Source organism: Triturus cristatus, chromosome 12 (genome assembly GCF_964204655.1).
Source record: "Triturus cristatus chromosome 12, aTriCri1.1, whole genome shotgun sequence".
Classification (NCBI taxonomy): Eukaryota; Metazoa; Chordata; class Amphibia; order Caudata; family Salamandridae; genus Triturus; species Triturus cristatus.
The window spans coordinates 211,797,782-211,924,733 of record NC_140595.1 but is presented as its reverse complement, the minus strand read 5'-3'; the positions used below and the strand labels follow the sequence as shown (position 1 = coordinate 211,924,733).

The 126,952-nt window shown below is 44.6% G+C and overlaps 1 protein-coding gene across 1 annotated transcript; it reads left to right on the top strand.

Moving 5' to 3' along the window:
- Positions 1-34,887: 34,887 nt before the first annotated feature.
- LOC146773092 (chymotrypsin B-like) lies at positions 34,888-110,060 on the top strand. The gene is made up of 7 exons (XM_085637586.1): positions 34,888-35,013; positions 62,852-62,955; positions 66,425-66,501; positions 69,414-69,495; positions 89,204-89,384; positions 100,560-100,693; positions 109,871-110,060. The coding sequence occupies exons 1-7, from the start codon at positions 34,956-34,958 to the stop codon at positions 110,030-110,032; spliced, it is 798 nt and encodes a 265-aa protein (XP_085493712.1). The 5' UTR covers positions 34,888-34,955; the 3' UTR covers positions 110,033-110,060.
- The last annotated feature ends 16,892 nt before the right edge of the window (positions 110,061-126,952 follow it).

Sequence of the window (126,952 nt, the reverse complement as noted above, 5' to 3'; positions counted from 1 at the left end):
TGACAATCTGTAACATTTATTGTTGAGAGGGTCGTTGTCCCCTGTGTCCTCATCATGGGTACACAGGTGGGTAGTCCCAGGGATAAGGGAGAACAGAGAAGAGTATCGACCCAACACTTGATGGTAGTCTCTTTGTTGTTCATGAGTTAGAGTGGGGGAAAGGATTACTCCATCCACAGACCCAACCTTCTTCTTGGAGTCCAAGAGGTCAGGAAGAGGTTCACTCTCCTCAGTCACCAACAGCATGGTGAGCTCAGACGTCTCAAACTGTGGCATGAGGTGATTTATATGCATTACTCTGTGGGGTTGCCTAGGGGTTTTGTAGTCCACCAGGTAGGTGGACTCACCCTTTCTTTCAATCACCTAGTATGGCCCATTCCAGCGCTCCTGGAGGGCCCTGAACTCTACCGGCTCCATCACCCACACTTTTTGACTAGGTTGAAATTACACAGTGGTAGGATTTTTGTCATACTACTCCTTCATAGTTTCTTGACTGGCTTCAAGGTTACTGGAAGCTTGCTTCCCTAACTTAGCTACCTGGCTTCTGAAGACCTGCATGTATCTCACTACATCCTGGGGTAGCTTCCTGGGAGCTTGCTCACACCATTCTTTTACCAGACTCAGAGATCCTCTGATGGGGTGCCCATACAACAGTTCAAAGTGGCTGAAACCCGCTTCTCTCTGTGGCACCTCTCTGTAAGTGAACAACAGGCATGGTAAAAGGATATCCCACTTTTTCCTCAAGACCTCAGGCAGGCCTCTGATCATCCCTTTCAGGGTCTTATTGAACCTCTCAACAAGTTGATTGGTTTGGTAAGGGGTGGAGAACCTCTACGTTACCCCACTCTCCTTCCAAATTGACTGAATATAATCAGAAATGGAGTGTGTGCCCCTGTCAGACACCACCTCCTTAGAGGAAACCCACTTGCAAAAAAATCTCCATTAGGGCCTTTGCAACTCTGGGTGAAGTATTAGTCTTCAGAGGGATTGCCTCTGGGTACCTAGTGGCATGATCCACCAGACTAAGATGCACATATTGCCTGATGCAGTCTGGGGATCCAAAGTCCCTACCATGCTGATACCCACCCTCTTAAAGGGGGTGCTAATTACAAGCAAGGAATTAAGGGGGGATTTTAAGCCTCTGCCCTGTCTTCCTGCTTGCCTGGCAGGTCATACAAGTCATACAGAACATACCTGAGGAATTCTTCATCCTAGGCCAATAGAAGTGGGGGACAAGCCTTACACAGCCTAAGTGTCCTGTCAGGGGAATTTCATGAGCCAGCTCCAGTAGGAAGGCCTTATAGCATTAAGGGACCATGGGGGCCCTTGATGTCCCATGCCCAGGAGCCTTAGGCTCACTGAACAGGAGGTGTCCTCACAGCACATGTGGTGGCTACCAGAGGCATGACCTGCTGCTTGGGCTTCAGCCTGTTGCCTCATGCCCACAAGGGTTGGGCACTTTGTTTTTGCCCTCAAGAACTCCTCCTTGATTGGTCCTTCAGCAAGCTCGGGTAGGCCACCAAAGGAAGCAATGTCCTCCTCAGTGGACTCTGGAGTGGCCAACGCAGGTGCCCCATACATCTCATTGGACGTACATTCAGGGGCTGGTTTACCACACCCTCTGCCTTTCGCCTTCATAGCAGCTGGCTGGGCCATTGTTCCAGGTTCCAACCGTTCTTGACTAACTTCCCAGGTGGCCATGAACCTAGTTGTGGCACAGATCTACTCAGGCGACCCTAACACGTCCAGGTAGTTTGCTCCAGGTCATTACCAAACAGCCCACAGGCATGGCAGAGCTCACTGAAACTTTCATAAAACCTGAAACCCCCACTCCCCTATCAAATGGAACAAGGGCCACAGGATAGTACCCCTCTCTGTTGTTGGCTACCACAACCTGGTGGAATGCATTATGAACTGGGTAAAACAGCTGACTCCTTACCATAGTCACACTGGCTCCTGTATCCTTCAGAGCCTCCACACCTTGCTCTTTGATGGTGGCCAGTGCCTGTACTTAGTAGTATCCGAGGGCACAATGATCTTAGGAACCATCTCACCGTCACCCAGGGAAACTAGGGTAACCCCTGTAAACTCTTCCCATTAACTGGGACAAACACCTCCCCAGCACTACGCTACCCACCCCTAGAATATTTCCTCCAGTGGGAGGCAGTGCTCTTTATGTACACTTGGGAACGCCCTTGTAGTGTCCATACTCGTTGCATTCATAGCACCTTTGTCAGGGTAAGTTTTCTTTTGGTGACTATGATTGGGAATGTGAACCAGGCCCTTTCCCCTGTGAGTTGTTTTGGGGGCCTTTAGAGAAATCAGTCTTTTTTATCTACCCTTCCTTCTTCTGGTGGGTACCCTAACCACCCTTTTGGGAATCCCCCCAGATACCATTTTGCCAATCTGGTGCTGACCCAGAGGTCCGCCTCCTCAGCAAGCTTCCTGGAGTCAGTAAGCTTGCTGTCAACCAGGTGCTTGCGCAGCCCTGGAAAACAAGTATCAAGAATGTGCTCTTTGGAAAACAAGTTCTACAACCTTTCATAATCATTAACTTTGCTGCCCCTCACACAACCCTTCAGTGCCTTACCAGCATGGTCTAAGATATTCACCCATGTTTGTTTAGAGAGTTTGTGACTGGCCCTGACCCATTGCCTGTACTTCTCAGGTGTCAGCCCAAACTTGCTGACTAAAATGGTCTTCATGGCAGTGTAGTTTGACTGGTCCTCCACCCCTAGTGAAAGGAACCTGTCCCTCCACACTATGGGCATGTCCTGCTGGAGACCCCCCCCCCCTCAGAAATCCTCTGGGACTCTGTACACTTTCGAAGACACATGATAGGCGGCCAACCATTTATCAATGCCATCCCCCACCACATAGCTTTGCACCATATCCTTTGGGATATGAAATCTGGATTCATTTGAAGACACTGCAGGTATGCTGCCACCAATATTGTTGTTGCTGGACCACACTTGAAAGACTTGAATATCCAGCTCTCTGAGGCTAAGCTCATGTGCCATCTTCCTATCCTCCATTGCTAGCTTCTCTTCTAGAACTTGCTCCTTTTCAAGCTTAGCAAGGGTCTGCTCCTTGTCCTTTTCCATCTTAGCATGCTCTTGTTTTCTCTCTGTCCTCCTATCCACCAGCTCCTCTGGGGACATGCTCTTTGAGGACACACTGCTGCCTGGTCTAGAGTGGACTGCCAGTCCTGGGAGAGAATTGCTCTCCCCTCTATAGGCTGCATGTCAAGACCCTCTGTCAGGTCTTGTTCTGATCTTTCCTCAGATACAGATCTCTCCTCCTCTTCCATTTCCCTTTCTGGGTGAGCTACTGCCCATACTCTTAAGGCTTTTTGAAGCTCTGCCTTCTTGACATTTTCCTCATGGAACACCTCTCTCTCCTGGTAGAACCCCTTAAGCTGGGCCAATGTGTATGTCTCCAGGTTGGCCAGCTCGAATTCCATATTGCCAAGCTGGACCACAGACATTGCAGAGAAAATGGGCCTTGGTAAAATCAAAAGCTGTTAGAACAGGGAGAATTGAAAAAAGGCATAAATTGTTGTAAGTATATGGAGTTGTAGTGAACAATGAGTTACTATATGGCATTGCACAAAGACAAGTCCTATACTCATAGCTGATCACCAGTATGAGAAAGGGGATTCCTGGTTGGCTGAGGTATGCACCCAGGCCAGACAGGAACCACCACTTTAGTCAGGGTAAGCTAGATTCACACTAAAAGATAACCTGTGCTCACCTTCTGGTAGCTTTGCACCGAGCAGTCAGGCTTATCTAAATGGGAAATGTGTAAGGTATTTGTGACTGAGACAGACAGACAGACACACACACACACACACACACACACACACACACACACACACACACACACACACACACAGGTTTAGCAAAATAGAGATTATTTTTCTGAGCACAATAAGTAAAAAAAAAAAATCCAATCAGTAGAAGTCGAGATAAGAACTTTTAAAGATTAAAGTAAAAAACAGTGCTTACAAGTCACTAGCGGTAAACTGGTTACTTGAGGTCGCAAGGGACTAGTGCAAATCCAAAGTTCAGGCTGAGAGGATGGAGGGCAGACCGGCTACCCCGCTGAGGGCACCATGCATTGCTCTTTTCCATATAGTTGGGTTGCTGAGTCATTGATGAGCTTCGCTGAGGTGAAGTCAATGCATCATCATTGAGCAGTGCAGAGTGGCATCGTAGGGCCATGCAGACTGTAGAACCACTGTCACTGAACAGCCTCTGAGTCAGCGTTGAAGAGCAATGCGTGGTTCCCATCGGTGTAAAGGTGATTATGAGTCAGATTTCTAGCAAAACAGCTGCAGAACCCACCTGTGAGGCCCACGACTTGGAGAGGGCACCTCAGGCAAGGGTATGAGTCACAGAAGGCAAAGTCCAGCAGCACCAGCAGAATTGCAAGAAGACTTTTGTGGCCCTGAGACTTCAGAAAACAGCAGGAAAGCCCTAGGAGATCACTTGGAGGGAGGACAGATTCCAGCTCTCCTTCAGCAGAGTCAGGGAGCAGCAGGGCAGTATGCAGAAAAGCAGTCCTTCCTGAAAAGCAGTCCAGTTGAGTCCTTTAAGCAGCTCAGCAGTCCTACTGATAGAAGTTCAGTTCAAGATCCAGAAGCATCTGAATTTAGGGGTAAGAGACCCAGTACTTATATCCAAAAGTGCCTTTGATGTAGGGGGTGACTTCAAAGTAGCTCTCTGAAGTGCACAAGGTTTACCTTTTAACCCAGTCCTGTCTGCCAGGCTATCTGTTGGGGGAGGGGTAAATTAGTGTTGTGAATGTTTATAGGATACTACCTATTGAAGTGTAAGTGCCAGCCTCACCCATTCCTCCCTACCCAGGAAGAACCATCAGAATGCAGATGAATGCAGATAAGCGCTCAGAATGCAAATGAGCCTCACTTTCCTGTGTTTGTGGCTGTCTAGAGGGAATGCACAAAGTGCAGCTGTCACCAACCCCAGACGTGTATTGGAGACAGGCTGTCAGGCACATAGAGAAGTTAGTGCAGAGAAATGTCCTCTTTCTAAAAGTCGCATTTCTAAAACTTTAATGTTAAATCCAATGTCACCAGTAAGGAGGGTTTATCATTACCATTCCAAAGATATGAAACATGAAATACGACTCCTCTCTGATCAGGAATTACAGCTTAAAAGTGTAATTAGGAATTCCCAATGCTAGCCCATGAGAGGGGTAGGCCTCACAGTAGAGAAAAACAAAATAAGCTGTTTGTCACTACCGGGACATGCAAAACATAAAAGTAAATGTCCTACCTTTTACTCACACAGCACCCTGCCCTTAGGGTTAATTCGGGCCTACCATAGGTGTGACTTTTATGTAATAAAAGGGAAGTTTAATCCTTGGCAAGTAGTTTTAAATGAATAGACGAAGTAGCAGTGAACTGCAGGCACTGCTTTGACAGGCTTGAGACAGGTTTGAAAGGCTACTTATGTGGGTGGCACAATCAGTGCTGCAGGCCCACTAATAGTATTTGACTTAGAGACCCTGGGTATCTGTTATACCATTTTACAGGGGACTTACTAGTAAATCAAATATGGCAATCAGGTATACACCAATGTCACCATGTTTTGGGGAGAATCACATACCCTTTAGCACTGGTTAGCAGTGTTGAAGTGCTCAGAATCCTAGGACCAACAAAAAGAATCAACAAAACGTGGAGGCAAAAAGCAGAAAAGCCTGGGGGGAAAACCGCCCTATGGATGCCAGGTCTAAAATCAGTCCTAGATGATCGAATATCACTTTCCTTTAAAATTTCTTGACTTTTTTTCCCGTTGTGAGCCATTCTTTAACACCATTTAACAATGGCCGCCGTCTCTGCACAAACAACCAACATAGTATAAACGCTCAAACTACCACGTGATGAGGATCCATCACGATTGGTTATGTGCACACCACGCCGGGTTAAAACCCAGCACGATTGTTCACTGAATTACCTCCCGGACCCGGTGGATTGGGCAGGTCGAGAGATTACGCGCAGTGCCACAATCGTGAGTATCGACTAACACTAGAGTCTTACTGCTATTATTTACGAGGTTATCTAGCCCTAGCGGCACACGCCTTGTTGTTTTTCAACTTTCAAGCGTTCTGCACCGGTAATAGCCATTAGACACTAAGTACCTCCCGCCCCACCAATGACTCATACATAGCGAATAGATACCCCCACACAGTATGTAGACTTCCTAATACCGCTCTCACACACCCGCTTAAGGTACAAACTCCAAGCTCAGCGTGAACATCATTTAACGGAACATTGGCACAAAACCGGCATTTATCTAATTACTTCAGCATACACACCACTCCGGGCTTTTAACCCAAGTTGTCTACAATTTATATGCAGACTCTGACGAAGGGCTATAACATCACACAACGATGAGCAAATAGCACCGCCATTATTTTACACACTACGAGGTCCCGAGCCTTTCGCTACAGTGTGAAAATCGTGTCCCTCAACCACTAAGACCAAACGGCGGTTCTCTTTCAATCGTTATGAGACCATACGCTAATACTGACTTTCTGTGTTAACAACCTGTGTGATACACCAATATACATGTCACATCACTGGAGTGCTACAAACGGGCATTTGTCAAATTGCATTAGCTTCCTTAACAGATATTACTGTTAATCATAACGACTACTCAGGGGCATCATCTGTGATCAACGAACTCGTTCTATCTGACAACACCAACCGAAACACCATTATATTGACAATGAGTGCCGACCTCAATTGAATTGTCTAGTGATGTGTACCCTCCCTATAAACCAGTGCATAACAGTTGGGAGAATAAGGATGTCGCCGTATAGCTGACAGATCCACTATAGATCAGATTCCTGATGCCTTTTAATGAATGTGATATAAATGACACAGTAAAAAACTTGTCTGCAGTATAGATATTGTTGTTTTTTCCACTTTACCAGTCATTTACACACAGGAGCTATGCCTTGTGCGTGAATCCATCGGGTACTGTTGATGCCTAGGGACCTTACTTATTGGGTGTGTCCTGGCTTATGTGTTTCTGCCTTAACAATGTTTGTCCACAGGGGCTTATAGTCACATTAGCTCACTGTGGAAACTCACCACTTGTTTTAAATGTATTGTTTTTAGTTGTCCTCTAAACGCTGTTGCGTTCACCACATAGTTTTTTAGCTTAGTTTCGATTATTCACGATGTCACCTTGTTATAAACTTGTGATGCATAGCATTTCTATAAATGATACCTCTACAATGTTTTTGTCTCCCAAACAGGTAGTTCCAGGTTACATACAGGTACATTTAGTAATAAACACTAATGTCATGAGCAAAACTTGATGCCACAAACAATAGATGTAGATAGTTCATTTAATTTTGGTGCTGAAGAATCGCAAGTTGATTGAGACACACAGCGAGAAACATGTTGACCCCTCAAGCTTTGAAAAACGAGGACACCATCAGATTTAATACGCACTCGAGTGCCTCGTTCACTGTTTTTACTTAGGGTAGGAGACCCACAGAATAAAATTGCCCTTCTAGGTACTCCCAATCCTATTTTAAACACCACACTACGTCTATACAGCCTTGTCCCCACACCCGCACTTCACCATACGGCTGTTGGATAAAAGATCTCCGACAAAGAGCCCCTACTATAGGGAGCCCGTGGGGTATTGCACCGCCGACCCCACGAGGAGCAGCCCATATGATGAAGCATGACACCTGCAAAAGTGTGTGAGGGCATTCGAATCCAACATATGGATTCCCACCTATTGATCCATTCAGGGCAATAGTGGGACTGAGAGTATTGTGACTCTGTTAACTAATCTATCACTGAGGAACAGCATAAATCCATTTTCAAATTCAGGTCTAAAATCAGGCCTCTGCATTTTTCTGTTCCTGATGGTTGCTTCGGGTAAGTTCATGGCTGCCAGGTTCAGAAATTTCAAACCTTATTCTGCCCCTTTTGTGGGTGCTGCAGGATGAAGACAGCCACGGTGCCACCTGCTGTGAGAAGCATCACTTTATACAAAGGCTGTGTTTGGAGTGCAGCCTGGGAGTGAACTTCAAAAAGAATCAACTCACAGTATTCCTTTACGAATTAAGGATACAACCAAATTGCTTTAAAAAGGTAAAATGCAGTTTAAAAATGTCCTAAAATCAGATCAGCCAATACCTGCACTACAGCAATAGTTAGCAGCCATGAAATGCAGAGTTTCAATTGCAGTTTGAATATAACACTTATGGAGTTATTTGACTTTTGCTGAAAATATGTGAGTGATACAAAACATTTCTTTGGCTTAAATGTAAATCAAATAATGGTCAAAAATAAACTTGCAGGTGTTGGAAATAAACCTGCAGTATACACACTAATCTGTGGCACACATGTTGAAATTAAATACTGCACTGTGACCAATAATCAAACATTTTGATCAATTTGTCATTATTAGCAGGAAAACCCCTGCCTCCAAATGTCACCCACATAAAGGCCACTTTGATGCTGTAGCAACTCACATGCCTACAAACTGAAGTGGACATAATTTACTATGCTATAAAGTCACATATTTGTAGAAGAAGGGCTATCTAAACAAGTTTAGTTGAGTTACCTTTGAAAATGAACTAGTGTCCCATGAATCGAGATAATATTGCAGTTTAATTTTGCTGAGCAGCTGACTGTACAGTGCACTTTCTTACATGGTAGTATGTAAAATCCTACTGAAGGGAATCAATCAATAATTATTGCAAACTTTTGTTTTCAAAGACCCCAAATTAAGTCTCCGAGACTATTAGGAATCAAAAAAATGGAGAATAGACAGGAACAGAAAAACATTTTCAACTGCACCCTTTGAAATAAGGTACTTCTCTAAGACATTATTTAATGGAAAGCAGTTAGGCCAGTCTCGAACAATATAATAACATGGAAGTCACCCAAGTACTGAGACCCATATTAATTATTTTTTTTTGCAGCAAAACGCAGCAAGCTACCTTGCTGCACTGCTCGAAAGGGAAGGATTGTGCTGTATCTAACATTATAAGGCACATTCCCTTCCTTTCCTAGCGCTGGTGCACTTTTGGCTGCCTCGTGCCAACACAGGCAAACTTATGTCATGGTGCAAGAGTGCCTGCGTTGTAGGCAGGATTGTTTTTTTTTTGCAGGAAGGGACACCTTCCTACAAACAAACAATCCTCATTCTTTTTCATGCTGCAGAACGCAGTACACGTGGAAAGAGGAGAAATTAAGATATTTCTTCTTGTTATGCCTTAACTAGGGAGGCGTAGCATTTTAATGCATTCCCAGGGCTACCACTAACAGAAATCTGGGAAAGCATCAAAATACATGAGTGGGACAGAGTAAATCAAGACAGCGATTTGCGCTGCCTTGCGTTACTCTAGATTTATCAAGCCGTGCAGGACCACTCAAGGTCCTGCGTGGCTTGATAAAGCTCACTTAGGTTTTGAGTCGCCCTTGTGTCTCAAGGCTGATGCAAAACCTTTATAAATCTGGCCCTGAATAACCAGTTCCAAGTCCGTGTTCTACAGGACTGTCCAAATCAGGAATGTGCTAATACTTCAAAATAAGCTCTAGAAAGCATGCGCGCCACCAGCATACTGAATCTTCAACTAAAACACTTTCAAAACCAATGGCAGGCAATCAATAGCCATTATGGGGCGTCACAAAAAAGTTGAACACAGAGGGCCATATTTATCAAGGTTTTGTGTCACCCTTGCGCCACACAAGGTAACGCAAGGGCGACGCAAAACCTAGATGAGATTTACTAAGCCAAGAAAGACCAGCTTCCCTCGATATTCCTATGAATCAGTGGGGTTCCCCCCCCCTAGGGGAGCACATGCTGTTGTTTCCGACTGTGGGTTGCCTTGTGGACTTGCTTTTTTGTTGTTATTTATATAAAAATGAAACCGTTGTGTGGGGTTCGGATGGTGTGGCTGCCAACGCCTCTTTCAACTCCTGTGAATTCCCTTTTGCCGCAACGTGCGTTCTATTGTCTGTATTACATGCTCCTTCTGTTTGCTAGCGGCCGGCCTGAAGGTTGTAGGCCCATCTTTGTATATTTTTTGGATTCTGTAATAAACGGTTTCAAAAAAAAAAAAAAAAGACCAGCTTGCGTGGCTCTGCTTGGCTTGGTAAATCTGGAGTAACACAAGGCAGCACAACTCGCTGCCTTGCATTATTGTACATGGTGGGGGTGTTACATGGGTGGAACGAGGGTGTGCCCATGCATCCACCCATATATTCTGAGGCATTCCCAGATTTACCAACACGGGTAGACCTGGGAATGCACCAGAATTGAACGCCTTCCCACCAGTGGACCAACGAGAAGACATATCTTTATTTCTCCTTGTGTGTTTCCTCTATCTTAGTGTGCTGCCTTGTGTGGGCACACTTAGAAAAAGGAATATGCCTCTATGGAATGTTTTTTGTGTAGGAAGCTGTCCCTTCCTGCACAAAAACCATCCTACCTGTAAAGCAGGCACCCTGGCACAATTGCCTGCGTTAGCGCTAGGCAGCAGTTTTTGCGCCAAAGCAGACAGAGAGCAGGAATGCGCCATATCTTGATAATTACGGCGTGTTCCTGCCCTTTCATGCAGCAAGCTGGCCTGATGCATTGAGTTGTGTGAAATGTTGATAAATATGACCCACACTACATACATTTCTTGGCCAAATTCACCACTTGTTCTAATGAAGAACATAATTTCTGCTTTATCTAGAAAACCTTTGGACAACTATCTCTCTGGAGGAGCCTATTTTAACTAGAAAGGCATGCCAGCAAATTCAGAGGGCATTGATTTCAAGTGGGAGCGTCAGGAAAAAACATTCCACTCTGTCGATGTTCACACCTTGCTTCTGCTCTGGATCAGAACCTGGACAACACCAGAGCTAATTGTGTATAGAGAATCATTGATCGGACTCCTGGCACTCGACACTCAAACCTTGTTCCCCTGGTCGATCCACATTAGAAAATGGCTTTTGGATCTAGGACTTAGCAGATATTGGTTGAACCCCAGTCTGCTGACTCCTGAGTCAAATCTAAAATTAAATTGTTATTTTGGGAATTTGTGAAAGACAAGGTAACTCAAAACAGTTCACATGGAAGCTTAACTACACAATTCCTTGAGTTTAAAACGACTCCTCATCTTGAGCCATATTTAGACGAGATAGAACCGCTACTGGCAAAGTGCTTATATTTGAAATTTGTATATGGAATTTTACAACTAAACAGCTTTGTTGCAAAATGGCCAAGGTTACAAAACGAGGAGGGGGACCCTCATTGTGCTTTATGTCAAATGGGGGTTGATGAAGATATTGCACACATTTTGTTTTTCTGCCCAGCATACAAACTAGCTAGAAGAAAATGGATAAAACCTTTAGCCAGGTGCCTCAGTGTCAAGAGAATGAATGTTATGCTGAGGATACTTAAAACTGACAACTCCCGCTTAATAGTCTTTAGTCTCAGTCGATTTCTACTGGCCATTAATTTTATAAGGAAAAAGGGAGGGCAAAACGTATAACTTTATAAATCTGGCTACTAATCCAAAGTATTTACTCAGATATAATGTTGTACAATTTGGCAGAAACGATTACGACAAAACTCACAGTGAACTGTATATTATGGTCAAGATTGAACGAAAAACTTAAAAGGAAATAGCAGAAGTGACGGTGTAAAAGTTGAAGCCTTTTAAATCTATATGCACTGTACTAGTTTCCAAGTTTTTAGTAATAATCCAATGATTTTAAAATGTGATAGTTTTTATTACAGGTATCTCATGGGATCTTAAAGAATATTTAAATTTTAGTAATTTTTTAATAGTTTGAATATAAACCATTGCATGCCGATGGTCTTGTGGTATAGTGAAATAACATGAACCACTCTGCACCTAATGCATGTGCATTTTCTAAGAATTTATCATTATCATAGAATAAATTGTGATTTTTAGCTATAACATTGCACAGGCACTTTATAAGTGAACAAGTTATTAGGGTAATTTTTATACTTCCAAAGAAAGGTGGCACTTACTTAGATCCAATACGAACTGTAAATAGACCACATGTACATAAATTTGACAATGTGAGCAATGGAGAATGTATTTTAATTCTATTGATGCATGTATTGTACATTACTGTATATTAATGTTTTCTTACTTTTATGGCCTTATAGGCCGAAATAAAGTATTTGAATTGAAAATTGAAATACAATGCACTCTGCCCTGTGAGCCATTCAGGGACTATTTGGGGTGACATGTGTATTAAAAAGGAAGGTTTAGACCTGTCAAATGTTTTTTTTACCAAAAATCGAATTGGCAGTTTCAAACCATGGCAGCCTGAGACATGTTTTAAAGTGCTACTTTAGTGGGTGGAACAATGAGTTCAACACACCCACTAGTAACATTTAATTTACTGGCCCTGGATACATGTAGTACCAAGTACTAGGGACATACAAGTAGATTAGATGCCTCTATTAGGTATAAGCTAATTGTACCATGTTTAAAAGCGAGAGCACAAGCACTTTAGCACCAGTTAGCAGTGGTAAAGTCCACAGAGTCTTAATGGCAACAAAAACAAAATTCAGAAAACTGGAGCGGTGAAGGCAAAACGATTTGGGAGAAGACCACACCAAGAATGTCAAGTCTAACACCAGTAAGTTACTCAATCATTACCTTCTCCTCCACTTTCTTGTCCCATTCCCTGCTAAAAGGTCCTATATCCAAGTAACCTGCCTTCTTCATGATGACCAAACCTGTCAAAAAGACACACTGGCAACCAGAAGTAAAACAACACCACACACTTTAATACGTTACACTAACCAGCAAGCACAGAACACATTATGTTGCAGTACCACCAGACAGGATACCACTGGAACATTAATAGTAAGAGGAACCTCAAAGGTGCGGACCACATTAAGCTCACAGAGGGAAATGAAGGTGGATGGGGCAGCCCAGTAGTGATCCTGCAGATGTTCACAATGGGAAAGCTCCACCCAGGAGGCTGCCATCCCTATAGGTCAGGACTTCTGACTCTTACAGACAGGTGCTAAACAGGTGCTAGGCAGAGAATTCACTGAATTGACCCATCAGCCAAGGGCTTCAGGACGTATGGCAAGTTCTGGAGTCAGAAGAGAAGCACCATCCCCACATCACCACCAGCACATTTTCTCACATGATCTAGGGCGGAGGGAGGGAGGGGAGCCTGTCCAAGGAAGGGCACCAAAAACATTAGCTTTACTGCTCTGCTTGGATCCCTTTATGGCTTATGCATTAAACCGAGCTTAGAAAAAGGGAAAGGCAAAAATTACAGATAGTAAACATTTGGCAGGTAAGAACTCGCAATATGCTGCCTATCTAGAGTAAGGAATGAGACATGAAAAGGGATGAGGAGGTAATACAAGGCAGTGAGGGAGTGTCTTAATGGCTAGGATTAGGCCTTAGAATGAGTATGTAACTACAGAATTGTAGCTGTTGATCCTAAAAACATGTCATATTGTCAGCAGTAGAGGAGTGAACCCAGGTAATCTAAAAGCTTTAAGGCAGAACTGAATAGTTTAAACTAAGCAGCACATTTAGGTGAGGCTGTGTTGTGGTACCATTTAGTTGTGCTTTTGGTAAGAGGCATCTATCATGGGTTGCATACCCATGTGTTTTGCTGTAACATGAGCAGGTGCAGATATATCATAAGCACCTCAACATTCAGGAGTAGATTCACTAATATTTGGCGCTACACAACACAGAAAGATAACTTGCTGCGCCAAATGGAGAGGGCAGGAATGTCACATATCTACTAGGATATTGTGCATTCCTGCTGTCTCTCTGCGCTGGTGCACTTGTTGTATCCAAGCGCCAGTGCAGACACTCTTGCACCATGGTGCAAGGGTGTCTGCGTTATAGCCAGGATTGTTCTTGTGCAGGAAGGGAAACAATCCTCTGAAACCTTTTCCTCTTTCTACGTGTGCTGCAGAATGTAACACATGTAGAAAGATGGAAAAATGAGGTGAAATATACATACTTCTCCTCGTTACACCTCCTCTGGGAAGGTGTACTATTTGGGTGCATTCCCAGGTTTACTAATGTTAGCAAATCTGGGAATGTGCCAAAAACTATCGGTGGGTGCATGGGAATACCCACGCTCCACCCATGGAATGCCTTCCTGGGGTAGAGGAACATTGGCTCCAGCAATGGTACATTCCAAGTAGCTAGGAAGTCAATCTTGGCTGGCTTGCAAAGCAAAACACAAAGGGCATCCTTACTCTTCCCGGCCTTGGCTACAGCAGTTACTAACCGTAATTGTTTACCGCTGCCCAGGGGAAAAGAAAAGCTGAAGGGGAGTGTTTGAGGTGTCCCTCTGAACAATAAAGCTGCATAGATCTGCATACCCCCTCCTTTTACCTAAAATCAAATTTTGCTCCGCCCCCCCATCCTGTGTACACCTTGCCCTGTTCAGACAATTAATTTATGTAGATCTTTTCTTTGGTCTTAACCTCCCTTGTCCACCGATTTCTAACTTCATAGGGACATGCCATTTCTAGGGCCTGCATTGACAAGTAAGCTTCTCGGCCATCCTTTGTTTATCTACCCCTAGGTTATTTCTTCTCCTGTGTCTACCATGAGGCCCCCGTCCTATGGTAGATGCCTCATAAATTCTTGAAGAGTTAAAAGTGATCATCAAGGCAAGCTTGCATTCATCACTCCAACTTCAACGCCATCTTTCTAACCATTCTCTCCTTTAACACATCACTCTGGCACCCAATTCTTGTATAGCACGGAAAAATCCATAATCCAGATAGGGTATGATGCCCCTCAAGTGCTGGATGATGGAGGTGCCCAGTCTTCGGGAGCCTATGATATCATTCACCTTGAGGTTCTCCTGTCCATTATGGCTACCCATATGGGCATGGGAAGGCTCAGTCATGGCTTGTTTTCAACTTTCCTCTATGGCCATTTCCTGTTTACTGCTGAGTAAGCCCTTTCCACTAAGGATAAACGATTTATGATAGCAGTAGATCCTTTTTTTACAAGTTGGCATATATGTTCCAGAATTTGGGCATAAGGAGGCAATGATATACTTGCAAATATTCCACAAGTTGCCCAACTTTTACTTTCATCTGATTCTATTGCCTGCCACCGGATATTCCGTCTATCATGGTCAGGATATCTGGTATATGAAGCTACATGTTTCGTTCACTTCACCCCAGGGGTACAGGCAGCAAAAAGCGGCCAAAATCTCTAGGTGGAAATCCAGTCAAAAATGGGGACTAACCAGTAGCATCTGAGGAATAAGAGCATCTGATTCCCTACTCGTAAGTGGACCCTACAGGGCCAGATTTTCTAGCTCTCCGTGATACTGTTACCGCGGATGACAGGATCTCCATGGGCCATAATCCCCAGACTCATTAACAGGCCACTTGAAAGGCGGGCGATAGTGGTTTGTTTGTTTAACGTCTTGGTGAATAGGGCTAACTTTTAGATCCTTTCTCTCTATGATCTGTGAGATGCTCTGCTCCCTTTATATTTAAGCTCTGCGATTGATCTAAAGCTGCCTCTGGCAACACCTCATCGGGTATAAATCCTCCAAGCTATCTCTCTCTTCTAGGTCACATCCACCTTAAAACATTTTGAATTATCTACAAAGAAGCAACTCAAAGAGAACAGACTTGCTCAGCCACAAACCATCCATCTCTGCCTGTCTCTGACCACTTACAGCCTAGGAGATCCAACTTCAAGTAAATAAAGAGCTATACACCGTTTCTAATCCTTGCTCCAAGGCAGTGAAACGATCTCCCACTGACCTTGAGATTCTTCCCTTATTTGGCACTAGGTCATAAGGAATTTAAGTCACGCATGTCCCTGCAACACCCGCTACAACCTAACAACCTAGGCCTAAAGCTCTTAACTCTGCATCCCATCCACATTAGAATGACCCTACTGTGTTCTTGTATCTACGAGTCAAGTTATCAGTCTTTCTATGTACACTGTAATCCCCTGCTTTCTAAGCTGACCCCATTGTGTCTGGTTTACTCTGTAATGCAATCTATTTTCCCATTTTACTATGGGACTTGGTCACGCTATAAAAATACCCTTAACTGATAATGATGGCAATTTTTACGAGAAGAAACCACAAGCCACCAAAAACCCTGAAAGGAACAACGTCAGTGAAAAAGATTGTATAGAAAAACTGACACCAGATGGACTTGAAAATGCACTAATTTAAGTAACTAAGGGCCAAATTTAGGGGAAGATTTACTAGTTTTTCACGTAGTGCAGTGCAGCAGTGCAAATTCTTTTCCGAGCTACGTGAAAAGGAGAGCGTTCTATTTACTTAAATAAGGCACTCTCCTCCCCTCTCACCAGCTCCGGTGCTGAAATCTGCTGCTTTATTCCACTGAGACACCTTTGCGTCATGGTGCAAGGGTGTCACCATGAGTCTAGCATAGGTTTTGTACTGGAAGGAAGCCTTCCAGTACAAAATACCATGCACAGACTCACTTTAACCATTTTCCCACTTTGTATGTGTGCTGTAAAGTGCAGCACACTTACCAAGTTGGAAAAGGAAAGAGAAACTAAAGCATTTTTCCTTACTTGTGTCTACTTGAAAAGGGCGCAGTTTTCTCACGCTAAACCCAATCTACTTTATTTAGTAAATTGGGTTTTGTGTGAGAAACCTTGGGTGGTTGTATGGGAACGCCCATGCACCACACTTGGTACGCCCCATGGCACTATGCACTGCTTCACTTGACTTTTCCATTACTTCCAGCACTAAACGAGTTTAGCGCTGGAAAGTAAATTGAAAAAAATGATTTTGCGCTGATTTTGTGTCACTTTTGTGATGCAAACAAGTAGGACAATCTTAGTAAATTTCCCCCACGAGTTTGGAGGACAGGGTACTTCACCATAAACGTTGCCAAGTATCCTTCTGTAAAAACTGATGGTGCAGTCGCTTTATTTTGAGTTTGGCGGGCCATCATGTTCAATGCAGCTGGGCTGGAGAAAACCTAGGTGCGCATGTGCGTTTTGATCGTCCTTAGACGGCTGGCCAAAACACATATGGACACTTAGGGTGTGGAGTGTGCGTGGCACTCCTCCTTCTCCCTACCATGCCTATGCCCCGCCTCTCCCAACACCGCTTGCTAAGAGCCGACACATGCAAATTAAACCATGCAAGAACATCATTTTATTTTACATTTGCTGGCTCTGAGTCAGGCAGTGGGGCGACGCTCCTCTGCCATTGCTGAGGAGCCGTCACTGGCTGTTGGGCCCTGTGTGCCGTTCCTACAAAAGGCAGGTATAGTGCCAAAATATCTTTGTCTGAATTTCATCTGATATGAATATTATATTTAAAACATCTACAAAATTATCTCTCCATTCGAGTTAACAAAAGAACATCTATCTACCCAAAGGGACGATATTTTTGTAAAAAATATTTATGAAACAATATTTATGTTAGTTGATGTTTCTGCATCCAATACTCTGACACACAACCCAAGTGCAGTGTAACTACCTTTTCAGAGCTGCAGGGCAGATATGGGGTCTAGTGAGGTGATAGGATGAAACAATAGTCACAGTTTCTCGAAACGTAAGGCACATCTCTTGAACAGGAGCAAGAGCTTTTCAGAATTTACTTCAAACTGGCCATTCTACCTTCGCACTGTCATATTGGCTTTTCTGAGTCATTAGATTACATGAGAATATTTTTTGTACCTTATAATGATTCATGCATACTAGTTTCTCAGTGGCTAAGGGTGATTGTGTCCCCTGAGGCTCTATTTTATGCCCCAAGTGCAACTTCAGCTGCAGCTCTGATGTGAGCCAAGGGTCGGTGAACTCTTTTTCATCGATGGTACCTTTTTGGGCTATTTAGAAGCAAAGTTGTCGAGACAAGCTTCAAGTTAGTTCAACAACTGACTTAGGGCCCTGAATGATTCCCAAGTGGGGCCCAGATCCACAGAGGTTCAGCACTGGGTTAGTGTTACTTTTGTAAACTAACCCAACGCTAAACCTTTTTGGGAATTAGCATTGGTTGTATGGGAAAGTAACACAAAGCAGCACAAAACGCTGCTTTGCATTACTTTGCGTCAAGGGGGCGTTACATAGGGGGTACATAGGCGTTCCCATGCAACCACTCATGCTTTTTGACGCTAAACCCTATCTACTATTATGAGTAGACAGGGTTTTGCGCCAAAAATGAACGCTGCTGGAAGACCGGCGTTAAAAGGAGAAATATTTTAATTTCTCCTTTTTTTTCAACTTTGAATGCGTGCTGCACTGAGCAGCACACATCCAAAGTAGGAAAAGCTTTAAGGTGTGTCTAGCCATAGTATATTGTACTGGAAGTGTACTCTCCTGTACAAAACCTATGGTAGACTCAGGCATGCACCCTAGCACTACGGCTTTAAGGTGTGTGCCTGGCGCACTGCACCTGAAATCAGTGCCGGTGCGAGGGAGAGGGGAGGAGAGAGTCATATTTCTGTAGATATGGCTGGCGCTCTCCTGCTCCCTCCTTGTCATGCAATGCAGCGCAACATTTTGGGGTGCTGCGCTGCATTCTGTGACAGTTTTCTGAATCTGGGCCTCGGTTTCTGAGTTAAGACATTCAGAGCTAAATACACCAGGGGTCACAATCTTACAGTCGTAAACTTGAGAATGCATAAGATGAAAACATACCATGGGAGTTTAGCTATTCAGCCCGTCACTCATGCAAACAAGTGGCAGCAAATAGTTTGACCACAACACAGGTAACAATCCAATCTTACTCAGGAGTGTTCAAATCGAGAACTCAGTCTAAAATATTTCCCACCTGTTATATGGATCTTTGTTTGAAACCTAACAAGGTCTGAGGGCTCACCTTTGTGCATATATTAAAATCCCCTATTATGGTACTATTGTATCATACCAACTAAATTTCTTCATATAACAGCTGAAATTGGTTGAGGTGGGGGGGGGGGGTGAATCCCTCACCAGATGAATAAATCTTGATTCATTTTGGCACTGATATCTTTATATACCCGGCCACCATATACTTGTAAATTGATAAGTTAAAATGTATCTATTTGGAATTCTTTTTTGGCAGCCTCTGAGGGACCTCCCCAGTCTTAAGTACATTTTGAAGTTGTTTTTAGACTCCATAACACACTTTAGGCGTATACATTACATACACATCCTAGGCAACATATCACTTATACATTGTCGGCAACTGTGAATCAAGGTGAAGTGGTCGTGGCAGCTATAGATATCTATTCCAATAATTACTTAGCCAATTTAAATTTTGCATTCGGATCATGTATGTTAATGACGACTTTACTTTTGCAGTTGAACGTTATGATATACTTTGAAATTCCTATGTTTGTGCATCTAGACACTGTGAAACGATTATGATCAGTGCTTACTTTGTAACAAAATAGGTGCCAGGTCCCTCGTCAGGAGGCCACTGTAGCTTGCACCACCCAGTGCCCCTGCCAGTGCTGCCAATCTCAGTACCAAAGCAAATATTAACATCACATGCCTACAAGTGGGGCAATTCAGAATATTCCAAACCCATAACACTATAAGAATGGCTTGGGCAGCTGGTAGTAGTTATTTTTTATGTATATTGAATTAATCAACAACTGTTGTTGTGCTCATCTCTAAATTAAACTAACAGCGCCACCATGTGGCAGACTGTTATAAGTGCCGGTGTTGACATTTAAATGCAGGTGCCGAGCACCAGAGACCGCAGGCTCAAATTAAGCATGATTATGAAGTTCCTTTACTGAAAACAGTATTTTGAATATATTGTTCTATACAGTTGCAATGATATCACTTAGAGCAATTAACGTAAACTTTTCTTTTTGACTTTCTCAAGGCCACTCTGTATTAATTTTGATTTATTTTTTAAATGAACCCTGGTCTCTGCTATCCTTTACTTGCTAATTTAACAACACCTTTGTATTCAGAACAAAACCAATACCAATTACTGCACTTTTTTCTACTTAGGCTGTAATGTTTTTTTTCACAATATCATTTCAGATGTATAAATGTCTGACATCATTAGTTTGTTTTATCCTTCCGTTTTTCTTTTTTATCGTTGATCTAGATAGTATACTAATGTAAGTAATTAACCTGTCATAAACAGCAGGATAGATGCCTTGATGAAGGAGCAGTTTAAATTGTTTCTGTTGTGCAACTAGTGTTGACTACTAGATTAGACAGGTGTAAACACTAAATTAGAAAAGTTTCTGTCAGGAACATCTTTGTCCAATAAAACGTTTGCTTAAACTACACTTTTAAGGTCCTCTTTACCAGAGTGTTCAAATAGGGTGGGGTGTACACCACACATAGTAAAAATCATTATCCCAAGGTGATATATTTACCACTTGTAGTAAATAAGTCATAATTCCAGTTTTAAAAAAAAACATGAGGTATAACATGCGGAAACCATTTTTAACACACTGAATTCCACATTTTTTGCAGGGTTTCCTGCCTTCTCCTCTGATAGATTTTGGCAAGTTTGACCTGATGGAATTTATCAGGGGAACACAGAAAGGGTGTGATGATTAGCACGCAACTCTAATACCTGTGCAAGCAAGTGTTTAGAATCATAATTTAATCCCCTACCTGCAATGATGGCCCATATGCCTTTAGTCGTTGATTTATAAATATATCATTCAGTCAGTCAGAAAAGCTTTAGTCTGCACAAATTTTGTGAGCTATAAAAGCACAAAATATTACAATAAATTATTTATAATATTGTTAAAAACATAAATCTCCTAAAACCAAAATTCACACAGTGCCAAGACAGGTAAATTAAAACATGAATAAAATAGAATAATATACAAACATCGTGCATGAATGGACCAAATCAAGTGATAGAAGAACTCAATTTTAGCCATATGGCTGACACTATTTACATTTAACCATAAAGCCCTAATGGTATCACCAATAAAACAAAGCATGGAACTAACATTTTTTTTTTTTAAACTGTTTTTATTCGTCAACAGACACATACAATGCCGGCCCCTGTAACCCAGAGGTAGCGGCCCAAGCAATACTCTAATCATGCCATTGACAATTTTATCATAATAGGATAGTTGAAATGCATTTCAGATGAAAACAAAACCCCCAAACTCTCCCCCCCAACCTCCCAACTCCCACCCCCCGACCGCACCATACTATATTCAGCCATCAATAATGCGTATAAGCGTAGGTCCGACAGGTCAGTCCCCCGTCCATGTAAGCACCCCCTCACCCAGGGGCGACTAGGCGAATCCCTCCTCCCGCTCCTCGGGGGCTGGCTCCAGGGGAAGACCCCTATAGTTTGCCCACCTTTTCCATATCTTATAAAGTTTGCGAGGGCACCCTCTAGCTGAAAAGATAGGGAGCTCCAGGCCCATATTAAAGTCCAAGCCCCTCTTCCACACATTCAGCGAGGGGGCAGTCGGCGCTTTCCATGCCCGGGCGATATCACTCTTTGCCAGTGTGAAACCCAATAACAATAGGTGCCGCTTGTATATGTTGCCACCAATGTCCTCCATAATGTGCAGGAGAGTCAGCTTAGGGTCCGCGGGGAGATCCCACCCCAATACCTCGGATAGACAAGCCAATACCCCTCTCCAAAACCGAGACAGGGACCCACAATGCCACACAGTATGAATGAAGGAACCCTCTTCCCGTCCACAGCGGAGGCACTCCAGAGAGTCAATTAAGCCTGCCTGCCTTAACCTCCACCGGGTGAAGTAGGCCCTATGTAAGTACTTAAATTGAATAAGACGGAGTCGCATGGCTATGGCTGCTCCCCGGGGCGAGGCCAGTGCATCTGTCCAATCTGTCTCATCAAGGGGCCCAACATTGTCTTCCCATTTCCCTTTAAGCTGTTGGAGCGAAGGGGCACTATGGATAACTAGTGATCGGTAGATCTTGGAAATGGAACTAACATTTTTGTACATTAAGTTGTCGGGTTTCCTAAATCATCTAAAAGAGCTCTAATGCAGATTACTCTGGAAAGAAACAGGGCAACCCTGCAGCATACTCTCGAGTCCCCTAGTTCATACAAAAATGTAATTGCCAACTGAGGGTAAATAATTCTCTTTTGTAAAAATAGGCGTTAAAGAAGTGATTTCCTGGGGATCAGATAAAATTTACAAAAAAGTTAATTGAGTGGACTGTTCTGAATGGTTATCACAGGAGAATTTTCGGGTAATTGTCCCCAGCTATCATTTTTGGGGAATGCCGTCTAATAATGAAAGAAGCAAAGGTGAAAGTGAGTTCAAAGGAAACTGTGCTGTTCATTATTGACTATCGTAAGGTACAGTTTACATCCAGACCGCTCATTCCATGATGTGTACTGCCCCACTGTTACCTTAGGGAGGTCTGCTTGTTCCCTCTTCCCATGGCAGGCCTGAAGCACATGGTCTTTGATTTCTTTTTTTGAATACCTTAAGATATCCTCTTGGTGAGACAACAGGTCCCTCTCCGCCTGGTTCGAACCCGACTGGGTCTGTTTTATATTCCGAAACCACAGAATTCTATTATTCATATCTAGGCCCATACAATCCTTCAGAATTAACTTGGTGAACAAAGTTTCTTGTTTGGACCAAACAGATCCCCGCAATAGTAGGGGTTAAGTTTCAAGGATATCCGAGAGGAAATCAACACACAACTCCCAATGGACCATGGATGCCAGGGAAGAGCGGGGTACTGACGGGAGTCTCCTTATAAAGGCATTTTCTGTTGTTTGTAAAACACTCCTCTCCCCTATATTCCAGATGCCTGCGCCATACACTGCAGTTGAAATAGTTTTAGCGTTATAAAGGGTGAGCTTCTGTACAATAGGTTTATTGCCTAACTTAAAGGCAAACCTCATCAACCCTTCATAATTCCTGACCATGTGGGAAACCCAGATTTCCCTATGGCGCTTCCAGTCCAGATTAAAACTGGATCTCCAGGTAGCTGAAGGTTTTGGTATTTTGTAACTTACTTCCTTCAATAAAAAAAGATGTGTTGTTTCCCTCCTGCTCGACCACAACATATTGTAAAGGTTTTAGCAATGTTAATGTTCATACTCCTCTTTCCCATAAAATCTCTAAAAGAAATTATTAAAAGCTGAGGTCTTTTTGGGGCACGCGCTAAAACACCCACTGCCTCATCGGCATACAGGAGAATCATGACCTGCCGCCTACCAAACCTGGGGGTATGTGCACCCACCGTTTGGAGCATTTCTTCCACATCGTTAATGTATACACAGAAGTGGAAGGACCCGAGCACACACCCATGTCGACCCCCTCCCCTTATGCCAAAAGGTTCTGTTAGTTCACCCTCTATTCCCTGCTAGATGATTATACAAATGGGCTACAAATGACATAATCTCCTTAGGGGCCCCCTTTTTGTCTATAAATTCCCAGAGCTTCTTCCTTTGATCAACTAAATCGAAGGCGCAGTTATGATCAATCAAACAGATACACAGTGATTCGTACATGGATCGAATGTACGTCTCCATTAATAGGGTCAAGTTAAGCGATTGCTCAACTGTCCTCAAACCTTTCCTAAACCCATACTGGGCACTTGAGAGAATTGTGTTCTCTTCAGCCCATAGTTCCAATCTCTATAACAAGACTCTCCCCAACAATTTGGCAGCAGGGTCAAGCAGCGAGATGGGCCAGTAATATTTTGGGTAATTTCTGGTGGCCTTCTTGAAAATGGGTATGATTAAGGAGGGTGACCAAGTAGTAGGTACATAACCAGCTCTTGCTGCATTGAGGGCCTTGGTTAAAAAAGGGGCCCATAAGTTGGGCTCAGCTCTATACACGTCCATTGGGACCACATCCAGTGCTGCGGCCTTCCCCTTTGGACTGTTGTTAATAGCCCTAACCACCTCATCTAAGGTGATTGTTATACTGGTGGATATTTATTTATTTGAAAGGTTTTATAAAGCGCGAACAAGACCCAGAACGGGTATCAGAGCGCTGTACAGAGAGGACAATTAGCTTTGCCATGGCGAGACAGTAAAATTACAATACGACAAAGGTAGCATAGGAAGGACCAGGTGAAAGCCCTACTAGAAGAGGCTGTCCGGTTTAAGCAGAGCACTACACCCCAAGAACGATACAGTACATTTTGAATTGAGTACAAATGTAATCCATATTAGAGAGAAAGATTGTCAGGCATACATTTCAATACACAAAGTAAAAAAGATTGTCAAGCAATAGAGGAAAGTGATTATCACAAGAACATAGAGGCTATTGCTGTTGAAGTTCTTCCAAAAGTAGCCATTTGACTTGTTTCTTAAAAAAAGCAGTTGAAGGGTTGGTTCTGATTTCCGTCGGAAGGGCATTCAAGATTCTTGGCACCAGCCCTGAGAAGGTGCGATTGTAGGTTCTTTTTTTGTTGAATTTGGGTGGTTTCAGGAGTAGGGTATTCGAGCTTCTTAAGTTTTGACTGGAAGCAGAGAGCTTGAGTTTCTTTGCCAGGTAAACGGGGCTATTGCGTTGAATAGCTTTGTGTGTCAGACACGCAATCTTGAAGCGGATCCTTGCTTCCATGGGAAGCCAGTTAAGTTGAATTAGGTCAGGTGTAATATGATCATGCTTTCTGGAGCCTGTAAATAGTCTGGCAGAGGCATTCAGAGTAGCACTTAGTGGCGCTAACCTTGCTTTAGGAAGCCCTGCTAGCGTTACCAAGCCATATTCAACTCGCGAGATAACAAGTGATTGGACTGCTGATTGAACGTCCTCAGGAGGTAGTAAAGGTTTGATTTTCTTGAGAGTGTTGAGCTGATGGTTTGCACTCTTAGTAGTGGCCCTGATGTGTCCTTGCATGTTTAGAAATTTGTCCATCCTGACACCTAAAGAGCAAGCGGAGTCCACCACGTGCGGGGAGCAGTTGAGTGCAGAGATATCTTTGATCCAGTTTTGCGTTGAGGATCTCTTGGTTGCAGGGTGTAATCAGGAGAAATTCTGTTTTGAGTGCATTTATTAACAGATGGTTATGGGTTAGCCATTGTTGAGCTTTTGGAGTGCTCCATTAAGAGTTTCAATGTCATCTGGAGAGGAGATCATCAAATACAGTTGCGTATCGTCTGCGTACATATGGTATTGAATGTTTGACCCGTTCAAAATAGCAGTTAGCGGTTCCATGAGGGGATTGAAGAGCGTGGGCGAGAGAGCAGATCCCTGAGGTACCCCGATAGTGACCGGGGTGCTTGCAGCCAATGATTGCTTGACTTTGATTCTCTGCGTTTGATTGTGCAGGAAGGAGGAGAACCAGTTTAAGACTGGGCCAGATAGCCTCATCCTATATTGCAGAAGGTTAATCAAGTTATCATGTTTGATAGTGTCAAAAGCAGAGGACAAGTCTAGAAGAATTAGAAGACAAGGTGTATCTTGGTCCAGAGCTCTCAAGGCGTCATCCACAATGTGTGTAAGGGCAGTTTCTGTGCTATGACCTGGTCTAAAGCCTGACTGATGTCGGTCTAGCAGTCGAAATGATGCTGGTGATCGGCCAGTAGTTATTGGGGTCAGTTAAGTCTGCATTGGGCTTCTTGGGGATAGGTGTGACTTGCCCCATTTTAAGGCAGTCCGGAATCCTCCCCTGTAAGAGAGATTGTTGGATGATCTTGGACCAGAGAGGCAGAATGGCCGGGTTGAGGTCTTTGAACAGCATAGCGGGGAGTGGATCACTGAAATGGTTGGATAGTTTAAGAGATGCCATTGAGTGTGATATCTCCTCCAAATCAGGGAGTGTGAAGGTGTTCAAGCAAGCATTGTTTTTGGGTGTGTACTCTGTGGAGTAAGGCGGAGCACTCACTGCTGCAGGTACTGTCAAACCCAGGGAGCTCATAGACAGCAGATTAGCGGTGGCACGTTGCAGTTCCCGATCAATACACCTAGACTTTTCCGAAAAGTGCACTGAGAAGTCTTCTTCACTGGGACCTGCGGTTTTGATTGCAGGAGTAGGATAGCCTGTTGTTTGATGATATCAAACAGTTTTTTGGGACGGTTTTTAGCGCTGTCAAGCTGCGCTCTGAAATGATCTGATTTAGCCATGCAAATGTGTTTGTTATATGAGCTTCTCTTCTTCCTTAACTGATTTAGATTAGGGGTGGAGGGGGAATTTCTCCACCGAAAAGCAGAGAGCCTTAAATTGCATCTTTCATCGTTAAGGGCACCATTGAATCAAGGTTTGGATTGTTTGCGGGGCTGCAGAGTCGAGGATGTTTGTCATGGTGTTGACGTAGTGATCTGTCAACTCTTCCTAATTATTCATGTTAGTGGGAGGTTCTAGAAGCTTCTTGCTCAAGTTGGTGAGGTTAGGCATGTTGATGTCTCTCAGGTTACGAGACAGTTGCTTGTTTTTGAGTGGTTGACCTTGTCTGAGCAATACCTTTTCCAGGATGTAATAGTAGATTTGGTGATGATCAGACCAATCGCATGGTATTATGTCATCTAGTTGAATGATGTGGTCTCTAGCTATAATAAGGTCGAGGGTGGCGCCCTTGGAGTGAGTTAGTCCGTTGCAAGCCTGTATATAGTTGTGGTCGGAGAGGAATGACTTACAAGAGCAAACTAGTGTATCATCTGTGTCATTCCAGTGAAGGTTTAAGTCCCCTAGATAGATATGGGTGGGGTGGAGGGCCGAGCTAGCAGAGATGGATTCCATCAGTTGCTCTACAAAGAGAAGGTTATCCCCGGGGGGATGATAGATTGAGTGAAGCACACAGATCATCTTGCCCTTGTTCCAGATTTCAGTGACTAGGACCTCACATGAGGACATCTTATCATTATGGGTCTGCTTCAGTATGAGGCTAGAACGATGGATGCAGGCAATGCCCCCCCCCCCCAGATTGAATAGATCTATTGCATCTGATAATGTCATAGCCAGGAGGAATTAGGATGTTGAGTATAGGGGAGGAGGAGTCATTAAGCCACGTTTCCGTAAGAATCAGGAGGTCTAAATCTTAAGAAAGGATGAGTTCGGAAATATCCGCCGCGTGTTTCACTGCTGATCTACAGTTGAGCGGCATTGATTTGATATGAGAGTTGGTAGTTACTTCAACTCGGTGCGATGTGCCGATCTGAAGTAAGTTGTCCTTATTCATGTATCTAAAGTTAACGCTAGCTTCTCTATCTGGATCAGAAGAGATAGTAGGTATGATGCTTTTGGGGTCCTCAAAGTCATCATATGAAAGTGAGGGTAGTTTGGCTGACTAAGTGAGGCGGTCTCCCTCATCTTGATTTGACCTGAAAAATAACTAACCAAAATTGTCGACCCATTGGGCAGGAGTGATTGCTGATTCCAGATAAGGGTCTGTTCCCTTAGTAAACAAAGGGGCATTTAAGGTTCTCCAGCATAGAACGCTATATTTGGTTTTGGTGGCCTGTACCAGGTTTGCCCAAGTCTCCCCTTCAAGTGATTTCTTCAAAAATATTATAGTGCTATTGTTATTCACTGTAGCTGCCCAGACTGTATTGATGTCCCTGGGGTGTTGGTTTAAGATTGTTATCATCCTGTTCCTTGCCTTTGTGCATTCCCCATCAAAATATCCATTCATTTCCTTCCCACAAGATTTAAACCTCGTTGTCAGTGACTGATTAATGGAATTTGATATAATTATGTGGGCATTCTGTGTCTCCCTATAGTTAGCTTCAGGCGGCAGCCCAATCTAAATTTGGTCCATGTTTTTTACCACCAGATTCTTTAAGAAATTAACTGGGTTGATACCTGTCCATTTAATTCTAACACTATTCCGACCTACAGGGGCAATATTAACAGTTTTTCCTGATTCCAGACTCTTTGAGAGGTTGAGATTTAAATTTAGGACCACTGCATTCTGATCGCTAATACAGTTAGACACTATCCGTAGATCTAAGATATTTCTCTTTTTGGAATCTGTAATAAGAATGTGGTCAATATTACTACCACTGCCTCTCCCCGTAAACATAGGTAAACAGAGGTGATCACTAGTACTGCCATGTTTAGCTAGTTTCAAGTTTAGTTTTAACACCAAATCGTTGAGCGCTAAACCATATGGGCTACGTACAAAATGTAGTACGGTGTTCCTTCCAAGAACATGGTGCCCACATACTCATTTAGACGTACTAGGACACATTGGAATGCGGTGGCGGCCGGCATAGTTCGCGGGTGGCGGGCGGTTGGGTCGATTGAGAGGGTGCGTGGAAGTCGCACAGGGGGGTCATGTCGGGGTGGGGGGATCGCGCAATAAAATAAATATTACGAAATAAAATAAACTTACCTTGCTGCCGGGTCTCACGTCTCTGCTCCTGCTCGCCTTGTGGAACTCAAGGAACAGGAAGTAGGCCCCACTGAGCAATCACAATGCTGCAAGGCAGCCTTGTGATTGGTAAGCCCCAGGCTCCCCTGACCAATCGCAACACTCTGCAGCGTTGTGATTGGTTTTGAGCGTCCTGGTTTGATGCTCAACCAGGGAATGGGGGCCTGGGCTTGTTCTCCACGCAGGCTGTAATGCAGCCTGCATTGAGAACGGGGAAAGTCCGCATGACTGGTTTGGGAGGCCTGAGAGGGCTGACCAAACATTCATTGCGCACTTAGGAGTGGGCAAAACACTCCTCCCCTGCTCTGCTTCGAGAGAAATGCAGCCCGCCCAGCCATTCGCCTGCAAAGCAGCATGAAGCATAAAATTATAATAACTAAGTTATTATGTTTTTATGTTTCTTCTTCCTCACACTGCTTTAAAGCAGTGTTGCAATGCACCTTCGCCATAGGGGAGGAGCTGCCACTGTTGGAATGTTGAAGTCTACTGGCCAAATTATAACAGAATTCTGGTCAAATTTGCAACCGTGACGGCTAAATTGATGTCCAATGTAAAAGAGACAAACTGATAATAAGGGGACTGTAAAAAGCTCTTCTTAATTCGTGGGGCTAGGCTTGTTGAAACAAAGGTCACCAAACCCCCTTAGGCCTACCACTATTCGAAGGGGTGGTGGAGGAATCAAAAGCTACAAAGCCATCCTGGTCTATAATATTTAGTGACCATTTTCTTGCAAGCCCACGATATACATGAGTACCACATACGTTTTTCAATCCTCTACGTCCATTTTACAGGCAATGGCAGAAATATTTCATGTAGTAACTATGGTCACACTGGGCTCCTTAAGGGCCTTAGCTTTAGCTGGGCTGGGAGTTTAGATGTTATGACTATTGTAGTTTTGCGAGATTTGGAAGGGGACAATAGCTTGGTTGTAGAGTCAATCTTGTCCAAGTGCGAGAGGGCAGAGAAACTGTTATGGATTGGTACCTACTGGGGGACCTGCTGGGGGAAAATGGCAGGGACAGGGTCAATAGACAGGGTTCTCTGAGGCCTATAAAAGAGACCCAGGGGAAGGGCTTCAAGGAGCGTGGGCGGTCGACTTGAGAAATGGATCTTAGACAATATGTCCTTGGTAACTGATGTGTCCTTAAAATTGATAATAATGCAATCCTTATATATGTGCTGGTTGTGGTTCTGTACTCACTCTCCCATTGGAAACAATAAAACGATGCTTACCATTGCAATTGATAAATACCAGCCCACTGGCCTCCCCTAACATTCCTCTATGACTGACTTCAATGACCCAATCATCATCCCTCTTAGCAGTCATGACCAATCTGCTGAAAACGACAAGGATGCTTTCAAAGACTTTAATGACCCTATCTGAGTTCTCCCAGTAGACATTACAGCTCCAGGATACAGCCTCTCTCTTTCCACCTATCTGTCAGCTAACCTCCTGATCCGCCCAGACCACAAGTGCACACAAAAAGAAATTATCCCCACGAGAGGTGCTATTCGATGCAGCTACTCCAGCACAGCTCCCTTCAGTTGACCAACGCATTCATTTCTCATCTGCTCCCCTACACGAACTGCATGACATCAAAACCTAATTTGTATTACCTATTTAAAAAAATGTAGGTTAATATTTACTTACACTTCATGCAGCTCGGCAAGCAAAGTTGCTGCGGTGCGTGAAAGGGAGACACCAGAAATATGCTATAACTATTAAGATATGGCACATTTCAGCTGTCTCCTAACCCTGGCCCACTGTGTGCTGCCTAGCCCCAACGCAGGCACCATAGCGCCATGGTGCAAGGGTGCCTACATTACAGCAAGGATTGTTTTTGTACTGGAAGGGATACTTTCCTGCACCAAAACAACACTTAAAAGCAATGTCCTCTTTCAATGCGTGCTGTAGAATGCAGCACACATAGAAAGAGGAAGTAAAGAGAAGAAATAAAGACATTTCTCCTTGTTAGGCCTGTATCAGGGAGGTGTAGCTTTACGGCGCAATCCCTGGCTTACTCACCTTAGTACATCTGGAATCACATCACAATCCATGGGTGGATACATGGAAAGGCCTATGCTCCACCCATGGAACACCTCTCCGACAAAAATTAACATAAGGCAGCACTATGCACTGCCTTGTGTTACTTTTTATTTACTAAACCATGCAAAGCCATGCAAAGTGGCTTTGCGTGGCTTAGTAAATGCCAAAAAGTTTATTGCTTCAGGGCTTTGCCATAATAGTGACGCAACATTGGCACAAAACAGTAGTAAATCTGCACTACAGTCTCCAGAGCACACTCTTCACCACTTTCTCCTGCATGCACCTACTTTCAGGAACTGCTTACCCCCTCTTATCTAAAGCTTACTCCACATAAGAACTAAAGAGCACATCCCACCACAAATACACACATTACCTTTATTACCTCCGAATAATCCACCACACACAAAACTTTCGATTCACCCCTCACATCGAATATTCTCAACCTCAGATGCCACAAATCAGGCTATTCCCATTATCTCCAGAATGAGACATCAAAAATAATTCAGTTATTAATTTGCCCAAAGTAACATCATAGGAATCACCTCCTCCAATACCAGTGGCCAAGCACCTACTCATCGTATCAAAGCTATCCTTCTGAGCTGTAGGACGGCTGTGTCCAGTTCGATTCGGGACTATGGCCCTGAAGCAGCAGCACTCACTGAAACCTGATGCAATCCATCCTCCGTACCAAGGTGTAAGGTTATCTTACCAACGGAATATAACATTCTTCATCGCATGCGCTTAGGAACTGGTGGAGCATCGCCTTATGCACAAGGAGTAATTGAAATGGAAAGAGGAGAGGAGTTGGCCTAACGGCTAGGGTGGTCAACCTCGAATCTGGGGAACTGGGTTTGAGTCTCGGCAATGACGCTGGACATCCTGTGATTCTGGCCAAATCACTTAATCTCCCTGTGCCTAACCAAAATTAATGTGTGTCCTCATGTAATGTAACTGGTGCTATGCAAAGCGCTCTGATACCCGATTCAGGTCAAGTTTGCGCTATATAAAACTAAAAAAGTGATAAACGCATTTAACATCCCTATATTCCAATATCTCACTATGGACACTGTTGTCCACATGACACCTCTAATTCTGAGGCTAAACATCTTATGCCATCTAGACAGTAGCAATACGTGTGTTACTGAGGAATTCCTTGATTAGAGCATGGTTTATACACATCTCATCATGTGATCTCATTTTTCTTGAAGATTTTAACCAATACCGAGGAAAGAACAAGAATACTCACACATCCCTTCTCTGATTATTCCTAACTGGTAGTAACCTACTCCAGCATTTCATCTCTGCAACTCACTGTAAGTGCTCCATCTTAGATGTGATTTTATTTTAAAGAAAAATCATAGAGAGGCCTCCTCTCCTCCCAAAGTGGACTTGCTAGATCACTTCCTCATTCATTTCAAAATATTTACCCCTACACACCTTCTACATGATAAGCCAGAGGCTGTAATGTTAAATGTAATGGACCTTAAACATGTGTACAATTGAGATATAGGCTCTTTAATCCACTTGGTAAAACTACCGGTAGAGCAAAGTGATGATTCATCAAAGTTAGAACAGAAATAGGAAGAAATCTCTAGTATCAAACAAAAGTATCTCCCTGAACCTCTTAAATGGAATGACCTAACAAAACTTCAAGCTGCAAAATTATGTTAACAAGATGCAATTACCCCGCCACATCTGGCATCCCCTGAAACTGAAAACTGCCAGGCAATCTTACAGATCAAACAATAAACTGCATCCGTTACAATCATCTTTTAGAATTTAAATCTGGTTTCTGACTTGGCCACAGTACTGATACCTTCATGCTCAAAATTACAAATTGATGCTCTCCACGTCTTTGAAGAAACAAACTCCTCCCTCCTGGTCCTTCCCGACGGGCACAGCTTAACCTGAATCCCTCCTATAAATCTTAAGCCATAAAATTAGTTTTTAAGGAAGAGTGCTTAATTGGTTGATATCCTTTTTCAAAGAGACCACAATGGTTGCATGACACAACCACGCATGCCTTAACCATGCAGTCTTTACAACGACCACGTCTTTACCACGCATGCCTTTACAACAAATGTTGCTGTGAAGGCATGGTTGGTAAAGGTTTATGTGTGGTAAAATTCCACCCCAGCCCCCCCTGCCCTGAGCCCTAAATTAAACCCTCCTGCATTGTAATCTACCCGCACCAGCCCTATTAACTACCCGACCCCTATCCTGAGCCCTAAAACCCAGCCCCCTAGCCCAGACAAAGTACCCCGACCCCACCACCCTCTCCCTGAGCCCTAAAAACTGCCTCAGCCCTGTAACACTGCCTCTTACCCCCTCCCACGAGCCCTAAAACCAGCCCCCACCCCTAAAACCTCACCCCACCTCCCCCTGGCCCCAGCCCAACTTACCAAGCTGCATCCCGGTCCGTTTTCCTGTCGCGATCATTCCGGGTCCTCTCCCTGCCCATCCGCTCAGAAAACTGACTGTCTTAACAATGCATATGCTTGGTTAAGGCATGTGCGTGGTTAAGGCAAGCGGTGTTCCGCTTGTGGGGAGCTGCGCATGTGCTTAAGGCTGTGTTGTAAATGCCGTTTCCTGACCACAATGCATCAAAGTAGGAAATTCATTATCATATGATTCAAATCCCATTAAAGTCCCATATGGAGTCATGCAAGGCTCCATACTTGCCCTTTCAATTTTTATGTGTAGCTACTATTAGCGAAATAAGTAACTAGAGCAGCAGACAGGATCCCAGTTAGCTCTATCAACACCATAACATGCATAAACACTGCCATGGTATGAAAAAGGAAGTCATAGTAAGTTCTCACTACTAAATGATCAGACTAGTAAAGATTCTGAGAATAATCTACAGTAAAAATCCTGGACTTACGAAATCAGAGGTGCTGTGGTATGCACCCATCAACAGATGTGAGCTAACGTTGTGAATACGACCTGTTACCATGTGAAGTTCATGTCCTTTGAGGTGTTGTGCTGAAGCCACTATTACACTCCTTCAACCTGACTTCCCCTTTAGCTTTAGGTTTTTCAGTGAACTGAGGAATGGATTAGGTCTTGGCACAAGAAAATATTTTTGTTTATTATGGCTGGAACAATAGGGCTCTTTCTTCCTCTCTGCTGCAAGAGATAACAGCAGCCAACCAAGTGATGGTTCACAGGTTGAAGTGTTAGCCTACCTGCACTCCGTTAACACTCCAATTCCAAAATTCAAGCGAGCTGGAGATCTACGATCATTAATCTCTTGGTGGGTTCTTCAGTATATCTCACATAGGCAATAGCCAGTAATTGTATCTTTAGTTGGGAACAATAGAACAGCGATTGTATCTTTAGTTGGGAACAATAGAACAGCAATTGTATCTTTAGTTGGGAACAACAGAACAGCGATTGTATCTTTAGTTGGGAACAACAGAACAGCGGTTGTATCTTTAGTTGGGAACAACAGAACAGCGGTTGTATCCTTAGTTGCGAACAATAGAACAGTGGTTGTATCTTTAGTTGGGAACAATAGAACAGCGATTGTATCTTTAGTTGGGAACAACAGAACAGCGATTATATCTTTAGTTGGGAACAACAGAACAGCGGTTGTATCTTTAGTTGGGAACAACAGAACAGCGGTTGTATCCTTAGTTGCGAACAATAGAACAGTGGTTGTATCTTTAGTTGGGAACAATAGAACAGCGATTGTATCTTTAGTTTGGAACAATAGAATAGCAATTGTATCTTTAGTTGGGAACAACAGAACAGCGGTTGTATCTTTAGTTGGGAACAACAGAACAGCGGTTGTATCCTTAGTTGCGAACAATAGAACAGTGGTTGTATCTTTAGTTGAGAACAATAGAACAGCGATTGTATCTTTAGTTGGGAACAATAGAACAGCAATTGTATCTTTTGTTGGGAACAATAGAACCCTTTAGTCTTCCAGCCTGTATGGCGACAACCTTCAGCCCTCGTTCCACACTAATGGTGAGGATCACACAGGTGTTTCTCACCAAGAATAGTTTTCCAGCATTTGCACTTCATATTCCATTTTCTGACCTTTTCTCATAATGTGGCGCCTCCTAGTGGTAGAACCCTTTGGCAACTGCTTTACCTTGCCTTTTAGGAGTGCTTCCCTTGCCCGACCAATCAGAGATATATGCAGCTTCTATCAGAAGACGTCAAAAATGACTACCCACCAGTACACTAGAACTCTAACAATCCTGTTCACAGAAAGTCTTTCCAAACGTATTCTTTCCAAAGAAAGGCCATGTTTGCAATTTGTGGTTCACCTACTGCATTCTTATTGCATCATCTATTCTGCACACCCGCTTTAACAACTAAAATCCTAGAAATTATTTGCTCAGGCAATACCTACAATTTCTCTCTGTCCTGCAAAAGGAATAATCTTCAGAAAGAGGCAGAGGTTTCACAGAAAGGAAAGATATCGTGCACCAGCACAGCTTGTGTTGAAATGTTGCTATCACTCCAAGGCCTGTGAGCAGCCGGAACTGCGACAGGTGCTACGGTTGCGTTGTTTGCCAGAGAGGTTCCACTGGGCACTGTCTCAAGGTTGGAGGTATACTGCTATAAGAGCAGCTGTGTGCAGGGGGAAGTCTCTCAGAGCAGCCACACGGTGAAGACATGAGTATCCTCTGGGCCCTCTCCTGCTTCCTTCTTCTTGGCAGCACCTACAGCCAGGGTGAGTAACACTACGGCTGAGGTGTTCTGGAATGGGACTGAAGTCAGGACAACATGTCTTCTTTGTCGACTGAGACCCATGTTGATGATTCATGACAAGAGGGGAAAAAATCCAAAGTTGAGACAGATGTGAGGTTCACAAGAAGTTTTATTGCAGCAAACAGGATTGCAGAACACAGAGAAGTCCTAGTCTTTAATGAGGCATGAATGAGTCTCATTTCCATCACCACAAGTAATAAAAAGCAGAGGCAGGGCATGCATTTTTAGTTCTATCACTATACGGCATGGGCTAGAACAAGGAATTGCATGACCATAACACCTCATAATAGTGTTATAATTTGGTCACAGAACTCATTTGATGAAAGTCCCCCTTATCATCTTCAGTGAAACCCCACCTCACTGCCCTGGCCCAGCTTTCCCAACCTGCCAGCCTACTGCCAGCCACTCTCCTCTTGGTGTTGCTTGGCTTCAGGGCCCATCATCCCTTATGATGACAACTACCTTTGTGTTCCCCTCCTCCACTCAAATCTTTTGGCACTCCTTATAGCCCCCTGTAGTGTACTCCACTCCACTTGTTTGCAGGTAGAAATGAAGAATGAAAGAAGTCACACAAACAGTTGGACTCACAAAAGGACATGAATACATTTCCACTACGTTTCGGGCTTCTGCCTTCCTCAGGTAGTACAAGATTGTTGCTCAGTGAGCGCTCAGCTGACACTGCAGCTTTTTTTTAAAAAAGCATCATCAATGAAGATTCCATTTGCAATTTGCAATTCAATTCAGTTCTACCACAATAGACAGTAATCAGGTGGTTTTGTCACAGTCCAGAAGTTTTGTCTTTAAGACGTTCCACAGGGAACAAATTCTAATCTAATACCAAATGGTTGACTTAGCTACAGGCAGTGAGGTTTCTTATTAATTATTGCAGATTTATGTTTCTGAAAGCATGTATGGAGGTCATTTACTGTTTGGACTACATATTGTTTTTTACAGCTTTAGCACTGACACCAGATCACGTTACTGGTGCATGTTTATTGGCATGTACGATGACATCTTATGCAAGGTCTTTCTGTTAGCGAGCTTGTTACTGATGATGTTTGTAAAAGGTATACACTTGTACTGCACTCTAAGCCACTATTCTCTACTCTGCACTACTCAAACCACTGCACTCTATGCCACTCTACTCTGCATCACTCTACCCAATGCCAATGCACACTATGCCCCTCTACTCTACACCACTGTACTCTTTGCCACTGCACTCTACATCACTCCATTCTAGGCCACTCCACTGGTTGCCACTCTGCAACACTGCACTCTATGCAACTGCACTCTTTGCCAATACACTCAACGCCAATGTACTCTACTGTGTACCATTCCACTCTACGCCCCTGAACCCTAACACCAATCCATTGTACGCCACACTAATCTACTCTGCACTCTATGCCACTGCATTCTACACTACTTTACTCTACACCACCACACTCTACCCTACACCACTCCAATCTACGCCACTTCACACTACTCTAAAACAATCTAGTCTATTCCACTGCACTCTACACCACTTTACTCCACTCTGTTCCACTTCACTCTTTGCCAGTCTACTCTACTCTAATGTACTCTATGAGACTCTACTCTACAACACTGCACTCTCCGCCACTGAATTCTACACCACTCTACTCTGCACTACTGTGCTCTATGCCAATGCACTCTACACCACTCAACTTTGCACCACTTCACTCTATGCAACTGCACTCTGCAGCACTCCACTCTACACCACTGCACTCTACGCCACTATTCTCTACTATGCACTACTCAATGCTACTGCACTCTATGCCACTCTACTCTGCTCCACTCTACTTCACTGCACTCTACGGCACTCTACTCTACTCTGTACCACTGCACTCTAAGCCACTGTTCTCTCTACCACTGCACTCTATGCCACTTCACTCTGCACCACTGCACTCTACTATCCACCATTCTAATCAATGCCACTGTATTCTATTATGCTGCATTGTACGTAGCTCAATTCTATGCCACTGTATTCTACGCCACCACACTCCATGCCACTGTACTCTGCACACAGTCTATGCCAATGTACTCTATACCAGTATATTCTACGCTACGCCACTCCACTCCACTGTACGCCACTGCACTCTACTGTATTCTGCACCACTCTTCTCTATGCTACTGCACTCTACGCCACTCAGCACCACTGCACTCTATGCAACTGCACTCTACACCACTGCACTCTATTCTATACCACTGTACGCTATGCCACTGTGATGTACACCACACTACATTATGCCAATGCACTCTATGCCACTCTATACCACTGCACACTATGAAACTCTACTTTGCTTCACTGCATACGCAACTGAACTCTCTGCCATTTTACTCTGCACTGTTGCATTCTATACCACTGCACTCAATGCCCTGCACTCTATGCCACTCTACTCTGCATCACTCCACTCTATGTCAATGCACTCTGCAGCACTCCACTCAATGCCCATGCACTCTATGCCACTGCATTCTACAGCACTACACTCTACAATACACTCTATGTCACTCTACTCTGCACCACTCTACGCCACTGATCTCTACGCCACTCTGTTCTACTCTGCACCACTCCACTCTGCACCACTGCACTCTACGCCACTGCACTCTACTATGCAACAATATAATCCAGGGGTCTCCAACCTGTTCTGTAGTGAGAGTTACTTCCGATTAGTGAAAATCATCGAGAGCTACTGAAAGCTAAGAAACTTGTGCATTGTTACCAGACACCCTCACACCCAGCTACATTGACTTTAAGCCTAATGTCCACAGAACCAGATACTATGATTTGAACAAAATACTTTCAATATGGGCATTATGACAGGACTGCCATGTGTGGCAGTGAGTGTGAAGTCGTTATGGATGTATGAACATGTGTGCGTATGAATGTGATAAATGTGTTTGGGTGAGTGAGAGTCTGTGTCATATGTACGTTTGGCACTGGAATAGATTTTTTGTCATTTGTGGCACCCTTACATGTATAAAACAAACATATAACCATTTTTTTAAATGGGAGAAAAGTGCAGAAAACGTTCTGCAGAAATGTCCATGATATGGGGAATTTTTCTTCTCTTTAAATTTCTCCCACTTAAAATAATGACTGTATTTTTCACTTGTAAATATGGTACCCTGTCTACCAGCCACTGGGAGCAAGATGCCTGCTGTGTGTAAAGGTGACACTTTGAAATGGGAGAAAATTAAACTAAAGAGTTAACTTTATGTTTATATGGATTCCATAAAATTCATCATTTCAATTTAATCCCATTTCCAAGTGTCGCATTTACAAACACCAGGCATCTTGCTCCCAGTGTCCTGTAGACAATGTGGCACATTTATAACAGGAAAATACAGCCATTTGTTCAAAAGGGAGGAATTTGAAGTGAAGAAACATGCTTCATAAAAAATGAAGATGTAATTGGCCTAATTGAAAGTGAAGGGAAAACATTAAGACTTAATGTTTCATACAAATATTTTCTTTCACTTTAATTTTCTACCATTTAAAAAAGGACTGCATTTTTCAGATATAAATATGGCACAGTGTCTACTGGCTAATGGGAGCAAGAGGCCTGCTGTTTGTAAACTCAACACTTTTAAATGGGAGAAAATTAAAATGAAGAGTTAACTTAATTATTAAGGTAGCTTCATTTTAATTTGCTATCATTTAAAAGCATTCAGAACCATCATTTTGTTATTACACTCCAATACTGAGATGACAATGGCTTATTTAAATACCTCAGTGCTTCAGTTCTTCACCTCTGTGCCCTGGGTCATAAATCTGAGTCCCCCACTGCTCATTGTCAGGCCCTGCTACCTGCCACTTCAAGATAATAATGTAAAATAAACACAACCTTCCCTTGACTTTAAAAGAAAAATGTGACCCTGTGCTTTTTTTTTTTTTTAAATGAGCTTAAGGCTGTGAGCTACTCTAAATGTGTCAATGAGCTACTGGTTTGTAGTTAGTGATCAACCGGTTTGAGACATCTGCTCTGATCTATGCCAATTCTCTCTTTTAAATCCAAGGTTTTTTTGCAAAATATGCCAATTTTTAAAAAGATTTGACAGATCTCCGGCACTTCCTTATGATAAGTTATTAGCAGTCTTATTACCAACTCATTGCTGTCACCAATAATTCCTCACTTTAGTGTTTCTCATTCTTACTTGATCAATTACACTTTTTGTATATCCCCTCACAGCAAATCGATTTCTGAATTTTGAAACATGTTTGTTCAATTCTTGTTGGGTTGAACCATTTTGTTTCTCTCTCAGCATTTCCCCATAGGGGATATTCCACTTCAAGTGACAAGCATGGTGACTTATTGCATGCATAACACTGTTCGTTGACATATGTTTCCCGTATGTTGTTGTTAGAAGATTTCCATTTTCTATTCTCTCTAAGCTTACCATGCATGTAAGATGGATGTTGTACAATTAAGCTTTCAACTTATTCTTTGAAATGCTCTTCAGTTCCGTCCCAAATAATAAATAAATCATCAATAAAATGTAACTAGGTAATTATATTCTCCAGACATTTTCATGTCGATTGGTCCATGCATATCCGATTTTCCTGAAACCCATGGACAAATGTGCGTAATGAGGGTCAAAATAATTCACCATTGCTGCTCTGCATGTTTGGTGGAAGATTTCAGAGAAAGTAGTTCTTGATGAACACCATTTCTATCATTTACAACAACATATATGTATGTTCCCTACCATTTATGTTTTCCATTAACATGAAGTATTTGCACTTGTATTCCTAATTCATGACTTATACAGGTGTAAAGAGATGTTACAGCTATAGTGACGAGCAGGTACTTCATAGTTCAAGGAATAGTTTGCAATTGATGCAGCAGATTGGTAGTATCCCCGAGATAACAACTATGGGGTCTATTATGATGTTGTGTGGATCGCCACCGCCCGGCCGGCAGTGGCGGGCGGTGGTGATCCGCATGACAGCACAGCACAATTTACCCCCCACCATATTACTATGGCGGGGTACCGCGCCAGACGGTACGTCCGTCCACCACTTTTCCACCGGTCAGATTGCTGGCCGGGAGGAAAAGGCAGACCATATTAACATGCCTGCGGTGTGTATGTCTTTCCATGGCTGAGACTCGACCATGGAAAGGCATACAGTAAATGGCTTAGGGGGCCCGTTGCGGACCCCTGGGCGGATGGGGGTGGATGGCTGCACTTGGGGGGTACCCATGGTAACCCCCTTCATTGGCATGCACAAGGTGGCAGGCACCACGCGGTGCCTGTCACATTGTGCATGTCAATGCACAACATGCATATTTTACATTGCGGCGGGTGCTGCTTACAGCACCGCCCACCGCAATGTAAAAGGTGCGTGATGCGACCGCCAGGGTGGCAGTCGCATCCTAATTTGCCTAGCGGGACCGCCGCACCTCTGGCGGTCGGTCCCGTTTACCGTTACGGTGGCGGGCGGATCTTAATGGGGCCCTATGTTCTTTCACTTTAGGTGCCAAATAAAAAGTATGTATTTTGATGTTCTTACAAATAATGAACCTATACCATTGGGCAACCAGGTGGGTTCCTATGGTTCTTGGGCAATTTGGGTAAAAAGTATATAGTTGTCATTATCAGATTTTCCACTTCTAGATATATTACTTCATCCTCCCTCACGATACCTCTCTCGGTCCATGTGAGATCTCTTTGATTTGGGTCATCGAGTTTTCATTACATTTCTCATAGCTAATAGTATTAAAAAATTGCCTTTTTTGGTTCTCTCATATATTGATCTTTAGACTGGATGACAATTATTCATCTGTTTTTATTTTTTTATTTTTTTTATCAGCACGCTTTAAGTTGATTCGGGCAATTCTTTCTTTTTTGTCAGATTTTCTCCTTTCTTTTTGTGCACCAACTCAAATGTTCTACTTTTCTACATAACCGACTCTGAAAAGAGGTTCATTTTATTTCCTGGAGCAAGAGCCAGGCAAAATTAGCTTTTCTCTCTTAGGCTACTTAACCTACACCAACCCGATCAACCCTAAATTTTCTCAGAAGTCCATCTGTTGGAAACATTTCAGTTACCACAGCTGCGTCCTCCTGAGGCCTGAGCCGGGAGAGACGCGATCTTAGGTATTGCCGATTTTGCACAATCTTTTAATTTTGCCGATTTTGCACATTTTTTGAATAACAATATCCCGGCACTCCAAAGTTTACAGTTGCGATTTGTTTTGGTTATTAGCCACAAGAGCATAGAACAGAATATTGTCAATGAGACTGGCTACAGAACAGATTAGGTCCTCACAGTAATGTGTGGAAAAAATAGATAGTTTAATTGCAAATTTTTACAAAAATATGAAGGAGTCACAATCGTAGGGACACTTCAGAAATAGCTAGTACAATGGGTAACAGAAATAACTAGTACAATGGGTAACAGTCAATATTTTTCATGAGAAGAGACCATGCAGTCTCCAAATCTTAGTCCAGAAGGATAACAGCCGACACGTGTTTCGTCACGTATAGTGACTTCCTCAGGGCTTTTGATATAAGTTAGTGAGGATAATATAAGTAACAGTCGTTTGTTCAAACGTGTTCCCAAAGAAATTTCCAAAACTCCAAACAAGAATAAGGGAGATTCCTTATAGTTTGTTTATAGGTATTGTATGTTTCCTAAAGAGTGGTTCTGGTGCTATTACACCTTGTCCTGAAGATTATAGAGTCTCCATCAGTTGTAACTAAGGTAAAAGAAATTTATAGAACAGAAGTTCTTTCGTTGTGGAATAGACACGGGAGATGTCTTTTCGGTCGCATTGGACAAATTGCGCGGGCTTACCATAGCCAGTTGTCTGACCCCACTTAGCATGGCGGAGTCAATTATCATATGAAGTTACCAAATATTATATACTCACACGAGGAATGTGACAACGTCCACTTACCTGAAAAGAATAACATAACTAAGTACTCTGACCGAAGTACATCGCAGTATGGTCTATAAATTTCTTTTACCTTAGTTACAACTGATGGAGACTCTATAATCTTCAGGACAAGGTGTAATAGCACCAGAACCACTCTTTAGGAAACATACAATTCCCTATAAACAAACTATAAGGAATCTCCCTTATTCTTGTTTGGAGTTTTGGAAATTTCTTTGGGAACACGTTTGAACAAACGACTGTTACTTATATTATCCTCACTAACTTATATCAAAAGCCCTGAGGAAGTCACTATACGTGACGAAACACGTGTCGGCTGTTATCCTTCTGGACTAAGATTTGGAGACCGCATGGTCTCTTCTCATGAAAAATATTGACTGTTACCCATTGTACTAGTTATTTCTGTTACCCATTGTACTAGCTATTTCTGAAGTGTCCCTACGATTGTGACTCCTTCATATTTTTGTAAAAATTTGCAATTAAACTATCTATTTTTTCCACACATTACTGTGAGGACCTAATCTGTTCTGTAGCCAGTCTCATTGACAATATTCTGTTCTATGCTCTTGTGGCTAATAACCAAAACAAATCGCAACTGTAAACTTTGGAGTGCCGGGATATTGTTATTCAAATATTGCTTAGCACGGGGAATGTTCTCATGACCCATGCATTTTTAGCACCCAGGTAGTAGGGTACTTTTTTATCCCGAGTGGCACCACTAATTGAAATTGCTATGTGATCTAAAAAAAATTTTTTTTGCTCTGATAAATACTACTGCATACCCAACTCGATAATAATAATTCTTTTTGATGTGCGCTCTCATATGCATTACTACCTCCGATCTTTCTTGTGACGATTTTGCACATTCTTTTAGTTTGAATTTGGGGGGCTGGTCCTCTTTTTTTTTTGTAAACTTGCTCATTCTATTTGGCACTGCCTAATTGTGATATTTTGTACCTTTGCGCTGCTAGGATATTGCGCTTTTGCACATGCACTTTACAATTACGTAACGCTACGTTAGGCCGCCATCGTCAGCGGGCTAGTCGTTCTGCCGCTTTTTCTTTAAAAAGGGAGACTGGCGCGAGCGCGCACAGCTGCGTCCTCCTGAGGCCTGAGCCGGGAGAGACGTGATCTTAGATATTGCCGATTTCGCACAATCTTTTAATCTGCCAATTTTGCACATTCTTTTAGTTTGAATTTGACAGGCTGGTCCTTTTTTAAAAAACGTGCTCATTCTATTTGGCACTGCTTAATTGTGATATTTGTGATATTTTGTACCTTTGCGCTGCTAGGATACTGTGCTTTTGCACATGCGCTTTACAATTACGTAACGCTACGTTAGGCCGCCATCTTAGAAGTGCGGTCAGCGGGCTAGTCGTTCTGACGCTTTTTCTTTAAAAAGGGAGACTGGCGCGAGCACGCCGCTGGCGCTCCAAAGGCAAGCCCGTCTGCGCCCGTCCGCGTCCGGATCGCGGCCAGCACCAGCCATGATGCCCGTGGCTCCCTTCAGGCTAGGGCTGTTCGGACTTGAGAGCAGCTACTCGCTATTTCAACATCAGGTTGTATAAAGCTTACGTGTTTGGATCCTGGTTTGATGGGGGACGAGAATTGTGGCCATCACAAGCTTTACTGTAGGACTTGCACCTTCAAATTGGATATGGCACCTCTGAAAGAGGAGGGAGATATCCATAATTCAGCGGGTGCATTGACCCTAGGACCTACTTCTAAATCTAGTCCCAGGCCGCCTATCAGGGCCTGCCTGATTAACTGTAGATCTCTCCCTAAACATGCTAGTGACATCTGGCTCACTCTAAAGACTAATGACTGGGATGTCCTGTTTCTAACGGAAACCTGGCTGAGGGAGAGCTCAAACCCAGACATTTCCCTGGCCATTCCTACAGGCTATAGAATAATCAAGGCTGATAGGATGGGCAACAGGTTAGGTGGCGGCCTGGCCGTAATTATGAGGGAAGGCTGGGAGATCTCATACAAGAAAATTGAAGACATTGGGCTATTTGAGGCCATGTCTTTTTGTATTAAATTCTCCAAGAACCTCCTCTATGGCAGGACTCCTGGTCTACAGACCTCCGAATTCATTGACTGCCCACTGGCAGAAATTGTATGATAGTATTGCCGATCTCTCACTGAGGCATACAAATTTTACTGTTCTTGGTGATTTTAACGTCCATATGGACAATGTGAACTGCCCCCTAGTGGTTCAATGGGTAGATACCCTTAAAGGGTTAAACCTGTTTCAAAAGGTACTACCCACCCACACATGTAGCTGGCCACTCTTGATCTACTTTTCACAAATGATCATACACTACAGGTAGAGGATCCCTCACTTGTGACTTGGTCAGACCATTGGTTGGTCCCTTTTAAGCTAACCTGGGTGGCCTGCAATAACCACGTTAGACCTACTATTGTGGACAGGAGAAACTGGAGGAAGGTCTCACCTGAATCAATGGGTTGCGAGCTACATAACATTCCCCCTAAGCTCACAGGTGTCCCGAGCCATGATGCCTTTGTTTTCAATGAATGGGTTAACTCAGCCCTGGATAAAATAGCCGCTATTAGGACTATGAAACTGCCAGGAATAAACCTTCAGCTCCCTGGTTCACCATGGAGCTCCGGATGGAGAAAAGCCTATGTAAGAGGCTGGAGCATGTCTGGCAAAACAAATATGAACCTTCAGCCAAACGCGAAAATAAAGCAGCACTGAGGAAATTTCATATAGTCTGAAACGTAAGCTCATCAGGGACTACATTGTAAAGCAGATCAAGTCCTCTGGCATTTCCGCAAAAGACGTTTTTAAGATAGTTCAAGGTTTTTTGAAACATCAAGCCCTAAAGAGCATTATTCCTCCATCTTTGGCCCTCTGTGAAGGTCTAGCTACTTTCTTCCAGAATATAATTTTAACCATCTACTCCTCTTTTCCATCATTGGGATTTTACCTGATTTGGCAACTCATTCCCATTGGATACATGGTCGGCCTTTCCCCTTTGGGATGGAAGCGTCACTGGGGGAATTAAATTAAAAAAAATCAGGCTCTCCGTTGGACCCATGCCCGGCCAGATTTTTCAAGTTATTAGCCCCCTGGCTCAACTCTACACTGAATCCTATTTGGAACTCTTCGCTAGAGACTGGGGTTTATCCAATCAGCTGGAAAAAAGCTTACGTTCAGCCTATCCTCAAGAAAGAGGATGCCCACCCAGCCGAGTCAAAGAATTTTAGGCCCATATCTCTTCTCCCAGCAACAGCCAAAATTCTTGAAAAAAAAGTCCAGAGACAACTTTCAGACTTCCTGAAATCGAATGACCATCTTCATGATTCCCAGTCTGGATTTAGGTCGGGCTACAGCATGGAGACAGCTCTGCTCAAAGTGGCTGAATCGATCTGTGAAACCCTAGATCAGGGTAGCTGTGCAATGTTGGTGCTGTTGGATTTGTCCGCTGCCTTTGACACAGTATCACACAGGATTCTCCTGAACAGACTCCATCATTTAGGAGTGACGGGCACCGTCTTGGTATGGTTCCGTTCATTTCTTGAGGGTCGTTCTCAACAAGTAATTCTTCACCCCCATGTCTCTAGTTCCAGCCCCCTGATGTGTGGTGTTCCTCAGGGCTCGGCACTGAGCCCCACACTTTTTAATGTCTATCTTACTCCCCTTTAGCCAATTGTTGAGCAATGTGGGGTAAAAGTTGTCTCGTATGCCGACGACACACAACTGGTGTTCTCTTTTAGAGAACACAACGAGACAGCTTTCGACAATTTTAGACAGTGTCTTTTGAACATCTCCTCATGGATGACGGACAGCTGTCTAAAATTAAACACCAATAAGACGGAGGTCTTATTTTTTAATCAACCTACTCTGCCCCGATCTGCACTGTGGTGGCTGACTGAGTTAAATCCGCCCGCTTCCTGTTGCCTGTGCCAGGAACTTAGGGTTTAAGTTTGACTCTCAACTCACTGGCAAGGCACAAATTGCGCATGTCTCCTCACTGTGTTTCTGGAAACTGAAGACTCTGCAGAGATTCCTTCACTTCCTGCCCATGGACTGCAGAAAGTCAATAGTGCATGCATTAGTCACCTCTCAACTTGACTATGCTAATAGTCTCTACCTTGGTCTTCCGGAGTATCTGATCAGGAGGCTACAGCTCATTCGAAACGCGGCAGCCAGGCTAATTAGGAATGTGCCGCTACAACATCATATTACCCCTCACTTGCGCAGTCTACATTGGCTGCCGGTAAAGAGAAGAGTGGCGTTCAAAGCTATGGTCATGGCTCATAGAGCAGCTAGAGGGACTGGTCCTCTATACCTGAAGCGGAGACTTCAGAAATATAGCCAATCCAGAGCACTCCGATCCAATGATCAGAATCTTCTGGTGATCCCTGTTTTGCAAAGGCTAGGATTGGTGGCCGGGCCTTCTCGGTGAAAACCGCTATCTTATGGAATTCCATGCCTGATCACCTGAGAGAAATCAACTCGGAAACCATATTCAGGAAAGCCTTAAAAACATGGCTATCCGGCCTGCCTTTCGAGCCGACGGTCCGACCCGGTCTTCTCCCCCCTTAGGATGGATGCGCTGCTAGCGCCGGGACACTTCCGTTGGAGGTAGCCGCGCGCTCTACAAGCTCCAATAATAATAAATAATAATAATACCATCTCCTTGGCACTCACTGGGGAATTTAAAGAATGAAACATTTAAATATCCTCTATCATTACATTGTATAGCATTGCTTTTCCTTCCTTTGGTTGGCTGTAGGAACTGCCACCAACGCTCGCCGCACACTGCCTTTGGCATAGCTTTTCAGAGAGGTTTAGAGTGTTGCATGGGGAACAGCTCTCCACCTAAACTGGGTACTGTGCAAAGTTCTCTGCTTCTTCTTTAAATAATTTATGCGGCACTCTGTGGTTGAAAGGGTATTGTTTTGACTTATACTGGGTGCTCCCTTGTATCTGGACAAAGCTAAACCTCTCTGAAGAGCTATAATGATAGTGAAACACGCGTCAGGGGTTGCTTTTAGTCATTCCAGGTTGGCTTGGATGGTATTTTACCATTTTTTGCGCCTGGAGTGGTAAAAGGCTTTTGTCAATTTACAGCTCCGCGTGGATGACACTGTGCTAATCCTATGCCACCACTCTGCAAAAGCACCTCCTGGCGCACTGCTGGTTGGGGGATTATGTCCTCTTGGATGCTGAGGGTTCCTGGGGGCCCAGACGCCTTCCTGTTACCTCCATTAATTCAGACACAGCAGGTTTCCTGAGAGCTTGTCAGAGGCCCGCCCCCTTTCTTCACCACTCTACAAACACGACTACTAGTTTAAAAAAAACATAGAAATCCACTTAAAAAACAAACGTTACAGGGACATTTTTAGTTAGGAAACAGAATTCTAAAAAACCTTAGAAATTCCCTTAAAAAAATGAAAGATTACAGGGACGATATAGTTAGGCTCAGATTTCACTCGCACAAAACCAGTGAAATTCAGCAGTAATAGTTAGCTGACCTAACTATAACTTATGCCCCCGCAATGCACTGCTTATGACCCCACATATTACATCACTCATAACATGATCAGTGACATCACTGATAACATCTCAAATGATACCACTTATGTCCGTGGGACCACTGCCTGCTCTTAAAAAATGTTGCCGCCCACATTCACAAGGGGGAAGGGGTCTGTTTGCAAATGGTTTACCACCTTCTTCACGGAGTCGGTAAAGTATGAATGTTTTGAGACAGCATTCCGGTCGCAAAGCATTCATACATGCCCCTGCGAGTCGTTATTTGGAAGGGACGCCTCTGGCATGCCCCTTCCTAATAGCGACTTACAAACCCGGTTTGCGATTCGGTAATAGCTTACTGAATTGCAAATAGGGTCTTGTACATTTAAAAGTGCTTTTTTTCAGGTCGCACACGGCCCGGTTGCGGGCTGAAAAAAACATCGCACATCTGGCCCTAGGTTATTTACCCTAATGATAACTATATTGTTTCCTCTTTCCGGTTCAATATCGTAGATGGCAGGGTCCATGGGTGTAGATCATGTACAGTGAGTACTGTGGCCAGTACTGCCGGACACTGCAATATGTAGCGATTACTGGGAGACTGGATGCTGAGGTGCATTTGCAGCAACTGGATTCAGCATGCCAGCATAGTTTACCACAAGTGGAAGCCAATTTGCATTTGTTGGTTTTTTATCATAACCACAACATCCTTTCAGGAGTTGTTTCAAAACCAGCATTTTGCAGAAATTATGCCCATACCCATGAATTATTTATTTTACATAACTCAGGGATGTTATCCCCTAGATTTACAGATTTCAACCATTGAGAAGCCAAATGATGAACATATAGTACTAAATGTACTCGATTATTATGCAGTACCACTTTCAATAAACAATTTACATTTTCAAAACATATGCTATACAAAATACACAACAAGAGGCATGTTCTGGAGTTCGGGAGGCATTTATAAACCAGCCAATCCCATGACTGATTATTATGCCACCACAACTAATGTTATGTTATGTTATGGTATGTTATGTTATGGTATGGTATATTATGGTATGTTATAGTATATATGCTCTATTGGCATTGTGCAGCAAATTGTCCCCAAAGGAATATCTCGGCGCTTCTGCTGAAGTATATGACCAGCAAAAACAGTGTATAAAGAATCACTTATCAAACTCCTGGCACTCGACACCCAAGTTTCCTTCCCTTGGCTGACTCACATTAGAACATGGTTTTTAGACCTAGGACTGAGCAGATACTGCTTGAACCCAAGTCTGCTGACTCCTGAGTCAAAATGCGACATTAAATTGCTATTTTGGGAATTTGTTAGAGATAAGGTAACTTCAAGCACTACACATGGAAGACTAACCGTACAATTCCCCCAGTTCAAAATGACACCTCACTTCGAGCCGTTCCTAGATGAGACAGAACCGTTATTGGCAAAGTGTTTATACCTGAAATTTAGATACGGTATATTACAACTAAACAGTTTTGTTGTCAAATGGTCAATGTCACAACTCAAGGAGGGGGAGTCCCATTGCACCTTATGTTGAATGGGGGCTGATGAAGATAGTCCACACGTTTTGTTTTTCTGCCCTGCATACAAACTAGCTAGAAGGAAGTAGATAAAACCGATAGCCAGGTGCCTTAGTGTCAGGAGAATGAATGATATGTTGAGAATATTAAAAACTGAGAACTCCCTCCTAATAATTTTTTGTCTTAGCCAATTTCTTTTGGCTGTTAACTTCACAAGGAAAAGGAGAGGACAAAAATTGTAACTTTATAAACCTGACTGTCAATTCAAAGCACCCATTAGCGGTAATGCTGTACAATTCGTCAAGAGCGATCATGATAAAAACCGAAAATGAAATAGTTACACCTCTGTGTAAATATAGAAGTATTTTTAAACTGTCATGTAGTGTATTAGTTTCCATGTTTTTAGTAATATTTTGACGATTTTAAGAATTGACAGCTCTAGCTTAATATAGGCATCTCATTGAACTTTTTATGAATACTTACATTTTACCAGTCTTCCTATCAGTTTAGACATAAATTAATTCATGCTGATGTTCTTGTATAATGGTATAGTGTAACAATTTGTGCCATTATGCAACTATTGCACATGCACTTTCCAAAAATGTGATATTAGTACGGAATAAATTGTATTTTGCTGCTATTAAATTGCACAGGCATTTTACAAGTGAACAAGATAATAGGGCAACCCTCAGATTGTCAAGACCACTTGGTGGAACCCATCTAGATTCAATATGATCTGTAACGGACTAGATGCATATTGATTTGACTAAGTGAGCAATGGATGAATGTATTTTAAAAAGAATTTATGTATGTACTGTATTTTATTGTTCTCTTACTTGTATGGCCTTATAGGCCGAAATAAAGTATTTTGAATTGTGACCAGCAAAAACTGACTAGAACATCCAGGTTTTTAAGGGTTTTTTTTTTTTTTTTTTAACTTTCCCAGCTCTCTTCACAAACTAATTGTTAGGGGAAGTTTATTTCAATAAAAAGGGGCCAAGTAGAAAAAAGACTTCCCTCCAAATCTGGAGGTACGAATCCTTGGAATTTGAAGAAGGGCTTTGTCTGTAGATCTCAGCACTCTAGTTGGGTGATGGTAACTGGTTCTATTTTGGAGGTAGATTGAAACCTTATAGTTGAGAGTTTTTTTAGGTAAGACAGCACATCTTGAAGATGAGTCTTTTCCTTATAGGTAGCCAGTGTAGAGAGTGAAGTATTGGGGCAGAGGGAGAGCCAGACAGGAGATTACACACCACTCTGGCTGCAGTATTCTGCGCCACCTGCAATTTAGATAGTAAAGTCTCATTTGCACCAGCAAGTAAGGCATATCCATAATCGAGACAACTTGTAACTAAGGCTTCAACTAAGGTTTTCTTAGAGGTACAAGGAAGCCACAGAAATGCTTTCGTCAATAATCGTATGGTAGCAAAACAGGTTCCATAAAGGGTAGAAACATGTTTTTTCATTGACATAGAATTGTCAAGCTTTACACCAAGATTTTTAACTTCCTATTTTGGGGACTGGGCAGGTCCTAATTTGAATGTTTGCCAGTCCGACTTCCATAGATGGTGGGTTTTCCAGAATAAAAGTATTTCGGTCTTTTCTCCGTTTGATTGCAGGCAGTTGTTAGACATCGAGGAGGCGATCCTTCTGATACAATCGGAGAAGCAGGCTTTCACCCCTTCCACATAGGTGCCAAAGGAGATAACCAGCTGTGTGTCATCAGCATAAGAAGTTCTCTCGAAACCACATGCCTTGACAATTTGTGCCAAAGGGGCAACATAGACATTAAACAATGTGGGACTTATTCTAGACCCCTACAGTACTTCTTTCCTGACCGGAAGGGGACGTGATTTAAAAGGCTTCAAAGAAATGGTTTGAGAATGGTCTTTCAAACAGTCAGCAAACCATTTAAGAGCTTTGCTATAGACCCCAGTGTCATTCAGCCTGCGAATTAGGATCTTGTGAGAGACCGTATCGAAGGCTGCAGTTAGATCCAAGAGCACCAGCATCATTGGGGTCCCCCCATCCAGGGATGATCTAATAGTGTCAGTGACAGAGACTAACGCCGTCTCTGCGCTGTAGCACATTCTAAAACCTGACTGTGATGGATAGAGGAGCCTGTGCTCTTCCACAAATGTGGAAAGCTGCTTATTTATAATACTCTCCAAAGGCTTGCTGAGGAGAGGACGCAGCAAGATAGGTCAATGGAACAATAATACAAAGGTACCTTATTTATCAAGTTTAAATAAAGATGTACAATATATATGGGATAATGTACCTACTGTGTTCAACAAAAAATATACATACAACAAAAAACTATTGGAAAAACTGTGGATTATTGATGAAACTGGAGAAAATTAAAAGGAATAATAACGAAAAACTGATGGAACTGTCCTGTTCATGAATTTCTTTTTCGCTGTGCACCCTGAGGTGAGACCTGATGAGGTTCCATCATTGACACATAATGTACCTACTGTACCCATTATAAGGAGACTGCAAGTAACCAAAGAGTTTTCTGCCAATATAGAAGAACGAGGCCAAAAGTTGAGTTCTTTTATTAGGTCATGGAACTCTGAGGTGACTTACAATGTCCCCGCAGACATTTTTAAGTCTAATACCATTTTGTGGGCCTCATTACTAACACACGTATTTAGAGCTGTAACCCGGGGCCCAATTCCCAACTCCTGTATGACTGCCCTACTAGTCATGATATATAAAAAAGTAGACAGGCTGCAACCTACATCCTATTGACCGATCTTGCTCATAGATTCTAGTGTAAACATTTTGGGCCGAGTTTTACTGTCCCACCTTAAAGAATGGGCTTCAGCAAATAATGTACTATCTGATGCCCAATTTGGTTTTAGATCTGGTCTAGGGACAATCGAACAATGCCTAAATCTCTACTAAATCCTGGGAAAATATGTGAAGGCCAAAAATAAATCAGTGTACTTGGTTTTCATGGATTTATCGAGCGCATTTGACCTTGTGAATCATGATAAACTGTGTGGGATATAATGGAAGAGATGGGTTTAGAGCTGGAACTTTTACCCTTTATTCACCACCTGCACCAAAATCTAACAGTAAGGGTGCGCTATGGCGGTTCGGGCGAATGCTCCTCCCCATGAAGTCCACACTGGGAGTCAGGCAGGGGTGCTCCCTTACTTTTCCTGATATACATCAATGGAATAAACACTTTTTTGATCAAAAACGGGAAAGACGTGCTGCGTATGGGGAATAAGTCTGTTCCCATTTTATTATACGCAGATGACGCGGTGCTGATTGCACACCCAGCAAATAGGCTCCAGTTTCTTCTTGATCTATTTTCTGGTATTTATGAAAGAGACCTAGATCTTCAAGTTAACTTTTCAAAGTCTTTAATAATTGCTTGTGGCCGACCCAGCCCAAACACTATGATTTTTATAATTAAGGACCATATTTTAGCAAAGGTAAATTGTTTACTACTTAGGAATTCTTTTTAACCAATCACTTAGCTGTGTACCCCTTATAACGACAATACTTCAGTCTTTTAATAGGAATATTGAAGCCATATTTAGATTTGCTTGAAAGCTGCAAAACAAACCAATAATAGAAAGGTTGACTTTATAAAGGAGCATGTGCATCTCTGCAGGCTTATATTGTGCTGGGCTGTGGGGATATAGTAAAGCTGGTATCCTACAAAGAGCAGAAAACAATTTTACTCATAGACTGTTGTCAGTTCCGGGTAGCAGACACTTTAATATGGCATGAAGAACTGGGCTGACATCTGGAAGACCTGATTAGCCTGGCCCCTTTATTACTTTGGGTTAAAATCTGGGCTACACCTGAGACTGTTGTGACCAGAACCTGCATTGCTGATTGCTTGTCATTAGATAGAGCTAATCAGATACAATGGCTATCTTATGTGAAAGACACTTTCAAGACCCTAGGCCAAGCGGATTTGTATGACAATCCCTCCGTGATGGAGCACAAACATAAATCGTGCATCAAACAATGTTATATGGATTACTATATAAACACATGCCCGGAAAGAGCCCAGGTCAAGGATTTAATTGCTAGGTACACCCTAGTCACCCTAGTCACCAAAACACGCAGCAATGCGCCTTACCTAGGATAGATTGAGAATCCCACAACAATTTTTAGACTGGGGATATTGCATTTAAAATTTGCCTTTCCTATAGCAAGGGCCTGGAAAAGGGATCTCCCACCCTGCGGGTGCGTTGGTACTTCAAAACAGAGCACTAGTTACTTTATCTTATTTTGCATTCTATACTCGAGGCCAAGACGGGCCTTCTTGCTCCCAATACTACGCAAATCCAATTTGAGACTCCATAAGGAAGGACTAATGTTCCTACAATCCTTGGGTTCGCGGGAATTGTGTTATTCATTATTAAATTTCATAAAAACTGCTTTTTATATTCAGAAACGATATGAAACTTATCATAATACTTTTAACAGATTATTTTTAATTTTTTTATGCATCTTTTTGATTTGTGTTTATCATTCATATGGATACATGCCGCTGCATCTTTCTAAAATTGCATTGTATGATTTTTACCTTTATGCTATGCTTTTATGGTCTCTTAGCCGAATAAAGTTTTATTTGACTTGACTTACAATGTAAATCAGTGGGTAGTTTATTTCCTATAATGCATTGCCACACCATCACCCTTTCCATAAACCACTTAAAGCCTTGGTGTGTTGCTCTGTCTTATGAAAGAGATAGGCTGTTTGCAGACATTAAGAATAAAAACAGAATCTGAAATGCGCAATAAAACACACAAGCCAGAAAGAGGGAGAGGATGTGGCCTAACGGCTAAAGTGGTCGACCTCGGGGCTGGTGAAACAATTTCAAGTCTGCAGGGATGCTAAACATCCTGCGATTCTGGGCAAATCACTTAATCTCCCCATGCCTAACAAAATGAATGTGTCCATCTGTAATGCAACTAGTGCTCATGTAAAGCGCTCTAATACCTTCTGGTCGAGTTCGCGCTATATAGAATTTAAAGAAAAAGGCTGTACCTCAAAATGTGTAAAAAACATACAGAAAGAATCTATCATTCATATCATTATCTCAAATGTGCAAAAAACGTAGGGGCATATTAACAAGCCAGGCGATAAAATTATCGCTGCTTTAGCGGCAGAAAACTGCCGCTAAAACGGCGATAATGGGCTTGATAATATGCTCTATGGAATTCCAATTGAAGCCCATGTTAGATGTCCTTCACATCTAACATGGGTTTCAATTGGAATTCCACAGAGCATATTATCAAGCCCATTATCGCCGTTTTAGCGGCAGTTTTCTGCCGCTAAAGCGGCGATAATTTTATCGCCTGTCTTGTTAATATGCCCCATGGTGCCATAAATAGCTCCGTTTTACTTACGTAGAAAACAGAGCAGAAGAGGAAAAAGCTAGGTTTAATTTTCTATTTTTAAACTGCAGCTTTAAATGTGTTCCCTGTCCTGCCTTTCTCCTTATCTGCTGGCTCTGGCAGCAGGCATTGTGACATCAAAACTAGACTGTAATACATTTTTACAGATGAGCAGCCATGTCATTTCTTTATTACAAGCGAGAGTCTGGATTTTATACACGGATTGCACGCTCCCATGTATTATAGTGCCATAGATGTGTCTCTATAGTTAACATCACAGTACAATTTCCAGAGGGAATTCGAAATCCTCTAGTTTGGATACACCGTTTCCAAATTTTGATTTAAATTAATCAAATTCTGAACAGGCTCCTTGGACACATATGTTTACACATGAAAAGTGTGATGAAAATTGTTCAAGGATTTCCTTTTTTTAAATATGATTTTTCAAATTTGTATGCCCAATTTCAACACAAGTGTCTTTGTAAACGATCTACAATGCAAATTTATTTTTGCATTCAATTTCACCAAACTCCTAATGCACATATAATCTACTTGGACCACATGTACATTAGATCATGATTGAGATACCACACTTTAAATATTTTCATGTTGCAACTGTTTTTGGGTGTGCGCTGAAAAAAAATCACACACAGCCAGATTCAATAAGTATCAGAAAAACATGTGTGTGGTACTCCGCAAAGATTCTATGCAAGTTTCTGCATGTTTGGTTACGCTTTAAATTGGTATTACAGGATAAACCTGGTATCAAGACCTCTTCGTTAACTCTCTGGGACACGACAAACTGAGCCAAAACCAATGTGCGTTCCCTCTTATGACTGCATAGTCTACTGAACAAATGTAGATTCATTGTAACAGTGGTCGCTGGTGAAATTTGAAAGCAGTAGGCGTAAAAGTTCGGGATGCGAGCCTGGTGGTGAGCGAACGTAGGAGTGTTCTGGGTAGTTCTACCCCCGAAAAAAGTTTGAAAAAAGAGTGGCAAACGGAGCATTTTCAAGCAAATTTGAGAAAGCAAGAAGGGTAATAAAGCAATTGTGAAAGTGCAGTTATGATATCAATAAAGAGATTTCATACGATAATGGCGTAGGTAGCGGCTACGTCTTCCAGCCATAGGCAGAGTGGCTGTAAGAAGGGGTGGAAACACAACAAAAGCCTCATTAACGAGTAAATGGTATTTTAAAGACCTGTGAAGTACTCGGGTCCGGCTGCAATTAGACGGACGCCAGCCCGCGAGGCTGTCTCAGCCGGGCTGACACACATGAGGGGGGGGGGGGGGCAGAAGCCCGGTGAGCCCAATGGGTGTTGCGCGCCTGAGTATAACCACAGAACTTCATAACGGACTTTGAGATATCAATGCTGAGTTAGAGCACACACAGCCCTGTGCTGACAGGATGTAGGCGCCCCTCCCCACAGAGCAGAGACTAACTAAGGAGGAAAGTACCATTAATGCACAGAAGGGCACACAGTGCTTGGCCTGCGCAGGAAATCATCATGGCATTGCGCTGGGAAACTGGTAGCGCGAGCTTGCAACTTCCTCGTGATTTCACAGCTCCCTACGCATCTCGGATGCACCAGGAACGTTGCACGCGGATCTTATGATCTGATTGCTGCTCACGGTTTGCAATGTTGTGAGACGCGCTTGTATTGCTCCTCCTGCCAGTACTGTGCTACTGATGACCCTGCGGCAATTATAGTCTGCGTCACAGCGTGCAAAAAGGGGCCACCCGTAGTCAGGCATGAATCACTTCACAAAGGAAAACGTGCATACTAAATATCATATTTAACAGGAAAAAGAATGACCGTGAAACACATGGTTTACTGTCACGAAGATACGAAGCGAATGAAATGAGGCAATCTGACAACTTCACGAGTGTTTTGGAGTTAATGGAAATACTGTCAGGCGCCGATGAATCAAGCAAGAACAGCACCTCTGGCGTCTATTTACAAAGTACAGTCTGCGCCCCGCACTCCCTCTTGCTTAGAGAGACAGTGGGCAGAAGTGCAGAGGAGCACACGTTCCCACCTGCTGCGCCGGCTTTGAAAGCCTGTGATTTACCTCTTTGTCCACGCAGCACACTGAAGAGCGGTTGTGTGCCTTTGTATGAAGCACACGGGGATAAGTGCAGGTGAATAGCGTTTAAATTATGTGGCACTGCTGCCGTGATGGGGAACAAGAGAGGGCGGTGCTGTGCCGCATCAGTGTCTGTGTTTGTTCACTTGGTAATCATCTCTTGACGCCTTGAAGAAAGGGTACCCAAGAGAGGACAGCTGGGAAACTTCTCCAGAGTGAAGGCCAATTTAATATGTGATAGCAGGGGAGGCGGGAGGGAGAGAGGGGAGTCAGTCTTTAGGGAAGCAGTGCAGTGGGAAAGCAGCACATCGTTTTGTAGCAAACTTCTGGTACTTCCCGTAAAAACGATGAATTTGTTTTTCAAGTGAGTGAAGTTTGCTTTGTCTTTACTGCTGAGTTCCCCGAGAGGAAAAGCGAGGCAAGTCATGCGCAAAAAATGCTCTTTTGAACATGACTGATTTCTGTTAAGTAATCTTAAGGAGACCCTAGTGCTTTACAAAATACCAAAACAAACATATAGACAAATAAATAACTAAAAAAAAATATGAATACCGTGCTTGTGGATCCATGCTGTCTTTCCTCAGATTTTTTTAATCTGTGCTAGCTTTCTCTAGACTCTCCCATATGTGGACCTCATGGCTCATGGTAATACATGAGAGACTGATCTAGGCTTTCCTGGGGAGCAGGGTGGAAGAACCAGCTCCAAGCATAAGAATCACTGCTTGGTGTATGTGAAGGAAACCATGAGTGATGCTAGCAAGCGGCCTAATAGAGGCATTTATAAGGCCTACCTTCCCTTGCAAAATGTAATTAAATGCAGCCGCGAGTTTCACTAGCACGTAATCCAGCCTAAATAATAGGTTTTTCACTGGCAAGGTACAGCTTTAGATTTTTTGTGTTCGCCCTGAAATGGTAAAAATAAGTTAAAAATGTACTTACCCTCGCTTTCCCGTCCTCCGCTCCATGTTTCTTCTGGAATATAGTAAGCGTGAGTCCTCCTGGAGCCTCAGCCAACTCCCCCTACAAAGCCGGACGCTGTTCTCATGCCTCTGATAATGTTAGCAGAATGAGAGAAGCGCCAGGATTGACGCTCCATCAGGCACTGTGGGCCTGTGCCTGCTTTTCACCCATCTATCGAAGATAGCTGAGCGGAGAGGTTGAAAATGCGCATGTCAGGCTGACCGTCGCAAGACAGCAGGCCAAAGGGACATGTGCAGTTCAGTAACATTGCTCCCTGCTGCCAATCAGCAGCTATGGCCCCGCCCAGTCCTGCCACTCTGCTGGGCTGAAACGAAAAGTCAAATGGAGTATAAAAGGTAGGTATTTTGATTTCCATTTCTCCCTCCAAAACAATCCTAGCTATCACCCAGTGTCCTTGTTGGTTTCTTTTTAATGTTTCTAGTCTGAATTCTCATTGCTTATGAATAATCAAGGAAATCCCTCTGTTTACTACTATATTTTTCGACTGTATTACCTGCTGGATCCATTGATTTTCTGAGGAGTTTATTAACCTCTGTTGTAATATGTCTTTCTGTAGGTATGAAAAGTTTGGCCTTCACTTTGGGGCCCTAACTATACCGTTTACATGTACTGATACCAGCTTCAGTTTTTAAAATGTACGTTTAATCATACACTCTCTTTTTATATGTATTCCTTTCCCTCCAATCACCCCCCCAGGCCCCTCACTCCCTTCTCCCATGCTGTACACCCCCCCCTTCAGCCCTACTACCATCTCTCGCGCTCCAAAGTTTGCAACAAGAGCCTGAGCTTGCTCCTCTGAATGCATACACAGCCAGTGCTTAATTTGTAAAACATTAAGTGCCAGGGCTCTCGTCAAGAGGCTACTGCAGCTTGCACCACAGGTTGCCTGTGCCAGTGCTGGCAATGATGGTAACAACACAACTACTAACAATCAGTCTCCTGCATGTGTGACAATTGGGACTATTTTTGCCCTCCAAAGCTATAAGAATGGCTTGGGTGGAAGGTAATAGTCATTTTTGATGTATATTGAATTAATATTTAACTGTTGTTGTGGTCAACTCTAACTTGGCCAGACAGGGCCACCTTGTGGCAGACTGTCACAAACGCCGGTGTTGACTAATAAGAGCCGGTGCCAAGCACCAGAAACCACTGGCTCAATTTAAGCACTGATACACCCTGATCCTATGAAGGTGCAATGCACATCCAGGAATTGCTTAAGGAAACTATGGTATGAGGCCTGTGAAATGTGACCCCATGCCCCCTAAGCCAAATCTGATATTAACAGAAGGGTTAACAAATCACCATTTCCCATTTGTTTCTGCATTTCACCTCGTCCCAGAAAATTCTAATTATACAGTACACTAATCTAGTGTTTAGCAGACGTTTCTCAAAATAATTCCTCCCTTTTCTCCCTCCAGTCCCTTTCTTCTCTCTTTTCCTTACCCTTTCCCTTCTCTCAGGAAATAGCAGGGAGATATGAAAGGCCATCATTCTTTCTGTTATTACACTCTTGTGGACCAAGTGGCATATTAATGAAAATAGTGTCACAGGGCGCCGCAGAAAGTAACCTTGCTGCGCTGCCCTGCGTCACAGGAAAAGGGCAGGAATGTGCCGCAATTAAGCAATAAGGCACATTCCTGTCCTTTCCCCCTGCACTGGCGCCGTCTCGGCAGCCTAGCACCAAAGCAGGCACCCTTACAACATGGTGCAAGGGCGCCTGTGATGTAGGAAGGATTGTTTTTCTACAGAAAGAGGCACCTTCCTGCACAAAAACAATCCATAGAGTTGTGTTCCTCTTTCTATGTGTGCTGCAGAATTCAGCACATATAGTAAGAGGAAATAAAGAGGAGAAATAAAGATATTTCTCCTCGTCATGCCTGGGGAGGCTATCTTTTTGATGCAGTGCCAGTTTTACCAGGTTTGGTAAATCTAGGAATGCGTCAAAAACCAAGGGATTTGCGTGGGCACACTCACTGCAATGCCCATAGAACACCTACCTTCCAACAATTTGTGCTGTGTCACCTTACTCCAGATTGATGAAGCCATTCAAAGCCACGCAATGTAGCTTTGCGTGGCTTCATAAATCTGACCTAGACGCTTGCGTGGGGCAAACGTGAGGCAAGCCTCTCATAAATATGCCTGCAGATTTTTGAACCTGTTTCAGAAGTCCTTGGTCCCTTTAGGGTTTTTTAGAACATAAATTGAGCCTTCCCAGTTAACCATATGATTTGATTTCAAAATTATGGATATGGGTAACTCCAATATTCTTTTTTTTTAATTCATGAAATAATCTTCTCATCTCTTTAAGTCTCTTGGCTGTGGCAAATGCTAAATCTGGAAATGCAGATAATTCAACTGAGCTGGTTAGTAGTCTTTTATTATGAGCTTTGGGTGACATCATTTCATTGATCATGAAATCTTGCAAAAAAATCTATGATTGTTCTTTGAGGCACACTATTTGTAGGTGCACTAGATGGTACAAGATATGCCTTGGCTATAGTGAGGTGAGAGGGGAATGCCGATGTATTGTGTCCCATGGTATATTGTTGTAAGAGTTTGAGACCCAGTTGATGATTACATTCTCAGTTTCAGTGCCAGGGCTGATTCCTTCAGACCCCTCTCAGACTCCAACTATGCAAAGGTTGACCGGCTTGATCTGTTTTCTAGATCTTTATATTTTCTTTCTACTATCATAAGCCGGCCCACTCGATGCATGAAGGTTGTGTTCACCAACCAACAGTTGCAATCTTGTCTGCAATGCCATTAACCTTCTGATTGAGATGGTCAGAGTTTGAATTGTGTGCAGTTTGCTTGGGTTTTATCTATTTCACTTCTTGAAATATTGATCTTAATAATCCCTTTGCCAAGGAGTCTGCCAAAAGTGTGCTTAGAAAATGCTATTTCTCCTCAGAACTATGTCTCCTTTCATTTATTCCAGGGTGTCTCCAGTGTGTTTCATTTGAGGTTGATTCTTGGCCATTATCTAGCTTGATTCTTTTAATTCACTAGTTACCAAGCAGTCTTTAGGTTGGAACAGTGATCAATACCTTGAACCTGCTCAAGTACAGATGAAGCATAATCCTTACGCTGTGGTTTAGTAGTGGGCTCTTCAAGGTTATGTTTTCTTACACTCAAATGTTAATGTATGCAGGAGTATGGGGAGGGATAAATATCAAGTATTGGTGGATTGAGACTGATGGGATGTATACTTCTTCCTTTTTGTTTGTTTTTCATTTATAATTTTGAAAAAAATAAGGTTTCTTACAAAAAAAGGTTCCTTTCACTCTTTGTTTGCTGCATAACTACTGCCGTCCCCAGCAAAAAGGACTCTGCTTTCTGATTCTAATTGCTGACCTGTTTCCTTTAGTCAAAGGGGCGATCTTGAGTAAAAGTTCAATTTCTTGTGGACTTTCTTAATGGGAACAGCAGTTTGAGTGAAAGTGATTAGTCTGGTATAGAAGTTTGAGTCATGTCATAGATCTTCAAGATTGCAAGGTCTCCTGTGTTGCTGATTTCTTCGTAATAGTGGATATTACTTGCGATCTTATCTAGGGAAATACCATTAAATCAACTTTTCACACTTGATGTACAAACAGTGTCTTTGGTAGGATATGTCTTGGTCATCAAATCTGCAACATTAGGACAACCAGGCCAAGCTTCATTATTTTCTCCTTCTCCACTGGATTCAAAGCTGCTGCAGGTCGAATTACAAACATGAAATCGTTCAACTCTAGAAGTGTTTCTAAGGTCTTCTCTTAGCTAATGATTATAATTCCTTATCCTCAAAAGTAGCAGGTCTTCTCTTCATCAATGATTGACTTTCAGAGCTTGGATTTGCATTTGAGTTTATATTTGGTGGCTTGGTGGATTTGGTGAGGTCTGCATTTTTATTTCCAATTTTAATTTCGGAGTTGTTTAATGGAAAAGGAGCATTTGATTGTTCGACTCTAACTTCTTTCACCTCTTTGTCACATTCACCTTTGTGCTACTCTCTGTTGATATGACCCCAGCAAAACTAACATTTTAGCTTCCAGACTTCAACTTTTCAAATGCTTTCAGCCTTTTCAATCTATCATAGCCATTGCCTTATCACTGCCACAGAGGTTGTGGTCACAAAGCGTCAGCATTTCCCTGAAATTCAGGATTCAGTTTGAGATTCTCAGTCTCTTCACTTCAGCCTTTAAGTCACTCTCCCACTTTGCCGAATCAAGCACATCTGCTGTTAAAAGTTTATGTCAGGTACCTTGTTTTCATAGACAACGCATTGAGAGTAACAGACTACTGGCATGCATGGCTGTTGTCCACTGCTCCTCCAAAGTAGGCACAATCCTCTGAGATCCTACTGAGGTGGCACCATAACCTTTTGAGGCGTTTTCATTCCTAGCACTATTTGCGGTGTCTCCCACATCACCGGTGTGGACAAGCGTGTACCATCACCAAGGCTCCCTTTAGTCATCCCCGTGGCAAGCATAGTGCTGCCAGTGCTGGTTCTACTGCTGTCAATAAAGTCTCACCATCATAGCAGCACAGTTGTACATCCACCCGGGTACCACCACCTCTGCAGGCAGCACTTCAAATTGAGACTGGTACTGCTTATGAGGGTCTTGACATGCACGAGCATTTACAAACATTTCTGTTGAATGCAATGTGCGTTTTTCACCTTTAGGTGGTTACTGCAAAGTCCCATTATTCCAACCTTCCTGGAGCTTTAGCAGCCTGCTGTGTCTCAGCAAAGCTAATGGTGGCCGTCTTTCTACTGAAGCCTTACCTTTGATACTAATATGTAGTCACAGTTCTAAGATAAAAAGTACTGGTTGTAAATCCTCTGAGACATATCTCTTGCGAGGAAAATAAGTCAGAGACAGACCAGGAAGGCTAAATGCCCTTCACCCCACAGCTACACCACCAAAGCCTGTAGCCTATGAGACCTCGGAAAAAGGAAAACTGTTTATTCTGTGGGATATTCTGGGTCCCCACCTTGATTCTCAAACTTGTAAAGTGTTGTGGTGAGAAAAATGTTTTTACCATCCACCTGTATCAGAGTATATGGCTTCTTATGTGTTGGTGGGATATTTGGGCAGGAGCATGCTCTGGTAATTGTTTGATGGAAGTTGCAACAGCTGTATCTTGAGGTACTTCTTGATGGTATATCAACTCTACTTGCTTCCAGAACTTGATTTTAGGGGGCATACACGTGGGCATTAATCTGTGGCCTACAGATACAATTTATCACATAGTATTTACAGTTATGCATCTCTGGCATTGGTGATTCACATGAATGCTGAGTAATATAAGAGATAAAGTAGTTCAGTGATGACTAAACATATTTTTCCATAGCCCCACCTAAGTTTTTTACTAGAAAGACTTCAACCAATGATTTTCTCGCTCCTTAGAATGTGGTGTTCCCGAAATTCCACCAGTGGTGAAAGATTATAACCGGATCATCAACGGGGAAGATGCTGTGCCCCACTCATGGCCCTGGCAGGTGTCTCTCCAGGTAATATTGCACTGGTATATCTTTTATGTATTGAATTAAGCTTCCTCCTACACCCATCCTTTTCATATTATGAGGTGAGATGCTTTAATTGAATCAAGCTCATTGCACATGTCTTTGGCCTCAGACAATCAAATATAGAAGTACAATATTTCAATACAGAATCAGTCCTCAAAGCAGGGCAGCTTCACCTTAATGGAGCTTCACTCATTCACACATCACTTATATTTCCCACAGAAAGCTCATTGACTTTATTCCCTTTGACCTTATGTACATTCCCACAAATAGACACCTTATTTTATTTCAGGAATGTCCAGTGGTGTTGGTAGGTCGAGTGAAGCCCTGTTGAATAGTTCGGCTTTCAGAGTTTTCCAGAGTGACAGTAGATGTGAAGTAACTACTAGGTTGGTGAATAAGTTTGGCCAACTCAAAGGAACTTTACCTTTCTGGCTTTGGTGCCTAATTTTTAGCACTGTGAGGAAGATTTGACCCAGTGATGTCTAGGGTTTGCTGGCTTAAAGAGCTTCCCAGAGATGTTCTGCATGTCCTGCAAAGCACTCTGAGGATAGTTTTTAACATTTAATTTGCATTCACTATAGGTAAAGCACTGTTGCCAATGTCTGTAAATGGCATAACATGACAATGCTTGTTAGACTGAATTTAAGATGAGTATTCTTACTTTGCAATGCCTCCCATTTATGCTAGAGACAGCTGCTCATTCTCTCGTGATGCAAGCTGTAGTTGTTTAGTGTGGTGTCATGTACACCACTATTGAAAAAGACCCTGATTCACTGTGGATATACACCAAAGGCATTTATTACTCCAGAAGATCTGGACACTTGACAGAACTTTCTGCAGTTGTAACAATGAGTCGGAGAGAAATGTTGCGGAAGTGGGTATTTCATTGGATTAGCCATCATTAATGTGTTGAACACACACAGAGTTGCACCTTTGTGAGTATTCACAAATATTTGCAATGTATTTGCCACTCCTGCTGCTCATGTAAAGTTAAATATAAAAAAGGTATATGAAAGTGGTGAAATTACCATCAGAGAGGGTGTAGATGAAGTGATTTGTCTAGATAAAATTCTATTTTCCAGTGGAGAAACAAATTAGCATTTTCATGTAGGTTGCAACACTAAAACCGTGGAATTTCATGCAGCCGACAAGCTACAGTCATAGAAGCAGCACTTACCAGTGCTTGGCTGCATTTGTGTGCCTATGTCTCGTATGATAAAGATGATTTTTTAGGTTGGGTAAACCAAGGTGATTTGGGAGTTAGTTTGAATCCCAATAGGATTCTCCAAGTTCAAATAGATGAAGTGTCACAAAAAAGTAATGAATTTGTAGATGAATTGAGCAACTTATTTGAGAACAGACTGGCAAAACGTATTGGATATAAACAAAAAATCAGATTGAGAGAGTCAGCTGTACCGGTGGTAGCAAAATCGAGGCGTTCTCCTTTATGTATGCAAGACGTAGTGACTGATGAGTTGCAGAAAATGCGTGATGAAGGGGTAATTGAATCCATAGAGGCAACAGAATGATTATCACCCATTGTGGTAGCACACAAGGGGAATGGGGATGTTTGCCTTTGTGTTGAATGGAGGGCTTTAAACAAAGAAATAGTGGAAAACGTGTTTCTATTTCCCAATGTTGGAGAAATTATTTCCATATTTGCAGATGCAAATAATTTCACTACTCTAGTTTTGGTATCAGCATACCGATAAATAGAATAGGAGGAGTCACTTCAAGAGCTAATGGTGTATGTGACTCCAATAGGTGGATTAAAATTTAAAAGAATGCCATTTGGTCTCATCTCAGCAGCAGCTGTTTCTCAGAGAACCATGCAAAAGATTTTAAGTGGCATCTCAGGGGTCAAATGTTACCATGATGATATTATAGTCTTTGGATCATCTACACAAAAGCATAATGAGAGGGTCCATGAAGTTCTTGGGAGGCTGCAAACAGCGGGGGTTTACAGTGAAGGTTAAAAAATTTAAGTTTGGTGTGTCTGAGGTCGATTATGTTTGTTACAGTGTTTTATGAGAAGGTATCCATCCCAGACAGGGGCTAATTAATACTAATATGGCCTTGAAAGAACCCACTAACAAAGAAGAATTAGCATTCTTTTTGGGAATGATAGAATACTATAGCAAATTTGTACAGAAATTTCCTAGTAAAACATTTCACATGAGGCGTCTTCTTAAAGTTGAATTTCAGTGGAGTAAGGAGTGCATGAGGAATTCAACAAGGTTAAAAAAGATTTAAGTCTAGCTCTTCATTACGGGAGTTTGATCCAAAGTGTGATACTAAAGTGCTGAGTGGTCTAAATTCACACGAAACTTGGAAGTGGTCAAGTTGTTCAAAAATGTTGTTAAGACACATGACGGTAGAATCTGGAACAAGAGTAGAGTTGTTGTTGTACATTTACTTCAAGAAAAAAATTCATGGTAATGGTCATCACGTTGACAACAACGAAGGGAGAGAGGAAAGTCGAGATACTGTGAGCTCAAAACAGGGTTTCACAGTAGAGAGTTTCAAAAGGAAAGCCACAGAGTATGTAGGAAACCCTCTTACATACAGGATTTTGTGACCAGTGATAACAGACCTTTATGTGTCATCACCATACTGTCATAATCTTTCATTCATTCATATTCAATATTTTAATTGTTCTTTAGTTGCCATATTTGTAGAAAGCGCATTTTTAGTTTTATGATCACTTTAAGCTGTGTTCTAATTTTCTGTAACTTGTTTATATTGAAACACAATAACTGTTAGATGGTATGAGTACATTTTCCTCCTTGTGTATTTGTTCTGAATTTGTTTAATGGAACATGTTATAAGAGGGAGATGTGTGGCATATTGCCTGACATTCCAGCGACAGAGGATTTAGAATGCATTGATGTAAATTTTTAGAATGTTGGGATGGGGCAGTTGGTGTGCGGTTAGTCGGTGGCTGAGATGCTAGAATAAAGACCTACTTGCCATCAACAGAGTGTTGTTGAGTTTGTAAAGGCAACACTACAGTGTGCCCGACAGTTCTCTGAAACTGAAAAACTAGGTAATATTGTGCAAATAATTTTTGGTTAGTTGCCATTTTTTTGTGTGAGTCGGACGATGCAGCACTACATATTGTAGAATCAACAAGTCAAGCATTAAACATTTTACTGTCTGGGCTATCAGAATAGCAGAACCTGGGACCTCATATCATGACACTTTCGGAGAGGGTCTTTGATGACCCTAGAGCAGTGCTGAGTGCCATGTCTAGCTGTTGAACGAGATCGTTCACATTCTGCAAGGATCTTAGGTACAACAGGATGTCACCTGCACCAAAATTGAATCCCCTATCCCTGGCCAGGGGTATGGAATCAAACATGACCACAAATCACATGGGATCTAACTATGCCTTCTTCAGCCTCAAGGTGGTGTGCATGTGTGTCTCAGTTGCTTTCTTTTCTTTTCCTGTCAGGACTTTGGCTTTCACTTCTGCGGAGGATCTCTGCTGAATGAAAATTGGATTATAACCGCCGCCCACTGCGGAGTGATGTAAGAACAGCACTGTACTTTCAATGTCTTATGAATCATGCCATTTACTGAGATGATGAGATATTTTAATACTGACTGGCATAATAAAATCGTTCAATTTGCAATGAAACTGCAGAACATTGTTCACTTTGGCTACTTGTGCAGAAGTTTGAGGGACAGCGTTTTAGCATAAATATGATTCCATGAAATACTTATCCTGTGTTCTTGCTGAAAGCTTACAAAATGACTTGAAGCATAATAAACCTTGACAACACATCTCTATAGATTTACATTATGCTTAATACAGAAAAAAATTGCAGCTGCACGACTATGGAAAGCAGGACAAACTGAAGGGCACAGAAAGGTTTTTCAGAGCAGGGACTAGAAATGGCATTTTAAGATAGTCTGTCTGGTCCCTATAAACAAAAGCAGAATGTAGAGGAAAGCCAGGCTGGAAACTTGGACTGGCATCCAAGAAGGCACCCTTAATTGTTTCAGGGCAGTTTCCAGAATAAGGCAACAGAATACAAACAAGAGTTCGGAGATGGTGATCTGTGAGCGAGAGAAAGTAAATGAAGGCTGACCCATGGACATCATTACCCTCATAGGTGATGCCAACAACTGCCAACTTTGTCCACAGTAGGGTGGCAGCAAAAGTATGATGTCTTTCCAAGATGTCAGATATTCTGTGGAGCCTTCCGCTCATGAACAGTCATTCTTGGAGTGGCCAAAACTCACTGGTCATTTGTGTGCCTATCACTGAGAGGTAAGGGGAGGGCAAAGTTTTAATGTATACACACACACGTTGATAGGTGCCTGCCAGCCACCCTCTAATGTTCAAAATGGAACAGATTGTAGATATTTACATTTCAAACTAATGAATGACTGATAGTAATGTGAACAGAAGTTTAGATTTCAGGATCTGGAGCAATATTGTCAATAATATACACTTGGAAATGTTGCCAAGTTGTGGTACATGGATGGATGCAGTAACGTTATCTTAAATAGGTTGTGACCTACTTCTAAAGTAGTTTAGCGTTTGAACGTTTACAGTGACTTTAGAACTGAGAAAAGAAACAGCCAAGAACACAAAAGCACCATGCAGCTATGGTCTTATTTTATATACAAGCGTATTGATTAATTGAACCCTTTAATTAAATGTAAATGCTGATGCAAAGACGTTTACTGCTGCTCTGTGCTAAAGATTGGACCTACCATCGAGTTTGGACTGGGTCTATTCAGAAGAGGCCATAGATTGCGGGGAAAGGGGGGGCGGGATAGAGAGCTCTGGCACAACATACCAGAGTTTCTTTACTCGGGATATGCGTCATCTGTCAGTCTCAGATTTATCTGGCGCTGTCAGTTGGGATCATAGCACAGGTGCACAGGGAGCAAACCTATGGCCCTTTACAAAACTGATTAGGTATATACGGCCTACCAAATTTGCTAATTACATCAAGGCACCAACGTGGGAATGAGCATGTCACGACAATACTTGTGAGCTAGGGGGCTTATTTATGAGAGCCCTGTGCCACTTTTACACCACGCAAGGTGGTACATGCGTGGCTCTCAAAGATAAATGAAGCCAAGTAAAGACACTCTGCGTGGCCTCATAAATCATGAGTAAGGCAACGCAGTGCAAATCGCTGCATCACTTTACTCTGAGCCCGAAACGCGATCCATGTGCATTGCGGTAGGTTTTCCCACAAAACACCCATGGACTTTAACGATGCCCTAGATTCAAAAAGTGATGTAAACCTGGGGAAGCACTCAATCCATATGCCTCCCAAGGTGAGGTGTAACGAGGAGAAATATGTTTATTTCTCCTAGTTTTTTTCCTCTTTCTGTGTGTGATGCAGCAAATACAGATTCCTGAACAAAATAATCCTTCCTGCAACTGAGCCGCCGCACTATGGTGCAAGGGTGCCTACGTGGGCACTAGGCTGCCAAAATGGCACCAACGTAGGCAGAAAGGACAGGAATACACCGTATGGCTTAAATATGGTGTATTCCTGCCCTTTCACTTTGGAGTAGGGCTGCTCTATGCCAAAATGCCATAAATGAGGCCCTAAATGTTTTGGTTGCAGAGTCAATGGTAAAATGCCGCAACAAGCTGGTGTACAGATGTAAAATCCTACTAAACAAACCGACTGGGAAATAACCACAGAATGGCACAGGGTCCACAATGGAGGGATTGTCTTATTGTTAAAAATTGGTTACTACAGAAATAGCTTTCCTTCTGTCTTTGAAAATCAAATGTTGAAATTTACACGTAAATCACTACATTTTTTCATGAAGAATGTTCACAGATTGGTACTGAATTGTTGTATACTTCCTTCAGTATCTACGTTAAACATTCCACAACATGTGGTGTAGTAATCGGATAAAAAATGAGTCGAATATTGGTGCGCTCTCGTGGTATATTATTTGGGGCTATTAATGCCACATTGGGTAGAGCAGTATTGCCACCCAATGGAAGAGGCCTGCCTTTCACCCATCCTGAGTCCTAGTTTGCTCTTTCAATGCAAACATCAGCTTGTCAGATCCAGGAATATCAGGCATGTCCATGATTTTCTCTCTTAGACCTACTCCTCCAGTCCTACACAAAACAACCCTTTGCTGTACGGCATGTATGTATCCAATGACTGCGGGGGAAACAGTGAAATCATGTCATGGTCTATAATCATCTATGGAAATCAATGTTTTAACACACAAAGTGAGTTGACAATGTCCATGATTTTACAGGTTTTCCCAGAGTACTATGGTCTAAGCTCCATGGTACCTTTAACTATACTCAACAATAGTTTTGCCCTTATGGTAGGTTAGTGAATTTTCAGCCATTATTTGTGTGTTATTTCTGCCTACACTGCGTACACTGTTTATGCCAGACTTGAGTGACCTGCTCTTAAACTCTTCTGCTGTTGATCTTACAGAGTAGGTAATGATGTGGCTGTGCTGGGTGAACAGAACAGAAGCTCCGATGAAGAAGATGTCCAGGTCATTGGCATTGTCAAGGTATGGGACTTCACCAGTGACTCCTCCAAACCTGCTCAGACAGTGTTCATTGGACAGTCTTTGATCTTTGACCTGTGCTTGTGAATCTTGTCTCAATTGAACATATCCCTGTTTTATCTAATGGTAAGAAAAGTATTTGTAGTTGTACTATTAGTCGTTGTGGGTCTCCTTAGAACCTGATTCAAAGGACTCCTATTTGATGAAGAGACTTCAAAGGAGATAACACTGATTTCAACACATCATAAGTTTAGTTGACAGAGAATGATGGTTTGTTATGTCTAACTCAAATATGGATGCCATAGAGGTTACTTACATCTTATGCTAGAGTTGACTATCTATTCTCTTTGCCTCAATCCTTTGAGCACACTGCTGCCTCTTGAATACCTTCTCTACTCACCATATCTGAAACATTGCTTGCTCTCCCATTCTCCTGAATCTTCAAGGCATCAAAATGTCTGAAATTGGGATGGTGTTCAAGGACGTACTCTGATTAAAGAGGGTGATGACAGTGAGGTGAGTCAGAAACCAGCTTGATGCTTCAGTTCGGCTCATGTTTGGGACTGGAGTTTGCTTTTGAACTAACCAACGACAGACGGTGTGGGAGAATTGAGGTGTTCAAGCACAGCTTTCATGTTTGAAAACTATCCTATAAGTACAGCCACAGCATGTAAGTTGCTAAAGGGCTAATCTTATACTCCTCCTCACCTGGCATGCTGTGTTTGCTTCCCGTGTGTGCTTGTGGTGTCCGCTGCACCTGTGGTTTTCAGTGCCCCGAGACTTTGCCTATGTAGAGACAAGGGGAGAAGAATGCTGGCGGAAATAAATGTATAGGACAGCAAAGCCCAGATGAAGATGGCTGCAGTGATGGTTGCGGTGCATGGCTGAAGTGTCAAGTGATACACCTTCCTGTCGAATCGTAGAGGAGGGTGAGCAGTCTCTTGGACCAGCCCTCTCTGAAAGCCGGGGGCAGAGTGTCACTTCTGCCACTGCCAGCATGCCCCAGGAAGCACCATTGGAGCTTCAAGAGTCACAGGCACAGCTTGAGGACATTGAACCTCAGGAGACTCCAACACTAACTGAATAGCATAGAAGAAGTATTTCGGCCCTATAAAAAACAGGAGTTAAAGTCTGTGGAGAACGCACAAATAACCAGAGTATCCATGGTAACAATCTCGATTAGGGAGGAGGAGCCTAGCGCGCAACCAAGATGGCCGCGTAGGTGCGAAGCTCCCGAGGACCTCCGCGACCTCCTGAATTAATCCTGATTATATCCTGTCTTTGATGAGGGGACTGTGTCTGTGTACCCGAGCTGAGGCGGCACCCGTTTTCCGTTTTCGAATCGGACCCCGGACACTGGTGGGAGCACCGATCGAAGATTGCGGCCTTCTCCGCGCCGGCCCCCCGGATTGGAGTTGTGGGGCGATCCGGGGACAAAGCGAACAACAGCGGCGGGCAGGGCTGGGCGACTCGCGTACCCCGCGCTTTCACTTTCGCTTTTGCGCCCTCCTTGCCCTCAAGCGAGGTAGGGTTGCGGAGCGGGGTGCGGTGGTGTGGCCTTGTCCCGGTGCCCGGCTGACCCGCCGGCTGTGAGTTGTCCCGCGGTCCAGTGGTCACCCCCCCCCCGGAACCCGTGAACTGGTTTATCGGCCCTTTCGAGGAGATTGGCACGACTTTGGGAGTGCGACATGTCCACAAAGCAAGATGGCGACCGGGCAAAGGTGAAATCGACCCGCCGTGGCCCGGCACATCAGTCTAACAGCATGGACCGCTACACCCTCCAGAAGGGATCTCCAGAGGCACAGCGTACATCCCCCGCGGGCCCGACTGAGGCGTCTGCTCAGCCCGCGGATCTGACCCTCCGGGACGTCATGGGCGCCATTGCCGAGATGAAGGCCTCGGTGGACCAGCGCTTTGATACTCTGGCGCAGAAGATAGGCTCGGCCCTGGTGGATGTGGGCCTGGTGAGAGCCGACTTGTCTAAAACAAATGACCGGGTCAATTCCCTGGCCCACACCACCTCGAGTCTCACTACAGACATGGCAGCCCTTCAAAAGGAGGTGCACCGGCTTGGCCAGGCGAGCGCCCTGATGGACCGTCGATTGGAGGACTCCGAGGGTCGGGCCCGGAGGAACAACGTTCGCATTGTCGGGGTGCCGGAGGGACGGGAGGAGGAGGCGGCAGATTTGTTTGTGGAAGACCTGATCCTCACCCGTCTCCAGCCCCGGGGGCTGAGTAAACTTTTTGCGGTGGAACGTGCTCACAGGGTCCCCGGAGGAAGACCTAAGGCCGGAGCCCCGCCGCGGCCTCTCATTGCCCGGATTTTTAACTTTCGGGACAGACGCTATCCTGCAGACTTCCAGGCTACAGGGACCGGTCAAGCTCGATAATATGGACGTGAATTTCTACCCTGACTTTACTCCGACGGTCCAAAAGCAGAGACTGAGTTTTCTCGGAGTTAAACGCCGCCTACGGGACCTGAACCTTAAGTACTCAATGCTTTTTCCAGCTAAGCTGAGGGTGGAGGTGGATGGTCGCACGCACTTTTTTGACCGTCCCGAGGCGGCTGGGGACTGGTTGGATGCTCTGCCTGGGGATCGGGGCCGGGGGGGTGGGGGGGGTGCGGTTGGCGGGGAGGGCTCGCCGGATCAGAACTGAGGGGTGAATAGTAGGCCTTGCTCTGGACAACATTCCGGTTACCATTCACTGATCGTGTATGTTCCCCTCCTATGGAGGTCGTACGGGGTCCATTGGGGGCTTTCCCTCCTCCTCTGGGGGACTAGTTAGTTTTTCGTCTATGGGGCGACAGGCACACTGCACTTTGGGGGGGCTGTCTGGGCTCATGCAGGGGTGCAGGGAGGGGGGAGTTCTGTTGGGATGGGTGGGCGGGGGTGGAGTGTTGTTTGTTTGCACCGCAAGGCGAACCCTTTACTGTATTGTTTTTTTCGAGATGCTCTTTGGGGGACGACTGATGGCTTCCATGTATGATGGGGGGTAGGGATTTGACTGTGTTATCATGGAACGTTAACGGACTGGGGGATAGGATTAAGCGTGGTGTGGTCCTGCAGTATCTGAAACGAATTTCACCAGATGTGGTCTTCCTGCAGGAGACACACCTTATAGGTAATTCCTTTCATGCCATGAATCGGCGAGGCTATCGCTTGGTGGCCCATTCGGGCTTCACCTCGGGCTCGCGGGGGGTGGGCATCCTGATTAAGAACTCGCTCCCATTGGAGATTGATGAGGTGCGCCATGATGAGAGGGGACGTTACACTGTCTTGGTGGGTAGAATGGAGGGCAGAGTGGTCGTTTTTGTATCAGTGTACGTTCCGCCGGGGTTGCAATCTACCACGTTTGCGGACCTGGGGCGCCTCCTCCTTGACCTCCCGGGTGGGCTTCTGGTAGTTGGGGGGGACTTCAATGCGGTGGCTTCTGGGTCTATGGATCGTCATCCCCCCAGGGACCTCCCCCGGGCACAGGCGTGGCTGTCTGGCCTTTTAGATACACTAGGATTGGTGGATTGCTGGCGACTAAAGCATCCCGCGCAGCTGCAATACACCTTCCACTCGGGTGCCCATGGTAGCCTCTCGCGGCTTGATTATGTCCTTGTCCCTGCGGCCTATGCTGGGAGAGTGGGAGAGGTGCGCCATTTGGCGCGGGGTATTTCAGATCACTCCCCACTACTGTTGCACTTTGATGTCTTCCCGAGGGGGGAGGGCAGGGTAGCCCCAATCAATGCCTGGTACCTGCGCGACCCCACTATTCGAGCCGAATTGATCAAATCCTTGCAGCGGTACTTTGAGGAGAATGTGGGGTCTGTCCCTTCGGCTATCTCCCTTTGGGAGGCTTTTAAGGTAGTTCTCAGGGGGGAGGCCCTCTCCTTTATCTCCCATGCCCGGAGGCGCGAGCGGGAGGAGGCAACCCGGGTGGAGGCCGAAATTACTGAACTAGAGGGTGACCTGGGGAGCGGGGTGACGGATGCCACATTGCATGTTCTACACCTCAAGCAGGCGGCCTATAGGGCCCTCGTCACGGAGGCGGCCAGGGGCCTCAGTAGAGAGCAACAGGGGCGACTGTATGATGTGGGTGATAAGGCTGGTAAATTGATTGCGTGGTTGGACAAAAAGGAGAGAGCGAGTCGTGTGGTTCCGTTGATCGAGAGGATGGATGGTGTGTGTGTCACCGAGCCGGACGCCATTGTCTCCTGCTTCGCGGATTATTTCCGCGAGGTGTATTCCCCGGTTTCTCCCTGCTCGGAGGAGGATTCCCATGCCCTGCTTCGGGACATCGCGCTGCCCTCCCTTTCGGTGGAGGACAGGGATTCGCTGGACGCTCCTCCCACCTCGGACGAAATTGCCCTTGCTATCCGCTCGGTCGCATCTGGCAAGGCCATGGGCCCCAATGGCATCCCTATCGAGCTGTATAAGCTGCGACCGGATGTGCTGGCGCCCCACCTGCGCGCGATGTTCCTGGCGGCCCGCTCGCGGGGTTCCCTTCCGCCGGACCAGCGTCTGGCCACGATCGTGGTGATCCACAAGGAGGGGAGACCCCGTGAGCGGGTCACATCCTATAGGCCTATCTCGCTCTTGAACGCGGAGCCCAAAATCCTCGCCAAGGTGCTGGCCAACCGGCTGGTCGGCGTGGTGGGCGATTTGGTCCACCAAGACCAGTCCGGCTTCATACCCCATCGTAACACGGCCCTTAATCTGCGACGCTTGCACGGGGTGCTCGCGCGTGTCCCGTTCGTGCGGGAACCGGCCATCTTGGCGTCCTTGGACGCCACCATGGCGTTTGATACGCTCGAGTGGCCATACATTTGGGCGATGCTGGCGAAGTTTGGCTTCGGACCGGGCTTCATCAGCTGGGTCAAGTTGTTGTATTCCGGCCCATTGGCGCAGGTGGTGGTGAATGGACGAGTTTCGGCCCCATTCGCACTGGGACGGGGCACGCGACAGGGTTGCCCCCTGTCGCCTCTCCTGTTTGCACTGGCCCTGGAGCCCCTGGCGGAGTGGCTGCGGTGGCACCCTTCCATCCGTGGTCTCCGCTGGACCCCCGAGCATGAGGACCGTGTGTCCCTCTACGCTGATGATATCCTTCTATATCTCGCCTCCCCGCGTAAATCACTGATCGTCCTAGTTGATGTTTTGCGCTCATTCGGTCGCAACTCAGGCCTCGTCATCAACTGGGCGAAATCCTGTGTATATGTGCTTGCCGGGGAGGCTCCGGTCCTACCACGGGACTGTCCGATCCAGATTGCCTCCCAGGGGTTTCGGTACCTGGGTATATATATATTACTCTGGACCCGGAGGCCCGCTACGAGCGGAATTTGCTGCCCCCCCTCCAGCGCTTGAAGGAGGACGTGGTGTGTTGGCGGCGTCTGCCGCTTTCGCCGCTCGGCCGAGCGGCCTTGTTTAAGATGATGTCGTTGCCGCGCTTTCTGTACGCTCTCCAGAACACTATGGACTTGGTCCCGGCGCGCTACTTCCGTGAGGTGGAGAGTTTGCAGCGTCGCCTGTTCTGGGACGGGAGGCCACGTATTGCCTTGGCTAAATTGACGCTCCCGTGGTACGATGGGGGGGTTGCCCTCCCGGATATTAAACGGTATTACTGGGCCTCCCAGCTAGCTGCGATTAATCATGGCCTTTACGGGCCCGCCCTGAACCCGGCATTTGAAATGGACAAGATGCTCCTGCCCGGTGGCGACTACAATCGAGCGCTCTACTCTGGCGCGCCGGACCCTCGCCTGACGGGACCGACGCGTGTCATGGTGCGTGTATGGCACGCGGCTAACGCAGCTATGGGGTGGAAGGACCGTTTGACCCGGGCGTCACCGCTATATGCGTCTGCGAGGTTGGGCTCCCTGTGGACCTCGAAGGGCTTCGAGAAGTGGGACACGATCGGCATCAGCACAGTGGGAGATCTCTGGACGAGGGGGGGATTCAAAACTTTCGAGACGCTGCAGACGGAGTTTCAGTTGCAAGGCAGTGAATACTTTCGGTACTTACAAGTCCGCCACGCGCTGGGCTCCGTCTTCCCGGATGTCGCGTCCATTCCGGAGTCTTCCCCCCTGGAGGACAGAGTGCTGGATGGCCATGTCCCAGACAGCACGATCTCCCTTATATATAAAAAACTGATCAACGACCGAGCGGGCCTGCTGACTGGCCTCCGCGAGGCCTGGGTTGCCGATGGGCTGGAACTGGACGACGAGGACTGGATTTCCGCGGTGGCCTCTCCGAAGGAGGTGGCCATCCCGGCTCGCCTTCGCTTCGTCCAGCTTAAGATCCTCCACCGGGTTTACGTGACGGGGCCAAGGCTTCTACGTATGGGCTTTGCTGAGGATGGACTGTGCAAGCGTGGCTGTGGTGCTTTGGCAACTTTCTTGCATATTCTGTGGGAATGCCCAAAGGTGGAGCGATTCTGGCGTGGTGTGCACGAGGTCCTGCGAGTGGTTACGCGTGTCGCGCTGTTGCCAGAAGCGAGGAGATGCTTGCTGAATGTGTGGGAGCCAACTGACTATTCGGTTCCGCAGACGCGGTGGGTGACTCTGGGATACATGATAGCTAAGCGTGACATTGCTCAATTGTGGGGATCCCAGAGGCCCCCGGCGGTGTCGGCCTGGAAAGAACACATGGATTGGTGTATGTTTCGTGAAAAGGTGGTGTATGTTGCGAGGGGTAAGCCTGGGGCGTGGGTGAAAATCTGGGGCCCCTGGAACGCCTATCGCGGGGGTATTTGCGAGCCGCCACTGCTGCCGGCTGCCTCACCAGCTCCGTCCCCCTAGCCGACCCCCTCCTCCAGCCATGGGCACGTGGTTCCCCAGTCCCTGATCTGTTCTCATTCCCCTCTTCAGAGTTTGGCGATTGGTTGGGGTCCCCCACTTAAGGAGCGCGTGCTGTCACTTGGGATTGCGGGTTGCCTTGCGGGTGTGGTTTTTTTGTGTTGTTGTGTTTCGACAAAAGGAAACCGTATTGTGGGTTTGGAGTTATGTGGCCTGCACTACTGATATCTCCTGATTTACCCTTTTTGCACCGCCAAAAGATTTTTCTGTATATATGTCATATGCTTCTGCCACTCTAGCGGCCGGCCAGACGGTTGTAGGCCCATACCTGTAACTATTTGAGATTGCAATAAACGGTTTCAAAAAAAAAAAAAAAAAACAATCTCGATTAGGCTTGGTAAAAAAAAGCAAGGGGGAGGTTTAGATTAAAGAAAAGAAAAGGATAAAATGAAAACACTGCCCTATTAGTGAGTCACCTCTTCATGGAAAAGGTAGAAGGTGGATAAATAAACTTTCCCCTGTGTCCTTAGGGGGCACTGTTAACATGAAGAAAGAAATTCGAATTACTATAGAAGAGGCAGGAAAAATTAAATATGTATTCACCCCTCATAATATGTTGTCTAGGCCCCTGAAAGAAGTAAAACGAGAAAAGAATATAGGAGAGTCTAAGAACCAATGAGATATAGAAAATCCAGGGAAGCTAAACAATATTTAGAGTCTGAGCAGAAGCAACAGAAAAAATGGAAGAATCCATGGAGGAAGTATAAATAAGTCATTCTAATCCTAAGGGGACAAGCTATGAAGAAAGTGCATAAAGAGAAGAAAACTCCACATCACGCTTTTTCCAGTTTAGCATGAATGAACTGCTGTTGGCAGATTATCCTTAAAGTAGAAGGAGTCACCACCCCTTCATCTCTGATTAAGAGTCCCTCTACCTAGGATTAAAGGAAATAGTGCAAGTAAAGAGATAAAGGAAAATAAAGAAGGCCTGAACTGCTGTTGCAGGAACATATTCAGAATATAGAGTCTGTACTAAAGAACAGTTCTTGAAGTCAATGTCCAAATCCTGGATGTATACCGAAGACCTGGAGGAGGCTGCTATTGAAGGCATGAAACAACAAGAGCCCAAAGAAGTAGAGAGGTGCCCTCCACTCTCCACCAACCAATCAAAAGTCTTCATATATCTCCAGTATAGTCACAAACCCATTCGGAATAAGGCTCCGATAAGGGGTAAGTAGAAAAGACTAATTCTAAACTAAGCAGATCTTCATTGACCAGCAAGACAGAATGTGAGGAAGGTATGATGCAGCAGGAACATGTAAGGAGAAAAATGTAAGAGTCCGTTGCAAATAATCCTCTTGAAAAACAACGGGCTAGTCGTATTTTGTTGTGTTGTAACCAGACTCATATAGCACTTACTGCCTCTAATGAGGCGTTGAAGTACTAAGTGATGAGTAACATGCTACTCCAGAATCCAATGTTAGTGGTTAATCCAGTGGTTATTGATTATTGTTGGTTATTGGGATTAGTCTTGAGCTCACACGGAAATCATTCCATGCATTTGCTTCAGTTTGGGTAGGTTCAACTAATAGCACTTGGGTGGGTTCATTAGTGGGGGCAATGGTTTGTCAAATGAACCGAAAGGATATTAAGTATTGATAGATTACATGGATGTGGTTTTAGAGAAGGCGAGGCTGTCGTACCCTGTCCTGAATGCACGACTGTGTGGGTATCTAATACCCCGTTTTCTGATTTTATTTTTGCCCTGGTCTCTTGCTATGACCTGGTGTGGTGGAGACATATCAGGTTTTATGATATGAGGTAGTTGCAGTCTCCGTCACTGTGTGCCTCTGGCATGATCTCCAGGTTAACAGTAAAGGTGTCCTTTGTGGTCTTTCTTGAGCTGTTTATCGCATTCAAGTCTCCCCTAGTTTTTTCAAATTCACCATCTCACCATCACTCTTTTTATGACTGTGTAGACACACTCACTTTCTGTTTGTGAAGGGTCTCAGTGCTGCTCAACCTCAAGGTCATCTTTTCTATCTCCCTTGGGAGTTCACAGTCAAGATCTTTTTCGCTATCTTCTTTAAAGACTCACTCTCCCTTTCAGCCCCCCTAGTCATGGACAAATTAGGGATTTCATTAGCGTGTAATGATCTGCTCTCAATAGAGAAACGTGTACCCAGATTTACAAAGAGTTGAAACAACGCAGGCCAGCAAGCAAGTTGCTGTGCTGTGCTGTGTTGTGTGAACTGGAGAGAGCAGAATAGCTCCATATCTACAAAGAAGTGGTGCCATTCTGTTCTCTCATAGCCCTGGTACACTTTCAGCAGCCATGCGCCAAGGCAGGCACTAGTGCATAGTGCAGTGGTGTCTGTGGTGTGATCAGCATAGTTTTTGTTAAAGAATGTCTTCGTGCCTGCACAAAAAAATATGCTTTAAGGCAATTTCCTATTTGTATGTGTTTTGAAAAGTGCATCACACATGCATAGAGGAAAAAACAGGCGAAATTAAAATATACCTCCATTTTATGACAGCCTCAGGTAGGTGCATGATTTTGCCACAAATCCATGTCAACGATTCTTTGTAGACACTGATTTGTGTCAAAATCCATGGGTAGATGTACGGGAATGCCCATGCATCACTCATGGAATGCCCTCTAGATGCAAGATAACACAAGGCTGTGTTATATTACTTTTGGTTACAAACCAAAGCAAATCACCATTGGTGTTGCTTTGACAATACCAACCTGGATTTTGCATCAGATCTGCTTTAAGAAAGTAATGTGTACCCAACGCAAAATCTTTGTAAATGTAGTACCCTAGTCTTATGGGAGGTGGGGAATGCTGGAGCTGTCGTGCTGAACCTTCTGATTACATCCAAATATTTCTTCACTGCCTTATTATTAGAAACTCATGGCCAAATATTACCAACAACATAAACACAATTTTGAATAGCAATACAAAACTAACTATTAATAATATTTGCTTCACCGTTATCACCAATTGGTCTCCCCTTGGGGAAAGGCAACATCTCCTACAAGTACCAGGTATTAAAATATTGTTGAAGTATTGGAAATCATTCATTGAAAGACAATTTGATGCATGGTTAGCAGGACAAATATAGCTCATGCAATGTAAATTTAACTGAAATTGAAAGGTCAAACTGACGACACGCTACTACATGGAAAGTCTTTTTAGAGTTAGTTGACTTCCAAACTAAAACAAGAATCATGAGGTCTTCAGGTAAATTTTCTCATAGGACACTAAAGAAGACCTTCAAACTTTCTTGAACTTTATATTGGACATGTAAGTGTATGTCTTTTAATCTACTCGTACATCTTTAACAGCTATGCTACTCCTAAGTGGCTCCGAAGCTGTTCCTCCGTCCCCTTTGCCGTGGACCATAAGGTCCAACGATTTTCTAGAAAATAGAAAAGATCTATTCTAACTTTGCTCCTCGTCCTAACATGGACTCATTGCTCCACCTTCAGGTACACCGCCTCTCAATCTGAAGCGTTTTCTCGCTCATTTTGATTCCATCACTATTCTGGAAGTGGAAAAGGTTATGCAACTTATACTGTCTGATTCTCTAGAGGACCCTTGTGCCCATCACATTTCCTATTCTAATGCTTCTTGTTTCAGGGCTTACATGACAGAGTAATTTCCCCTATTTACTATTATCTGGCCATCATGCGAACATGCTCCCTTTACTTAAAACGCCTTCAACTGATCCATCTGATTTGCCAACTTCAGGCCTATTTCCCAGTTCCCACCTCCAGCCAAGATTCCTGAGCAGCTAATCAACTCCCAGCTGTCCTTTTATTTAGAGCAAACTACCCTGCTAGACCCCTCCCCGTCAGGCTCTAGGGTGGACTATAGCATGGTCATGTCCTGCTTCCACCAAGGACAATATCATGCCAAGTCTGGATGAGGGCAGGCCAGCGGCTCTCTTTCTAATTGATCTTCTCATGGCCTTTGATATGATGTCCCATTCTACTTTGAATAAGACACTTTATGAGCGCAGCCTTAACTTTAAGGCTTCAAAAAGGTTGCTGTTCTTTCTATCGGAGAGAAATCAATCCATCCATGTGCCATCATTTAAGTCCAATCCCGCTCTCATCGACTGCGGTGTCTCACAGGGGTTATCTCTTAGACTTACGCTCTTTAACATTTATATGGCCCGTTTGGAACCTATGGTGAGAATGTACGGCCTCAACATTATATCCTATGCAGATGACATGCAATTGGTAATATCTATTGAGGACAATGTTAAAGTAAGGAGACAAAGGATCTTTGACTGCCTTTGGTAAAGTGGCCATATGGATGAGGAGCAAATCCTTCAGACTAAATGGCAAGGAGACCAAGGGCATCTTGTTTGGCAGGGCAGATTTCATCTGGTCAGACACAGGGTGGCCTATTGGTCTTGGCTTTACCCCTATTCCTGAAAAAACAGCTAGATAGCTGGGCATTATTTGGGATAACACTTTTTCCAAGAAAGAGGAGATTCCATCAGTCTGAGGGACCTGCTTTTGGAATTGGCAAATGCTTTGCAAATCTTTATCCGGCTCCTAATGCAATACCGAAAAACTATCATGCAGGCTCTTATCACAAGCTGGTTAGACTATGGTAATGCCCGGTATTTAGGAATGGCAGACTATGTTTTTGCTCGACTTCAAACTGTTAAGAACGCTGCAGCTCGCCTGGTGTGCAATCTTCTTCCTAGATCTATAACAGTTGAAATTCTCAATCCACAGTCCGCATGTTTGTGAATAGGCTGTCTTTAAGCTACTATGCCGAATGCATAGAGCCTTTTATTTGTCAGGCTCTTTATAACTATGAAGCACATTCTGGTTCTTCAGACCGACAAGAGCCTTAAGATCCACTAATCAGGCTATAGCACACACTTGAATAATTATTTGGGCTAGAGAATGTGGGCGCTCTTTTTCCTACCTGTTGGCTTACCATTGGAACTTCCTTCCTTGGATCCTCCGTATGGTTGTGAGCCTTCCTTGGTTAAGAAAAAAACTAAAAACAAGAGGGCTTATTAACAAGCCCCTTGCGCTGCTGATGTGTTACTTTTAATATGGGGAAAAGTGCCTTTCCGGTGGTGCGAGGGGCTTGCCTCTTTTAATCAAGGCCCTAACAATAGTCCCACGCAAAGCACTGAAACTTCTCTGTGCAAGGATCCTCCTCTAGGCATGATGCGGCATGTTACAAATGCTACTAACATAACACAAGCTCAAGATAACATTAAGTATATTTATTCTAATATTGTTTGCTACACTGATCCTATTTCCATTTTTTTCTATGCCCTTTCTTTTATTCCCAATTTTCCCTCTTGTATCTCATTCCTGTCCACTGGACTGTGTTCCTTTAGAACATGGTTCAAAGACCCTGAACTACACACTAGGATTCTGGTTCTTTAATACTCATCTAAATCTGTGATCTCCCAACTACAACAGCTCAAGAGGTGAACTATAATCTCAGGCGATTTGTCAATCCTTGAATAACTCTCCGGGTGTCCCCATGTTGGGAACTCTCGGTAAAATCTGACGTCGGTCACCCTGTCTTGGTGCCAACCAATGTAGGTACAAATAACTCTAGCCACAATCTCCTTGAAATTAATGGTGGAAATAAAAACAAGCGATCAGGGATTGAAAATCCTCTGGCCCTCATTACGAGTGGTCCGTTCTTCTCCGATCCCTGCGCAAACTACTAGAAGATTTGGTGGACTTGGCGGGAACATTCAGCTCTGTTTGCCATGACTGGTGCTATGTAGGAGCTAGGTTAGGATGGGTGACAAATGGGAATCCTCGTGATGGGGTGATGGATGAGGCTTAGGTAAGGTCTGTGACACTGGCTGGGCAATAGATGTTATTTGCTGACAATTGGTTACGTAAAAAAAATAGGCATATGATCTGTAAAATCAATAGGTCTTAGCTCACGCCAGTCCTAAAAATTGTAAAAGGGCTCAAACAGAGATTTAATAATAAACTTATAATTTTGTATTTGGCATAGTTGGTAGGTGAAATGTAAAACAGCCCACGATTGAAGGCCATCTTACTGGGTAGGGGTTAGAGGCACTATGAGTTCCATGTTCTCAAACAGGATGAAGTCAGTGAAACCTTAGCAGCAGATAAATGGGAGTTGAGTTGAGATACCACCCTCTAAATGCTTCATAGGTGCTTGTGTATTGTTTCCAGTTCCGAAGGCCCAGTTAATGCTTTGTCTGGAAGTGAGGTGGGAGCTAGGCTGCTGTTACATTAACTCTATTAGCTGGATGGTCAATAGGCAGTTGTATGTTTGCAGGGATGGAAAAGTCCTCCGCATGGTAATGCAAGGCTATTGCCTTTACTAGGAGTTAAGCAGCACAAGTGCGGTGGTGGCAGCATGCCGTGTAGTGATCAGCAGGAGTGAACAGGTCCTTTTTAGGTCTCGCCTGACCCAGCGCATGCGCTGGTCTGGCGAGACTTATTGAGAGGGCTCCAAAAAGTGCTACCAGGCCAGCCTAGAGCTACAGTGCACGTGCGCGGGCGCGCGCGCAGCGCTTTACCGCGATTGCTTTCACTTTCGCGGCCGCTTTGCATAGCCAATAGGTCTCGCTTTTGGGACCTTATAAGTATTTTTAACCAGTGTCGCTGGAGTGATGCCTACAGGCTCACTCATTTTGAAACTCTGCAGCTGCATGCTTTACTCAACCTTGGCCTACATTGGCTTGGTATGTAATGTTGTGCAGCACATGAGTGGTGTATCTGCGCTTGGTGCATGTGTACCTGTGAGTGGTACAATACAGGGACAATGCTGCACTGGGCAGTGTGTGCATAATTGGTGGATGCATGTGCTGGGTGTGTGTGTACTTGAAGGTGGTGCAGTACATGCATGTTAAGTGCATGTGCTGAATGTGCCTGAGTGGTACAGTACATAAAAGATGTATTGCTGTGTAATGTGTGTAAATTGTAGACATACACTGGGTGCATGCGTGACTATGGATGGTACAATACATGGAGGGCCCTAAGTTACACTTTGGGAGACCCAGGCCTGCATGGTGAAACATGGAGAGGAGGTAGAGAAATCTCCCAGACAGATTTGTGTATTGGTGCATTCCTGTGAGCTGGGTGGGACGCACAGGAGATGGCAGAGCCAGGCTTCCCCTGCACGCTTCAAGAAGGGGCCTAGGCACATCTCAGGAAAGAGATGGCGCTGATAGGAGAATCATAAAGAGTATGGCTGGGGGCAACGGCTAATCTTTTGATACCTACCCTGCAGCGGACATCCACGGCGTCAACTTTAGTCTCTCCCTTGGCCTGTGTTTCGGGGTAATCCGCTTTGGCATCACTCTTGCAGAGACAGGCTGCTTTCAAGAGGAAAAATAGAGCAGAGGAGTGCTCACTTCAAAAGAAGACCCCCAACATAAACGTCAAAGACTTAGACTCTAAATCACATTTGGTGTCTGGAAATGGACTATAAGAAGGGGAGCATGAGACCCCAAAAATTGTCATTTGCCAAGCAACCAGACAGGCTGTGTGAGGAGAGGAAGCACACCAACACTTCTGCCTGTAACCAGGACTCAGGGGAAAGGCTTATAGTCTCACTGCTGGGTGAGGGCACGTTACCCAGGGAATCCATGACCACATACCCTGGAGCTTGGAGAACCATTGCCTGTCTCCTTCCAAAACCAGTGTGGCCTGTGATGAAGAGGAGAGCGCTGGAGGAAGTGAGGTTCAGTAGGGATTCATCCTGTTGAGTGAATTCCCATTGCAAGGTGTGAGGAAACGTCCTCTGCACCAACCGGATCATTGCCCGTGTGCAGTACAAAGTCAGCGATCCTCATATGCCATGAGAGGGCCACTGTGAAGTGAGCTATGGTGAGCACTGTGCCATTGGGCTCCAGCCAGTATGCCAGGAGGGGCTGCTTCATGTGAACTTTGTGACCGCTGTGCCAATCGGGCTGAAGCCTATGTGAAGATAAGGATCAGCAACCCCATACACCAGAAGGGGCTGCCATGCGAACACCTGCTGTGCCGAGCGGGTCAGTTACCGTGTACAGTAGGAACATGGTGACCCCGTATGCCAGAGGGAGGCACTGAACTGACCCCGTATGCCAGAGGGGGGCACTGGACCTAGCCAGAAGTATGTACTGTCCCAGAGCATCATCAGAGGAGTGAGGCCACAGAGGGAACCCCCCTTGCATCTACACCCAGACGAGAGATCAGCTTCAGGAACCTCTCATCATCTTTCTCCTGCCGAAGGAGAGACCAAAAAGCCTTACATGCAATGATGAGCCGGGATGAGCCCCCGGTCCCCTCAGGAGTGCGACTGCTTGTGAAAGCGATCGGAGATCAGCGAGGACAGTCTGTCTGGGCCGCTTGCAGTGAATTCACCTAGACCAGTCTCTACCGATCCGACGTCTGCAGAGGAGGCGTGCTCAGGAACTCTGGACCCTCTGAGCCTGCAGGTGCGGATAAGACTGGATTGGGGCCAGTCGGCCCTGGGGTAACTTGCTGGCTACAATAGCATATTCGCGCTGGAACACTTTTGACTTTAGAACAGAGTCAGAGTGGACTCTTGAGACTCGGGCTACTAGTGGGGCATACCCTGGACATTTCCAGTAGTGAATGGGGACTAACCACTATCGCTAGAGCGAGGAGGAAGTTGGACAGGGAATCACCAAGGAAACAATAGAGCCTTGAGCTCTATGAATGTTGTATTTTACCTTTGAATTGACAGTGGCACAAATTAAAGGAATTCTCTTTTTTCATAAATGTGAGTATTTGGCTGAACAATGATTTATTGCTGCTGATGCGCGTATTTTGAATTGTGAGCCTGCGCTCACTCCCCGGTGCTCACACCTCTGCCCGCCCCTCCTCAGGAGAGCCTTGGGCTGCTCAGACCACGTTAACCCTGAGAGTCAAATGCTGAAGAGTTACTTGGCCCGGCTGCTCGGATTCCATAGAGGTAGTTCCAGGAACATCAGTACTTAAAGGCCTCAAACCCTACAGTTGGGCCCGATAGCCCCTGCTGGCCCTGTGACTCTCTGAAAGGAGTTCTGACACTGTTAGAATATTGATAGCAAAAATATCAGCTGGAAAAATATTGTAGCCTAATTATTGTTTAAAAAAATTCCCTCCACTGCACGCATATTTTCTACTATGACCTCTCCTAGAGCGGTATTTTACTAATGATAATAAGAACACAATATTTTTGTAAGAGGATATTTAGGCTATGATATTCTCAAACTACACCCATCGGGTATGGTTTGCAGGATGAGACCAGAAGGCAGGACATGAGGATAGAACAGAGGATGGGAGTTTAGGATGAACCAGGAGCAGGGGACATTTTGGGAAGACTATGTGTAAACATTGAGAAATAGTAGGATTTTGGGCAAAAGTCCTGCCGTCAAAAAACGGAAAGTTGGAAGGAATGCCCAGGAAAGTACAATAACCTGATCCTTTCTAACTTATGTTTCTTGCAGCTCTGCAGACAGGTCTCTTGCTGTCTGCATCTCTCTAAAAGACACACTGCCTACTGTGAAGACCATGGATTTGGAATTTACAGTATGGAATGGAGAAATGAGTTGTATAATCCATTCCTCCTTTCCTCAGGGGCTTGGAGATATCAGAAGAGAGGGGTTTTCGAGTTTCACCGAGTTCTATATGGCGCGAATTTGAGTATCAGAGCGCTTTACATGAGCACCAGTTGCGTTACAGATGGACAGGGGAGATTAAGTGACTTGCCCAGAATCACAGGATGTTGAGTGTCCCTGCCGAGACTGGAACCTGGTTCCTCAGCTCCGAGGTCGACCGCTCTAGCTTTTAAGCCATTTGCTCTCCCCTTCTCTTTGTCTTTCTCTCTTCTCTTTCCAGTTCTAAAGTTTCATGGACTTCTTTTAATTTTCTGTTCATCCACTCCCTACCTTCATCTTAGACGCCACTCAATGAGGGCGGCCAGAACACCATGGAATGCACTATCCTACATTTTCTATCGAATACTGGCTCTTGGGCACCACACGACACGTGTTCCTTCATCCTCAGAGAACACGGCCTCTGTAACGGCGCTACTGACTTGACACAGTCCCTCTCAGAGCGGCAGTAATCCCGCCACAGTACTTACCTTTGCTCCTTGTCAGCATTATTGTGGAGGAACCTGCGTATGCATGTTCAATGCAGGCGAACGGATGCTGTCCTAATGAACTGTCACCCTTTGCTCCCAATGTCAACGCCTTCTGGTTTTCCTCTTCTGCCTCTTTCTTTTCAATGTCCGGTCTGCTTGCTGGTCCACTGGCATGAGGATTGGGCTGCTCGCCAGCCCTTCCTGACTTATCGCCTTTTCTGCTCACTTTCTTCTGCAGCCTTTCCATGGATCTTGCCGAATAATGGCAGATCGACTCAGTGGATATGATAGTGATACCCATTTGCAGCCCACCCAAGACCACAGTTCCACACCTTGCTCAGGAGAACCTAAATATTGTATGGGATCCTAACCTTAGGAGTCCTAGACTCAGGGTCGGATTGGTAACGCAGGCACTCGGGAAATGGCCGAAGGGCCGGTATCTGAGTTCTAGCCGTGGGCTGCTTTTTTGGGCAGCCTGGGGGCTGTCTGTGATGTTAGGATGCCGCCAGCGGCCCAGTGAGTTCCTGAGTAGCCTTTGGAGGCAGATGGGCGGAGGTATTACTCTCTTTCTCTCGCTGGGCTTACCCATTAATGTATGCTGATTGAGCGGGGGCCGGGGGCCTGAGCAGAAGTGGTGTCACTTGCATTCATGTGTGGTTCAGCAGTGTGAACTAATCCGTGCATTTTTTTTGTATCTAAGTGAAGTTAATTAAACATGCCCCCAACCTCCTTTCTTTTCATAAAACTTCACTGAGGCAGTGTTTTGCGGAAAGGCAATACGCAAATGTGGGCCACTTTTTTTGGGTGTTCCCCGGGCCGAATTTTCATCCCAATCCAACCCTGCTAGACTGGGTCCCTCTACTGCCTGGACTCCAGGGACCCAACCCAAGACCAGAGAGTCTCTCTGCTAACAGCCTGCCTGCCACAGGGTTACCGGCTTATTAGCATTAGAAGGCTGGCTGTATCTAGAGCAGACCTGATCATGGCCACTATGACAGGTAAGGCAGCTGCAAACACAGCTTTCAACTAGGGGATGCAAGAGTATGCTATAGGATTGCCCCGTTTCTTTACAGAGTATTCCGCATTAGAGCTTTCTTAGATAATTCAGGTAACCCGAAAACTTAATAAGAGTTAATGTGCAAAATGTTAATTCCTTGCTTTGTTTCATTAGGGATACCATTAGGGCTTCATGGTTAAGTGTAAACAGTGTCAGTAGAACTCAGTTTTAACCATATGGTTATTATTTGATTTGGTGTATTTATGCATGACGTCTGTGTATAATTCTATTTTATTTATGCTTTCTGTTTTATTTTAACTGCCTTGGCACCGTGTAAATTTTGGTTTTAGGAGACTTATGTTTTTCAGTTTTCAGTTTTAACGTCTTTATTTCGAATATTCTTCATAAAAGACAAAATATTTACATACATATAAATAATAACAATATTACATAATCAATGATATTATATGAAAATTAAGCGTAAAGAACAATAAAACAAAAAGAATTAAGAATTGATTAAAACCTCAATTAAATTAAATATGTGCATAAAGACGACAAGAGAAGATTATTATTGAACAAATGCATATAAAAAGACAACATCAATACTGGTCGGAGACACAATCTAGTAAAGTAACGTACTATATGTTTTTAATAACACTGTAATCATTGATTGTAATATTTTACGCTTGTATGGCTCATAAAATTTGTGCCAAATAAAGCTTTTCTGACTGACTAACCTAATGTTGTACTTCAAAATGGGACAAGAATTCATTGAGTTGCAAACAGTCACTACAAACTGGAAAAGGCAGTGGACACCTGCTGCCCGGACCCAGACATCCCCTCCCAGCAACTGACAGTCGAAAGTAGACAGACCCACAGTGCTCAGTGTCCCCCCCCCCCCCCCACCTCTCCCACCACTGCTTTGTACCACCTTAGAGTTTGCTAATAAACATCATCTAGCAATATTCAAACTGATCAAACTATTCAAGAACAAAAGATACAGGTGATGGGTTAATAAAAAGAGGCAGATGTCTGTATTTCAAAGAAGGGTGTGTGGGTAAGCAGGCACCAGCAGCGAGGCAGAGCGTAACAGGGCAGCCACAGGACCCACACGCCACACTTGCACCTTTCCAAGGACAAATCCCAGTTGCTTTCCATGGCTCCCAAAAGGATGGAGAGGCCACAGCGATCAATGGTGCCCCTGCTCAGCCTGCCATGGCTTGTATCTCTGCATCTCTGCAGCTTCAGGGCCTAGAGATGGGACTGAGTCAAGACAACAAGATTGCCACCACAGCCGCAGGTCTCAGCTTTGCTGCTATTGTCAGTTCCACAGTCTGTTGTCATGGCCAGCCGGCCACCCACAGAAACTGCAACATGCACTCAAAGTCACAAGCAACAGCCACACCTAGACCTCACTTCAGGCACTCACCGCACCTTCTCAAACACCCAAGGCTTGGTTACTTGCAATCATTCTGATGAATCATTCCAAAATACTCTGGGCTCTAAAGTGCCGCCTGCCGGACAGATTTAGGATTTCTTCTGTCCTGCACTGTTTTCATTTTCAAACTCTACAATGGAACCTCATGTGGCACTGTAGTAACAAGGAGTACATCGCTATACATTCACTTCGGTTCAAGATACCACTTACAAATATACATATGTAATGTATTCATCTTTAACACAAATCTCCATTCATTGTCATCCAGGGGTGAGCACTCAAGCCAAACTGGTATTTCTGACACATCTTGTGTAAAAGTGTGCCACTGCCTTGCTTTACTGGGACCACTTTGAAAGGCTGCTGACCATTGCATCTTCCGCCCTCAGGTTGTCACCCATCCAGACTGGCACCCACCCACCATCAACAATGACATAGCCCTGGCGAAACTGGCCTCTCCAGCCAAGCTGACTGCCCAGGTGTCCCCCGTCTGCCTGGCGGCCCCCGAAGATGTCTTCCCCGGAGGTCTGAAGTGTGTTACCACAGGTTGGGGACGGCCAAGCACCAGCTGTAAGTAGATCACTACTGCTGTCATGCAGTGGCGGGCCGCACAGCTTGTGGGTGGTGAGGCGTGCGGGGGGGTGTAGGCAGACCTTCCCGCCACCCTGTGCATTTCTGCTCCTGCTCTTGTCTTGCGGGAACAGGAAGCAGACAGCCAGGATCCCTCCTCTGACCAATCATAACACTGCAATGCAGCGCTGTGATTGGCCTGACCGCCGTTACACGGCGCTCAGCCAGGGGCTGTAAGGGTGGGCAAGTTCTCGATGCAGGCTGTAATACAAACTGCATGGAGAAAAGTGAAAGTGCGCATGACTGTTTTGGGCGGCCCAAGAGGGCCGACCAAACATTCATTGCACACTTAGGAGGGTTGTACCCTCTTCTCCTGCTCTTCAGCCCCGCCTTCCCCCTTAAGCAAGCTGCCGGAGCAGGAGGTGAAAAATAAAATGATAATAACATTACGTTATTATTATCATTTTATTTTTTCCTTTCTTTTCCTGCTTGAAGACAGTGGGGCGAAGCTGGCTACTGCTGGCCTGCCGATAGTGTGACCTCCATGCAGCCATACTAACAATAACAGCTTGGTTGCATGGAGCACACGCTGCTATTGTCTCTTGGCTTTTTGTATTCTGCACATAAGGTGTTACTAACACCCATCCCAACAGTACTCATTGCATCAATGGTGCAATTCCGAACCCTAAATGGTTCCCAGCGGAATATAAGCCTGGGCGTGCTAAATGTACACATATTTTAGGATAACATTTATTAATACGCCAAAGACGTTTCTTGGAGCGATTAATTACAATCGGTTTAACAATATGACAGAACAAGGTGAAACCATTCAACGTTGCTTCAAGTTAAAACTATGAAGAAACAACAGAAAAGCGCTATGTGCCCACAGTGTCCTAGTCTTGGCACAAGTTGAAAAATGTGAATTAAATATTTTGCAGGTGGGCGAAAAACCATTGAAGACAAGGTGTTACAGGATTCATTGTAAAATGCAACTCATAAAGGTAAAGCCGTGCAGACAACAAAAGTTTTCCTCACAGTGACGGAAAATGAGACGTTGTTAATGAAGTCACAGGCCGGCCATCTTGGTTTGGACTCAACATGGTGGCGCATGTTAGGTTACATTCATTTCTGTGGTAATTAGCCAGCTGCACTCACCCCGGGCGGCATAAATGAATTTAACAACACACCCTAAAAAGTTGCACATTCTGCTTTTCAAACCAGGCAGTGACCACCTGTTTTAATACTATCAATGCCATTTTGCAGAACTACGGTTGGATTCACACTTGTGCACTATCAGTAAAAAAAAAAAAAAAGACACAAGGTTAGAAATATTTTCATGTTTGGCATCGCAAAGTTGTCAACATCGGCAAGACTCGATGCAAAGTATTGGGTTGGTATTTACAATCCAACACAAATCACGATTTGCATTGGATTGTACCCAAAAGTAACTTAAGGGAGCACAATGCCTTGTGTTTTCCCTCCTTGCAAGTATGCTGAATTCTGCAGCACACATACAAGTAGGAAATTACCTTTCAGCATAGTTTTTATAGAGGAAAGGACCCCTTCAGTCGTGAAAACTATGCTGAGCACAAGACAGAAAGCCTTGCGTTATGGTGCAAGTGTGCCTACGTTGGCGCACGGATGCCGAAAGTGTGCCAGCACAATGAGAGAGCAAGATGGCACCACATCCTAGTAACTATGCCGCTGCTCTGCTCGCTCCCATTCACACAATGTAGCATTGGAACTTTATCTGCTGCAGTGCATTGCGTGGTGTATTTTTAACCAGTGCTTAATTTGTAAATAACGTAGTGCCGGGGCACTCGACAGGAGGACACTAGAGATTGCACCATCCATTGCCCCTAGCAGCACCGCCAATGACAGCACCAACACACTACTAATCATCACACTCTTAAAAATGTGACAATTCATACTATTACAGGCCCGCAAAGCTATAAGAATGGCTTTGGAGGCAAATACTAATAATTGGAAATTAAAATTTAAATAATAAATAGAAATTGTTGTGCTCTTAACTAAATTGGCAGACACCATGTGGCAGACAGCCAGAAGCCCCGGTGCTGACAATTAAGTGCCGGTGCTGAGCACCGGAAAGCACCGGCACAAATTAAGCACTGTTTTTAACTCCAGGCCTCGGTCTCTCCTTTTAAAAAGAGTACAAGTGCCTGCAACCTCCTGTGCAAATTAATCGCTGAGTTAGAAGGAGGAAAAAGTGGTGGCCACCAGGCATAGGGGAAAAGTCTCAAAATCCTCCCAATATCAGTCACATATAAACTAAAGAGTAGTTGGCCCTGCACACGTTTCTGCTTCAGAACCTGATCAGTCATAATTGTTTCAGATCATCATTTCCCCATCATCTACTGTTACTGGGACACATATATCAGAGAAGAAATCTTCTTGAAAGGGGTGAGAAGATCCTCTAAGATGTTAGTTTCTGACTAAGGATGACTCTATTACTTTGTAAATGCAGACAAGTAATCCAGAAAAGAAGCATAACGTGCTGTTCCTACACACCCAACGGCTCCTAAAATAAGAATATTCAATGCAAATCTATTGCCCAAAGTTGTGCTCACCTGCCAGAATCCACTTTGATAGATGGGAAGTAATTTGTCACTCTCGGGCCAAGCTTTCAGATCTTCGAATAATATTTTCGCATAGTACTTCTCTTTCCAGTCCAGAAGTGTGATGAACCTGTGAGTTGGTGCTTTGAGTCATTCAGGTTCCTTTTTTCAAGAGAGGAAGGAGGGCTGAGCCACGTCAATTGCAAAGCATAAGCTAAACTGCAAAGCAGGTATTAAAAAGCACAGTTAAAATTGTGTCCGAAGCTTAGATTTAAAAAAATATATATAATAATTGCCCCTCCATTGGGCCCAGCGACTCTCCAATCCCTCGACAAACCTATCCACAGCCGTGAGGCCATTTGATCCTAAGAAGTAACAATGATAAGCGCCTTGTCGCTAATGAGATTCCATGCTGTCGCAGAGGCCATTTGATCCTAAAAAATCACGGCTAATAAGAGTATGATCATCTATGATGCTGCATGCCGTGCCTGTCGAAGTATCAATGACTACTTGCATGTTACCCCTTTACCTCCTACTTGAACCAGACTACAATTCTGCCCATCCAGTATGTTCTTAGGTGGTTTTAAAATAATCATCAATTATTTTAAATATGGGAATAACCTCAATTTTCTTTTTAAAACGCTCTTTTTACAAAATTGTTATTTTGGGATATTATGTGTAAAATGTGTAAAATCAGTTACATTGTAAGTTTTTATTAACTGAACAATAAATTCTTCTTTTTGGGTGGTTAAAAAAAGCTTCACTGACAAAAAAACATCAATAGCACTGATGGAAAGACTCATCCCATGAGTAGAAGACAGGGAGCCCTCTGAAGGTCTCTGTTCAAGGGAAGCAGAAGATGAAGTCAGTCACAGAGTGAGAAACCTTGAGGGTAAAATGGGGGCTCAAGTACAGACTGTAATGCCTGGGTTCAGGGTGGAAACAAGGGCAGACAGCGGAAGAGGAATCGAGCCAGGGAGTGCCCGGCAAAGGAGGGGATACACTGCGTGTAGCATCATTTCTGAGCGGTTCATTGCTTTGCCAGTTATTACTAACTGGCATATGTACAACTGGGAGGAGCATGAATTACAAAACAAACTTCAAAAACTGTATTTTTCGTTTAATGCTGCTTTTGAGAGTTAGGAGATATTTTTTAACACTGCACTGAATGCTACGGTTGGGGGCTTGAGGGTGCAAATTGGGCCTTTCCTCAGTGAGTTGGTCACTTGTGGCTGAGATCTACGGTCTATATTGAGCTGAGCAATAGTAAGATAGTAAGATACCTTGTGATTCACAGTGATAAGAACAGCAGATCTGCAGTAGCAAGCACAATACAATAATCAGTTATTTAAGGAATAAAAAGAAGTCACATGAACGCATGCCAGCGGATTAGTAAGAAAGCATTGAGAACTCTCACGTAGTTTATAGCGGGCTGTGTTGGTGTAGTTTTAACGCAGAGGACAATAATAGGCACCTTAATTGTGTTTAGATCATTTAATAAGTTGTAAGCACTTCTCAGATATATACTATAGCCTTAGAGCTTGACATAGCGGGCTCTACAAGCCATTAAAGGCCCGCTGCAGCGTTTAACAAGGGAGCAGTCCTTTAATGGTGGGTAGAGCCCACTACAGAGGGCTCTAAGGCTATTAGAACATTCTGCCCCTAGAGGGGAGAATGTTCTAATTTGTAAAAACAAGTGCATCTCAGAGGCGAGGGGGTTTAAATCCCCTCGGGCTCCGAGAGGCCTTTGTTCACAGCAACAGCTGTGAAATGAAAAAAAACATTGGAACGTTGCTCTCTGGACTTTTGCCAGCCATTAGAAACCCGAAGCACTGCATCGTCTTCATTGGAACGCTCAACATTCCAATCTTCTAATACTCTTTATCAACCTGAGAAAGACACAGTCAGCCTTGCGAGGAATGAAATTTGTGTCCTACAGTATCCTCTGTGGCCACTAAGCTTACTGTGCTATCTTACTGGAACAACGTATTCTCTACTGATGCACTATAGAAGGGAGCATGGCAAACATTGCGTTAAAGGGGCAAAGTGGAAACTAGTATGGCAGTAAATTATGTCCTTGAGCAATGTAAAAACTGTCATGGAAAAGGTGCATGCATAGGTGTATCTGCTTAACCACTGCTAGATGGACAGCAAACAAAGTTTCCATAGTAAGAGGTTTCAAAACAATGTCAAGTTTCGACTAATGGTATTGGGCTTCAATGTGATTTAAGTGCAGCATTTGCAAAAAATATTTTTGTCCACACACAGCAACCAGGGAGTCCGTTCAACAAATAAGATAGTTCACACATAGGTATTTGTTCCTTGAATCTTTATTTTCTTTAAAGTTCTTCTCAGTAGCCAACGCGTTTCGTCCTATTGAAGGACTTCTTCAGGGCCCATCAGTCTATAAGCTCGTTCCAATTAATGTTCCCTCTTCTTCCGATCGGGAAAAATATCAGGTCCTTCTTCTGTTTCACTATACTAATGTGATCCTCTAATTATGGACACATTGGTCTTTTGGCTCCCTCTGAAATTCAGTTCTCGGTAAAGCAGCTTAGGTCGCCGCAAGATAAAAAATGAAACCTGCTGTATCACTATACTAATTTAATCCTCTAGTTATGGATGCACTGATCTTTTAGCTCCCTATGAAGTTAAATTCTTGATAAAGCAGCTTCAGTCGCTGCAAGATAAAAAGTGAAACCTGCTTGAGGTCCTCAATCTGGAATCTTCCTCAGCCTGAAGTCTCAACACAGGCAGGTACTATAGAGGAGATTCCTCAGACAGTGTATGGTCAATGTTGACCCATTCCTAAGTGTATGTCACCCGTGCGTGGTCCTTGTCTCAATACTGCATACCACCAAAAGTTCAGCATTTGCCACTTCTTTTTCCAACAAGTCATGAGGAGGTAACCAAGAGCCCTATGTAAAGTGCTCCCTAAATCACGTTAGCTGACCAATATGCTTTAAAATAAGCTATTTGCCCACATTTTCTAAACTTTCCATGAGGACAGTCACCGAATCCCCCATAACTTGGGCTTAAATTCTGGCATGCACTGAATAATGATAATGCCAGCTGTGATTTAAAATTTAATAACTAATTTCACTCAAATTTTCTAAATCTGTCCTTGGGTTAAACACCCAAACCCTTAAAGGAGAACCGTCTAAGACACTTGCAAAGCTTTTTTCAGTACTATCAAATTTTGATGATTGGTATCAGTCAACTTTATGTGCATAAAGCTTTTTTTGTATACTTCCAAGACCAACATTTAAGAGCAATGGGTATTATTCACAAAATGTTTTCCACGTGTAGCTGAGACTTATTCTTGATATACTCCTGACATATACATGAATTTCCAAGAATAGGTCACAGCTACACATGGAGTGAATATTTGTGAATTGATTCCAATGTCTCTAATGAGGGTGGGTCTGATTACAGTTCTAAAATACAATTCAGCAGGTGAATCTATTATGTGCAAGGTAACATAAGTGAGCAAGGTATCATTTAGCTCGGTAGGGATATTGTTTCTCCAACGTATTTATCAAAGGATGCTGTCTCATTTGCACATTATGCTCACATCCCCTCTCTGATGTGAAAGGGCGTTAACTCGCTTTCTCCCAGTTAAGGCTCTGGCCCTCGAAATAGCCCACTTCTCAGGTGCCACATATATACGGGTTACAACAAACAAATGATGGACGGAATGCTGACAATGCATACATTCTCCCCCAGTCAAGAGATCTGGGTTAAATCCATCGTTCTTTTGCCCACTACACTACCCCAGTTCAGACATGGCCATATGCAAATCAGTCTTGACCCTGTGCCTCATGGGAACAGTCCAGCCCGAACTGCCAAGCCATGTCTTCCCTGGACCGGAATCAAGCATCCTAGGACCGGTTTCTGGCTATCAGCCGTCATCAGCCAGGATAGCTTGACTCCAGTGGCGTAGTGAGCATGGGTCCCACGTCTGGGAATACCCATCCCACTTAGGGCGAAAAGCGTTACAACAAACAAATGATGGACGGAATGCTGACAATGCATACATTCTCCCCCAGTCAAGAGATCTGGGTTAAATCCATCGTTCTTTTGCCCACTACACCACCCCAGTTCAGACATGGCCATATGCAAATCAGTCTTGACCCTGTGCCTCATGGGAACAGTCCAGCCCGAACTGCCAAGCCATGTCTTCCCTGGACCGGAATCAAGCATCCTAGGACCGTTTTCTGGCTATCAGCCGTCATCAGCCAGGATAGCTTGACTCCAGTGGCGTAGTGAGCATGGGTCCCACGTCTGGGGATACCCATCCCACTTAGGGCGAAAAGCGTTACAACAAACAAATGATGGACGGAATGCTGACAATGCATACATTCTCCCCCAGTCAAGAGATCTGGGTTAAATCCATCGTTCTTTTGCCCACTACACCACCCCAGTTCAGACATGGCCATATGCAAATCAGTCTTGACCCTGTGCCTCATGGGAACAGTCCAGCCCGAACTGCCAAGCCATGTCTTCCCTGGACCGGAATCAAGCATCCTAGGACCGGTTTCTGGCTATCAGCCGTCATCAGCCAGGATAGCTTGACTCCAGTGGCGTAGTGAGCATGGGTCCCACGTCTGGGAATACCCATCCCACTTAGGGCGAAAAGCGTTACAACAAACAAATGATGGACGGAATGCTGACAATGCATACATTCTCCCCCAGTCAAGAGATCTGGGTTAAATCCATCGTTCTTTTGCCCACTACACCACCCCAGTTCAGACATGGCCATATGCAAATCAGTCTTGACCCTGTGCCTCATGGGAACAGTCCAGCCCGAACTGCCAAGCCATGTCTTCCCTGGACCGGAATCAAGCATCCTAGGACCGGTTTCTGGCTATCAGCCGTCATCAGCCAGGATAGCTTGACTCCAGTGGCGTAGTGAGCATGGGTCCCACGTCTGGGAATACCCATCCCACTTAGGGCGAAAAGCGTTACAACAAACAAATGATGGACGGAATGCTGACAATGCATACATTCTCCCCCAGTCAAGAGATCTGGGTTAAATCCATCGTTCTTTTGCCCACTACACCACCCCAGTTCAGACATGGCCATATGCAAATCAGTCTTGACCCTGTGCCTCATGGGAACAGTCCAGCCCGAACTGCCAAGCCATGTCTTCCCTGGACCGGAATCCACCCATGTATTTTAATGCAAACCCAGATAAACAAACACTTGTAAACCTGGGTTTGCACCAACATGTGTGCACACCCGACAGAAGCTTAACAAGGAGAAATACCTTAATTTCTCCTTGTTATGTCCTGTTTTCATGCGCAGTATATTCTGCAGCACACATACAGAGAGAAACATGCATCTAAGTCTTGTTTTTGTGGAGAAAGTTATCCCTTCCTGCACAAAAACAGTCCTGCCCGTAACACAGGCACCCTTCCACAATGGTGCAAAGATGCATGCACTAGCCTCAGGCAGTCACAAGTGCATAGTGGGAGCTACACAGTGCCATGTCTTGTTAAATATGGCACGCTCAGCTCACTCCCATCTACGCAATGCAGCAAACAACATCACTTGCTGCGCTGCATTACATGTACTATTTGTAAATATGCCGCAAAATGTTTAAGCCTTATATTACATCATCATGAAGAAGTGTACTTTAACAATGACCACCCTGGAACTACCCCACTGCCTTCTGCTCAATGCCCCATCACTCTGCAAACATGTCACTGAAATCTGGGACACCATCACCACCCTCACCTCCATGTTATCTTCATCAAAGAGACCTGGCTAAACCCTTCCTCCACCCCCAATATCACTACTGCGACGCCCAGTGGCTACAAGATGAGACACGGGGAGCACACCAACAAACACGAGGCGGCATCGCCATCATCCACAAACAAACCATCCATTACTCTACCACAGAAGACGACACTACACCGATCATGGAACATCTAAATTTCCAACTCCAAACTGCCGGCAGAATGACTATCTGAGGCACCCTCACCTAAAGACCCCCAGGACCACGCCCCGGCTTCTGCAACACTATTCCCGAATTCATCACCCCACTCACCATCGGCGTCAAGTGCTACATCTTCCTCGCTGACTTCGACTTCCACTTCAACGTCCTCGAAGAGACAAACACTGCTGATCTCCTGGAAATCATGAACGTCGGCCTCACCCAACTGGTCACCAACCCCATACACAGAGCAAGACACATGCTTGACCTGATCTTCCCTGCCAATGACAGTGTCAAGTACAGTCATGTCACCGAACTCACCTGGACTGACCATGCCATAGTCCACTTCACCATCGCTGGATCCCCATGCTTCACCATCAAGTCTCCCAGCTCCTCCTACTGCAGCTGGAACAAAGTGACAGAGTTCCAATGGATGGGCCCTCAGCACCACCCATACGGTTCCCGCTCCCAACCTGAAACAGGCCGTTAAGAACTTCTTCGCCTGGATCCCCAACAGCGCTGACCGAGTCATCCATATCAAGCCTGCCAAGACCAGGAGATCCACCAAACATGCCAGTTGGAATAACTCAGAACTCAGAGCCATGAAGCACAACTACAAATTCCTAGAAAAATGATGGCACACCAGCAAAGATCCCACAAACCGAGCCACCCTCAAGTAAGTCCTCTACAAATACAATTAACACCTGAAAGACATGAAAAATTGCGACCTGGCAGACCGCATCTAAGCCAGCTCCAACCACAGCAAGGAACTCTTCGACATCGTCAGAGAGTTCTCCTGCCTGTCAGCTACCAAGAACATGATCTCCCCTTCCCAGGAACTCTGCAGCACCCTGGCGGACTACTTCCACAACAAGATAGCCACCATCTACAATAACTTTGAACCCAAGCCACCAACCTCAACAGCCTTCTCATGCCAACAAACACCACTCGCAACCATCCGCTCCTCTCATGGCAACAGCTCTCCACACAGAGCACCAAGGCTATCATGAACTCAATCCACTCTAGAGCACCCATGGACCCCTGCCCCCACTGCATGATGAGAATCGCTGACTGGATGAAGACCAACTGCCTGAAACTCAACACATACAAGAGGGAGGTGCTGATATTTTGGAACAACACCTCCCCGTGGAACAACACCTGGTGGCCCCTGAACTCGGACCCATACCAACAGATCACACCTGCAACCTAGGCATCATGCTGGACAGCAAACTCAGCATGAGATGCCAGATCAATGCAGTCACCCCCACCTGCTTTCACACCTTTCGCATGTTCTGGAACATCTTCAGATGGCTCCCCGTCAACACCAGGAAAGTTGTCACTCAAGGCCCTCCACGGCCAAGGACCAGCATACATCAACAGCCGCCTGAACGTACACTAACCTTACAGATGCCTGTACTCCTCCTCCCTCGCCCTTGCTCACACTACCTGCATCCAACAAAGAAACAGTGGAGACCGTTCCTTCTCCTACCTCGCCGCCAAGTCCTGGAACAACCTTCCCCTGCACCTCCGAACATCATCCTCTCTCTTGTAATTCAGAAAGGGATTCAAGACCTGGCTCTTCGACTAACCCCAGCGCCTGGATATCCTTGCGGATGAATAGCCGGACTGTAAAAATGTGAGTTGTTTGATGCCAAAACAAATACAGTTATGTTGTAAAGCAACTGTGAAAAGTCAGTTATTCTCACATTTCTAGTGTTTAGCACCTTCTTTCTTTATGTGTGTATATATACACACACATTTATATATATATTACACAGTATCAGTCACCTCTGTGTAGTTAAGATGTGGTTTCCATTGAAAAGGTATTTTTATGTTTTGCCTAGAACTACTGACCCCTTGAACATAACCACATTTATCAATTGTTTGGTGTCATCAACTATGGTCCGGCATGCCAATTTCATGCAGATCTGTGTAGGGCTAAAAGAAGTTAAGGGGAGTGGGGGTTGAAAAAAGATATGCTTTCCCATTTTAGCTCCCAAAGGGAATTGTGCTTGTGTTTAGGTGGTGTCTACAGCCGAGCCCTCTGAACAGAGTTTTACAAAACTTGGCACGAAAGTAGAATTTTACTCACTGTGCTCTTGATGCTTTTGATATACATATTTTCAGTAGTTTTTGAGATATACGTGGTCAAAAGAGGTTCAAGGTGGGCTTAAAAGAGTTAACCAGGGAACAGAAGACACACAAAGGAGAAGGCCAAAGGCTGTGCGCAGTGGAAGGTGTGTAAAGTGGGGGTAGAGGGTCTGTGGTGGGTGGCCAAGTTACAACCTATGATGTGCATAGCGAAAGGCTGTCTACAGCAGGGGTTGGGTGCCAGCAGATGGTTGGGTATGGGGGTTCCTCTCCCCAAATCCTGGGCTGCAGCCAGACCCAGCATTCAAAGAATCATGGGTGGCCAACACCCCCTGTGTTTGGCCTTCGGCTAACTACCTTCTCCTTTCTGGAACTGATTCCCTTAAAGTGGTACTGTGTTGATGAATGCCCCTTATTTTGCGTTGGTGCCTTCGATGTTAAAGAGGCCATAATAGAGCCGTGGTGCAGTAATCAAATGATAATTACAAGAGTGACTTAGAGTCACATAACAGCACCAGAAGTGGGAACAGCATGAAAAGTGACTGATGGTCTTCTGTTTCCTCTCTGTAGCAAATGCTGGCGCCATCACCCTGCAACAGGTGGCACTCCCCATCGTAGGAGAAACTGAGTGCAAGCAACGATGGGGCGATGACGTCAAGGATGCAATGATCTGCGCTGGCGGAGCTGGGGCTTCCTCATGCCACGTAAGTACTAAACTCAGATCATTAACCACAAAATTAACTGTCTTGAGTCTATAGACGAGGTAGAGTGTTGGAGAATTCTTCAAATCCTAAAAATAATGTGGTGCTTACAAACCCCTCTTCCCACGCCTCCCCCATTTTCTAGTCTGTTTTAAAAACGAGATGCTTTAAGTAGGGTGGCAAGGGCGAATCACATACACTGTTGCAAACAGGGGAATATATTGAGTTTGGATACTACTACCCCACAGAAAAAAATGCAAAACTGCCTCTCATAAGCGAAACAAAGTCCCTCTCAACAGGAACATATGCTGACTAAGGAATATAGAGTGTGAGGAAAAAATAGCTTCACTCAAGATGAGGTGCAAAGACTGCAATACATTTGAGAATGTTCTGTACTCACTGGTAATGAAGGTTATTCATAAGAAACAGTAGCCTTAGCATGTCATCTCTCTTCATAGCTACAGCCCTTAGCAATGAGAATGTGGAGAGTTGTTCGAGAGTGAGATCATCAAGACCAGAGAATAAAATAGTGGACAACCAGCTACCTTTCAGTAAAGTACACACTGTACATGTACAGATCTGAACTACTCACTTTCATGCAGAGATAAGTACTTCCCAAACCAAAAGAGACTGCAAAAGCATTTAACCTGAGTTTTTAAAGAGGAATAAACTAAACAGGTGCAGCCCATGTGCAAACCTATAGATCTCCTCAATGAAATACCCAACATTTCAACACATGAAACAGATGTTCCTCTTGTCAAATGACACTGAACCAAATAGTTGCATCCCAACTTGTTCATGTACAATGGAGATACCAAACCTGGTTCATCTACTCAGTGACTGAGAAGTGCTATTTCTGTTTTTTGTAACATTCACTCAGAGTCCAATTCACGAGCCAAGTATATGATGATAGCTCTACCAACATCAGCACAGTGGAGGAAATATTATTCCATAGAAGAGTCCTTAGAACTAGGTGAAGGTAAAACAATATCCTGATTCAGATGAAGGAGCAAAATTGGTACGGCAAGGCACAACCCCATTGGGGAGGCACAATGGTAATGGCTTGCTATTAAGGAGTATCCATAAGACTGCAGACCCGCTACCTAAGGTGTTGGCTACTAGAAAAAGTACCATAGCAGCCAACACCTTCGATGGGCTAGATGCTAGATTCTATAAACTGGAAAGAAGAGAGAGGTTGCATACCTTCAGAGCCATTGGAAGATCTCCTGTGAGAACAGGATACCTGGCCCGTGGGCAAATCAGCTCAGTAGATGAAAATTGCCTCAACAAACTGACAAAAATATCCTTAATGTCCGCCCAAAGACCCCTCACCTCTGAACGTTCTGCTAGGTATAATTTCAAGGTGGAGGTTGAGAGGTGCAAAACACACTCTGCCACAGGGAGGCATGGACCATCAGGAATAAGATCCAGGAGTGTCATGCAATTTAGAAATATGCTGAGTCAGTGCTACCGTTTCAGAAATTCCAAACATATGAAAATGGAGTCCTTACTAACCCTGAACATCAGACCCAACCGACTCAATGACTATAGGGCCAGGGTCGGCCATGATAGAGAAAAGGAAAGACTGTCAGGTTTCAACCCAGGGAGACCAACCTCTGGAGTCGCAGGTGAAATCTCCAACACCAATTAGGACTTATAGGATTACCATTGACCCTCAATAGATTTCTCACAAGACAGGAAAAGGAGGCAAAGAGAAATAGCACTGTCGTCTAACAATGCCCCTGGATCCAGACCCCTGTACAGTATGCAGGGAGAAGAGCCCTCTTGGCCATAAACAATGTTGTTCAATAAGTGTTGGATGCAGTGAAACGTCCTTCTTGTCTTGTTTAGATTGCTAGATGTAATGGTGACTTCTTCCTGTGGCTATTTTACGTGTAAGGCAATAGCCGTTCCTCAAAAAGGAGCGGTCTAAGGATTCCATGCACTGGGATGATAAAACGGTGGAGCCTTCACCCAACATCTCTTTGCTTAGGCAGACAAGGAATGAAACATTATTAAAGTCAAGTAAAAAATATAAATATATTATGATAAGATTTCAGGCCAAATGTGAGACTCAAATGTGAAGAATGGCAACATGCCTTGCCGAGTGAGACCGTAGCACACAAAGGAGCCAACTTTATCTCCAAAAGCAGGAGGTGTTAGTGTGGAATGCCGGTGCACCAGTGCCTGAAGCGGGCCCCATTTATGCTATCTGTTGTGATGTCAATGCTCACAGTGCCTTTGGGGTCTCCTCTCATAGTCTCAGCCTGCAAACCAGAAAGAGCAGAACTCCCTGGGAGGCCAAACCTGAAACAAATGTGTTGGATGATGTTCAAGCCGATGCTTGTTTATGAGATGGAGAGAACACTTTGATGAGTTTGTCCCCTTTAGCATTCTGCATGCCATGAATTGGGACCTCAACCTATAACATAAGGGAAACGTCTGCCTCCAACAGCAATATTTATCATGTCACCATACTGGTTTAAGCAAGACTTGTTGACTGTGTTGCCCATGCCCACTAGGCAAGGATAACCATGGAGTCTGGTTGACAATGGCTGAACAGTTCTCAAGATGGCCAAGTATTTCTTCCAATTGTAAGCTATTCTGGCCTCTACAGGTTACTGCTTTGTAGATGCAAACCTCTTTGGTTGTCACCCTACCTTTGAAGTTTGCAGCCATGGTGAGGTTTAGATTTGCGAGCACACCATATCAGCACAGTTTGAAAGATCTGGAAAAGCTACCAACCAAAGTCCAGAGCAGCACAGAACGTACTGAAATCAAGGAAGTGCAGTCCCATGAGTTTGGATCCCAGTGAACCAAAACATGGAGAACCAGAGCCATGAAAACACAAGCATGCAGAAGCTTTATCCTCCTTCACCTGTAGCCATTGTTGAGTTGATGCTTCCCTGAGTCAGTGAAGATATTGTAAATGGGATTAAAGCATCTTCACTCTATTCGTGGGCAGTGAGACCTTCCCCTGTTCCCTACTGAAGCGAACCCCAGGCAAAGTCAGATGTTGTGTTGTGATGTGAATGAGGCTCTTTGGGTACACTAAGCACCCAAGTATAAGAAGTAGCATACAGATAAGATTTGGTATCTTGAAGTCTGTGCATTGAAGAGACTGAATATGATTGTCTTGACCAGTTTGTCATCAAAGTACTGGTGGAGTAAATTGCCTTTGTCATGGAGGATGCAATTAAAGGCATCTAGAACTTAATGAATATTCTTGGTGCTGGTTACAGTTTAAATTGCATGGTGCAGAAGTGCTTCTCCCACCCCATAGTGAGAACCTCAAATATATCAGGTGAAAAAGGAGAATGGAAATTGGAATAAATATCTTCTAGGGTGCCAGCTGTCATGAAGTCTCCTCTTGATACCTTGACGAGAACGACTCAGAATGGATGTGTCCTGACAGACATGAAAAGAGTGCACAGAATTATTTTTGGGTGTTAGTCCCCAGACTGGGGGAATTTGGGGACCAGGAATTTGATGGGGAACTCTCCTAACCTTATTCTTCTCTGAGAACTTGAACAATCATACCATGTGGTTTAGGGTCAGGACCCAGTCTAAATTGTACCTTTCATGATCAGATTAACGGGGACGGGAATCTGGACAAACACAAGTCTAGAGGCTGGGGGAAAACACTATGCAATAGCGTAGTCTCACAATGTCCAAGAGGCATGCAGGTCACTGTCCCAATCTGTGTGGAAATATTGGTTGCCCTCCTGCAATACTTGGAATCGAGCCAAGAGAGGGAATTTATCAGACAGCAATCCCAAGAGAACTGGCTAAGAGTATTACCTGTTAAGCAACCCATGGCAGCATTCTCAGGTCCTCTCCATCACTCTCAAAACGGCAACTGTGCTCTGGTAAAAGATTGTCTGAGGGACTTAATCTTGCAGTGAGACATTTGATGGCTTGAGGGGATGAGGAGCAGTACATCAAGGGTAATTGCTAGCTTTGGACACTCAATTGACTGAACTGTGGCAAAAGGATTTGGTGGATTCAAACAACTTCTTCCCCACATTGGCACTTTCAACACCTTTTTTTAGTCTGCTTGCCTAACCTTTTCAAGCTGGAGCCAAAAGTGGTGTCGTGACCAGATGCCCCAGGCATAGGAAACCATGTCAGCTTCCCTTTATGTACCAAATACGATGTCAGAAGGAAAAGGAAACCACTAGCTCCAAACCATTATTCAGATGAGAGAGAAACTGGAGGGACCACGACTTGGAAGTCAATTTGGAGGGATAGTGGTTTGCAGGACAAGCAGATAATAACTCTGAGAGAAACGGTGTAGGTGGTATGATCATTCCAATATGCATACAATAGATATTGACAAGAAGTAAATTACAGTACAATCTAATCTGGGTCCTCTTTTACAGAGATGAAAACATAGTCTCAAGAATTTGTGTCGTACATTAAAATATCGTACTCTTTACCAAAATAAAAAACAACATTGGTTCTCTATAATCATTGGCATCCCTGACAAAGCATCACTAACAAAACATTAGCTATAGGTTTTTATCCCAAACAAGTCTCAACTTCTCGTAAATCTAACCAATCTCCTTACGAGTTGCATATTTTCTCTCTTCAGGCATACTGATGTTGCCTAAATATATCTGTGAACCCGTTCTTTTTTTTAAGTGGAATTTCAACTTCTTCACTTTTTCCTTACAATGTTGAAGGACTGACACATGCACAAAGTGTGCACCATTGATTCTTTACTCAAACCACAGAGGTGACAATATTATTCACAGAAGGGTTTCTGGGGACATCTAGATTCTCCCAATGGAATTAAAAGCGTTCTTAACTAGAATTCAACTTACTAGACTAACTTGGACAATAGCGTTCTCAAATAAAGCCATGATCCCAACATGATGGAGGCAGAACATTTTCATTTTAGAGGAAGACAAAATACCCTCCACTAGAGGATTTCAATCCAAAATTCAACAGAAACACCTCTTTAAATTCTTGAAGGTGGATTCCGTGCCCCAGCCCTTTAAGGTCTAATTCATCTCTATGTCGGCAAACGTGGCATCTCCACCTGAACAATGCACTGCTGAAGCCAAATTTGTTATGGTCTCCTATATCAACATTTTCAACACATCGCTCTTAGGACATTGATGTTTAAAGCAGGTATTAACAAAATTAGCCACCAGAGCTAAATGAAGCTTCAGTAACTCTGTTTTGTTTATCAAAATCCACAAAGCAGACACAAGTCGCACTTCTATATGTACCACATCATACAACATCAAGCTACTTGGCCAGATCCCCTGCATTGCCTCTGATACACGCACATGCCTAAGTGTTCATTTTGCGTTGATATTAAGCAGCGAGGTCAGTGTGTGATGGAGTATTTTGGTGTGTACACACCTAAGAGTATATGAAACTGAGTCGGTCTATGTTTTCAAAAGAGTTAGATGGTGTTTAGATCACTGCTAATTAATGGAACTGTATACCAAGGTGGCTGTTATTTACAGCCGGTTCTACCATCGTATCTTCAATTGTGCATCTTTCCCACTGGTTTGTCATCTACCGAAGATCACTAGCTTTGTTTTCGAGATGATCACTTCACATGTATTACATTTGTTATGACTATAAAGTGTGGTCAATACCCTGTAGAGGTCAACTATGAGCGGATCTAAATTGGATCGAAAACATGTTGTAGTCCAGCAACATAAATTAACTCTAACTTTGGAGAAAAGCCCTTGTCAAAAAATCATCCAGCTAAATCTTAAACATAGACTGAAAAGCAGTGTTTCTAAAATTCACCCGTGCTTCAGTCCATGATTAAGAAAGTATTTTTAGACTTTTGCATGGCAAGTAGCAATAGCATTAAAATACCCCTGACCGTCTAGATGGCACACGATTACCTCTAGGATAAATGGGATCTAGACTCAGTCCTGAGGGAACAGTTCAGCCGAGTTCACTCGTTTGTGGGATTCCGGCATTACAAGGCTTGTTTGCATGCTCTTGAAAAAATGGTGCCTTTAACCATCTCTGTAGCACAATATGACTCCTGTCTCAGAGTCCTTTGCCGAGAGCCTCTCCGTTTGTATCAGTTACCTACAACTGGCGGCTGAAAGTCTGGACTGATCAAAATCTCACTAATATGTTTCCCAGCCTCAAAGTAGCTGAACAGTTTAAAAGATCATTCAGTTTTTGATAATAACATGCTATTGTAAGCAACAAGCCAGTCGTGTGCCAACCACTCTGTCTCCTTCTGCAAAGCAGGCAGGACCAAACTATATTTGAATCCAAAAAGGGAAGTCCTTTCCATCCAGCCTTCTCCTTCTCTAGGCAAAGGACTGCATTCAGTTGTCTCCCCCAAACAAGCAGTTTCTTTAATGCAGAACAGAGTCCTCAGTCAGAAGATGTTGATCCCAGAACCTCAGTTATTTCTGCCAGTCTCTCTCCGGGCTGCCACTCCTTTTCAGGCTTAAGGTCTCTCCTTTTTAGGACAACATGTCACCTTTCTTCCAATCCAGTGTTTTGGGTGAGCACCAGGTCCACTCCACCTTGGGTCTTCCCTTATAGGCACTGTGTTCTGGTTGACTCCGCCGAAGTTAGCAAGCTGGGTGCAGACTGTGACTGGCCGCAGTCACTCCGTGTTCTGGCAGGCTGTTGAGTGGGGTTATCTGGTCTTCTGGCTGGTGGGGTTTGAAAAGTGGAAAGCCCACTTAAACTCAGAGAGAATGTACTCACTCACTTAAGTACTCCGCGTGTGCGGTTAAAGCTATGTGGACTGGAGGGTGTCTGTCTTCAAGGCATGCCCCATATTCACATTTCTAGAGCCTTGTTCCACTTGCAAGAATACCAATGGTTGCCATGGTAACGTATGCACCATGCTATCCCTGCGACAGGCATGCACCTCGTATTAGGTCTGGCATTAACCAAAAACTTTTGGTTTTTAATACATTTGTAAGTGTGATATACTTTACTCATTGGGGTGTTTACCCATCCCTCTCAACCTACTGGTCAGTTACACCGTCATTCACACTTTTCTTCCACCCACTACACCAAACAGCGCTGGGCAATTGGTCATCTTACTTCAGCCACTGGCTAACTTCACTGAGAGTGACAGCATTCTGCCCTTTCACAAGAAGCACATCCATATGCATAGTAGTTCCCTTAAATGCCCAGACTACCATGGCAATGTATGTTTTTAGAGACCAAAAAGATATTTTGCTTTCAGTGAATGCAATAGAAAGATTAAGGTACAAACCATGCCTCATAACCCGGTACGTATTATTAGGTCTTGTCCTTATTTACACACTCAACTCAGCAAACAAGAAGAACGTAAACAATGAAACCCACTTGAATAGACCAGTATGAATCTGTCAGTACCAGTAGCTATGTGTGCAAATAGTCTTATTTTTTACTCACCCCTCCTCGCGTCTCTCAGTCAATCTCATGGTCAGATGTAAGGGCCACTTCTCCGTCACTGGCAAGAAATGCCTCCGTCACCTCTACTCAGAGCCCCGCTATAGGCTGCCTCCTCGCCCCGCCTCTCTCCATCTCGCAGTGCTGCAATTGCTCTAAGGACGCACTCCAGTGAGTATGCGGGAGTCCGTCTCATGACCTCCAATGCTGGGCAATGTCCCTCTTCAACAGAACCATTGCTAAATCAAGGAACCTATTGCCCCCCTTTATACTGCCTGCTGTGGCGATAAATGCCCAGTAACCAGATTGCCATGAAGCCTACATCTCTCCTGCCCAGAGTACATTCCACATCAGCAATCACATAATTCCAGAATGACTTAATCACAGTGCATTCCCACACCATATGCAAAAGCCCAGCATCTCTCAGGGTAGAACAGGCGCAGTGCATGTGGTCAGACAGCTGCATGACATTGATCCTGTGGGGGGTCAAGTAGGTGGTATGGTTGTAGTTAAACTGCGTATATTTGAATCACGTATTCCTCGAGACCTTGTGGACATGTTCCATTGCCATTCCCTGTCCTGTAACCCCCTGCCCAGGCTGCCACCCACCACTCACGTCTGCTTGGTAAATCGTCCGTGACCATTCCAAGTGCAGACTGATACAACCACAAGACCAACCAACTCCCATGCACCTAGAGGTTAGAATGACCTGCAACAACTCATGCATCCAAGGAACCATCTGACCCCCATCCGATAAATTCTGCATGACCGCTCCAACTGCCTCATTTGTGAGTACCTGGGAGCCAGGGAGACCAATCCCCTCTATCATTAAGTCCAACTTACGCATGGTGCCCTCCTCGAAGCAATCTACAACAGTAGGTAAGGTAAGACCAACAACTCCCTCAGCAATAAAGTTAAATAAAACAAGCATTGACAAATCCAAAAAAAACCTGGCATCTAAGGCCAGACCTCTTGAGCTTTGCCAGTGCTTTTTTTGTCAATATTTCAGTCTCCCTAGAAGGACATTTCCACCCAGTGCTGCCTCCCTTTGGGCATCAAGGTTGCACCTCTGCTTATGTTAGTCTTTTGATGTTAAATTCATCATATACATGTTTGGCAGTGAGTGTATTTATACGGGCTGCTATGAGGCCCTGTGACTGGTCAGAGTAAACATATTTATGTTGGATATGACATACCGTTCGATTGAGTCTACTGCTCTAGTTACTCTTTGTACTTTATATACAATGTTTTGCTGAACATTGTCTTTTTGCTGCTCAAGGTACTTTTGTATTTTTTGTTGAACTATGTGTTTTTATGACTGTGATGTTTGATATAAATGATTTCTGATCATGATGAGGATATGCCTTCTTATAGCATACCGTCAGACAGATCCATAATCTGCATTGAAAGAAAGTTTCAATGGGTGGACCTTGTGGCATCTGTCACCTACACAATGTAATATGAAAATGTTCCCTCCCCATTCTCATGTTTTGAGTACTCCTATCACACCTCTGAGCTTGCATCCCTTTACTCTTACTTCTCTCATTCTCGTCTGATGGTGACCATCCTAAAAAATACACATCACTTACGTTTCAATTCAGTATTTTGTCTGCAGCAGTTAGGCACGTTTTAGCACTGATACTTCCCCAAAGATGCTAGCAGACGCTAGCTAGCACCATGGACAGAGCAGATTAATGTACCCTCTGATGTGCTGTGCCCTATCTATGGGTTGGGTGGCCAGTGTGTGCAAAGAGGGGATCTGAGCTGTTTCTAATGCTGACTTTGTTTTATCTTCAGGGTGATTCGGGAGGACCCCTCGTCTGCCAGAAGGGGGAGCCATGGTACCTGGTGGGAGTGGTCTCTTGGGGATCAGGTGCTTGCGATGTAACCTCTCCAGCAGTATACGCACGCGTGACATACATGCGTAGCTGGATCGACCAAGCTATTGCATCTAATTAAAATAAAGAAGAAAAAAAAGAAAAAACGATCTGTCAAAAAATCTGCGTCTGACTGTTATGAATGAATGTGACGCTCAATTACTCTCTGTTTTAGTTACGTGGATTTGGGCCTGGCTCAAAGATTGTGTGTTTCAGGGAGCGGTATAACAATATCTGGGCAAGCCAAATTGAAGAAGTTGGGTGGAGGGAGAAATGGCAGGGATAGGGATTACTAAAGGTTCAATTGGTTTACATCAGTGTGTTTACTAGGTAATAACACACCCACAGAACCGTGTGATGCACCCATAGTCTTGTGCATGTATTTTTGAAGATGTACACACTTTGAATATACTCTGTTTCAATAAAGCACTAATAGTGGTGATGGACCCATCTGAAAAACTTTTCACCAGCAACAGAACTCCTGCAGCACCAGGTGATGCCATGAGATCTTCCCAGAAATAATCACAACAAGCATTGGCAATAGCCAATAGGTCTCGCTTTTGGGACCTTATAAGTGTTTAGCCATGCAACAGTTGCATAACTAAATACTTATAAGGTCCCAAAGGCGAGACATATTGGCTATGCCAATGCTTGTTTCTGTTTATTACTGCTCTGTAGTAATGGCGGCGCACGGGTGCCACCATTACTACATAGAAGTAATAAACAGGCGAAAAGCACTTTCAAGCACTTAAAAAGTATTTTTTTTTTATTTTACTCTACCGATGTAAGTAGTGTCCCCCAGCTTAAATTCGTCAATTTAATAAAAAAAGGAAATGGCACCCATGTCATTCTGTAGGTGAGGACTTCTGTGGCAATATAATAATAATAATAACCTTGAATTTGTAAAGCGCACAGCTACCTCTGAAGTGGTTTCCCGGCACTGGGGGCCCTCGTAAAGATTAAGCGAGCTATTGCCCTGAGTCACATGGTGCTCGGCTGACCTGCCGCCGGTGCCGGGGATCGAACTGTGAACCCCGTGGTCCGGAGTCAGGCACCCTGGCCGCTGCGCCACACCTCTTCCACACAACTACAGAATGACGTAATGGCAAAAGCAGCCATGTCACAATGCCTTTTTTTTTCTTTTTTTATGCCGATGCCGCACAACATCGGCTGAACGCATTGACATATGAACAAGTATAAAAGGCAAAAAGTATTGGCTTTGTCAATGCTCCTCTTTTATTAATGATGTTAGGCACCCGATGCCACTGAAGCCAGTACTGCTGTCTCAATGTTTATGCACTCCATGTAGTAGTCCCACTGGTTCAACACATTTACGCAGGTAGTAAGTATTGCGACTGTCACACTTGTCTTGTGCACCTAATACATGAAGTATTGCTGCAGCAATATTATTTGAATTATCTCAATCTGTAGAACAGAAAGCGAGGGCTCATTTCACCTAGATCCAAAAAGTGATTCCGTAATTATTTTTCTGTTAAGATTGTAAAGATCAAACCTAGAGACCGATTAGCTAACTATCAGAAAACCATTTTTCACAATTTTGAGTTAGTTTTTAAACACATCCAAGTTCTGTTATGTACAGTTCTTGAGTATAACCAACGCGTCACCGCTAACAACACCCAAGTTGGGGCACTGCATCGGCAGGCTGGAAGAGCAAAAGGCACGTTCTCGGAATCTACAAACGCAGCTATGGTGGTGAATGCCATCCATACCCAGCTGCTTCCTTCTGTCCCTGCGTGCAGTCAGTAGGACAGGTCACTGCAGTTATAGAAACTGTTCTCAATGACGCATTTCAATACCACTTTCAAATGTCTGTTTACCAAGGGGGCAGAAATGAAAACGATAGATACCAACGTCCTTGTCAATGCTGAATGTTGAAGAATATAGCTTGCTTTTCCATAATAAGCAATGGAGAAAATTAAGTGCGACAGAGCCTAAGATTGGTCGCAAAACCGCTGAATTTAATTTTTTGTTAACTACGATCGTTCACGCAAAAATAAATGTGTCATTGAAACAGGAGTTCGGTACTGACAATATGTTTTCATATTTAAAAGAGTGGAAAAAATAATCTAATTAGCATTCAACCTGGCCCTTTATAGAGGCAGCGAATCATGACGAGATTGTAGTAAAGAAGAGAAAACATTCCGATAGGAATCATATTTTATTTCTAAGAACTTGGCAGCCGCTAGGCAGGAGAGGCTAATAGAGTAGCTCAAAGGTACACAGCCCCCTGTAAACACAAGCATTGGCCGCTCGGCAGTAAAAGTAACGCCGCAAGGCCGTAAAAGTGAAAGTGATCGCGATCACTCTGAAAGCGAAAGTGATCGCGATGTAGCGCTAAAGCAGCGGGGAGAGGGGCATAGTGCTGAAGGCTGGCGGAGGAAAGGCAGATGGCTGGGCGAGAAGGGAGGGGGGGAATGAGGAGAGCAGCTGTGCGCGTGCACTGTAGCCAGCACAAAAATGTGGGTAGCACTTTCAAAACCCACCTACTAAACGTCTCGCCAGACCAGCGCATGCGCTGGGTCAGGCGAGACCTAAAAAGCACCATGGAAAGGAAAAATCCTCTTTTTCTAAAGGAAATGGTACTGCTCCATGCTTTTGTAATCTTAGTACCATACCCCAACACCAGCATGTTCCTCATCATCAAAGAAAATCCCAACATTAAAAAAGATTAAGCCTGCTCCATCGGCAACCTTGCACAGGTCCAGGTCTTCTGGATGGTGATGGTCGATTTGTTCAGGATGGCTCTTGTACCTTCTGGACTTCTCCCCAAGGGTGAGTCTCACTCATCCTGTGGGCTAGCCCACTCCAGCATCTCTGATCCCAATGCCTCCTGACTCCATGCCTTGACAGGCTTCGGGCCCGGTACCTAAGAAGAAGCTGAAGTCTGCCAGTTATCATCTGCTCGAAGCATTTCCTTTAGGAAAAATATGTGTATTTTCCAGTCCATCTGGATCTGCACCGGTAGCCTGATCCCTCCAACAGTTTGGTGCATCGTCCCTTTGGCCCACTGCAAGCGCAGACAACTGTGTCAGAGACATTTTTTCATTGGGCAAGGATGCCCATCTGGGTGACATGAAGGTGGGAGACCTTTAGTCTCCTTCGGAGCAGTGCTTGGGCATAAATGTGCTGGAGCAGTGTTCCATGAATTCGCTTCTTTCACAGATCCTGCAGAATTTATGGAAGGGTCGCTCAGAGCTGATCGTCCAAGGCTGGGTGAGGAGGATCCGGTACGCCAAATCTGTTGGCCCTCAGCAGTCAGTCACCACTTCCTCTTCTTCACAGGGTTGACCTGCTCTTGATGCTGGATTGTCAGATCCTCTATCCCACTCCCCAAACAGCACAGCTTCACATGAGGAGATCGAGTACTGGCAGCAACAGTTCTTCTCCCTTCCTGTTGATGTTGTGGACGTCAGCTTGGCTGCCAGGAAACCAGCTACAAAATCTATTCATACAAGTCTGTAGAATAAATGTGTTCATTGGTGCAATACGGAAGGCCTGAGAATCGCTTGGCCTCTAGCTCAGCAGGGCCTGGCAGTACTGAAGTTTAAATGAGATTTAGCTGCCTTGTCGGCCTTAATGTGTCCTCATGACCAGCCATCCTTGTTGAGATCAACATTTTCTGAAAGGATTGCTTTACTGGTTTCCTCCTATTACATTCATTGTTCTTGAGTTGGATTTGAATCCTGCCTTGACTTTTCTTAAGGCACGGCCAGTCGATCCAATGAGTTGCCTGCCTTGGCTGCTCACCCTGAAGACTGTAGCTTTGATGATAACTTCAGCCCAAAGGCTCAGAGAAGTGTTGTCCCTCTCAGTTCACCTGCTTTTCACGGTTTTATTTCTGGATAAGTTGGTCCTCCGTACCTGCCCAACCTTTTTTTCAAACGTGGTATGGGCCTTTCACATCGGCCAATCCATTACACTTCTATCTTTCTTCCCTCTTCCCTACCCCACCAATGAGGAGAAGTGGCTGCATAGACGTGCTGTGTCCTACTAAAGGACAGAGTGGACTGTTAGCCTATTGTGTGCTTTCCTGGATGTAAAAAGGTCTAGGTGGTGACCGAATACATCAGTTCACCTTGGGTCATCCTTTGTATGAAGAGCTGATTCAGTTTAGCCAAGAAAGACCCTCCAGGCAGCATTCATGCTCAATTCAGTAGGATGGTGGCTGCTTCCACAGCTCTCTCTAGAGGTTTTCCAGTGACTAAAATGTGCAAAGATGGACGTGTGGTCATCTGGAATACTTCAGCCAAACCTTACTGCCTCACAGCATAAACGTGAAACCATGGGTACTTTACCAGGACTGTGTTGCATGACTTCCTTGGATAAGCAAGCGCTACTCAAACCCTCCTCCTAGACAGGTCATTATTTCTGACTCATTCATAAGATGGAAAATCTGTAAAGAATTCATCAAAAGAAAAAGTTGATGGCAACATTTTTGGTGACTACATAATCTCCCTGCAGATTCCTCGCCCACCACTCTCCTCTCTGATGAGTTAGTCATATTTGAAAAACTCATCGTTAACCCCAAATACCATTTTGTCATTCCCTGAAAATACGCTACTTTTGTGCCCAAATGACAGATTTTTTCATTACAATTATTATTATTATTTCATGAAGGAAAATGTGTGAAATAAAAAATAGAAAGCACATGAGCCACCTGTACGTCGAGGTGCAGTATTTCCTGAAAAAGCTATTTCTTGTTCATTCTACATTCGGTATGGTCAATATAACACACGCCACAGTATAAAACACATTATCTCTTTGCTTAAAACTCTGTCAGCTTCATAACACGTCATGAAGAGCACTCTGTCATTTATCTCATTTCACTTGTGGACTACACCGCTATATAGCCTCCATGCGGACCAGACTTTGTCATTCTTGTTGAAACAGCAGCCCTGCCCTCATATAGATATCTTTTAGAGCCCAGGTTACAGATAGCTTTCTGTATCTTGCAATGGTATCATCTCTCCAGAACCCCAGGGCCATGACTTTGGCCTGTCTCTTTACCTAACAGATGTGGAGAAGTGTGGCTCAATGGTTAGAGCGGCAGACCCTGATGCAGAGGTCTGGCCCGGACCAGGGTACAATTTCCACCTCGGCGGGTCTTGGGCTCAATTTCCCCGGACCCGATAATTCTCGCCTCGGTGCCTATTCTAATCATGGGTCCCACTCTGCAACTCTGGGCAATAGCTTGCTTAATCTCCACAACGGCCCCAACAGCGCTAGGATGCCTGGCTTCACCTTGGGGGTGCCCAGGAGTGGGCACTTCACAGGGAAAGGCCAGGAAGGGTTCCACAGTGGCATGTGCACAGCGCCTGAGAGACCCTTTCAGGGGTGTGCGGAGCGCTATATAAATGCACTACATTTACATCCTCACAGAACCTGGGCAAAATACCACTGATGTAGAAAAAGAAGGTTCTCTGTCGGAATAGAGTCACCAATAATTTCATCAACGGTAATCATGTCATCTTATTGAAGGGGTATTCTCATTGAGCCAAAGACAAATCATGCCAAGTTATATTATGCAAATCCTTTCACAACCCAGTCAAAAGGCAGAGGCATTTTAATATATTGGCATACACCACGTTCTGTAATATCAACATACTAATTTATTTAGTCATTTAAACTATTATCATAGTCTTACAAAATCTCACTGCACTTCGTTCCTTTTGTTCAAACTTTGAATGCCAGGGTGTCCACTATATAGTTTCACTTTGTGGTTCAACCAATTTGCAGTGTGATATAAAGTCCCGAAGGACTACACATGTCCAATCATCATCAACAACTTGATTCGGCTCAACTGAGCCATAAAAGTCAAAGTAAATAAAAGAAAACCACATACAGTATTAAGCTTCATAAAATGTAAACATACATTTTCTAAAAGTACTAAAAACAAGTATTAAAAGACATCTATGCGATGAGAGAATCATTCACTAATGAGATTGTATCTTTATGGCACATAAAATGTAAACTAAAACAGCATGTATCATGGTTACCTTTCCCAAGCAGTGCAAATAAGCAAAGGCTGCGGCATGAGATCTGGTTTTTAGTGCTCATAGAGAAAGAACCACACTCTTTATGCAGTGTAAAATGTGCAAAAAAGCAAAAAGTGCACAGTGCTTTGTTCAGCTGGAAATTCATAGTGACAGCAGCGGAGAGTCAAAAACCATGTGCCTTTTATTGGGAAAGGTAGCAGAAAGTGTATAGTTTGGAAACAAAACCGTGTCAGAAGGAACGTGTGCCTCTCATTTACAATGACCTGTAAATAAAGTGCGGAGCATGCAGGAAAAACTCTAAGGGTGTTTTCTAACCCTCCCACTCTAATCTCTGCCCGGGATCTTTGTACTTTTTGATTAAATAGTGTTACAGTCCCTTCTGCACGTTACTTTCTTTTGTAAATATTTTATTGAACCTAGAAAACGGTGGCTGAAACCTGTTCTGAAACAATTGTCAATCCGCACATGTCGTCCAGCATTACTGGTACTACAAATGTTAGAGTCTCCTGCAATTTGTTTTAATATTGCCATGTTCTTAAAATTATGCATAAGGCACAGATCAAATCTTTAATCATTAATTATTTAGTTGTTCTGATCAATAGCTGTATACCATCAAAATCCCACAAAAATTAATGCCATACATTATTATTTATATTATTACATACATTTTTGCAGATAATTAAGTTTCTATTTATCTTCGATATGTCTTGAGGATCAACTATTCTCATTTTCAAAAAGACTTTGATCTGTCAGATTTTTTCTTGCATGCATTGTTATTACATGAATTTTTATTAACTCGCTAAAATCGTTGTATTTGTACCTTGCTTTTATAGATGTGTTCTGCTTCCGAATAAAGCTTTTATTGATTGATTGATTAAATAGTGCTTTAGTTTGAGTTAGGGGAATGGCCAACAAACTGTCCGGGTTAAAATAAAATGTTGGGGCACCAAGTCTTTCTAAACTCGTTTTAATATACTTGAGTCATGGAATATCCAAGTAGTTGTCCAGTTTCAGACAATCTTGTAAGACTGTTCTGCATAAATGGGTTTCTGGGTTTTTCCAGCGTCTCTGCCATAACAAAAGTGGTTGTAGCTTGATATAATCTTCTATATATTCAAGCACAACCTCTTCATGGCAAAAGGCCATAGGGGTAGAGTGTGGAACTGCCAGGAGTCTTCTTATAAACTTATAGATCACAATTTGTAATGATTTACCACGAATATACTCCCATACGCCTGCGCCAAAAGTGGCGACAGACACGCATTTACTTTTAAAAATACAAAGCATTTCTCTAGGTGGTTTATGCCCAGTCTTTTGGAGAGTCTAAAAACTGTGTCTACTGCTCTTTGGAATTGCATGGCTCTTACGTCCAAGAGGAATTTCCAGTTAAAATCTACATCAATAGGAATTCCCAAATACGTAAAATGCAGGGTTTTCATAATTTCTTCCCCACTCTTTTTGGTCTTGGCTAGTTGGGTACGCATTTCATTACAATGGACTTAGTTTGATTTGTTTTTAAGTCCTAAAGTAATCTTAAAACTATTAAAATTGTCTAGTAAAATCTGGAGACCATTCGCAGTTTGTGCAATAGGAACGGGATCATCTGCATAAAGCAGCATAGGAATTTCTGTCTGGTTGCTCTTTGGCAGGTCCTTCCAAGCCGTTATCAGGGGCTCACCCAGAGAGTTAATATAAATTAGAAAGAGAAAAGGAGCCAGGACACCGCCCTGTCTAACCCTGATGTCCATTTAATGATGAAAGCAATATCCTCCAGGTAAAAATCTTTGTATATTTTTCTTAGATGTTGGTCATGTTCCTATGGGTAGCTGTCTCCGCTGTCTTTTCCATCATAGACTCCAGACATTGTTCCACTTTTTCCCAGAACCCCTGCAATTAGGACAAAGCCAGACAGCACGGTAAATGTCTCTGGTTTAGCTAGCAATCTTTGTTCAAAAGTTTCATCTTTTTTAGTCTGGTTTTAGTGTAATAGATTCTATGCAACATCTATCTTGAGCTTTATGAGCCTGAGTCCTGCTCTGTGGGCCATCTCACATGGGTATTGTAAGTCCTTCTCCCACTCTGTGTCTTTTAGTTCCCCTATATCTGTTTCCCATCAGAGTGACAATGTATGGAGATGCTTTTGTAATGTCTCCAAGATTGGGGATACCAAATTCTAGGCAGGATCTCAGTGAGTGCTGTATGTTCTAGGGAAGCCTCTTCTAGCATCTCCTAGTCGTTCGGAATATGTAGTTTAATGGCATGTTGAAACTGCATGTATATAAATATCTCAGCATGTGCTAAGCTGTAACACTCTTGTAATTGTGCAAATGTTTTCAGTTCCTTTGACCACCAAACATCTCATGGCAGAGATCCTTATCGTAGTCTCTTGACTGAAGCCGTGCAAGCTTCACTTTTCCTTTAGTTCAACACTATTCCAAAGTCGGGTAAATCTTGTCAGCATGTGTTCCCAACCTAGTCTTTCTTTGGAGCCCATTGCTGTGTGGGACATCAAATCTCTCATTTGTGCAAGGATAGACTGCTGCCAGATAACCGAAATCTCCCTGTGAGTGCCTGTCTATGCGACACAAAAGGATATCATGGCATCCTCAACCCTATTGGAAAAAAGCTTGTGGCTCCAAATGATGGCATTTAAATTTCAGGAAATAAACTAATTTGTCTGCAAACATCAGCACACCTTTTTCATATAAAAATATATCATAGTCACCAATTCATTAACATATCATTTTTAAAATGCTCTTTCCTCGGATACCAGATTGTCAAAGTCTGGAAACACATTTATAACTAAAAAAAGTCAAATTTATATTTTGAGTAAATAAACTCATTTTAGCTGTAGATCCAGCCTTATAGCGCCGTACTGTGAGATATGCGACGATACCACTAAAATGTGCCAACAAATGTTTGTGGCTCTCAAGGAAGTCCGTGCATCCCCCACAGCAGTGCCCTGATGTTAGAGAATTTCCCAAGACCCTCGAATGGTCACTGTGTAGTTCTCTAGTGAGTAACTGGTTTGCCGCAAGAGTCCCAGGGCCTTGGGTAAAATAGCACTGCTCATTGGATAGCATACATTCCTATTGGAGTCTTGGCTCACTGTGTGGTTCTCTAGTAAGTAACTGGTTTGCCACAGGAGTCCCAGGGTGTTAGACCTGTCAGCCCTTTGGGTGGTCCCTCCTCATCATTATTTATTTTGTCCCACTTTTGCCTCAAACCCTGTTAGTATTTTTCCTTTTTGGGAACCACCAGACTTTTTAGTGTTGATGCAGGGTCAGGGAGCCATTTTCCCTACCCCTGGAACTTCTGTCTGAGGGCCTGAAACACAAAATGGTGGCCACCCATTGTCACCCGAGACATAGCTGGAACCTACTAGTACCTTCCAGAACATTCTAGAACCCTGTGACAGTGTGAGGCAGGTTTAGAATGTTGGGAAGCCAGCTCAGAGTTGGCAGTTGGAGTATGCAGTTGGCACCTGACTGGAGAGGAGAGAGGACAGAGAAACAGAAGGAGGAAGGAGTAAGGCAGCAGGGGTGGAAACTTGTGCCTGGAGTGGGGTCCAGAAACCCACCCTTGATACTAGTCCCTACTGACCAAGCCCAGCCTAAAGCCCTGTGTGGGATAAAGACCAGAAAATCATCTTAAGGACCTGAACAGCCGGAACAGGCCTTAAAGGAGAAGAACAGCAAGTTCCTGACCTGTTTGGTGGAATCCTCCTGGAGACCCAACGTCGAGAAGCCTGGAGACCTGGAGCCCGAGGTGGAGAAGCGGCGCTGACAGAAGGCAGACGTCGTACCCGGAGCCGCTAGAGGTCGAGTGAGGGCGCCGACGGAGGTCGTGGAGAGACACCGGAGGTCGAGTAGAAGTCACCTGAGGTCGAGGTGAGGCGTCGACGGGGGAGTGAAGTCCGCCCTCCGGAGTCGCCGGAAGCTGAAGTAAAGCGCGCAGGAGGTCGGGAGTGGAGATCGCACTCCGGAGTCGCCTGAGGTCGAGGTGAAGCGCGCAGGAGGTCAGGAGTGGAGATCGCACTCCGGAGTCGCCGGAACCCGAAGTGGAGCCGACGGAGGTCGGGAGTGGAGGTCGCACTCCGGAGTCGCCCGGAAGCGGGGGAACCGTGTCCCTGTGACGCCGGAACACGACATCGAGCCGAGGCCGCCCAGCGACATCCATCCGGAGCCGCCTCACGGCATCGACCCGGCGTCAGGTAAAGCAGATCGACGCAACATCGAACCGAGGCCGGCCAGCGACATCGAATCGGAGCCGCCTCACGGCATCGACACGGCGTCAAGTGGAACAGATCGACGCGACATCGAACCGGAGCCGCCCAGCGACGTCGACCCGGCGCCGAGCGGAGCCGATCTTCGTGAAAAGGGCAGTAAGTGGTAGAAAGGGCATCTGAGGCCCTGTGGAGCCCTAAAAGACCATTCTTGGGGCTAGAGGGGTGTTAGGATCAACCTGAGAGTGCTAGGGGGTGAACTGAGACTGGTGCAGGGACCTGTGTGAGGGACTGTGTAGTTGGAAGAATCAGAACCTTAGGTTTCCCTCATCCTACCTCAGCTTAGGCCCCCAGCCTTGACCACTCTAGGTGGGACATCCCCAGGCCACCCCAGTGACCATAAGCTGTACTTGGGCATGGTAAAATCAATCTACCTCATAAATGTGATCTGATTTGCAATTGTTTGATTGCTTATATTATTTATTGAAGGTGTTTTATTTATTGTCTGACCGTATTTATTCCTGCCTTGTATTTATTGTCTGACAGTATTTATTTGCCCTATGTATTTATCGCAGCTCTATTTATTCCTTGTGTATTTATGACCTAATCCTATTTATTGCACCTGCAAAGTGTTATTGTTTAATTGACTTGCTATTTCTGAAGAAAATCCTTTTGTATTGTATTTGTGTCATAACCCTGCAACTAAGAGAAAAATTAAGATAAACACAAAGATTTTCATAAATTTTTACGGTGTAGAGTCGTTTTTGGAACGGATGAACGCATGGTTATTGTGAGGGTGTGACGTACGCTTAACACGGTGCCTGACCCCTGACCGCTCGAGCCAAGCTACCCCTTGTGTTGGGAAAAACCGGGTGACTGCTAACCCGGTTGCCCGGGGTTTTCTAACATGATTGGTGTTCAGCGGTGGGATAGAGCTGTGCTTGCGTCCACTCGACAATAACTGTGGGTACTACACCGGGAGTTTTCTCAAAGCGGACTTCCTAATTCTGAGTTTTGTTTTTTCCAAATTTACTCTGGTGGTGGGAGGAGGTATTACAAAAGGTACCCCCCTGCATAGCTTCTGTAAACACCTGTCTTCTATTCTGAGTGGGCAAAATGGAGTTTGTGTTGGAAGACCTGGAAACTTATACTGTGGCCCAACTCAGAGAGTTTTGTCAGAGAGAGGGGGTGTATTGTCCCCAAGGTGCCAAGAAGGGTGAACTCCAGACCAGCTTGAGGGCTTGGGGGGAGGCACAACGAGAAAGTAAGGCTGAGCAGGAGGACAGGGATGGAGAGCCTGTTAGCGAGGGGGCTGGGTTGTACCAACCTGAGGTGGGGAACCTGTTAGCCGGGCCCAGAACACTTTCCAGGAAGGGCAGCACTGTCTCTAGCAGTGGCTTATCAGAAGTAGAATTAACTGACCGGAGGGAGAAAAGACAGCTCACATGGAAGTTGGCGGAGCTGGAGAAAGAGAAGGAGGGACAGAGGATGGCTCACGAGTTGAGGCTGAGGGAAATAGATCTCCAGATCCTACAAGTCGGGGCACACACTGTTCCTAGTGGTGGCAGCGAAGGCAAAGAAATCACCAGGGAACCCAAACCCTATCTGCCAAAAGACATAGTAGCTAGCTATAGTGCAGGGGATGATATTGCCAAGTGGCTAGCGGCCTATGAGGTCTCTTTAAGGGCCCATGGGGTGCCAGAGAAGTACTGGGGAGGGGGATTGTACAAATACATGCCTCCAGCTGGTAGGGATGCATTATTGGCCCTAGAGCAGAATGAGCAGACCCACTACCCCACCCTGAAAGTGGCGCTCGTAAGAAAGTTTGGACTAACACCCGAGAAGTACAGACAGAAGTTCCGGGGTAGCCACAAACTGGTCACACAGAATTGGGTGGATTTCCTGGACTATGCAAAGAAGGCATTAGAGGGTTGGATTCAGGGCAGTGAGGTGAGGGACTACGAGGGGTTGTTTGATTTAATGTTGAAGGAACACCTGCTCGAAAAATGTTTCCCTGAACTGCGTCAACACCTGGTGGATAGCAAGCTGACCAATCCCCGGAAGCTTGCTGAGGAGGCGGACATTTGGGCTAGTACCCGGGTGTCCACAAGGGGGACTGGAGGGGATACTCAAAAGGCCGGACAGAGTGCCACCCAGAAGAAAGAGGGAGGGGAAAAGAAAAAGGAGTTCTCTAAAGGCCCCCAAAATAACTTCCAAGGAAAGGGAACAGGATTCACCCCTAGGGCTAACCCACTCAGAAACCCTAATCCTGGCCAGAGTCAGCAGCCAAGGGTTGTCCATTGCTTCGAGTGCGGTGGCGTCGGACACTATAAGGGAGATGCGAAGTGCCCGAAAAGACCACCCCCTCCCATTGGAGGAAAGGCCCCCGGAGTAGCTAGTGTAGTGCTCGGGGAGGAGATGCCCTTAACTAAGGGAAGGGAGTGGGCGGGTGTCACTTTAGTGTCCCTGGGAGAACGGGAGATGGTTCCTAAGATCCAGGTGCCCTCAAATACCATAAAGTATGGGCAGTGGGTCACCATCAACGGCCAAAGAGGGGAGGCTCTGAGAGACACAGGAGCCAGTATGACTATGGTACGTAGCCAACTGGTGTCTCCAGAGCAGGTAATTCCCGATGTACTCCACCCAGCCGCGATGGCTGACGGCAGGACCGGCCACTATCCGGTGGCCGAGGTTCCCTTTGAATGGGAGGGGGTTGCAGGTTCACTTCGAGTTGCCGTAAGCCCTGCCGTGCCGGTCGATTGTCTACTGGGGAATGACATGGAGCACAATGCTTGGAAGGAGGTGGAATACCGGACTCATGCTGAGATGCTGGGTACACCTGACTGGGCCTGTGTTAGCACAGGGTCCGCGACTACCCGGAGAGGGAGTTTGTTTCGACTGGAGCCTGGAACAAAGGCACAGCCGGCTGCCGACCAAGGGAAGAACCGAGGACAGGAGCCTGCCTCGTCATCCGCGCCCCGTGTGACGGATAGGCCACCGGAGGTGGTGGACCAGGAGTCCGCGGTGGGGGATGTTACCAAACTGGAGGACCTACCCATCCCGGCCGAGTGGCACGTGGAGGGAGGGCCGACCAGGGAGGAATTCTGCAAGGGCCAGAGGGAGTGCCCTACCCTTGAGGGACTGAGGCGACAGGCCGAAGCCCAGGCAGCAGGGAACGTTGAGGGAACCTACAACCTTTACTGGGAGGATGGCCTCCTCTACAGTGAACCCAAAGCACCCCTACATGGATCGTCACGAGCCTTAGTAGTCCCTCAACGTTACCGAGCCTTCCTACTGGAATTGGCTCACGAGATCCCCTTGGCAGGACACCTGGGGCAAGACAAGACTTTCGCCCGTCTTGTCCCACACTTTTATTGGCCTCAAATGAAAGTGTCGTCCGACACCTACTGCCGGACATGTGTATCTTGCCAAGCCAGTGGGAAAACAGGGGTGAAGCTGAAAGCTCCCCTGGAACCACTTCCTGTCGTTAGCACCCCCTTTGAAAGGGTGGGCATCGACATTGTGGGTCCATTAGATCCGCCTACTACAGCTGGTTTAACGATCAAGGCCAGCAAGTGCCAGATCGGGCAGGGGTCAGTAGTGTACCTTGGACACTTGGTGGGTAGGGGAGCGGTGCAACCCCTCCAGGCGAAGATCGAGGCCATCATGGCCTGGGAACCCCCCAAGACTCAGACTGAGGTCCGAGCTTTTCTGGGCCTCACCGGATATTACCGCCGCTTCGTGAAGGGATACGGTACCATTGTGGCCCCCCTCACGGAGCTTACGTCCAAGAAACAACCTCGACGGGTAGTCTGGACGGAGGCTTGTCAGCAGGCCTTTGTAAAACTGAAGCAAGCCATGTGCGAGGCCCCGGTCCTACGGGCCCCAGACTTTTCCAAGGAGTTCATTGTCTAGACGGATGCATCGGAACATGGCATTGGGGCAGTGTTATCGCAACTCAATGAAGAGGGTCTGGATCAACCCGTGGTCTTCCTATCCCGGAGACTACTTCCCAGGGAACAGAAGTGGAGTGCAATAGAGCATGAAGCCTTTGCAGTGGTATGGGCTCTGAAGAAGCTGCGGCCATACCTGTTTGGCTCGCACTTCCTAGTTCAGATCGACCACAGACCCCTTCGTTGGCTGATGCAGATGAAGGGGGAGAATCCCAAGTTGTTGAGGTGGTCTATCTCCCTACAGGGAATGGACTTTCAGGTGGAACATCGGCCTGGAGTGGACCACGCCAATGCAGACGGTCTCTCAAGGTATTTCCGCCTTAGTGATGAGAACTCCCAAGGGGTTGGGTAGCTCTCCCCACTTTCAGCTGGGGGGGACGCGTGTTAGACCTGTCAGCCCTTTGGGTGGTCCCTCCTCATCATTATTTATTTTGTCCCACTTTTGCCTCAAACCCTGTTAGTATTTTTCCTTTTTGGGAACCACCAGACTTTTTAGTGTTGATGCAGGGTCAGGGAGCCATTTTCCCTACCCCTGGAACTTCTGTCTGAGGGCCTGAAACACAAAATGGTGGCCACCCATTGTCACCCGAGACATAGCTGGAACCTACTAGTACCTTCCAGAACATTCTAGAACCCTGTGACAGTGTGAGGCAGGTTTAGAATGTTGGGAAGCCAGCTCAGAGTTGGCAGTTGGAGTAGGCAGTTGGCACCTGACTGGAGAGGAGAGAGGACAGAGAAACAGAAGGAGGAAGGAGTAAGGCAGCAGGGGTGGAAACTTGTGCCTGGAGTGGGGTCCAGAAACCCACCCTTGATACTAGTCCCTACTGACCAAGCCCAGCCTAAAGCCCTGTGTGGGATAAAGACCAGAAAATCATCTTAAGGACCTGAACAGCCGGAACAGGCCTTAAAGGAGAAGAACAGCAAGTTCCTGACCTGTTTGGTGTAATCCTCCTGGAGACCCAACGTCGAGAAGCCTGGAGACCTGGAGCCCGAGGTGGAGAAGCGGCGCTGACAGAAGGCAGACGTCGTACCCGGAGCCGCTAGAGGTCGAGTGAGGGCGCCGACGGAGGTCGTGGAGAGACACCGGAGGTCGAGTAGAAGTCATCTGAGGTCGAGGTGAGGCGTCGACGGGGGAGTGAAGTCTGCCCTCCGGAGTCGCCGGAAGCTGAAGTAAAGCGCGCAGGAGGTCGGGAGTGGAGATCGCACTCCGGAGTCGCCTGAGGTCGAGGTGAAGCGCGCAGGAGGTCGGAGTGGAGATCGCACTCCGGAGTCGCCGGAACCCGAATTGGAGCAGAAGGAGGTCGGGAGTGGAGGTCGCACTCCGGAGTCGCCCGGAAGCGGGGGAACCGTGTCCCTGTGACGCCGGAACACGACATCGAGCCGAGGCCGCCGAGCGACATCCATCCGGAGCTGCCTCACGGCATCGACCCGGCGTCAGGTAAAGCAGATCGACGCAACATCGAACCGAGGCCGGCCAGCGACATCGAATCGGAGCCGCCTCACGGCATCGACACGGCGTCAAGTGGAACAGATCGACGCGACATCGAACCGGAGCCGCCCAGCGACGTCGACCCGGCGCCAATCTTCGTGAAAAGGGCAGTAAGTGGTAGAAAGGGCATCTGAGGCCCTGTGGAGCCCTAAAAGACCATTCTTGGGGCTAGAGGGGTGTTAGGATCAACCTGAGAGTGCTAGGGGGTGAACTGAGACTGGTGCAGGGACCTGTGTGAGGGACTGTGTAGTTGGAAGAATCAGAACCTTAGGTTTCCCTCATCCTACCTCAGCTTAGGCCCCAGCCTTGACCACTCTAGGTGGGACATCCCAAGGCCACCCCAGTGACCATAAGCTGTACTTGGGCATGGTAAAATCAATCTACCTCATAAATGTGATCTGATTTGCAATTGTTTGATTGCTTATATTATTTATTGAAGGTGTTTTATTTATTGTCTGACCGTATTTTTTCCGGCCTTGTATTTATTGTCTGACAGTATTTATTTGCCCTATGTATTTATCGCACCTCTATTTATTCCTTGTGTATTTATGACCTAATCCTATTTATTGCACCTGCAAAGTGTTATTGTTTAATTGACTTGCTATTTCTGAAGAAAATCCATTTGTATTGTATTTGTGTCATAACCCTGCAACTAAGAGAAAAATTAAGATAAACACAAAGAGATTCTTTCATAAATTTTTACGGTGTAGAGTCGTTTTTGGAACGGATGAACGCATGGTTATTGTGAGGGTGTGACGTACGCTTAACACGGTGCCTGACCCCCGACCGCTCGAGCCAAGCTACCCCTTGTGTTGGGAAAAACCGGCTGACTGCTAACCCGGTTGCCCGGGGTTTTCTAACACAGATCCTCAGGTAAAATAGCACTTCTCATTGTATAGCATACATTCCTATTTGAGTCTTGGCTTTCTGTGGAGTGGATAAGCAGACAAGGCTTAGTTTAAGAAGTGATGAGGGTTTGGGACTTAGATATAGTAGGAAACAGAGCAATAAAACTTAAAGTCACAGTCCAGCCATCGGGCATATGTTTAAGTTTTAACTATTCCATATTTTGTTGTTATACATAAAGATGAACACAAACAACAGATTTCAGCTAGCAGCACTGATGCTCTAAGATGCTATAGAGCAGTAACATTTAAAACTATGGGCCTGCACGCTGTGGGCTGTAGATTGCAGGTTTTTGCCAAACTTTGGAAAATTGGAGGGATACTCTAGAGCAGGACGTCACGCTTAAGACTGTCATAAAGTACATCGAAGCTGGCTAGTCCAAAGAGAGGAATGTAGATTTTGATCTCAAAAC

Bases quoted from the DNA above. Each gene is read 5' to 3' on its own strand.
- LOC146773092 (XM_085637586.1), top strand. From the start codon at position 34,956: ATGAGTATCCTCTGGGCCCTCTCCTGCTTCCTTCTTCTTGGCAGCACC. The intron at 89,385-100,559 runs GTAAGTAGATCA...TCCTCTCTGTAG, and splicing joins GGGACGGCCAAGCACCAGCT to CAAATGCTGGCGCCATCACC. The intron at 100,694-109,870 runs GTAAGTACTAAA...TTTTATCTTCAG, and splicing joins CTGGGGCTTCCTCATGCCAC to GGTGATTCGGGAGGACCCCT.